Below are 144179 nucleotides of genomic sequence, written 5' to 3'. Positions count from 1 at the left end.
TGATTGGTTGACGAGTGCTCTTCCCTCCTGGGCACAGCCACCCAATATATACAATCTAATTTGAAACTCCATCAAAGCTCTATCTTAAAAAAACCTCCTTTTTTAAATGAGTGCTACACACAACTGCATGTTTCATTGCATAAACAATGGTGACGTCCAATCCCTTCACCTGCACATAATTAATCCTGGCAGAAATATAAACGCCTGTTTCCTCTTTGTCCTAAAAGGCTTGACTTTGTGCAGCTTGTGAGGGTGGCTGTAGCTCAGGAGGAAGAGCAGTTGTTTGCCACTGGGACAGTTGGTGGTTCGACTCCTTTTAAACTCACTCACTGTTTAAAAGGGCAGTGTTTTCTTTCCAACAAGTGTAAGTTAAAGAATCCTAGTTTTGACCGTGAAGATTGCCTCTGGGGAATGACTCTGCCGTTGGTTGAGAAGCAGGCTGAAGTGGCCAGTATTACTTTGCTTATTTATTGTTACCAGGGACAATGCTAAGAATGCTATTTCTTTAAAGATTACAACAACTAATGTTGTCTTTTACTTTGTTTACTTGAACATTTAGTTCTACGGTGTTGATGTGGCGTTAATAAACATCTGTGAAAAGAACCGGAGTCTCGCATCCAATCAATGGGCGGCATGTTGGCATGACTATATGACTTTGGTTTTGTCGACTCCACTGTCTGGAAGAACTTTAAAATGAAAATGGCCAAGTAAAAGTTCCGTACCCTTTTCCATGTTTGGTGGACAGCAACAGACTTTTACTAAAATAAAATAAATAATAAAACCTGCGTTTTATAATGTGCGATAAAATATTTATCGGCGTTAAATAATGAACACATTAACGCAATAATAACGAGTTAACTCGCGCAGCCCTAGTAATTAAAGAAACCAATTTCTGACAAAAACTCCTGTGTCTTTGTTGCTTTACTCCTTGGTCCCTGACATCCTTTGTTCAAAGAAGACCTTCTGCCTGGAGCTGCTCTTTACCCACCAAATGATCTCTGGATTCTCTGCACCACTGCCAGTTTGCCACAGCTATTGGTCTTCCTGCCACTGCCAGCTACAACATGGTCTCAGCCACTATTCGCCACACAGCCAGTCCCAGCGTCGCAGGAGAGTTTACCCAAGTCAGTTTTTCTATTTCTGTTCCGGTCTCTTTCCAGAGACCCACTCTGACCTTGGAAGGAGTTCATTTGTTCATTGTCCTGGAGCCAAGTCTCCATGTTTTTTTTTGTTATTCCCCGACTCATTGTAAATAATCCCACTTACCTCATACTCACTGTTCTCTGCTACCTATGTCTGGGTCCGGCCTGTAAAACCAAAAGCAAATTAGAACACATTACAGTATACAGTCTATGTAGAGGTGATCAGAGGGAGACACTGATGTACAGATGCATTATGTACAGATGTACAGATGCTCTTCTCCCTGTACACCAACAGCTGCCCCTCCAGTCACCAGTCCGTTAAGCTCCTGAAGTTTGCGGACAACACCACTCTCATCTGACTTATCTCTAATGGTGACGAGTCCACCTACAGGTGGGAGGCTGACTATCTGGTGACCTGGTGCAACCAAAACAGCCTGGAGCTCAACGCTTTAAAGACAGTGGGGATGGGTGTGGAGTTCAGGAAGAACTCAGCCTCACCTACCCCCATCACCCTCTGTGACTCCACAGACAATGTGGAGTCTTTCCGCTTCCTGGGAACTATCATCACCTAGGACCTCAAGTGGGAGCTGAACATCAGCTTCTACTCCTCCATCATTGAGCCCATCCTCACCTCTTCCATCACCATCTGGTACGCTGCTGCCACTGCCAAGGACAAGGGCAGACTGCAGCGTGTCATTCGATCTGCAGAGAAGGTGATTGGCTGCAATCTTCCATCTCTCCAAGACCTGTACGCCTCCAGAACTCTGAGGAACATTGTGGCTGATTCCTCCCACCCTGGTCACAAACTCTTTGAGACACTCCCTTCTGGCAGGAGGCTGCCACAAAACCTCACGCCACAAGAACAGTTTCTTCCCATCCGCTACTAGCCTTATCGACAAGGCCCGGAGCCCCCCTGACACTGACTCTGTCCCTCTCCCCTTCCAGACCTACAAGCTACATTAAAGGGGATAGAGAATCAAAATCATCTTTTTCACGTTTTCGGTGTTAGTTCTGAGTCTTCCCGCTGTGGGGAATACACACGAAGTGCCAGCAAGTGTCAGAACCTCTGTTTCAAGTACTCCCCCTTTTTTTGAATTGCCCCCAGAAAAAGTGGCAATCCGTGTTTGTGAAAAAGTGACGTCACTTTTTCAGCAATCGCCCCCCCACACCCAAATCCACAGCCACCCCGTTTCAGACACGCCCCTTCGGCAAGAAACAGGAACTGGTGTGCCTTCCAAGGCTGTGAAAGCGGACTACGATCGTAACATATTCTTCCCCCGGAAAGCAATGTTCGCGATCAATGGCTTTTATTTATTTTTAACAGCATCCCCAGTACATACAACCACCGACTTTTCTTTTGCTCTGCGCATTTCACGGAGTACAGTTTCACAAACCTTGCACGATTCCAAGCAGGCTTCAGTCGGAATTTTGCTCAGTAGAGGGTCAGTTCCGACAGGGACAGACACAGACTGCAGCGAGTTGTGCGCTCTGCTGAGAAGGTGATCAGCTGCAGCCTCCCATCTATCCATGACCTGCACGTCTCCAGGACTATGGGGCGAGCAGGTCGGATCACGGCTGACCCTTCTCACGCTGCACATGGACTATTTGCACCACTCCCCTCGGGTAGGAGGCTTCAGTCCATTCGGACCAGAACCTCCCGTCACAAAAACATTTTTTTCCCCCTTGCAGTTGGACTTATGAACACTTCATAATCACCTCATAACCTGCCCCAGTCACTTTACCATCATTAAAATTGCACTAATGAAGCTGCACTGTTGTTGCTCTGTATATTGGATACTGTGTATTGTTGTACACACCTTGTACATTTTATATTCATACATTTTTATTCTTTATTTTTTATTATTATATCCTATGTTACATGTTTGCACCTTACGCCGCAGCAAATTCCTAGTTAGTGAACACTGTTCACTAACAATGGCAATAAAACGAATTCTGATTCTGATTCTGAACAAAATCAACCCCAGCAATCAGTACAGCCTGTAAGTATCACATTTTATTTTGTTTTAAATGTGTGTTGTGCCATATTCCTGTTGTAAGAATTGCACGTTAGCTCTGGCTTGTTCATCTAAAGGGAATGAGCTTTCTTTTCAGTCAGTGTATTACTCTATAGCTCTGTTTTCAGTGAGAACAAGGGCAGCCAATCAAGCAACGGCAACATAACAGCGCCAACACCTACCTGCATTTCATAATGAGGTTGCCATATAAGCTCTGAAACGACGCCAATAAGGGCAAACAACGCATTCTAAACCCAGCATAGTAACATAGCTGTTTCAGAGAGCCTTTTAGGGAGGTTCTGAGCCATTACAGACCCAACCAATTTTTTTGGGCTACATATCACATCAAAGAACAAGGATTAATGCCCCATTCAACCTTTCTCTATCACCTTTAACGTAGCATCTTCAGACCTTCTGCGTTACTTTAACGCAGTCTCTATTTATTTGGGACTACTTCATCCTGCACATTTAGTATTTATAGCATTCAGCTTGCACTACAGCTCCTTATTTTTTGAGATTCTGTATATATATCTATTTTGTCTATACTCAATACTCTGCACCAACTACACCAAGTCAAATTCCTTGTAAGTGCAAACCTACTTGGCAATAAACCTGATTCTGATGGGATGGTTGCTGTTTTTTTAAACAGACCTGTGGAAGCCTCTGAGACAATGTGCAGAGAGCACCAGAAGGATCTTTAGATATATGTCAAAATAAATCAGAGGTCTTCCACAGTCAGTAAACATGACACACATCTGCAGTTTTTTTTATAGCACTCTTACTGTAAAAAGTATATTGTGAAAATTGATGAGGAAGATAAAAAGATCCCCGTTTTATGATAAATTATGTGGCCTCTTCTTCCATTTCCTTCCTATGTTTCTCTTCCAGTGCAGTAAATATGTGTTTACACATTGTCTGAACAGTGCATGAGGTGTGCACATTCTTCCACTGTGTAAGCAGGTTAAACAGGTACACATGGTTTTAGTGTGTACCTGTCATTTATACATCTGGATCCTGGTTTTCTTGTGTGGATGGTTAAATGTCATTTTTTTTCCTCATTTGCCAGTGTGAAAGATCATAATTTAAAGTAAATATATTCTGTTCTGATACAAGTTGAGATCTTCACAAAATGTCTGTGATGCTTTGGTCAAAATACCAATTTACTTGACTCCGCAATAATCCTTGAAGCATATTATTACCATATGACAGAGCATACAGTAAATAGTCTGAAAATTCTAACTCGGTACACCGACCTTAGACTAAACTGATTAATACAAAAATACTTTATTGTCAGTTTTTTTCTCAAGTCCTTAGATTACCCTCGTTTGCAGTTCAAACACAATAAGTACACATCCCTGTTTTAGGCAAAATCTTGTGATTTGTGTGTTGAAGTGATCTGCAGGACTCAACGACCAGCTACCAGGCTAATGTACCAGTCAGTAATTTCCTGCATATCAGCTCCTTTGCTCCACTCTGTGTTTAAAGGCAGATTTTTATAACTGTTGCTTACACAAGCCTTTTTTTTTACCAAAATTAACACATTTCTTTTAGCAAAAGTGGAGATGCGGATGGTTCAATTCAATTCAATTCAAGGGGCCGCGGCGGAACTGTAACACCATTCAAAGGATATCTGTTGGAACAGGGAAACACGAGTTAATGACCACAATAATGTCACATATACATAAAGAGAGTAAAGTGAGGAGAGGTGTGACAGATGAGGCCCCCCAGCAGTCTAGGCCTATAGCAGCTTAACTATGGGATGTTTCAGGATCACCTGAGCCATCCCTAACTATAGGCTTTATCAAAAAGGAAAGTTTTAAGCCTGGTCTTAAAAGTGGAAAGGGTGTCTGCTTCCCGGACACTTACTGGCAGCTTATTCCACAAGAGAGGGGCCTGATAACTGAAGGCTCTGCCTCCCATTCTACTTTTAGAAACTCTGGGAACCTCAAGTAAACCTGCAGTTTGGGAACGAAGTGCTCTGTTAGGAAAATATCTTACAATGAGATCTTTAAGATATGATGGAGCTCGGTCATTAAGAGCTTTATATGTAAGGAGAAGAATCTTAAATTCTATTCTGAATTTAACAGGGAGTCAATGAAGAGAAGCTAAAACTGGAGAAATATGATCTCGCCTGTTAGTTCTCATCAGAACTCTGGCTGCAGCATTTTGGATCAACTAAAGGGTTTTCAGAGAATATGTGGGACAGCCAAATAAAAAAGAATTACAGTAGTCCAATCTTGAAGTAACAAATGCATGGACTAGTTTTTCTGCATCACTCTGAGACAAGATGTTCCTGATTTTAACAATATTACGAAGATGAAAGAAGGCAGTCCTAGAAACCTGTTTTATATGCGAGTCAAATGATAAGTTATGGTCAAAAATAACTCCAAGGTTCCTCACTGTAGAACTAGAAGCCAAGGAAATACCATCTAGAGTAACTATATAGCTAGACAATTTCTCCCTGAAACGCTCAGGTCCAAAGATAACGACTTCAGTTTTGTCTGAATTTAGAAGCAGACAGTTCTGAGTCATCCAGGTCTTTATGTCTTTAAGACATGCTTGTAGTCTGACCAACCTATTGGGTTCATCTGGTTTTATAGATAAGTACAACTGGGTATCATCAGCATAGCAATGGAAATTTATGCCATGCTGTCTAATAATGTTACCTAATGGAAGCATGTATAAAGTAAAAAGAATCGGTCCAAGCACAGAAACCTGAGGAACTCCATGACTTACTCTGGTGTGTGAGGAAGATTCTTCATTTACAAGAACAAACTGAAATCTATCAGATAAATATGACTTAAACCAGCCTAATGCAGTTCATTTAACCCCAATAACATGTTCAAGTCTGTGTAATAAGATACTGTGATCGACCGTATCAAATGCAGCACTGAGATCCAACAGGACAAGCACAGACACAAGTCCGCTATCAGAGGCTAAGAGGAGATCATTGGTAACTTTCAGCAGTGCAGTTTCTGTGCTATGATGCACTCTGAATCCTGACTGAAACTCTTCAAACAGATTATTTCTGTGTAAATGATCACAAAGCTGAGCTGCAACTATTTTTTCAAGAACTTTAGACATAAAAGGGAGATTGGATATATGTCTATAATGAGCCAACACCTCTGAATCAAGAGTAGTTTTTTTAAGTAAAGGTTTAATTACAGCAACCTTAAAAGTCTGAGGTACATATCCTGTCAACAAAGACAGATTGATCAAATCCAATATGGAAGTGTCAATTAATGGGAAAACCTCCTTGAACAGTCTGGTTGGGATTGGGTCTAAAACACAAGTTGATGGTTTAGAAGAGACTATTGCTGTTGTTAGTTCAGAGAGATCAACTGGGCAGAAGCCGTCTAAATATAAATCAGGTTCTAAAGATACCTCTAAAGCTGCTGTGCTTGATGATACATCACTGATAATAGTGGGAAGGACTCCATCGATCTTCTCTCAAATAGAAACAATTTTATTGATAAAGAAGCTCATGAAATCATCACTGCTGAGAGTTAAAGGAATAACTGGCTCAACAGAGCTCGGACTCTTAGTCAGACTGCTGAAAAGAAACCTGGGATTGTTCTTATTCTCTTCTATCAATGATGAATAATAAGCAGTTCTAGCTTTACGAAGGGCTTTCTTACGTTTTTAAACTATCTTTCCAGACTAATTGAGACTCTTCTAAATTAGAGGAACGCCACTGTCTCTCCAGCTTTCTTGGAGTCTGCTTTAAAGCACGCAGCTGTGAATTATACCAAGGAGCCAACCTTGATTACCTTCCTTTTCAGAGGGGCAACATTGTCCAGTGCTGTACGCATTGAAATTATAGTGCTGTCAACAAGAGAGTCAAGTGTTGCTGGAGTAAAGTTTAGGTAGTCGTCCTCTGTCATATCTGCACATGGCAGTGAAGAAAAGGATGATGGAATTAATTCTTTAAATCTGGTTACAGCATCCTCTGATAGACACCTTCTATATGTAAATTTCTTCTCAGAAACTGTATAGTCAAGTAATGTAAACTCAAAGGTTATCAAAAAATGGTCAGATAAGACAGGGTTATGAGGGAACACTGTTAACTGTTCCCTCTCAATGCCATAAGTCAGCACAAGATCAAGGGTGTGATTAAGGCAGTAAGTCGGTCTGTGAACACTCTGAGAAAATCCAATAGATTTCTAATATAGAATTAAAGTTCATATTCAGGTTATCATTTTCAACATCTACATGAATATTAAAGTCAACAACTACAATGACTTTATCTGTACTCAGCACTAACTGGGATAAAAACTCTGAGAATTCAGACTGAAACTCAGAATAAGGGCCAGGTGGACGATACACAACAACAAACACAAGAGGTTTCTGTGATTTCCACTGTGCGTGGGAAAAACTGAGAATCAGAGATTCAAAAGAGCTCAAACTAATCTTGGGTCTGGGACTGATTAGTAACCCTGATCTGAAAATAGCTGCCACTCCTCCTCCTCTGCCTGTGGTTCGAGGAACATGAACATTTAAACAGTCAGAGGGAGTTGCTTCATTAATGCTAACATGATCCTCCTGCTGCAGCCAGGTTTCTGTAAGACAAAATATATCAATATGATAATCACAAATCAACTCATTCACTAACAGAGACTTCGAAAGGAGAGATCTGATATTCAGCAAACCACATTTAATAGTTTGATGTTTTTGTTCAGTTAAAGTTTTTGTTTTAATTTTTTTTGCACAAGAGGATTTGCTCCTTTTGTGTTAACTGCAGATTGAACAGATCAATGAGTGAGACAGGCCAAAACAAAGGGATAGGGATGCCACTCAGGTACAGAGAAATTGTTTTCTTTTCACATGCCCCTTTACACAGAATGTTCAGGAGATGTGTGACTTGTGTAAAATGGACCAAGTATTTTCTTCAGATACAAGGAGGTGAAATAATTGGTTTGAATCTGTGCTCACCATCAATTCTTTCATTAAGGGCAGCTGTAGCTCCGGAAAAAGACCAGTCACCCGCCAAATGAAAGGCTGGCACTTTGATTCATGACTTTCCTGCCCATGTAGCCTCCAATACGTCTGTAGTGTCTATTTGTCTATGAAAATAATAGACTAATAGGTGGTGAGTTGGCTCCGCTGGTGGGGGAGGAAGCCGGTCAGACCTGGCAGGCCCAAACGTATTGTGAGGGTCTGTTGGGAACGGCTGGCGGAATCCCCTGTAAGGAGGAGTTTCAACTCTCACCTCCGGCAGAGCTTCAACCATGTCCCGGGGGAGGTGGGGGACATTGAGCCCGAATGGGCCATGTTCCGTGCCTCCATTGTTGAGGCGGCCGACCGGAGCTATGGCCGTAAGGTGGTCGGTGCCTGTCGTGGCGGCAACCCCCAAACCCGCTGGTGGACACCAGTGGTGAGGGAAGCCGTCAAGCTGAAGAAGGAGTCCTATCGGGCCTTTTTGGCCAGTGGGACTCTGGAAGCAGCTGATGGGTACTGACAGGCCAAGCGGAACGCGGCCTCGGCGGTTGCTGAGGCTAAAACTCGGGCTTGGGAGGAGTTTGGGGAGGCCATGGAGAATGATTTCCGGACGGCCGTGAGGAGTTTCTGGTCCACCATCCGGCGGCTCGGGGGGGGGGAAGCGGTGCACCGTCAACACCGTGTATGGTGAGGGCGGGGCTCTGCTGACCTCAACTAGGGACGTCGTGAGTCGGTGGGGGGAATACTTCGAGGGCCTCCTCAATCCTACCGACACGCCTTCCGATGAGGAAGCAGAGTTGGGGAGCTCCGAGGTGGTCAAAAAACTCCTCGGTGGCAAGGCCCCCGGGGTGGATGAGGTCCGTCCTGAGTTCCTCAAGGCTCTGGATGTTGTAGGGCTGTCTTGGTTGACGCCTCTGCAGCATCGCGTGGACATCGGGGGCAGTGCCTCTGGACTGGCAGATCGGGGTGGTGGTCCAAGGGGGACCGGAGGGTGTGTTCCAACTATAGGGGGATCACACTCCTCAGCCTCCCTGGTAAGGTCTATTCGGGGTACTGGAGAGGAGGATCCGCCGGATAGTTGAATTTCGGATTCAGGAGGTGCAGTGTGGTTTTCGTCCTGGCCGTGGAACAGTGGACCAGCTCTATACCCTCGGCAGGATCCTGGAGGGTGCATGGGAGTTTGCCCAACCGGTCTACATGTGTTTTGTGGACTTGGAGAAGGCGTTCGACCGTGTCCCTCGGGGACTCTTGTGGGGGGTGCTCTGGGAGTATGGAGTGCTGGACTCCTTGATATGGGCTGTTCGGTCTCTGTATGACCGGTGTCAGAGTTTGGTCCGCATTGCCGGCAATAAGTCGGACATGTTTCCTTTGAGGGTTGGACTCCGTCAGGGCTGCCCTTTGTCATCGATTCTGTTCATAATTTTTATGGACAGAATTTCTAGGCATAGCCAGGGCGTTGAGGGGGTCCATTTTGGCGACCTCAGAATCGGGTCTCTGCTTTTTGCGGACGATGCGGTTCTGTTGGCGTCGTCGGCCCGTGACCTTCAGCTCTCACTGGAGCGGTTCGCAGCCGAGTGTGAAGCGGCTGGGATGAGAATCGGCACCTCCAAATCTAAGACCATGGTCCTCGGCCGGAAAAGGGTGGAATGCCCTCTCCGGGTCGGGAACGAGATCCTTCCCCAAGTGGAGGAGTTCAAGTATCTCGGGGTCTTGTTCACGAGTGAGGGACGAATGGAGCAGGGGATTGACAGACGGATCGGTGCAGCGTCTGCAGTGATGCGGGCTCTGCACCGGCCCGTCGTGGTGAAGAAGTAGCTGAGCCAGAAGGCGAAGCTCTCGATTTACCGGTCAATCTATGTTCCTATCCTCACCTATGGTCACGAGCTGTGGGTAGTGACCGAAAGAACGAGATCGCGAATACAAGCGGCCGAAATAAGTTTCCTCCGCAGGGTGTCTGGGCTCTCCCTTAGAGATAGGGTGAGAAGCTCGGTCATCCGGGAGGGGCTCGGAGTAGAACCGCTGCTCCTCCGCATCGAGAGGAGTCAGATGAGGTGGCTCGGGCATCTGGTTAGGATGCCTCCTGGACGCCTCCCTGGTGAGGTGTTCCGGGCCCGTCCCACTGGGAAGAGGCCCCGGGGAAGACCCAGGACACGTTGGAGAGACTATGTTTCTCGGCTGGCCTGGGAACGCCTCGGGGTCCCCCCAGAAGAGCTGGAGGAAGTGGCCGGGGACAGGGACGTTTGGGTTTCTCTGCTCAAGCTGCTGCCCCCGCGACCCGATCCCCGGACAAGCGGAAGATGATGGATGAATGGATGGATGGAATAATAGAAAAAACTTTTGACTTAAAGGTGACCAAACTAAAATTAAACATAACTCAAATAGTCACTTGACGCACTGTGGGTTTCTGGTTTACGCAGTAAAAAAGGTCCAAAACATCCAAAATATAGTTCATCATGGATTTATTCCAAGTTTGCAGGCAAAACCAAACATGGCAAGCTTCACAGGATCCCTTCCTGCCTCTCCTGCTCTGATTCCCGTACTTGCTCTTTCTGCTTGCTTGCCTCACCTGTTCACCCACTGATTGACTGACGACTGAGAACTGGTAAAAAACCATGTGACCACCCAGGTGCGTCCAGAGCTCCCTAAAACGCAAGTATTTATGTGTGAAACGCCCATTTCCAAAACAAAAAATATATCAAATTAATTACAAACCAATTTATCCTAAACAACTAAAATTAAACAAAAAGACTAATTATCAACCAAAAACTAAGTACATAATATAAAATAAATGTAAATTCTAAGACCTAACTAAAAATAGTGAAATAGCTCCTACAACATCCTTTCATGTATGAATGTGTGTGATAAAGAAAAAAAGCACTGTGTTGCCTGTAATACTGTATAGACTAGAACATGCTGTATGAGTGTATAAATCTTAAGGGGCAGATCAGTGAAAAAAAACAATGTGATAGGCAATGCCTTGAGTATCTGCACAGACTCTGCACTCCATCTTTCAACACACACTTCTCTGTACATCCCTTGTCCATTAATATCAATAATCCCTCTGAAGACTTCTCCAAACACACACCCAATCTGCCTCCAATCAGCTCAATGAACACTTAGTTCAGTTCTAATAATGCTCATAATGCTGTTGTTACTGAATAAGATAAAAGTTAAATACAATGTATAAATGTAAAACAATTATATAGACCGGTTCAGATACAATGAAAAATCCTCTAAGTAATCAAGTCAGGCAATCGTGCAAAGTAGCTCTTTTACGATGAGAAAATAACTATTTTCAGCTTAGAAGAATATGAACACTTTACCCAAACATGACTGAATACTGTGTTTTTAGAAACACAACTGCTGATATTAAAAGTGCTATGAATAACACTGAGCTATGAAAGAATAAACATTCACAAGATAAACAAAAATGTAATCATCATAAAGGGTTAAGATATACCTAAAGGGATGGTGTACTGAGATAAAAGCATCTCAAAACAAACAAAACACTCTAAATGAATACATGAACTTACTATTAATCTTATAAGACATTGAATGCAGTTTCATACTTTGATATTTTAGTCCTGCGCACAGCCAGGTGGGAAGTAACCCCCAAGAACGGCTCTGTAGTGATCCTGCAATTAACATCATATAACCTTGGAGGAGGTGCCAAATATCAGGGTTATGTTGTCAAATTATTTTGCTGTTGGCTTGTGTTATAATATGTGGGTATAAGATTTGATAAATATATGCTTTCACCTACTTAATGGGTTATGGTTAAGTGCTGAAATAGAAAGTCTGGATGGGTTTTGTTTTATTTTGGTGGTGAGATCCAGGCATTCAAGCACTACTCATACACAGTTGTGTCATACACAACTTCAGAGTCACTGAAGTCCAATGTGTGTCACATATGCAGTTCAGTGCAGGGAGGAAAGCAAAAACTTTTTGAGGAGACTTATGTTAGGGATAAAGCAGGAACCGGATTAGTTGTTAGCAAATAATAATGTGTCCAAGGAAAGTTATTAATATGCAGTAAAATTATTCATGAAAATTATTATCTTTGGGGCACCACTGATGTATGTCAGAAAGCTTATAAATAATTCCCAGACATGTTCACAAGTAATTTTTTTCCAAGTCCAAGTCAAGTCTCAAGTCGTTTTGTTCAAGTCCAAGTCAAGGCTCAAGTCTTTGAGGACCAATAACAAGTCAAGGATCAAGTCTTTGAGGACCAATTACAAGTCAAGTCTCAAATTTTTTGACCCAAGTCCAAGTCAAGTCTCAAGTCTCATTAGACACATGCCATTTGGTCTAGATAAGACTGCATTGCTCTATGTTATGGACTGAAAGCATGTACTGTATTATCAATATATGTAATATCATTATACACTGCAGGATCAAAATTGATCAGAGCATGGTCATTTAAGGGGGCTATTTCAATCCAATGTGAAGAAACGCCAAGAAACCATGTTTGAAGTATATATAAAGAAATATGTGTGCTTGCTCTGCACCACAGGATACATTAACAGACATATTGATAACTGGCTGTAATGTAAATGTAAATGTACTTTATTTATACAGCCCTTTACAGACAATTTTTACGGTGTACCAAAGTGCTTTACAGCAGGTAATAAATAAAGAGAAGAATAAGTAAAAACAAATAAAAACAATAAAAGAACACTGAAAGCAGTAAAATACAACAAAATCGAATAAGATAAAATAAGTTAAAAGTGTCATCATACTACTGGGTATTAAAAGCAATTCTAAATAAGTAGGTTTTTAGCCTTGATTTGAAGAGGCCCAGGTCAGAAATAAGACGCAGCTCGACGGGGAGCTTATTCCAGAGCCTGAGGGCAGCGACAGAAAAGGTTCGGTCACCCCAGTGTTTGTATTTTGACCTGTGCACTTCCAGCAAAAATTGATTTGTTGACCTCAGAGCTCTACCAGGATTGCAGACTGTTAAAAGCTTAGATAAATATGATGGGGCGACGCCATTAAGAGCTTTAAAAACAAACATTAAAAGTTAAAAAAAAAATCTATAAAGGACAGGAAGCCAATGGAGGAAGTTAAGAACAGGAGTGATGTGCACACGTCTGTTAGTGTTGGTTAAAAGACGTTTTGCACAAGTTGAAGGCGACTGAGAGAAGACTGGGAGACGCCAACATAAAGTGCTTTGCAATAGTCTAACCTTGAACTTATTAGGGCATGGATGGCTTTCTCAAGGTCATGACGACTTAAAAACATTTTAACTTTGGCTAGGAGACGCAACTGGAAAAAACTAGTCCTGACAACATTGTTAATTTGTTTGTCCAACCTCAGATGACTGTCGAAGGTCACTCCCAGATTTCTGACGGTTGAACTAAGCTTTGAAGACAAGGTGCCAAAGCCAGCCGTCACAGTATCCCCAAACACGATGCATTCAGTTTTGTCATCATTTAAATTAAGAAAATTTTGGGCCAACCACTGCTTAATATTAGCCTGGGCGAAAGCCGACTGTTGACTCCGTCAAACAGTCTGGAAAAACCCAAGAGGAATCCGTTTCCATGGAGGGTGGGACCTTACTCAGCAACTTAAATTCATTGGAGTTCCCTTAACCAATCAGTAATGTTTAGAAAGGACGTAGGTTATGCGCCGAGGTTCATGCTTACTCTCTCGAGGCTCTAGCTCGTGAATCACGCTTCCCACATCCGCTTTCATTATACCGGTACCATTTGAGAAATCAAACTTTTCCCAAAGCCAGTTGGAAGGAGAGCTACGACATCCTTGCCACTAACAAAATTGACGAGGCATTCCTCTTGCTCTTGTTTTAATTGTGTAATGCTCTCCAGAGTTGAGACAACTTCATGGATAGCTTCTGGCGTTCTTCCGTCACCATGTTTATTTCCGCTGCGGTTGAACTACAATTATATGGACTACAATGGACTCCGCGCGTGAGTTCTGCGTCACCACTCGCAACTGTTTGCTGATTGGCAAAACACTGAGCGAACCGAGGTAGGGGGATTTGGCCAGACTATGTGCGGAGCCAAAATCTTTGGGCGGAAGTACGTAGGATGGCGTCGCCAGGCTAGCTTAATATCACCAATACAATTAAACAAAGAACATTGTGCACTGTTACTATTTGGCTTCAATGGCTTCAATGACTCCGGCTCCTCCCGCCACGTCGTCGGATGTCCGGCTACCCGCCAGACCGCCTCCTGCCGCCACATCATGTCTTAGTTTTTAAGTCCATGTTTAGTTTTCAGTTTTGCTATGTTTTAGTTTTCCCTTATGACATGCCAAGTTAAGTATTTCATGTCAAGTCAAGTATTTCATGTCAAGTCAAGTTCTTTGTTTTGTCTCAAGTATTTATTCCACAGTTTAGTTTTTTTTGTTGTTAATCCCTGTTTTTGTGAAATAAACCCAGTTTGCTTTTCTACATCCACTGAGTCCGCGTCTGTGTCCTACCAAACCCCTCCAATACTGACATGTGTAGCCTGAACTTCTCATGCATAACATTTTTCATGGCAATATCAGTTAATTTTTAAGTTTTTTGACAGTGTCAACCTGAAATTTTATCAGCTGTCCCTGAAATGATGAAAGTATCCATTCATCCTCGGCTTCTCCGGGGATCGGGTCGCGGGGGCAGCAGCTTGAGCAGAGAAACCCAGACGTCCCTGTCCCCGGCCACTTCCTCCAGCTCTTCTGGGGGGATCCCGAGGCGTTCCAAGGCCAGCCGAGAAACATAGTCTCTCCAACGTGTCATGGGTCTTCCCCGGGGTCTCCTCCCAGTGGGACGGGCCCAGAACACCTCACCAGGGAGGCGATTATAAAAGTAGGTGTATTTAAAAACAGCAATTAGACTAACGTTAAACTACATAATGGCTGCAGCCGTAGGGTAATTCTCCCTGCCATCCAGGTGTAGCGTGCTCTCAGGAAAGACAGAGAACGGAGATGTTTACATTAAACCTTCCCCCTTTTTCAAATGTCTTGACATCGAAAACATTTCACTGTTTATGACCCCTTTCAACGGATTACCTAAAGAAGATAACGGAGCCAGATGTGAGACCAACCAAATGGGGTCCTTTGTGTTTGAGTCTTCGCTCCCCCAGACCAGCTACGCATAATAAATTATGCAAACTGACACCTTCTGACAGAGAAACAAACCAGGCTTGCTTTTCTTTCCTGGCCTGGTACAAGGAATGTTCAACTCTCCACTTTTCTTAGAAGAATAGAATCAACCCTAATCATCCCTTTTCTTGACATAAAACTGTTGAAATCGGAACTGCATAAATCGACAGATCATTTTGAAACATTCGCCATTCTTTTACATGAAGGATTTACCGAATTATGGGATATTGGATTTAATAGAATCCCTTTCGTGGAGCCACAGCGCCCCCCAAAGGACATGGATAACGGACACTTTTCACTATGTCAGCCTAAACAACCATGGACAATTTCAACTACGGATGTTTAATGTTCTCATTATGTGCAATGCATAACCTAATAGTGTTTAATTCCACAGGTATTACCCAAACAGCTGCAGATCATTCTAATTAACAGTAACCAAAAGTTGTCATACTATTTCTATCATGATAATATGAAGTATTGTATGCTGATAACTGTTCCATGTTCATATGTGTGTTTATGCCTGCTCGTATGCAACATTATTGTCTGTTAGGAACATTATGTTGTATAAATCAGTGTAACGTAGGTAATTGCGTTTGAAAGAGAGAAGTTCCCCCTTTTCTTCTCAGTAACCCCCCTTTTTAGCTTTTTGGGTTGGGGGTCAGCTGAACACTGATTGGACGAAAGCCGACATGTGATCTCCAGCTTAAAAAGAGAGGCGCGCATGAAATCGGCCTCTCCGCCCTCTCCGCCCTCTCCGCCCTCTCAGCCTCTCATCAAACTCTCTCATCATTTTTCTCTGTTATCCCTCACGCAACTCTTTGTCCTCTCTCTATTTTACTCCGTAACTATTAATCCCCAACTTTTTAGACTTCCTTTTTTTTTATAAAGTCTGGTCCAATACACGCGAGTGTTGGCTAAATCACACCGCCCGGCCCAAGAAGAACAGCCAACACAACGACGCCCAGCCGCTGGTAACCAAGGGAACGTGACCTCCAAGGACTGACGCTCACCTTGTAAAGAACCACGACTCTACGGCAAAGTAAGACGCATAAAGTCTGATATCTTTGGAGCAGTGGAACTCTGCTGAACTCGGAGTACTGAATCCTTCCTCTGGAGGTGATGGTTGTGCAGAGATCCGTAGGAAATTACCGGCCGAAGTGATTAGCCATAGAAGCTCAGTGTGAAGGCCCAGACTGTATTAACGTTTTAACCCCAGGTCACTAGTCCTCCCGTTTAGCTAAGTTATCTCTCCCTTTCAACCGTGTTTCCTTATAACTATTGCAAAATACCTATATTCTGTCTCTTATCAATTGTTTATACACCTGTATACCTGTGCAATGTTGAATAAATGTTTGTATTAATCCATTTAAGAGCGTCACGGACGGTGTTGTTAAGTCGGTTGTCACTTCAAACAGAACATACGAATCAGAATGAGATTGATTATTAATGAATTAATGGGATTGAGTATTAATTAATTAATAATTTAATATACCAGGATCTAAGATTGTAACAGTTTCCTACCTGACTGTAACGTAAATCAAGATTGTAGGTAGGTGGTGCCCCTGCTATTTTCGAGGTAAATATTAATGTAACGTGTCAACGCTACACAGGATATACCCTATAAACGATACACATGGAAGGCACATAGCATCTTAGGTAGAGAGACAGGTGGAGAACAATAACAACAAGGAAGTGTGGAATGGCATCAGGACCATCACTGGATACAGACTGGAGAACTCTGTGGAAGGTGATGTGGACAGAGCCAATACTTTCAACCAACATTACAACAGGTTTGACACTGTGGCTTTTTCCACCTCTGCTGCTGCTCCCTCCACCCCCACCACTACAGCTGCTTCCTCTATACTGCTTCCACTGCCCTGATGTACTTCCACCTCAACGGCAACCTGCATCGCCAAGCCTCCTCCTCCGCCTGACTGCACCTCCACCTCTGCAGCAACTGTCACCAACAGGCTTCTTCTGTCCAGCTGTACCTCCACTTCTACGGCAGCTTCCAACGCCTGGTCTCCTGAGCCAAGCTACACCTCCACCTGTGCGGCAGCTTTCACCACCAGGCATCCTGAGCCCAGCTGCACCTCCACCTCTGCGGCAGCTTCCACTACCAGGCCTACTGAACCCAACTGCACATCTACCTCCAGGCATCCTGAGCACAGCTGCATCTCCACATCTGTGGCTGCTCCCACCACCTGGCCTCCTCAGCAGGGCTGGACTGGCATCTGAAAAGGGCCCGGGCACTTTTTGATCACTGAGGGCCCAGCGCATATATATATATATATATATATATATATATATAATTGTGTGTGTGTATATATATATACACACACACACACACACACACACACATATATATACGATGTCTGGAAGCATATACTAAAGTAGTCTGTAGCTTGCTCATCTCCCTGGGACTCTTCTACTCCCATTTCAACATTCTGATTTGCCTATACACAGATAAAGAAAAACAGGAAGGCAGGGATGTCACTATGTTACTTCTGTCTAATTATCATTAATCCTCCATTTAATCCTTGTAAGGTGTTCATGTTTTTGTTACATAGAAGATATTCTGGCCCAGTGGACCTGGGACTAAAGGAGGGAAAAAAAAGCTGCCGTGCACCCTCATGTTCCCTTCATCCTGCTTGTGAAGTTCTGAGTATCTTTGTTTTTGAGGATAAGAGATAGAGAGTGGAGGATAACTAATTTTATTTTCCAGATGATGAGCCCTGGCCAGTGAATCTCATTGTGAAAAAAGTATTCATACCATTTTCCTTCAGCAAAACCTGAAAATGGGTCCCACAGACCCAAGCCAGGGATAAGCAAAGCAATATTTCACCAACACACACAACACTGTATAGAAAAGGAGCACCAGCACCACACATACACTATTGTATGTTCTAAGTCTTACTGAATCAAATTAAACATGTAGTAATAATTTCCTGGGTTAAATTATTTTATTTATTGCTCAAAATTGCTCCAGTCCACAGATACTGTCAGTGAGCTTACTGAATGTTAACCCCCGCCCCCCACTGATCAAAAGAGCCTAAGATAGTGCTTATGTCTGTGTGTTTTTTTTCTCGGACACATCATTTTTTTCACCACAGCAAAACCAAGTGACCGCTTCTTATTGCTTAGGCTTCCAACATAACTTGTGGATGTTCCGTGTACAATACGCCTTGAAATCAAACTGCGTTGCCTCAACCATGAAGAAATTGAAACATCCATTGCTTTAATGCTTTCCACCAGAACAAAACGTGTTTGCATGGTAGGATAGCCTATCCGCCGTGACCACCACAGGAAAATTGAACTTATAAAGACACTATTAAAATATCAGATACACATTGCCAACAACAAAGTTAATCTACTATGTTTTTACAGCAGGTCATGCAATAAATTGGAGTGAGCGCTTAGCTCACAATCTAGGTCTGTGGCGTAGCTATCAGCGATTCCCAAACAGTAGCACACCACGGCTAGTCGGCTTCTTGCCTATCCCTCTACCATGCAAAGACTTAAGATAGTACGAGATGTCTTGATAATGACGTGGCATGCCATTACAGAAGGAAAAGAATACAAAATACATTCTGTCTAAAATCATAGTTGCACAACAAGACACGACAAGCAGTAGAGTAGAAATAAGAAATGTGTTGGATTTGAGAAAGTGAAAGGGGGGATGCCATAACTAACACGCACTAGCAATTACAGCACAGGTCGTCCTTGTGACAGCTGACAGCCTGGTCAAGAAAAATGGAAGATTTATATTTGGGCGCAACAATACAAGAAAAGTGTATGAAAATAAATCAAATGGGTATTTTTGACTGATTTGAGAGAGTGGGGACGACAACTTCAGTTTTAGTTTCAGGCAACACATGGGGAAAACGCCGAAGCGGTGAATAGCTAATCTTCCTAGCTAGCTAGGGTAGTTCTAGAGGGCACTAGCATAATTTAAACACACATTGACCTTGTGACAGCTCAAGACAAAATGGAAGATTTATATATGCTTGCGCAACATTACAAGAGAATGCATGAAAATATACCAAATGGGTATGTTTGTGACTGATTTGCTGAAGTCAGGATGACAACTTGGTCTCGGTTTCAAACTTTCAGGCAATGGGAAACGAAACGCCGAAGCGCCCAATAGCTACACTGCATTAGCTAGCTAGCGGGTGTGTTGAGATGAATTCTAACCTCAATCTCTCCCTGCTGGGTCACGTCACCTATCTCCGTCTCCTCCTCCTCTGGTTCCCCAGCTGGAACAACCATCTCCTCCGCCTCCGCCTCCTCCTCCTGTTCATTCTCCACCACCTGTGCGCTCGTTGATGTACCGGCGGCCCCACTGCCCCAACCTGAGGTCGAGCAGCCAGGTTCCGCATCTCCCACGGCCCCACTAACCGAACCTGAGCTCGAGCTTGTGCTTTTAAACATGTCAGTGATTTTAGCGCATTTTACTGCGTCGTCTTTTAGTTTTTGTTTTCTCTTTTCCTTACGCTTGTCATGGCCACTCTTTTGTTTCTCCATTTCACGTCCTCTTTATCCACCAGAGCTTTAGCCGAATATAGCCAAGTCAGCTAAACTTGGGGTTATAATGATGATGATGATGACTTGGGTCAAGTGGGCCTGTAGGGAGGGGCGGGCCTTTGACAACGTTAGGCATTCTCATTGGACTAGTGCTCTGTGCCTCAGGATAAACATCCAATTCAATTCAATTCAATTCATTTTTATTTATATAGCGCCAAATACAACAAATGTCATCTCAAGGCACTTAGATAGTAAGTCCAATTCAAGCCAATTGGAATTCAATTAATAATAATCATAATTCATAAAATAATCCAATTCGTTCATATAGACCAATGGGCCCCGACGTTCATTTTTTTACCGTCGCAGTCAATAAAAAATATAATATATATATGTATATTTTATTTACGGCCCTCGGAGGGCCCGGAGGGCCCAAATCGCGGGAGGGCCGTTCGGGATATGCCCGAACGGCCAGATAGCCAGTCCAGCCCTGCTCCTCAGTCCAGCTGCACCTCCACCTCTGCAGCAACTCCCACCACTAGCCCTCCTCTGTCCAGCTGCACCCCCACCCCCATCTCTATGATTGATAGCAACATCACTCCTGTCGCCATTCCTCCGCTACAACCTCTGTGTCTAACTATAGAGGAGGTTAGAGCTGAGCTCAGGAGATTTAAGTCAGGGAGGGTTTCAGGCCCAGATGGAGTCTGTCCAAGGCTTCTGAGGGACTGTGTTGGTCAACTAGCAGTCCCTCTTCAGAGGCTCTTCAATATGAGCATTCAGATGGAAAAGGTCCTACAGACCGGTGGCTTTGACATCTCATATCATGAAGACCTTGGAGAGACTCCTTGTTCGTCGCATGAGATTCCAGGTTGCTGAGGCTCTTGATCCCCTCCAGTTTGCCTACCAGAAACACATAGGAGTGGAAGATGCGATTCTGTACATGTTGCATCGGGCATATGCTTATCTGGATGTGCCTGGTTCATATGTGAGAGTCATGATCTTTGACTTCTCCAGTGCCTTCAACACCACACAGCCTCCCATACTGAAAGATAAGCTTCTAGGTATGGGTGTGGCCCCCTCCCTGACATCATGGATTATAGACTATTTGTCTGCCAGACCACAGTATGTCAGGATGGGGAGATGTGTTTCTGGAACACTGAAATGCAGTACTGGGGCTCCGCAGGGTACTGTTTTGGCTCCTTTTCTTTTCATCCTGTACACATCGGACTTCAGGTACAACTCAGAGTCCTGCCACATACAGAAGTATTCTGATGATACGGCTGTTGTGGCATGTGTGCATGGTGGACAGGAGAAGGAGTACAGGGACCTTGTGGAGGCCTTTACTGACTGGACCAAAAAGAACTGTTTGCTCCTGAACACCCCCAAGACCAAAGAGCTGGTGGTGGACTTCAGGAGATCTAAAACTCTATACCAGCCAGTCTGCATTGATGGAGAGGAGATAGAGACTGTTCAGACCTGTAAATACCAGGGGGTGGTGCTGGATAATAAACTGGAGTGGTCTGCCAACATAGAAGCAGTGCACAGGAGGGGCCAGAGCCGTCTCTTCTTCCTGAGACAGCTCAGGTCCTTCAATGTCTGTAGTGATATGATGTGCATGTTTTATCACACTATCATTGAGAGTGCACTGTTCTATGCTGTTGTCTGCTGGGGGAGTTGCACTACAGACAAAAACTGTGGGCGCCTTGACAAACTGGTGAAAAAGGTTCAGTTCTGTTGTAGGCAGAAGGCTAGACCCTCTCAGTGCTGTGGTGGAGCAACGGATGAGGAGGAAATTGTATTCTGTTTTGGAGAATAATGAACATCCTCTCCACAGCATCCTGGCAGGACAGAGGAGCAGCTGCAGTAAGATGCTCATCTCTCTGCGCTCCAGGACTGAGAGGTTCAGAAGGTCCTTTGTTCCCACAGCCATAAGGCTTTTTAAAGCCTCTAGCATGTGTAGTGGATTTTTTTTATCAAGGTGGATAAGAAGTTACTCAATAACAAGAGAAAATCTAGATTTTGTCTTTTTTTAAGTTTTATTCAAAGGCACCAAAGCGTTTGAACAGTCTCCCTGTCTGCACAAGTCAGGACAGAGAGCCAAGAGGAGAATTTCACATATCCCTTTTATGCCCCCATCAGGTGGGGGCTATCTTTAAAGAACAAAAGAGCCCCCCTTGCTCTGTGCTCTGTTCCACAACTGAGATAACAGTTTGTGAGGTAGCCTCTTTACGACCCCCTTAACTAACCTCCCCAAAAGGTGTCAACCATAAACATTTCCCCCGATGGAGTGAACATCTGTTTTCCCTCACTGACCATACAGAAGGGGTCACAAGTTGAATAGGTCAGAGGGAAAGCAACGGACTTTGGATCAAATGAGACAACTAAGAATTTTCCCATTACACATGGTTGCCGTGTCGGCTCGCGCAAGCAGTGTTAATGACGTCACGATTTCGTGCCGGCTATATATATATACGGTGGCGCAAGTCGATGGGCCATTAGTTGCATTTTTCTCCGTCACAGAGGTGTTGCTGCTACGTGAAGGTTACCGCTACTTTACAACCACAAAAGTCGAGAAGAAAACATCGCCACTGTCAAGAGCAGGAACACTGTCATCAATGATACTGCTGCAGTATCTCGAGGATGAAATTTTCTGTTTCTGTTTTTTACGAAGTTCTTGAGCCAAGACAATTCAGTCAATAGAGGTGAAGGTCTGAAGCCATCGGCATCACCACTTCGAGTCTGTGCCCTCTTCTCTGCCTTCACGCATCTGTTCCGTAGCTTCTTCCACACATTCTTACAGAACTCTCCCTCTTTCCCCAAAGTTCTGCCAAACTCTGTCCATGAGTTTTGGGAGTTTACGCGGTACCTGTGCTGTTTCACTGCAGTTTCGTACAGGTGCCTGTACAAACGCACCTCCTGACTGAGCCTGGTCTCAAATTGGTCCATCCGGTTTGTCGTTCTCGGCGCAGCCAAGTTACGAAAAGTTTAACAGTTACTGCTGAGTTCTACTCAAATTGATTGATTGATTTTTTTTATTTATTTAGTCATTTATTATTATTAGTTAGTAGTAGTATTTTTATTAGAATTGGTATTATTATTGTTGTTGTTAATATACAATCATTGTAAATATTAATAATTTTTTTGAGCTACATGACTAATATGAATTTCGGGGGATGAATAAAGTATTTTTCTATTCAAAGACCCAAGCCACCCTTGATTACCAACTGCTCTCCTTGTTACCGTCAGGCAAGCAGTAAAGGTGCATCGCAGCACGGACCACATGACTTCAGAACAGTTTCTGTCCTGCTCGCACACATAGCTTTACACTGTTAACCTGCCTTTGTGTATGCCCCCACTACACTGGACTGGATTCTGTTTATGCACACAGCAGCATTATGGAAATTGTAACTCTTTGCAATAGTGTGACTATACAACTCTGACTGCAACTGTGCATACTCTACACGACCTTGTGATCTTACATGCTTTGTACTTACATTATATGAGTGTTATTGTACATATTTTCTATGCATTGTGCATATTCCTTTTTTACATCCTATGACTTGATGTTCAACTTCTACAGGGAAACTGTGCAATGTCTTTACTCTGTAAATACGGCTTCTACATTTACATTATCTGCAATCTATATGCTACCCTATTTGGTGCTCCTTTCAAGTTTTAGGAATTGCAGAATGCTGAGAGACTTTTTGTCTTGTTCTTGTCCAACACATTTTATTATGAAGTTGACACCCCACTGCGCATTAATATCCATTTGACAAATAAACTTGAATTGAAATGACTTGAACAGGTGACCTGTCTCTCACTCAGTAGTCACTGGGATAGATCCCTGCCAGCCAGGACCCTGACAAGGATAAAGTGGGTATGAATGGTTGATGGGTGGCAGGGAAGAAAAGAAAATATTTGAGTTTGAGATGAAAGTCCTTTATATCATTTTAACTTTTAGCAATAAGCTAAATCAAGCTCTACAGCAATGGAAAGTGATTTGCAGTGGAAACAAATGTAACACAAAATTGGACACTTGCACGTGTAATGTAATGAACAACAGCTTAAAGCCTCAATAGAACTAAATGTAATTTACTTTATTAATTTACTGCAAAATTAGAAACCTCAGAAATCCTTAACATGTAAAAAAGGGAAAACTTTTGAGTGAAAAGGTGCAGAAACCTGCAGCACACTGGACCGCATAAACTGCTGTATAATCACGAGCTCCAGTTCAAAAACAGCCACAGAAATCACAGAGAATTACCACATACAACTCAGTGCTCAGATCACTTAAAACAGAGTCAATTAGGATGGATACCAAGGGTAAGTAGTAAAATGGAAAACATTTTATCAAGTAAAAAATTAAATCAGAAAAGGATAGCTAGGGATCAAGTTTGCACAAGAATAAGCAGTTAGAAAGCATTTTTCCAAGATGTATTATTTTTAGATGACGGGATTTTCAGTTTGTCAGGAAAAAATTCCAATTGAGATTTTGGTTAAAAATATGGGGGTGGGAACTTCAAAGTATGCTGTTTTTACTGACTGTGGTAGGGGATCTTTAATTAATTGGTTAAACCATGAGCCTCGAACCATACAGAAAAATTAGGATTTGATCTTAAACAAATAAACTGAAATTATTTCAGCCATAGAAGTAGATTTCTGAGCAGGATGATGATCCAAAGTCCAAACCGCTTCGTAACCCTAAATTGGATTAAGTGGGAATGGAAAATTGATAGATGGATAACTGCAGCCTCATCTGATGAAATCACCATTCAAGTAACTTAAAGACAAAGTCTGTGCAGTGAATTCACCTGTACTTACATGTAGCATGATCTCCCACAGGGGTCCAGTTAAAAGGCCAAATCAACCTGTAACTGTGGCTTGTCTCAAGTGTACATGTAACCTTACTGAGTTATTGATTGCAACACACACTTGACTTAGCCATTACGTCCCCCAGCCTTTATACCCTTTTTTGTCTGTTTCTTGCCTGTTCATCATCATCCTTTCTAGTCTGGTCAAATTTTACCAATCACTCAATATTTTTGATTGGTTAAATATACCTTGATGGCCATAGGCAGATGTTCAGTCAGTCACCTGCCTGTGTGCATTTTTTAAAGTGCTTGGTCCAAAAAACCTGCATGGACAGTTTTACAGATGGAAGTAACATCAAGAACCTCTACCTAGGGATGCACCGATACCAATACTGGTATCGGGTATCGGGCTGATACTATTCTAATATACTCGTTAAAGTTAACCGATACCATGAACTGATATCAATTTATTGCATGAAGACCGCGATCAGAGGGTGGCTTGTTATTTTTGTTGTATTCTTTTAGATTGGTGGCTAGAGGAGATGTCGAGCTAATCAGGAACAGTGTGGTTAGGCTAGTGCAGTGTTTCTCAATTCCGGTCCTCGGGACCCACTGCCCTGCATGTTTTTGATGTTTCCCTCCCCCAGCACACCTGATTCAAATGATCAATTCATCATCAAGCTCTGCAGTGGTCTGATCAGGAGCCATTCAATTGAATCAGGTGTGCTGGAGGAGGGAAAAATCGAAAACTTGCAGGGCAGTGGGTCCCGAGGACCGGAATTGAGAAACACTGGGCTAGTGAGACCGAAACCTGTCTTCCAATTCATTGCATTTTTTTTGTGGTAGAAATATCGGCATCGGTATCGGCAAGTACTCAGATCCAAGTATCGGTATCGTATCGGTTTGAAAAAAAGTGGTATCGCTGCATCCCTACCTCTACCTATTGTTAAGCATACTGTATATTTCCCTGCACACCTCATTAAACATTGTCAAAGCTTTTGATGTAATAACAAGGAGACAATATAATACCTGTTGCAGTTTGATTTATGCCATATTGCAGTTAAATTGCAACCACTCTCCTTAACCACAGACTTAAAACTACACAGTATAACTGACCATCCCCTGCCCCCTGATACCCCAGGTCCCCCCTACATAAACTATCAGCACACCAATAGTCACTGTACACCTGCAACTGTAAAGTCCTCTTAAATGTGACTCCAGGCTTGTCTACAGTGGAGACACACCACACCAGTTGGTCACCAGCTCTGACTTCAAGTTAGATGAAAAACATTAAATGTTTTTCTCACTTGAAGCTGTTGTGTTTATTAGTAATGAAACCAAGTTGTCAGGTTGGGGTGGTGGTGCGTAGCGTGAAAGGACACGGATGCGGATTTCAAAAAGGCAAATGTTGAGTTGTAAATGCATGTGATGTAGTTATCCCATAATATACTCTGTTTGTTGTATTGATCAAGAGTGTAAGCAGAGTTGTGCCTTGTTCATTTGTGTTAAGGTCGTAAATTCCAATGTTAGGAATGCGGCCTGAAAGTGGATCCCCCTGTCTCTTTTGAGAGCTGTTTGTAATTGGATACTCTTTTCTTTGTCTCCTCTTTGTACACACCCATTTCCTAAATAAATTGGAGGAGGCATGAGGAGCAGTTTAGAATTGATCAGGACGAAGCTGTGAAGGCTGTCTCCTCATCGGTTCTCCTCATGAGTTAAGATTCCTATAACGTGTCTCTCTCACTTCTTTATAAATTTGTAGGTATTTGAACCTGACAGCAAACTTGATTTATCTTTCAAAAAACAAGGTCAACACAAAGCATGGCTGAGCTTCCAAAACTCGACTGTGAAAAAACAAAAGACTTGACTTGACATGACATGACATGACATGGCTTAGCTTGGCTTAACTTAACTTAACTTGCTGTGACTGTGAGACCATGAGTGACGGTGAGGATCTGGCAAAGAGAGTGAGGAAACCTGGAAACTAAATACTGATGGAGTGATAGGTGAGTGAGTGCAGCTCAGGGGAAAACACAGGTGGCGTGAATGAAGGTGATGGCAGAGCAACAGAAACTATGGGGAAAACATGGCAAAACTAAATACTGGATCTGGACTGGAAAACTAAGGTATGAGAAAAAACTAAAACATGGCAAAATTAAAAACTAAACATGAGCTTGAAAACTTAAGACATGACAGAAAACTAAAGCATGATACAACTAAAAACTAAACAAGAACTAAAAACATGGCGAAAAACCCAAAGATGTGACACAAGTTTAGCTTTCATGGAGATAATGATGGTGACATTTGTAGTGGTCTATGGTTGTCATGGTAATAAGCCATGGAAACAGCTCTTTGAGTGTTTGAGAGTCCACCATCGGCCTGACCGACACACTGGAGATTTGCAACCCAACCTGAAGGTCTTAAAGGTGGATAATCGTCTGCATCCTTGTCAGAGATGAGAAGCTCCAAACTCGCATCCGAAACCTCCTCCTCTCCCGCCATAGGGCAATCAAATGAACAAGCCGCAAGACTTTGGTCGACCAAATCCAGTGGCAACGGGTCAACAGAGTGGAGTATTTTGCCTGAATTTGTGTTGGGTTTGATGGTTTGTACCATCAGTACAAACTGCTCTTATGGCACAGTGGTTAAACAGTTCAGAGATGAGTTTAATTCAGAATTGGTAGGGTTACATTGCTCAGCTCCCTTTCTTTTTCTTGGTGTTCATTATGCAGCCAGAACTGTGGCTTGCGAAAAAAACAAACATTACAAACAAACATTAAGGCATTTTAGGTCTTTTCAGTAATTCTAAAACTAAAAATAAATCAAAACTCAAAAAAAGAAATGATTGCATAGTTGTCTAATTCACATTCACATTTATTCTTGTAAGTCTTGTTTCTATTCTGTAATCCCTCTTGACAAGCTGCACAGATGCAAATTAGCTTTCCACTTCCGTTTCTATAGTAACTCTCATTAAGTAAAAGGTTGACTCCTGACTGTTGTTTGTGTTGAGGAAAACACGACTGCCCACATTCCTCAAAGAAACACACAAAAAAGAAGATGAGCCAACAATCAAGTCTATTTGCTGCGTTTTTTTTGTTGGTGCTGACAGTTTGTGTGAATGCATTTACGTGAGAAGTGACAGTTGACAAGGATGACAGAGTGACAGCTTATACTTAAATTAAAGGTTAAACTTAATAATTGGAGACTGGGATAATTATTTTGATCTGCTATTGAGCTTTCAATAAACTAAATATAATAAGCAGCTTTTGGAGATAAGACACTAATGGTCTTTGAGATTATGCTCTAAGGTCAGAGTCAATATTATAACCTAAGATTATAGTTGGGGTTTTTACAATAAGCCTCATCTATATATTTCTTCTTCTTTGTTTCTAAAGACTGGTTTATTACTTTACAAAGAGCTTCAATTCGGGAGCCAGGTGACATACTGATATGCAACAGGTGGAAAGTGATGGAGCCCAAGAGGTTGGAAAGAAAGGTAAGTAAAAATCACACCAAGAAAGGAAAGCAGAATAGATTAACTCTAAATGAAGAACATACTAATGCATCATTAAATTCTGGGTAATTTGTCAGACAGACAGAACTAAGTGATAGGACAATTTGAAGACATTCAGGTTGTTCTGTAATGATAACCATCAGTCATCGGCCAGAGCCTGAGTGACGCAGACTTGCTACATTGATCTAGAAAAGGTTGGGTAATTTATCATAGCCACCACAGTAGACACACATCAAGCTGGCTCAGTATTGATTTAGACCCCAGTGGCTTTTATCAAGTGGATACATTTTAAGAAGAATAAAGAGGGGAGGAGTATGCTAAGCAAAATCTTTTTTTTGTTTTTCTACAATGTGTAAACAATGTATACACACAAAAACCATGTGAATGCCTTTTTCTGCGCATAAACTGGAACGCATAAAGGCAGAATGTGAGAAAACTACACATTTGTACTGAAGAAAATGAAGTTGATGATTTTTTCATGCTGTTCAGCATGACTTAAAGTAATGTAATTGAGTAGGCCGTGGGGTTTGCATGTCCAACACGTGTGTGTTTAGATGAGGGGGCAAAATGCAGCGGGCAGCAATCCAGGAAAAAGATATTTTGATGCAATACACTGATATATTTTGTAAAAAGTTGTAATGCAAGCCATGATGTTTTCCTAACCTTAACCATCTCGATTTTAATACCAACTTTAACACAAGGAAACAGCTATCAAAAACAATTTGAAATTTAAAGTTACTTTACAGCAACAGCAACGAATGCAAACCAGACATCTCAAAGTAAAGTTACTTGAAGACACTAGGGGTCAGAAAGGGACGCGATCTCCAGTCTCCCACCTGGCAGTCGGTTGTGCTTCATCCTCCTTCCCCACCAACCTCCAAATGTGGACTATATGACTTGTGACATAACAGTCCAAATGTGAGTATCTTATGAAATGTTGGACTCTGTGTTACTCTATGAACTTATAATAGTGTTCAATAGCACAAATAAATCATGGAAATTGTTTCTGTGGACACAAATCAGTAAATTTAATTGACATGAATATTTTGCATTTAGCTGTGAAACTGTGTTGCAAACACACATTAGATTTAAGAAAGAAGTTTTAAGATGTGAGATGTAAGAAGTGGGCAGCCTAACAAGCAAACTGCAGATGATAAAAAAGTCAGTCATTACCAGCATCACCAGTTTGTTTGATGCTGTTTTAAATCCCTATGTTCTGCATTTTATTAATTGTAATCTTAATGTTGTAAAAGTTCTGACACTCTTGCTCTTATGGACTGATAATTTGTAACACATTGGTCATTGCCCCAGAGAATTGTGATGTCGGCAGAAGTCCATAACCCTTCAATGGATACTTGAAGCATGCCGGACTCACTGCAGTCCTTATGCGAATCAGTAGGTGTCGCTACATCTGTGCTTGTAACATTTGCAGTAATCGTAGCCAGCTGTGTTTAAAGAACTCTCTTTGACAACTGACTGTATCTTTTCGGGTTTTAATGGGTGGCACAGAGGCTTACAGAGTCTGACCTGTTTATATGCTCTTCCCTGCTGCCTTCTTATTTTTCAAACACAATACTTACACAGCATGCAGCAAGTTACAAAAATGGGTACTGCATAAAGTGACAAATCAGGTCCCTTTCTCATAGACGATTAGATTAGTTGTTCACATATTGGCTTATTATCTGGGCCCAGTTGTTCAAAAAATTTAATCTGGATCAAAATGATCCAGATTTTGAAATCCCATGTTTTGCTATCCAGGATCACCTGATCCAGATTATTTTTATGCCAGTTTTTTAAAGAAACTTTGGATCACTGTGATCCGATCCAAATACCGAATTTCAGAATTACCAAATCTTGGTTAGCAGAAGTTTAAAATAGACTCAATAGTGTAGCCTACTGGCTTAGCAAAGAACAACAGGTACACCTAAAATACAGGTGGCCACAAACAGCCATTGTTTGTTTTAATGTGAAGAAACAGAACAATTATAATAAACTGAAACATTTACATTGCTTATTTTCTTATGATAAGTAAACAAAAAAACAGCACTGTCCAATATTCAAAAAAATATTAGGATTGTTTACAGGACAGAGACAAGCTCTTTCCATCTCTGCCTTTAGGAGTTGTATCTCCATTTTAACTTTTGTCTGCTGCAGTTGGGTTAGCAAGAGTTTCTCTTTTGCCAGTTGAATCTGCATTTCCGCTCTTTCCGTTTCTCGTTGCAGAAGCAGCTCATAGGTGTCACCATCTTGGCCCGAGGAACGTTTACGTTTTCTCTTACCAACTCTGGATACAACTGGCTCCATGCTCACTTGGGATCCATCCATCTCCTCCTCCTGAATCACTGGAGTCAGGTCCAGGGCAAATTCCTCTGCAGGAAGATTCAGCTCACATTCTCTAGCCTCTGAAATTGTGGCCTCTCCATTCCCTTCTACACCTTCAGTTCCATGAAGAGCCTCTGAATTTTCACCTCCAATGATATCGAGGACCATGTCGGTGTAATCACCCCTTTTATATGGCTTGTTACCTGTGCTAGGGTTTTTTGCCTCACTGAGGTCCTTTGTTGCCTTGGCCCGCAGGTTTTTCCAGCTCAGTGTAACTTGTTTTGTGGTCCTCTTTTGGCCAGACCCCATGGCATTAATCCGATTGGTGATGTCTTCCCAAATGCTCTCTTTACCTTTCTTGGTGACTTCCCCACCCTTTGCTGAGCTGAAACCACCTACAATAGTGGCAAAATTGGCCCGAACACCCTCCAGCAGTGCATACGTTTCTGCCACAGTGAAATTAGGCCCTTTTGACTCCATGATTTCTCCTTGGTGTAGCCAACACTGATCTTATAAGCCTTGACCATTATTGCTTTGGCCTGTGATCAATTAGGCATGCAGCAATCAGCTCGTTGGTGGTTAACTGGATCGACCACTTAAACACATCATGTTTTGCACACATTTCTCTTAACCTACAGAGGCATCCACATGGCGGGTATTGTTCATCGTTACCATAGGAGAAGGCACTGTAGCAGTCACAGTGCCGTGTGGATTAAGAGTTTTTCAAACTTTGACAAAACCAACATTCCTGTGGGGGATGTTTACGTATGTGGATATAAACCAGATCTTCATTTTCTTTCCACAAAGGAAAAAGAGACAGAAACTGCCTAATTTACGTTAACCTTCTACCCTTTTGAGAGTTTTTGGGGAGTCGAACTCGCAACAGACGCTCTCCATAAATTGGGATAAACTCGAATGAACAAAGAACCTTTCTGTTGGAGATGTTGGAGACCTCACTATCTTATCTTCATCATGAATCGCGGTTGACATATTAACACCCTCTCCCACCAGAGAAAGAGACCAGATGGCTATATACGAACTGAGGAGACTTCACTAAGACTCACTTTTAGTCGAATCTTAAAACTATATTAAATGTGTTTGATAACCGTATACAATTTCTTTCAGGTTTCCAGCTTGATCACAAGACGCATATAGAGACAATTTGTACGATTCTGGCTTAAATATTGACAAAGAACTGATTTTGGTTGAAAATGCCCAACCTGCCTGATGGAACCACATTGGTCTGCAGTGTTGATTAGTTGAACATTTAAATCCCAGAGGACTCAGTAAAATGGACAAGATATATGCAACTTTTAACTTCTAACGATGTCCCTTCGGTATCTATTTGGTATTTGTTTGGTATCCCCATTGTTAACACAGAAAATTAACATTGTGTGGTTCACTATTCATATATCACGATTTCATAGATATTCATCTGAATTTTGAAAGTCATAATCATCAATTACGTTGTGTGTTATTTTGATGTCTTTATATTGCAAGTCTATGTTATATCTTTAATCTGCATATCTTAACAAGATGTGGTGTTTTCAGAATCACCGAGACAAATGTTCTATGAGACAGAGTTTCTCATCCAGAAATCCCCACGCAAAACAGATCATCTTACACAGTTCAGGCATATCATTGGCTGAAAGAGTAGTGTAAGCTTACGTCACGCCCCGCCTCCGAGAGTCAAAACCCTGAGCCCGCGAAAAACACATCCTCTCGTTCTCTCCCCTCTTGCTTCTAGTTTTTGTTCCAGAAGAGTTCCAACCCAGAGTTTCAGAAGGAGATTTGAGCAGAGAACAGCTGCTCAGAGAGTTTTGGAGATGGTTTAAGCAGAAGAGAAGAGCTCACCAGAGTTTGGGAGTTTTCCCATAATCTCAGGAGAGAGCGGAAGGACGTGAGGATGAGCGATGCAGAGGACGACCGGAGGAAACCCTCCAGTGAGACGAGAAAGAAAGACCCGAACAAAGATAAGAACAGAATGAAGTTTTCCTACCCAGAAAGCCAACTCCAAGCAACCTTTTATTAATCTTCTGTGAACTTAAGTTCACTTCATCAGAGAAGCAACGGACCAACTGACACTCAGAAGATTCGATCATCTAACCACAGCCCTCGGCACCATCGTTCCCGTTTCCCGGTGAAAAGAAGCAACTGAGAAGTCCGCTAAAGTCAGCCACCACAACCAGGAAGGCCCAGAGAGCGGAAGAGAATTCCCCTCGGACCCCGCGTGGCCGCTGCCGTGTTCCGAGCTGACTAAGCAGAACTTCAGCACAGTAAGACCGACCCGTTTTCACCTTAAAGTGGGTTTGATGGATGTCTCGAGGTTTTCACAGAATGATAAATTAATCCGAAATGTCAGTATTTAGCGTCAAATAGTCAGCCAACCTAAACTATTTGAATACATCCAGTATCTCCCCATTCCCCATATTTTATTTTCCATTCACTAAGTGTTTTATATAATCACCCATATTCAATGCATCTCCTGTTTGTTTTAAAGGTTCATGTTTTGGTCATCTCATTTTAATAAACAGTTCATATATCTATATATATATATGTTATAATCACAGATTGTGTCGTATGCTTTCTTTACGTAATGTCTGTCCAACCAAACGAGAACTTCACGAAAGTAGCGAGATATGAGACTGATTATTAATTGATTATTAATTGATTATTAACTGATTATTAATTTAACATACCAGGATCGTAATATTTCAACAGTTTTCCTACCTGACTGTCACTTAAAGTAAATTATAGGTAGGTGGTGCCCTTAATTCGAGGTTTAAGATAAATCCTTATATTTGATAACCAATAACGCTACAGCACCATGCTACACTGCAAAAACTCCTGATCTAGCCAAGACTTGCAATCTTATATCTAGCCTTAAAGTCTTATTGATCTTGTTTTGAGATAAATATACTATGTAAGACCAGATTGTGTAAGATAATTAAGATTGTTTTAAAAACATTTGTACTTTTTTTTCTTACCTAGTAAATGAATCTTGAAGTTAGTTACTTTACATGTAAATCAAGCCAAATTACTGTCAGAAACATTATTTGAGGCCACCTTGTGTTTTTTAAGACTGTTTTTTAACTTGTTTCAAGATTGCTGAGTAACAAATACTTACACTTAGGATTTGTTGAGTCACATAACTTAGTTTATTCCAAGTATTGGTGCACTGTTAACATCAGTTACTTGCAATTGTTTACAAGCAGTAACACTTTCACAACCATACACAACACAGCCATATCAAGAATTTTAAATCACCACACCCACCTTCCAAATCTTATCCAGTGGTTACTCAATTATAGTTTTAAGTGCAATGACATCATCAAGATTATATTTTGTCAAAACATACACACCATTTTTTAAACAGATTGGATAATATGATGTATGATCAACTAGCTTTTCAGCATCTATCAACTCTGTTGCCTGGGCAAGATTAGGTACAGCAATTTCATATGCTAAAAGATCTCTATTCAAACCCAGAGTTTCATAAAGCTGATATTCAAAACAATAAAACAAACTGTCTATCACATAAATGTTTTTTATAAGTCCAAATACAGGTACTGTCTCATTTGCATTGGTGATTATCAGAGACCTTTCACAGATGTACTTGTTACCACTGAGAATAAGCCACTTTACTGTGACTGCATGTCGTATGCCATCGATCCCCAAGAAGTCTCTAATCTTTCCTGTGATGTACTCCATATTTGTCACCTCTGAAACAGGACCCAATTCCTTCTCATGTGCAAAAATGGGATGCTCAGTGCCCATTTCATTTTGACAACATTCTAAGAGCTGATTGTGGTTCACAAGTGACTTACAGACATTTTTGAAGTTCAATTTAGATGACCACTGCTTGAAAAAACAGTGCTTTGACTCAAATCTCATGCACATATGTCTTATCAAAGGGCCCAGAGAAAGAATTTGTGCAGGGAGATGCAGCATGTAATGTTGCTTAGGAATAACATTATTCTCAGGAAACAGTTGTTTAAACTGTTTGAGATGCTGTTCGATCATTTGTTTCAGTCTCAATACACTTTTCACAGATATAATGGGAGCAAAAAGTAGCTGAACAATCTCAATCAAGTCCAAAACAAACTGAACATATTCATTTTTCTCTATATTGTTCAAAAGAAAAGGTATGATCTTCAACAATATCAGCATTTGCCCAGAGGACTGTTTAAGTTTGTTATCATTAGATGCTAAGGTACTGACACTGATAGGACAGGGTTTGTCACGCACATCTATTGATGAAAAAGGGAAACTCTGCATGGCTGAATTGAACATTTCTAACTCCATGTGTCCAGAGAGAACAAGGTATTTTAACACACACTTAATTTCCATGGGTGCAACACCCTCAAGAATGATGTGCATGATATCCTGTGGAGTTTGTTCAATGAGGTCAAAGGCTGGAAAATCAACCAGCTTGCTTCTCCTGTTTATCCCATACGTGGTTTTGAGGGCTGATTTCAAGTAATCTGTGCTCGCCCTTTCGATTTCAATGCACTGTCTAATGTGTTTTTCCAATGTCCTTTTGGTAAAACTCTGTTCAGCAAAATTCCTTTGCATTTCCTCAAAGGTACATTCACAATGCCTACATTTACTGTAGGCAAAACCAACTCCTTCCTTGAAACCAGCAAGCTCATGTTGTGCAAGTGTGTCACCACATACCGAAACAACAGCTCCAAATAAATCCATTTCACCATTCTGTGTTTGGATTTTGACACCATTGTAAAGCAACTGTAAGTCTTCATCAATTTTTTGTAATAAAACATCAACACCACACTCGTCAATATCATTAGCTTTTGCTATAGCAAGCAGTCTGATTGCAGCAAGTTTCGACCTAAACTTGGGGTCTATGTTTCCTAAAGTATAATATACCATCAGTAACTTATTGACAGAAGCATGTGACCCCAGGGGATTACATATTTCTATTTCATCAGTATACAAAATCACCTGCAAAGCTGAAGGTTGTATTGAAAAGAGTGGGTGGGATTTGAAAAGACTCCCATCAATTATGTCATACAAAAACCCATCTTTGGGGCAGCTCTGTGGTGCGGTGTTGATCATATCAAAAATTCTGGAGTTGGACAACAACTGTTCAAGACTCTTAATCAGGGGTATATAGTAAAAACATTTGTTTTTGATTGCAAGAACCCTTGATTGTCCTTTCTTAACTCTACAAACCCTTTGAGAAATCACTATCTCCTCTGGTTTAACTGGGTTGAAAAGCTTCTGAATCGTGCTGTCCTGCATGTATGCAGTGGCCATTACGGAGAAAGGATCCTGAAAATTGTCCAATGTTGCCAGTGCCTCCTCTTGGAGCTGCTCCATACTATCTGAGTGTCTTTCGAAGACCCTCCTCATTGTGTCCCTCAAGGTATTCAGAAGAGCAGCTTGATACTGCTGGACTCCAGAGACAATAGTGCTGACACTCCTCTGAAATATTAAAAAAGCAAAAAAAAGTATAAGACACATCCTGTTTGTCCATAACCTAAAACTAACATATGTCTTAACAAGAGTACACAAAACAAGATTTTATACCAAAATGGTTACTGTCTTATTACAGCAACTTTATCAAGTTTGTGCATTTTGGAGATAACACGCGATTTCTTTTGACGGACCCTTGCTGTCCGCCAACATGACCATGGATTGCTAAAAGAAATAGAAGGTAAGGAATCTTCCTTTTTATATGTATTCCTGTCACAAACTATGGGACTGTTGTTGCTCTAACAATGGGATTGATTATAAAATTATCCATAAATATAATTGTCGGTTTTCATACTTAAGAAAGGGTGCATTGCATGTGCAGATTTATTTGATTTTTGTTATTTAAATTTACTGTTGATTTTTATTGTTATTAAATAATAAAATTATTCACCTGATGAATTGGAAGGGGTATTAACATACAATTTAAAAAAAAATTAAATAATGGCCCTGAATATTGGTAGTGCAATACCTGTGACAGGTGGCATTGTTCCCGGACATTGATGGCAAATGCTGCTGCACGTCTGGTAAGATTCTCCTTTAATGCACCAGCTCCTTCCTGTAGACATGATATGTACAATTAGAGTTATATATTGTTTGACCCAAGTATTATCTGTATTTCCTTCTTTTTTTTTCAAACAGGGAGTGTTGCGCAAACAGCATAATGTCAAAATAAAAATCGAACAAGTGAAACAGGAGCCGATCAGAAAATAAGGACACTTTGAACTAAAATATGACCAAAATATAATAAGGGAGTTGTCTATCATGGAAGCAAGCCAACATTACATTACCTGATGATCAGGATGTTGAATCTGAAAATCCTCAGGCTCCTGCATTTCATCTGGGGTGACGGTCATGTTGACTTCACTGCTGGTCCTTTGCATCCCTCTTGTTTGAGTGGCACAGTCAGAAAAAATTGGTAAATCAAAATTTTCACCTCCAACTCTAGATGGCTCAGATGTAGTTGCCGTAATCCATCCGGTTGGCGGGTGCCCAGTTGCAAGATAGAGCGCATGTGTGCGTCTGATATGGTAGTAGAAGGAGTTGAAGACTCTGTATTCTTCAGTACAACCATCAATTCCGCATATAACACGGAAATCTGGATTACGACTATGAGCGGTGTTAATATGGCTCAAGAGAGACTTCAATGTTAAGGCAACAAAAACAAAGCAAATCATACACCTCCAACAGGTCATGATTTTGCTCTTGCTAGCACAGCGTGACAAAAAAATTACTTGCCAACTATAGTACTACAAAAATACATAAATTCAATCCACACCGTCTTCAGGCAGCAAGCAACTACATCGGAGAATTTTTTTCACTTCCTGGCGGGCACAGACTACCGAGCTCATTGGTTGGGTCAATACCAAATCAAGAATTAGGGGGGATTTATTGTAATACTCAATGTAATTTACATTCAATAATGTCATTCAAGAAAAAAGAAAATTCATTTAACGATGAATTTATCTTTACAGGTATAATATCCAACAATGATTTGTTTTTATTATAACTATTTACATTTGGACGGATATTTTGAGCACATATTTCCCCTCACGCTAATCGTCACGTCTGGCATGCGACGGTTAGGAGAAGTAATAATTCGAAGCCAACAGTTTGAACACCAGCAAGAAAAGGTATATTTTTTATATTGAAAAGTACATTGAACTGTTGGTAAATCATGATTTTTCTTGAATTTTACACTACTCATTGAAGCTAGCCGTCATAAACTATTCTGAAAACTGTACAACGGGATGGCCACACAGCATGTAGCTAAATTCACTTAGCTAACGTTAGCTGGGGGAAAGTCTGCTCCCGCCCGGAGTGAAACTGAGAAGGGTTTTTCACGTTTGACACCGACCTTGTGCCATGTGAAGCCCCGGACCAGACTAGAGTGAAAAATACTCTTTAAGTCACCTGTGGTGACCGTTAGTTAACATCAATGTCAATATCACGTTTCTTATTGTGTTGGCTCTATGTACTGTAAATTCTAGTAATGTTAACAAGCAGTTAGCATTCCTTTTTATATGTGGTCTGAAATACTGTACTACTAAGTGTGAATTTCAGTATAAAGGGTAAAGTATGCTCAAATTGGGATGATTGAAGATGTAGTTTAGGTATGATTCGACTGTTTTTAATATAATTTATGTTGATTGTAGTTTTAAAGTGGCTGAACCCTATCAGAGGTTGTCATTTTGTCGAGATAAACAGAGGTATTTCATGATTATTCCCATAAGTACCACCACGTTGCAGGCATTACAGATAGTTAAGTTAGCTATTACAAGTTGCACTCCAATTTTAATGCTGTCTGTATATGACCAGCAATCCGCAGAGATGTCTAGGGTTCTCATTCCCGTTTGTGCCTGTGCAATTGATACTATTTTAGGTTTCAGATAAGGTGTCACAACTTTTAATTGCTGTGGGACAAGGGATCCATGGCGGACTGGCATTGTAAAAAAACTGATCTTGAGTCAGAAGGCTAACTTGTCTAATTGTGACCTTAATATGATGATTTCTCCCTTCCAGATTGAGGAGAAATTAAAGGGACAAGACAGGGGGCAATCATGGATGAGCTGGATGATGTCACAGTATCAATTTTAAATGGTATGTCATGTTTTGGTATGAAAAGATTTCCATTAATGGGATTTGTCAGCTAAGCAATTAAATAACAGTATGCTGACACTGATCTCAATAACAAAATTAAAGTATTGTACAAATTAAATACAAAATGTCTAAATTGTATTACATTTACATTTAATCGTGGTAAGAGAAACTGACAAGACACAAAACTTACTTGGTTTGACCTGTCAAGTTGAATACTGGTAAATTCATCAGTTGAAAAATGTATAAAAGTGTAAAGGGTTTGTTAATGAATGGACTGTCTTTATAGCCGCCAACATTGATGAGGCCTTGCTCCACACCCTCAGTCGTGATGATTTGAGAGACCTTTTTCCCGGGCCAGAACACTTTCTCAGGAGGAAACGGGTTTGGGCTGTTATTAGTGTAGAGGTGATTGGTTACCTACTTTGCTCTGAAAACATCTAGCATAACACATTTTGTTTCTAATATGGTCTATTGTTTCACTCTTCATCATTTTTTGATCTGGTTTTCTCTAGGATGAGAATGCCCCCTTACCAGACAACGTTGGGCCTGATGAAGCAGGAACTTCACCTAGAGGAACACCTCCAATCTGTCCCCAGACATCCACTCCTTTGGTGAAGAGCAGCCCAAAGAGGACCCTACAACTTCCTGGTCCTCCAGAATATGTGATCTATACAGACAGTGAGTTGGAGCTAGCTCGTAAGCACTACTTTGAGATGGCCCGCACTGGCAGAGAAAGGGAATGTGTCATGTCCAAAGAGCTGAGATGCAGGCTGGTGAGGAACACTGCCACCAGCATGATTTCCATCTTGAGAGCCAGTCAGCAAGGAGAGGAGGTCCGGTACCCCTCTAAGCATGAAGTCACTGCAATGGCTAGGAAACTAGTGGAGTATTATCCCATGCTACAGGATAAAGACAAAACTATGAAACATGTAAGTGATTATATTATTTTGTGCATTTAGATTTTGAAGTGTGTGGATATTTTTGGCTGATACTGTTTATCTGTGAACATTCAGTTTTCATCTCTATTTGTTCTTTCAATGAGTGAAATTTTATTTACCACAGATGAGCATTTACAAGAATCTTCACAAGAGGCTTCAGAATGTGAAGTCCCCACACAAGAGGCAGGGGCCCACACCAGAGAGGAGCCGTACAAAGAAAAGGCGTCACATTGACTTCTCAGCAAGTGACCAGGGAGAAGATTATGACGCAGACTCAAGTGGTGCATCAACAATTATTTTGCATCAGTCCCCTGGGACCAGTTCTGATAATGGCCACAATTCACGTATGTAGAAACATGTCATTTTGATGATAATAATGGGTATGCAAGGCAATGTTATGATAGTTCTGGATATCATGATATATTACCTACATTTTTACATTTCAATTCTCATTGGGTCTTGATATATTTTGATGCTGCAGACGATTTCATCCATTTGGCTTTCTAAAGAGCAGAAACAGCATATGTTGTTTAATGTATAACATGCATAATATAACTCTGTGTGTGGTGGGGGTTATAAGTTGCTTTTGTTTGTCAATATATTTTGCACTTTCAATCAGAGATACACAGATTGCAATTATCTGTCCTGCATTACTGTTACACTTAGTGTCATTCAGATTGACACTACCAATACCCATTACTGATTTGTTTTCTCCATTTCAGCGGTCGAGGATAGTCTGACAATGCAGGCCAGACATTACCAGACCCTGCAGGAGCTGTACAAGAAACCAAAACCCAACCAAGATGCTGTCTCCCAAATCCTTGAACTTGAGTTTCAAGCCAGAAGAGCCTTTATTGACAGTGATGCTCTGAAAGAACAGGACAGGCCAACAAAGATCCTGGATGCATATCCATGTTTCAAGGATCTTCATCATGTAAGGGATTAACTTGTTTTGGATTATTAAGAAAAGCAAGCATTGTTACAGGTTTTAACACTTACTTGCATTATAGGTGATGAATGAGCTGCGGAGAATCCTGGATAAGGACAACAGAAAATTCATAGATGAAGTAAAGAAGAGATGGGATGACTTCTGCTCCAAGGTGCAATTTTACGGTGTTTGGAAGAAAGTGATGAAGCCACCCATGACCCTGGATGTAGGTAAGTCATTTAGCTGTTTCTCTAATTCACTGTGTAGCTGCTTCCTCATACATGGGTGTGAATAGGACTGTGTATGTTGCTCTGAAAAAATAGATGCAGAATGCTAATACTCTTCATGGTGAAAAAATAAGATTTTTTTTGTGACCAACACAAACCTAATAATAGTCATGTTTAGGAAGACTAACTTTGAACTAAAAGTTGATTTGTTCTGTTCTAGTGGAATACACCATAGCGCTGTTCAAGGCACTCCCCACACTCTTTCCTTCTCCAAGTCCACCGCCTAAGAAGCTGGGACATGCCAGTGAGGCCTTGCTTCATGTCATTCAGGTGAAAGTTTGTTCACATTTTGTCAAATTCAACAGTTCATGTCTGCAAAGGCATTTACTTAAAGCTGCCGTTGGCAACTTTTTTTGTCATATTAGCTTGAACTGTCATGGGATTCTGAAAGGAGAATATTAAATAGGCTGTTTAGGAAAAATCCCGAATTCTGTAGCTCCCTCTGAAGCCTGTAATCGTGCTTGCAAAAATCGAGCGCTCCCGGCTGTTTTTAACCAATCACGTTAGGTTTATTATTTATGTATTATCTGAGCAGAACAGTCACCCACCAAGTCTTCCATGCTGAGCGTGAGTCTGCCCCAGCTTGTGTGCGCTCACACTGGTGTGAACTCACGTGCACAACCTCGTTCACAGAGGGGGAGGGGTTTGGGGGGCGATTCTGAGCTTGTTAGAGGTTGGGGGAGGGACCTGAAAGTTGCATCCGTTCGAATTTTCCGACTTTAGACTGTGTTTTGAAAACCTGCCTACGGCAGCTTTAAAGTACCCCAACATTTCCTAAAGTGTGTAGTGAGCTTGACTACTGAGGCAAAAGCCATTCTTCTCCCAATGATTTCACCAGCAAATGTGTTTTGGTATTTTCTTTAAAAAAGAAAGCAGTCTGCTTTCATATACCACATGCATGTCTAGTATTGCTTCAATGTAACATGCATGGGCATTGTGGTGTTTCAGTGATAGGACTGCTTGGGTAGTTTTTTCTGTTCTACCCGAAATAAATGTCTCTGTTTCTTTCTTCTTTTTCTTTAGCCAACAGAAGATCCCACAATCTACCTGCAGAAGAGATCTCTCTGCAGCCCTGTGTTGCTGTTTGATGGGTTCCGCTGTCTTGTCTGTCTGGGAACCTCTCCCGCCACCACATTTGCCAAGGAAGACTTGAGTGAAGGTCTGCTTTATCTAATGGCTTACTACTACACCCTGCATCTCACATATCCAAAGTGTGTGGCAACCCTCCTCTCTGTCATTCAGACAGAAATATTACAGGACACTATCCATGAGCGAGACACCACAGCCTCATACAAAAAGGCCATGGCAGAGTGGAGAGATTTTATTGGGAAGTAGAGCTGTATAGGGGTACTTGGGATAAGTATTGATAAAACTGCTAGTTTGACTCCCCTGGTACTATGAGTAACTTAAAGGGGAACTCCGGGGCATTTTAAGCGCAATCCCATTGCTAGAGATTGTCAAATACTGACAGTAGGACACAGACCGGTGCAAATCGGCGCTCCCTGTGCGGCGATTGCGCTGTTTGCGCAGCCTGTCATGCTAACCAAATTTGTGGTGGCTAGGGGCAAGCGCTAACCCTTCCACGTAAAACAACAACTTGCACACTGCAGAAACGTCACACCACTTTATAAACCATCCGACAATAAAGTCACAAGCCTTACCATCAAAACCATATGCATGGTTCTCACATTACTGGCATGGGGACGTTACAAAACAACTTTATAAACAGCATGTCACTCACCGGCTGGTTGTAGGCTCGCGCATGTGAAAGCCCAAAAGAGTTGATGGACGATACTCCCAAATACAAAACAATTATATTCTCTAGAAAAACTGCGTTCAAGTGTTTAAAACATTACAACAATATTACTGGGCATGTATTGTTGTAATGTTTTAAATACTTGAACGCAGTTTTTCTAGAGAAGATAATTGTTTTGTATATGGGATTATTCTCCATCAACTCTTTTGGGCTTTCACATGCGCGAGCCTACAACCAGCCGGTGAGTGACATGCTGTTTATAAAGTTGTTTTGTAACGTCCCCATGCCAGTAATGTGAGAACCATGCATATGGTTTTGATGGTAAGGCTTGTGACTTTATTGTCGGATGGTTTATAAAGTGGTGTGACGTTTCTGCAGTGTGCAAGTTGTTGTTTTACGTGGAAGGGTTAGCAGTTGCCCCTTAGCCACCACGTATTTGGTTAGCATGACAGGCTGCGCAAACAGCGCAATCGCCGCACAGGGGGCGCCGATTTGCACCGGTCTGTGTCCTACCGTCAGTATTTGACAACCTCTAGCAATGGAAATGCGCTTCAAATGCCCCGGAGTTCCCCTTTAAGGGTGGGAGGGAGTCTGTGTTGGACAGTTGGTTTAAAGTTTTTCTGTCATTGATCAAAAATTCTTTTGGGCCACCAATGTTCTGTATGCCCTGTTATTGACATATAAGAAGGTTTACAAAGTTACAAGCATGTCATCAGTGGTGGTAGGAACACAGCACTAGTATGCAACTCTTCAAATATTGTTTTTTTGTTGTGTAACTGAGCGTCAGGGAATGTTCAATAATGATGATAGTGAATAATGTAACACCACCACATTACTACCTGAGATGTTTCATGTTGCAATGCCTTAGTGTTGTTTGTATTACGAGGCACTATTTCAGCAATTGAATTGAATAAATAATTGTTGACAATATTAATTGTTTGCTTGATTTTTTTTTTTTTTTTTAGTGTGAATGCTTGGTCTCATTTTAAGAAAGAAAAGCTAATAATGAGAACTCTTGAATTAAGAAGAATCATCTTGTTTAGTAGCGCTGGTTTTAAGATTTTTTACACTCAAATTAAGAAAGAAGCAAACGGTGGAATAAGAATTGACAAGCTAGTTTTGAATTTATTTGACTTAGTACAGTGCTTGGAACAAGTGCTTCACTACTTCTTTCAAGAGATTTCTCACTTTTGTAATGGCTAGATATATTTTCTTATTTTAAGAAATCTTACCAAGTCTAAATATCTTACTGCACTGGCAGATAATTTGACTTGTTTCTAGTCTTGTCTTTCTCAAATCAAGTGATTATTTCTCGTATTTAGATGGTCAGTTTTTGCAGTGTAGGGTGTATGCTGAACGTGCCAAACCACTTGAGCAATACACGTCAGAAGAACTATATGCACGGTTTTGCTTTGGGAGAGATGACATTAAGTACATTGCAGATCTGGTCAGACCAACACTACAACACAAAACCCAAAGGAGTCATGCTTTGTCTGTGGAGGAACAGTGCTTAATTGTGTTGCGCTTTTATGCATGTGGGACTTTCTATCAAGTAATAGGAGACAATATGGGAGTGGATAAATCAACCGTGAGTAACGTGGTGAAGGTTGTGTCAGTGGCACTGGGCAGTCTGATCAATCAGTTTGTTTCCTTTCCCAAGGATGACCAGATTGCTCAGACTAAGCACACGTTTTTTCACATGGGGAACATGCCTAACACTATTGGTGTTATCGATTGTACCCATGTGCATATCCCAGCACCTCGTGAGAGGGAGTGGGAGTATGTCAATCGGAAGGGGAGGCACAGCATCAACATAGAACTTGTGGGTAACGCCGACCTCATCATCACCAACTGTGTTGTAAAATGGCCAGGGTCTGTCCATGATGCACGCATTCTAAGACAGAGTGCACTTTACAGAGAGCTTCAAACCAACCGACCAAATGGCATTCTATTGGGAGACAGCGCTTACCCTCTTCTACCATGGCTAATGCCCCCTTTTCCAGTTGCAAATACACCTGAGCAGGCACGCTTCAACGCTGCTCATTGCAAGACAAGATGTGCCATTGAGCGCTTAAACGGAGTGCTGAAGAGAAGGTTCGCCTGTCTGAACTACCTGCGAGTAGAACCGAAGGTGGCATGCAACATAATCTTGGCCTGTATTGTTCTGCATAACATTGCAACCAGGCGTCATGTCCCTTACGATGCCAGTGACAATTATGATGGACCTGAGCCTGATGTAGACCCAGAACAGCCACTACCTAATGAGGGACACACTGGACATGTAATAAGAGACGGAATGCTACGAAACTACTTTTAACTTAGCTACTGAATAACTGAGTAACATTTTTTGTTGTCTTTAATTCATATGGATGGCTGGTAGCTCTGAGATTTTTCTTTCGACATATCTCATTAGATATGAAATGCTTCATAGCTTTTTTTTGTTTTCTTTTTACTCATCATTATCATTTTTAATTATCATTTTCTTTATTTGTATTAATCCAAAATATGAATAAATGTATATCATATGAAAACATTGATTTTGTCAGAACTCATTTTGTTTTAAAAAAAACTTGAAATTTTTGGAAAATCACAACTGAATCCACCCTTCTGATGGGATCAGGATTACCTTGTTTTTTTGGATCAAATATATCCCAAACCAAGTTCAAAGTTTTGAACAACACAAAACGAAGGTTTTATCCAGATCAAATGTAAGATCGGATTACATGATCTGATCTTCTATCGGAATCCATCTTTTTGTTTTGAGCAACCCATTTTCAAGATTTGATCCAATCCGTTATCCGAAATCCCATTGGATTACTTTTGAAAAACTGGGCCCTGAGGATTCCAGCAAGGGTAAATCAGCAAACTCAGACTGCATAGAAATTTCTGTACACACACACTCCATGTTCAGTGTAAGCGCCGTCTGGGGAGATATTAACGGAAGTCAATATTTGTATAATATGAAGATCATGGCAGAAAAAGCAACAGCATTAGACATACAGTCAAATCTGGCCCTCATTATGTGTCTAGCCTTCCACATAGCATCAATGTCTTCGGACATGCACAACCAATGCTCCAAACAAGCACAGGATACACGAAGTAGTCATCGTAACCACAGAAACACATGATCAAAAGCAATTATATCTCTGGCCTTATACCTATTTTTCTTATATTGTGTCTTATAAAATGTCACAGTGTCAGATTTTCATGTAGAATGTAGCATTTTTTTTCGAATGTTCTGTTTTTGTCTGAAAGCTCTGATCAATTCAATTCAATTCAATTCAATTTTATTTATATAACGCCAAATACAACAAATGTCATCTCAAGGCACTTAGATAATAAAGTCCAATTCAAGCCAATTGGAATTCAATTAATTGTAATCATAATTATTCATAAAATAATCCAATTCGTTCATATAGAGCCAATTCAAAAACAATTTCCTAGCTAAGGAAACCAACAGATTGCACTGAAACTTTTTTCTTTTTCGGCCCAATCTCCCGTCCTGAGCGTGCCTGAGGCGACTGTGGAGAGAAACGACTCCCTTTTAACAGGAAGAAACCTCTGGCAGAACCAGACTCAGGAAGGGTGGCCATCCGCCTCGACCAGCTGGGGTTTGAGAAGACAGAAAGAGAGAGGGGGGGGGGGTTGGCGGCACTGTAACACCATTCAAAGGATATCTGTTGGAACAGGGAAACACGAGTTAATGACCACAATAATGTCACATATACATAAAGAGAGTAAAGTGAGGAAAGGTGTGACAGATGAGGCCCCCCAGCAGTCTAGGCCTATAGCAGCTTAACTATGGGATGTTTCAGGATCACCTGAGCCATCCCTAACTATAAGCTTTATCAAAAAGGAAGGTTTTAAGCCTGGTCTTAAAAGTGGAAAGGGTGTCTGCTTTCCGGACATTTACTGGCAGCTTATTCCACAAGAGAGGGGCCTGATAACTGAAGGCTCTGCCTCCCATTCTACTTTTAGAAACTCTGGGAACCTCAAGTAAACCTGCAGTTTGGGAACGAAGTGCTCTGTTAGGAAAATATCTAACAATGAGATCTTTAAGATATGATGGAGCTCGGTCATTAAGAGCTTTATGTGTAAGGAGAAGAATCTTAAATTCTATTCTGAATTTAACAGGGAGCCAATGAAGAGAAGCTAAAACTGGAGAAATATGATCTCTCCTGCTAGTTCTCATCAGAACTCTGGCTGCAGCATTTTGGATCAGCTGAAGGCTTTTCAGAGAATATGTGGGACAGCCCAATAAAAAAGAATTACAGTAGCCCAATCTTGAAGTAACAAATGCATGGACTAGTTTTTCCAGGGCTGGACTGGCATCTGAAAAGGGCCCGGGCACTTTTTGATCACTGAGGGCCCAGCGCATATATATATATATATATATATATATATACACACACACACACACACACACACACACACACACACATACATATATATACGATGTCTGGAAGCATATACTAAAGTAGTCTGTAGCTTGCTCATCTCCCTGGGACTCTTCTACTCCCATTTCAACATTCTGATTTGCCTATACACAGATAAAGAAAAACAGGAAGGCAGGGATGTCACTATGTTACTTTTGTCTAATTATCATTAATCCTCCATTTAATCCTTGTAAGGTGTTCATGTTTTTGTTACATAGAAGATATTCTGGCCCAGTGGACCTGGGACTAAAGGAGGGAAAAAAAGCTGCTGTGCACCCTCATGTTCCCTTCATCCTGCTTGTGAAGTTCTGAGTATCTTTGTTTTTGAGGATAAGAGATAGAGAGAGGAGGATAACTAACTTTATTTTCCAGATGATGAGCCCTGGCCAGTGAATCTCATTGTGAAAAAAGTATTCATACCATTTTCCTTCAGCAAAACCTGAAAATGGGTCCCACAGACCCAAGCCAGGGATAAGCAAAGCAATATTTCACCAACACACACAACACTGTATAGAAAAGGAGCACCAGCACCACACATACACTATTGTATGTTCTAAGTCTTACTGAATCAAATTAAACATGTAGTAATAATTTCCTGGGTTAAATTATTTTATTTATTGCTCAAAATTGCTCCAGTCCACAGATACTGTCAGTGAGCTTACTGAATGGAATGTTAACCCCCGCCCCCCAGGCATAAACTGTAATGCAGCTTGAGACTGATCAAAAGAGCCTAAGATAGTGCTTATGTCTGTGTGTTTTTTTTCTCGGACACATCATTTTTTTCACCACAGCAAAACCAAGTGACCGCTTCTTATTGCTTAGGCTTCCAACATAACTTGTGGAAGTTCCGTGTACAATACGCCTTGAAATCAAACTGCGTTGCCTCAACCATGAAGAAATTGAAACATCCATTGCTTTAATGCTTTCCACCAGAACAAAACGTGTTTGCATGGTAGGATAGCCTATCCGCCGTGACCACCACAGGAAAATTGAACTTATAAAGACACTATTAAAATACAGACATCCCAAGTTCCAAAAACTCATTTCAGGGAGATGCTTATTGAACCCCCCCCCATATTTTCTTTAATTAATTTACGCTTAATTTATTTTGCCTATTTATCAACATATTAAATTGGGGATTTTTTAAAAGGCTTAGACAGGCTGGATATAGATAGTTAGATACTGTAGCTGGCTAGTTAGATATAGGTCTACATAATTTAGTAACTAAATGTGTATTGATACTTCAAATAAGTCTTTGATACGTTTTGCTTTATTTTATAACAGCATTTAACCTACAGAAATAAAATGCAGATGATGGCGCGTTCAACTTAGGCAACCTCCACGTCTTTCACAGTCATTAAGTCCGCTGTGGGCAATACTGAAGTCACTGTTGCATACAGTGCACCTCGCCACCGTGTCATCATTCTTCACCTTCACTAGACATGGATATACATTAGTATATTCTGCTGTAAAATGAGTCTTATATTTTCGTTTTTTACTCGAGGATTCACCCTCTGCCATTTGGCAGGATGTACAGTTTTGAGTGGTAACTTAGGTGACTGTCGGAGAGTAAATCGAAGCCCTCCCACACCGAACGGTATTGGCTTATTTTGCTGACTAAACCAATCAGCGCGCCTTCTGACCAGCAGTCGCCCTGAACGCTGGTTGAACAGAGCATCGCTTTGGACAGATACGCACAGGTTTCACACCTCTCCCCACACCCCTCTCTCTCTCTCGTGCCTGCGCAGTCCAAACGCGCATAGTGCACGAGTTATTGTATTGCCTGCACGCTCTCACTCGCATTGAAAAAAAAAAAAAAAACACTCCGTCGCATAGTCTAAAATCCGGGATATTTTATCCGACTCGCGGGCATCCGTGATTAACTATCACTATCAGGGAGACTCCCGGAACTTCCGGGAGACTTGGGATGTCTGAAAATATCAGATACACATTGCCAACAACAAAGTTAATCTACCATGTTTTTACAGCAGGTCATGCAATAAATTGGAGTGAGCGCGTAGCTCACAATCTAGGTCTGTGGCGTAGCTATCAGCGATTCCCAAACAGTAGCACACCACGGCTAGTCGGCTTCTTGCCTATCCCTCTACCATGCAAAGACTTAAGATAGTACGAGATGTCTTGATAATGACGTGGCATGCCATTACAGAAGGAAAAGAATACAAAATACATTCTGTCTAAAATCATAGTTGCACAACAAGACACGACAAGCAGTAGAGTAGAAATAAGAAATGTGTTGGATTTGAGAAAGTGAAAGGGGGGATACCATAACTAACACGCACTAGCAATTACAGCACAGGTCGTCCTTGTGACAGCTGACAGCCTGGTCAAGAGAAATGGAAGATTTATATGCGGGCGCAACAATACAAGAAAAGTGTATGAAAATAAATCAAATGGGTATTTTTGACTGATTTGAGAGAGTGGGGACGACAACTTCAGTTTTAGTTTCAGGCAACACATGGGGAAAATGCCGAAGCGGTGAATAGCTAATCTTCCTAGCTAGCTAGGGTAGTTCTAGAGGGCACTAGCAGAATTTAAACACACATTGACCTTGTGACAGCTCAAGACAAAATGGAAGATTTATATATGCTTGCGCAACATTACAAGAGAATGCATGAAAATATACCAAATGGGTATGTTTGTGACTGATTTGCTGAAGTCAGGATGACAACTTGGTCTCGGTTTCAAACTTTCAGGCAATGGGAAACGAAACGCCGAAGCGCCCAATAGCTACACTGCATTGGCTAGCTAGTGGGTGTGTTGAGATGAATTCTAACCTCAATCTCTCCCTGCTGGGTCACGTCTCCTATCTCCGTCTCCTCCTCCTCTGGTTCCCCAGCTGGAACAACCATCTCCTCCTCCTCTGGTTCCCCAGCTGGAACAACCATCTCCTCCGCCTCCGCCTCCTCCTCCTGTTCATTCTCCACCACCTGTGCGCTCGTTGATGTACCGGCGGCCCCACTGCCCCAACCTGAGGTCGAGCAGCCAGGTTCCGCATCTCCCACGGCCCCACTAACCGAACCTGAGCTCGAGCTTGTGCTTTTAAACATGTCAATGATTTTAGCGCATTTTACTGCGTCGTCTTTTAGTTTTTGTTTTCTCTTTTCCTTACGCTTGTCATGGCCACTCTTTTGTTTCTCCATTTCGCGTCCTCTTTATCCACCAGAGCTTTAGCCGAATATAGCCAAGTCAGCTAAACTTCGGGTTATAATGATGATGATGATGACTTGGGTCAAGTGGGCCTGTAGGGAGGGGCGGGCCTTTGACAACGTTAGGCATTCTCATTGGACTAGCGCTCTGTGCCTCAGGATAAACATCCAATGGGCCCCGACGTGTCATTTTTTTTACCGTCGCAGTCAATAAAAAATATAATATATATATGTATATTTTATTTACAGCCCTCGGAGGGTCCAGAGGGCCCAAATCGCGGGAGGGCCGTTCGGGCATATCCCGAACGGCCCTCCCGCGATTTGGGCCCTGAGCCAGTCCAGCCCTGAGTTTTTCTGCATCACTCTGAGACAAGATGTTCCTGATTTTAACAATATTACGAAGATGAAAGAAGGCAGTCCTAGAAACCTGTTTTATATTCGAGTCAAATGATAAATTCTGGTCAAAAATAACTCCAAGGTTCCTCACTGTAGAACTAGAAGCCAATGAAATACCATCTAGAGTAACTATATAGCTAGACAATCTCTCCCTGAAGCGCTCAGGTCCAAAGATAACGACTTCAGTTTTGTCTGAATTTAGAAGCAGACAGTTCTGAGTCATCCAGGTCTTTATGTCTTTAAGACATGCTTGTAATCTGACCAACCTATTGGGTTCATCTGGTTTTATAGATAAGTACAACTGGGTATCATCAGCATAGCAATGGAAATTTATGCCATGCTGTCTAATAATGTTACCTAATGGAAGCATGTATAAAGTGAAAAGAATCGGTCCAAGCACAGAACCCTGAGGAACTCCATGACTTACTCTGGTGTGTGAGGAAGATTCTTCATTTACAAGAACAAACTGAAATCTAACAGATAAATATGACTTAAACCAGCCTAATGCAGTTCCTTTAATCCCAATAACATGTTCAAGTCTCTTTAATAAGATACTGTGATCGACCGTATCAAATGCAGCACTGAGATCCAACAGGACAAGCACAGACACAAGTCCGCTATCAGAGGCTAAGAGGAGATCATTGGTAACTTTCAGCAGTGCAGTTTCTGTGCTATGATGCACTCTGAATCCTGACTGAAACTCTTCAAACAGATTATTTCTGTGTAAATGATCACAAAGCTGAGCTGCAACTATTTTTTCAAGAACTTTAGACATAAAAGGGAGATTGGATATAGGTCTATAATGAGCTAACACTTCTGAGTCAAGAGTAGGTTTTTTAAGAAAAGGTTTAATTACAGCAACCTTAAAAGTCTGAGGTACATATCCTGTCAACAAAGGCAGATTGATCAAATCCAATATGGAAGTGTCAATTAATGGGAAAACCTCCTTGAACAGTCTGGTTGGGATTGGGTCAATGATCAATGGTTGGTACAACCTGAGCAGTTAGTTTGTGTTTTAATTTCAGAGCTATGTCATTTTAAACAACTTCCTGCTCCCCACACAGTGAGCTAATATGTTCTGCAAAGCATCATTCAAAGCATGACAAATTACACTCTCACCCAAAAGGTGTGGTAAATATATTGTGTACAACATGCAAATAGCACTACTTCTACTTTAAAAGAATCCCTTTAAACAAGAGTACCACCATGCAGTGTCTACAGATTCATCAATTACATTACAGAATCCACTCTGATGCATTCTCGAAAAGGAGTTTATTTGGACAAAAGAAGGCAGGAAGGAAGGAGGGGTTGATGAGGAGAATGATGGTGCTTTCCAAAGTGACTCATTTCCAGCCTCATTATTGCAGTATATGTAAGAGGCCTGGGGCAGGACGGAAACCCCACCATCGACTCCCACTAATGATAAATATCCTGCTTGACTGTGAAGGAGATGCTCCATGCATCACATCTGCTCTTTATTGTCATCCTGCTTCCTCTCAGTCGCTCTCCTCCCTTCTGTCCCACCATCCTCTCACACACTCAAACAACTGTTGTCGCCCTATAAAAGAAGACGAGGCAGATTACAAATATTTTCCCTTCCGCATTACTCCGAACACAGCGACGTATCCTCTTCAACTTCCTCGTTGATAATACATGAAAGGTCCGCTGTGTGGTTTTGTGTCTTTTTAGCACATTAATTATTCAATGGGTGTTTATGTTGTGTAGGAAATTAGATTTAGAGTGCATGGACAAGTCGGTATGTGTGTCAAGCTGTCCGGAAGATAGGAAGACAGAGAGAGCTACAGTGTCTCCCACAGTTGTTCTTCTTTTCGCTGCAGTTCCCACTTATTTAATCTCTGTGGTAAGAGCAAAAAAGATAACCTACCATGTCCATTGTATTGGAGTTTGGAGTTTTTGTTGTGGAAATGAGCTATCCCTAACTCTACATACAGAAAACTAATCAACGTTTTTGCTGATTAATTAAATGTGTGTTTTTATTTTCAAACTAATCACAAGAACTCTTTTCTTTTGATCTCTTCAAAACCACCTACAAAAAGGTGACCAAAGGGGTTATTACTCGTGTGACATATTTACAGGGCTGTAGGATTTAGGGGCTCTTATTCGGGACACTGTTCGAACAATAGCAACTGAAAAACTCACATTGCTTTGTGGCTATCAGGCTAACAAGACCCTTTGCAGTCAATGAACAGTTTTGTAGGCACTCAAACTTGTAGTTACTCTGCAGTGTATTTTAGAGTTTGTTATTTCTTAGTAATTTATTAGACATGCTGATGTCCTCGTCTCCTCATTGGGGTAGTTTACTTCCAATGAAACAATGATTTGAATTTTAACAGGGCTGATGTAAAGTGCTGCGAGAAGTTTGATCATGTTTTTTTGCTTACAGCAAATCTGTAAAGAACAACAGGCAAATAGCTCTACAGCCATTTCATGGGAACTTTAATTCAGGACAATAGCCTTGTGATCCACAACATATTTTACACTTGAAGCCAAGATCTTCCAAGTATGGGATGCAGATCGGAGCAGAGTGAGTAAATCTGGCAGGAGCACAGTTGATGTGTAAAGTATCATCAGCTTGATCAAAATGACCTAAAACAGATTTTAAAAGTGAGAGAACTCAACAAAGCTGCGTGTGGAAAATATATTGTTTGAACCACTGACATGTGAAGACAAAAATAGATGATTATTATAGATCATTTTTTTTGGGATCCAGGTTTACACATGAATGAATCCTCTGAACTGTCTTCCACAAGAGCTTCATTAAATATCCCACGAGATCCCATGCATGTCAATAAAAGACTCAGCAAACAGACCTGTCGTTGAGGCCTGATGAGATTCTATTGATGCTAGCAGCTGACAAGCTAGTGATCCAAATTGTTTTGAGGGTTTCCTCCACAGGTTCAGTCTCAAATTCACAGTTCCTGTGTAACCTTAGAGTTTATGCTGTTGTGCAAAGAAGTACGTGAGGAGAACTGCAGCGAACCTGACAGAGACCGCTTCACATTTTTGCCACCCATAAAAATTCATTAACAGATACTTCTCTCAGATTTACAGTTTGTAAATGAGACTTAATGGCAACAGAGAATAGGTCCCCTCTCACACACACCCACAAACAATCAAGACTCTTGCAGACACCTTTGGGACTGTCAGGTTGGCTGTGCTGTCTAAACGTGTATGTCATAGAATCTTTGTGTGCATTCCCTCTGGCCATTGTTGCTAATCTTTATGTGACAGGCTGTCATTTCAGTGAGCTGTGAGACTCTGAGCCTGAGGTGCTGCTGATAGACCATGTGTGTGTGTGTGTGTGTGTGTGATTGAAGAAAAGAGGAAAACCTCCACGAATCACTGCTGTTCTCTGCTTGTCTTCTGTATCAAATCAACATGTGATAATTCAGAGTGATGGGTCTATAAATGCAGTTCATGATCCCTCAGGGGTGTTTGCCTTAACATAAATCCCTATAGCAACTAAATATCTTAAACAAATGAAAAAAATGGACTGAGGTCAATCTTTTTAAATGCCACAATAGGCTTCCACATTGTCTGTTCTGAAACATACTTGTAATAATTGAGACAAACACTAAAGCATCCGTGTGAGACATTCAGGAAAAGAGAGGTTTCACTGAGCATCTGCACCACGATGGGCTTTGGCAGGGCTGATCTAGTTCTGAATAGCCATATTCTGCATAATTCTAGTGATAACGTGGCTTTTCTAAAAAATAGAATTATGATAATAGTCAGACTCCTCATTTCATCTCTCCTTTATCTTCCCTAATTATATGAGGCAACAATCAACAACACTGCCCTCTACTGCTGAAACAACACCGTTCAGGACAAAACAAATTGGAATATGTTTAATTTAAGAAGCTTTTATTGTTTATTTTTCTAACATTACAAAGACACCATCTTAAATTAAGTCTGACATGGTGACAAATACACATACAATAGCCTACAGTGCATTGCATGTAAGTAAACTTAATTTATTGATTGTGTAAGAACAGTGCCTATCCTGAAGCTACAACACACACACTTTAAGTCTGACAACCTTTCAAGTGGGTTCCAGGTACATTTCAGTTCTCAAAGACCGACTTGGTCCGAAAAGTCAAGTTCAGACTGAGCACAAAAGGCTCAAACAGCCAGTCCTCCTCTCTGCAGGATGAGTCATGGCAGAGAGGAGGGGGGTTCGGGTCTCCAGCTGGGAGGGGTCAGCACAAAAAGAGGCTGAATCACGCAGACACAGTGAAATGATATAGCATATTAACAAATATTCTGGTTTATTTCTACTGACTGTGGTTGATCTTAAAATCCACTACCTGTGAGTTATGACAACAAATAACTTTCATATTTTCTTTTGAAATGTTTGACTGTTTAAAGAACATGATCACGTGCGGCCTAACGTGATGTGTATGCATTCAAAGCACAACATATAAAAAAAATATTGTGTGCAAATACTCCTCTAAGTGGTCTGCAGATAAGAGCTGCCATGTTTAACAGTTCTCTTCTTTGTGTCAATCTCTTTCATAGAAAACATACAGCTCCCGTTTGTTTTTGTAACTGTTAGGATTTAACAGCTGGTGACCGTCCTCTTGGGTCTTAGTATTGTAAGGACGCCTGAGAGCCTATCTGTGAGTTCAGCCCGAATCGTCTGCGCTGTTCTCCGATCCGCCCTTGGCGTTCTCCTCCGGTTCCTCCGCTGTGCCGCTGTCCGACTCTTCCTCGATAGTGAAGCGCGTGTCCGCGGAGGAGCACAGGGAGCTGATGCTGCTCTGCTCCGTGCACAATGCGCACGCAAACGGAGAAGGCAGGGGGCCCTCATAATGGAGGTGTCCAAATTGTTTGCCGTGGTTACCACAGAAAGGCATTGGCACCTGAACCGAGCGCAGCCCCGAGACTGCGGCTGGAAAAGTGAGGCTGTGCTTCTTGGGCAGAGCGCCCCACTCCCGCTGCTCCTCCTCGTGTACCAGGCGCGTAAAGATGTTGATCCTCCTTTTCTCTTTCCTCTTGGAGCGGAAGTAGCCCAGCATTATACCACAGAGGAATACTCCGTAAAAAGACATGACGATTAATATATAGAGGTACGCGTTCCCGTCGCCTCTGTCTGCCTGGGATTCCATGCTGCTCGGCGTGTTCACGAAGAGACGTTTGGTTGATTCTGTAGAGTTCTCCGGGTGTTCCATTTTTCTCTCGAGTCTGTGTGAGGGACCTATATGTGTGCTGAAAAAAACCCCCAAAACAATACGAATGAGGAACTTTTTTGGCACCATTACGTGTGTTTTAGTACAAATATTAGTTTCCAAGGAGCGGAGTGTTCAGTTCTATTGTTTATATAAGTAATACAACAGGCAGAGTTCAGTTTAGTGTTTACAGTCATTCCTTTCATGTATCACTGATAATTAAGTTTAACCAGTTCTGTTAGGGTGCACATTGCAAAGGAAAAGAAAATGCCGCAGAATTGACCTGAGCTGCCAGAATCTTCAGTAAATCACCTTTTAACGAAGCATTTCATGACTGTTTCTGTTCAAGAAAACGCCCTCCCGTGTTAAGTAAAGTAACCAAAAGCTTCCCCAAATTTACTTCAAACTAACTATTTACAACTTCTCTTAGTCGTTAACTCACCAAACCGAGGTGCTGTGTCTCACGTGAACATCTACTCCTGTATCTTCTCGCAGCACTCCTGGAGTTTGGCAAAACTTTTACATGGGGGGAGTTATTTATACAGAGACCCTTGGGGGTCATCATGAGTCACGTGATGGAGACTGGTTGTAAGATGAGTCTTATGAGTATTGAGGCCCTAAAGAGATGTTATGTTTTTAAAAACTGAAATAAAGAACATCTTTAACAAAATTCACACCTCTGGGGGATTCTTGTGAAATCGTGTGCTCATCTGTCTCACTAACATACTGAAGAAGAATGACATCATATCCTCAGAGTCCAATATAAAGTGGTCCAGAGGGGATGTGATGGAAAAATACTTTTTCAGAAAAATGGCAACTGTTCAGAAACTGGTGAATTATTCAAAGTGAATTATTCCTGTCAACTCGCCCTCACTCTGTCAAACTGTGTCAGGATGCAGGGCATGCTAACACTTTACAGGACCCATCTCTCCATTCTCTGTCAAGCATCTGTACTATTTTTGGATATGAACAATGAACTAATTTCATCCTCTCTCACCTGTTCACACAGGAGTTTTAGTTTCCTTGCAAATGAGCCTTGAAAACCTTTTAATCAAACTTTGTAAAGCTGTGTAAATCCTGCAAACAAAAAAAACACGTTCCCACAAGGAGCTTTGTATCTGCACTGATGAAATATTCTGCCAATTTATGATTTTTAATCTGAAGATCAAGTATTCATTTTATTTATTGCCAAAGTGTCAGAAGAGTAAGGTTTCAATATCCATTCCAACTAAAAGTTCTGCATTCAAAATCCTGCAAGACTAAAATAAGTATTATTGGAAAGATTTCGTTTAAAGGTCCCATGGCACACTTTTCCATGCTTTTTGGCTTACCTGCAGTGTTAAAATGATGTATTATCATCCTAAATGTCACCCAAAGCTTTTAAAAAAAGAAAGAGTTATATGCATGTTTTTGTATTTTTATGCACTTTTTTTGCATCCAGTAGTTCTCGCTCGCCAGTCTTTTTGGCAGCAGGTCTCCATAGGAGCAAGAGTGTGCACGTTATCCACTGCAAGTGAGTTAAAAGTGAAAGTTATCACGCTGATCTGTACGAGTGATCTGCTACTTTTAAGAGCATGATGCTTTGTTTTTGCTTCAGAGACCTCTTCAAGAAAACATGTTTTTGGTTGTGAGGGCAAGTTGACCCTTTTCAACTTCCCCAAAGACACAAAGATCTTGGATCTGTGGATGCAGTTTGGATGAAAAGATTTGGATTTGTTTGCTGCACTTCACAGACATTTTTATGAACAAAACCCACAACAATGATGGCTTCACAGGGAGACTGAAGCTAGAAGTCGAGGCTGTTAAAAAAATAAAAGGGCACACGTCTGAAGCAGTGAGTGAAACTGTTTCAAAGGTCTGTGTTGTGTTGGCATTAGATGTACGAACAGATTTTAGTACAAACATCATGGTTACACTGAGTGAAAAGGCACATTCCCCCAAGAGAAAGCTTTCCCTTGTTCTGAACAAGATATGAACTATTTGGAGTTAGGAGGTGTGCAAAAACCTTAAGAATGAAATGACTGGAAATAATGATGTCATGTACTCTTTGAAAATAAGAAATAATATCTTTGGGACCGATCTGTTCCCACTGCAGTTTATTTGGCTTCATAGAACTGTGTTTTACAGTTTCAGGCTTCCCTGATGACATTAATTGGAATGGAGCAGCTCAAAAAGAAAAAGAAATTGTAAGAAGTTTAGCATGAAAATGATTTCATGTGAAAAGTTAAGAGGGTGGACACAAGTGGTTTTCCCAATGCTTTGTATTTTACAAATTTGCCATTTGTTTCTTGAAATGTAATATCTGAATGGGAAAATTGACTCATAGTTTAGATAAGAATATGCAAGTAAAAAAAAGGACGGAAATCAGAAAATGTTTGGACGGAATAGAAAATGCAAATAGAAAAAAAAAAGCAATAATTTCTCAAAATGTTAACATAAGGCTTCTTTTCTCCACAGTAAAGCTTGAAGTGGCATTTGTGAATGGAACTCTGTATTGTAGGGCTTGACAAAGGTTTCCCACTGTAATCCCTTGTCCATGTGGTTCTATCAGCTGCCGATAAATGACGGTTCTTGATTCAGTGCCGTCTGAGGGATCAGAGATCACGGGTGTCCAGCTGCCCCCTTGTCCTTTACACACTAAAATAAAGTTGATGAGGCAAAATAATAAAATATCCTGGGTTTAGTTTGGGCTATAAGATAAAATTCAATGCAAGAGTAACAGGGTCTTCATTATAATTTTTTTAATTAATTTTCCATACCATCCCAACTTTTCCTGATTTGGAGTTGTATTTGGCTCTCTAGCTGTGGCTGGGGCAGTCACAGGTAGCTTCGGCTCGCCTTCCTCCCCCACTAAGTAAGACTTTGCTTTACTGTGTCATCAGTTTGTTGCTAAATTAGTCAGTCTGTTGTGTGAGGACGCGCAGATGGTCCAGAATGGCTTTGTAAAGCTTTGTATTTGACATCCGTTGCACGCTGTAGGGGGATACTGTAGAGAGCAGTGTGAGGGTCGTAACTATAAGTAATCCCCCACTGCTGTTCCCTGTTTCATTAATGCAAGGTATGCATAAAAGCTGGAAAAAATATATAAAACTTACAATATTTTAACATGTGATCCTTGATGAATCTTAAGGTTTATTTGTTATATTTCTGGGAAATATTAGCCTGGCTGACGTGTCCACAATCTCGATGAGATGGTGGTCTGGGAACTAGGTGTGCATTTTCTCGTATTTGAGGCGTGGTTTACGAATGCCTAGAGCCGTTTATTGGGCGCTACGAATGTCTATCAAATGGCGTCTGGTTCTTCCCATGCTGCTTTGCGCACGATTCATAGCCAATTGTATCACTTATACCAGATGACGACAGAAATTCGACGAGGAAGAAGAAGAAAAAAATAAGTAAAATAAAAGTAAACTTGCGCTCTAAGCTACTTAAAACACTTACGTAACGTTGTGTCCGCTGCCATGTTGGATTAACACTCTACAAGCTTCGGTGTAGCGCATAGACTTCGTCATCGTTTTGCGCCCCCCCCCCGTTCTGTGATTGGTTCCCAAACTCAGGCAAAAATAAGGGCGGTGGTTTCCAGGCTGACTTTGCAGTGAGAATGAAATCGCGCGCAAAGCAGCATAGGAATTCCCAGGCTAGGGAAATATGGGAAATTTCATGCAAGATGGAATGCAAGATGGCGCCGGTGTCCCTACCTGGCTGCCTGCTGCTCCTCCAGTGTTATGTGTTTTTGGTGTTCATAACCCTTATCAGTACACAGTTTAGGTCTCTGCTGGTGTATGATCGCCAATTTCTTTTAGATCTTCGACATAATGTCAGTTCTTTGGGTGCGTTTGAGCATGGTGGGCAGAAAACTGTGCCCCCGCTGCTGGCGGGGATCCCGACTCACCTGTACCGGGCCTTGGCCCTACCCTCTCAGCTGAAGCATCTCCGTTGCCGCAGCAATCGCGGCGGTCGTTAGGTGAAGCTTAAAGCCTGGCTGGCAGGATCTTCGACCATTTCCCGAACAGGACTTGGATTAATCTACCCATTAATCTGCCCCGCCGTTTCCTGGATCCCATAGCTCCCTGTCTAGTAGCTGTCACCGGATTGTTGGAGGGACTCCAGCGCCGCCGCGGCCCTCCTCGGCCCTCCTCGGCCCTCCTCGGCTTTCCCAGCGTGGAGTGAACCTTCATTTCCTGAAGATGCTGCCACGGTCTTGCAGATCCACTGAAGCCCGCCAGGACAGAGACTTGGATTGTTGCCGATGAGTGCAGCCCTCTGGTCGAACTTTTACCGGCTGGCTGTTCTTATTTTAACTCCCCGCGGACGTCGGGACGTGGAGGAGGAACGGCGACTGTTTTTAAGGATGCTTTTAAATGCAAGCAGTGCGCCGTCTCATCCTCCTCTTCCAGTTTTGAGGCAAATTTATTTGTGGTGGATCGTCCCGATCCGGTGCTGTGTGTCGTCATCTACCGCCCCCCCAAATACAATAAGGACTTTTTAAATGACTTCTCTGGTCTGCTGGCTGAAATCATGCCCAAATATGATCATGTCCTCCTTGTGGGGGATTTTAACATCCATGATGTTTGTCCTGACAAGCCGTTGGTGAAGGACCTTTTAAGCCTCATTGAGTCTTTTGATTTGGTGCAGTGTGTGGCTGGTCACACACACGAACATGGGCACACATTAGACCTTGTCCTCTCTTATGGTTTGTCTGTGTCCAACCTGGAAATCTGTGACAATGTGTTTTCGGACCATTTGCCTGTGCTGTTTGAAGCTGCCTTTTCTCGCGCTGCAGTTAAATCTGGCGCTCCTGCTCAGAGCCGTCGGATTGCACTGGGTGCACAGAGGTATCCCCCGAAATGTGCAATAGCTTCCTACACTTTTTCATTGACAAGGTTATTACTGCAAGGGCTCTCATCTCCACTCCTGAATCTGACCCCTCTGACCTTGTTCCTTGCTCAGCTGTGTTTGACTTGTTTGAGCCTGTGTATCTGAAGGCCTTAGAGGATGTGGTTGGCCAGATTAAGCCATCAGGTTCTCCCTGTGACACTGTCCCGCCTCACTTTTTTAAAGAGGTCTCCCCTAGTATCGGGCAGTCGGTTCTGGACATTATTAACAGCAGTCTGTCTTCTGGTGTTGTCCCCCAAAGTTTTAAACATGCTGTGGTGCAACCCCTGCTTAAGAAACCCAGTCTTGATCCTGGTGTGCTTGACAATTTTAGACCAATCACCAAGCTTCCTTTTATTTCAAAAATTTTGGAAAAAGTTGTTTATACTCAACTAAAATCATTCCTGGATGAGCATGATGTCCAGGAGGTCTCCCAGTCCGACTTAAAGGGATAATACGGAGTAAAATGCACTTTAGATCAATTTACGGGATGTTGGGAGTACATACGTTGAGTTGACATCAAAATCATGTCATTCGGATGTGTTTTGAGAATTTCGATTTGACCGTTTTTAGCCAAAAGTCGTTAGCGTGGAGGTGAAGGGGGCAAATCATGTCACCGCTACAAAATGCTATTTTTATACCTCTTCTACAGCTCCAAACAACATAACACTTATGTGGTAGTGAGTAGAGGGTCCCTAAAGCCAAACCGAAATGTCCCGAGGTCTTCATGTGGTCGGATATAGAGTCCAAAATGAATTTAATCAAGCCAGTACCTTTCCGGAAATGTGTCTGCTGCAGCTGCCGCTACAGACCATGGTGAAGTTGGTTTGATATTGGTTTGAAAAAAAAGACACCTTTATTTATTGGGAATATCTGTCGAATATCCAATATCAAACCAACTTCACCACGGTCTGTAGCGGCAGCTGCAGCAGACACATTTCCGGAAAGGTACTGGCTTGATTAAATTCATTCTGACCACATGAAGACCTCGGGACACTTCGGTTTGGCTTTAGGGACCCACTACTCACTACCACGTAAGTGTTGTGTTGTTTGGAGCTGTAGAAGAGGTATAAAAATAGCGTTTTGTAGCGGTGACATGATTTGCCCCCTTCACCTCCACGCTAACGACTTTTGGCTAAAAACGGTCAAATCGAAATTCTCAAAACACATCCGAATGACATGATTTTGATGTCAACTCAACGTATGTACTCCCAACATCCCGTAAATTGATCTAAAGTGCATTTTACTCCGGATTATCCCTTTAAAACACTGCATAGCACAGAGTCAGCTTTATTAAGAGTTTTTAATGACATCCTCCTGGCGAATGACTCTGGAGACTATTTGACTCTTATCCTCCTGGACTTAACTGCGGCTTTCGATACTGTGGAGCACAACATTTTGGTGTTTCGGTTGCAGCACCTAGTGGGCATCTCTGGTATCGCCCTGGACTGGTTCAAGTCCTATCTGGCAGACAGAACCATGTGTGTAAGCCTTGGTGCTTCTGAGTCCCGCTCTGCTCCGCTGTCATATGGGGTTTCACAGGGTTCAATTTTAGGGCCCCTGCTTTTTTCTCTGTACTTGCTGCCCCTGGGTTCCATCCTGAGAAAGCATGGTATCTCTTACCATTGCTATGCTGATGACAGTCAAATCTATGTGCCCCTAAGGAAGAAGGATGCTTTCTCTCTTAAACCACTTCTGCTATGTCTTGAAGACATTGAAGCCTGGATGTCCTTAAACTTTTTAAAATTCAACGAGAAGAAGACAGAAGTGATGGTGTTTGGTCCCAGTGGCTCTTGCGAATCCCCTCTTGTTGACTTTGGCCCATTGGTGCAATACAGGAAGCCAACAGTCACAAACTTAGGTTTTAAGATGGACAGTGATTTTAAATTGGCCCGGCAAATTTGTGCAGTAGTGAAGTCCAGCTTTTTTTTATCTTAGGCAGCTGGCAAAGGTGAAGCCCTTCCTCGCACACACATTGAAACAGTAATCCACGCCTTCATCACATCTCGGCTGGATTACTGCAATGCACTTTATCTTGGAGTCAGCCAGTCCTCCCTCGCACGTCTCCAGTTAGTCCAAAATGCTGCCGCTCGTGTAAGGATGATAAAAACAAGGCAATCCTGAATACATTTCAAGGATTGATTTAAATTCATGGATACTTAAAAATGTCAAAAAGGAAAAGGGAAAAGTTAAAACTGCTAAGTAAAAACGCATTATGATCAGTAGATTAGTAATCCATTGCTTTTTGGGTAAAAGAGGTTAAAAAGATTAAGATGATTAAAAGACGATCTGTGTTTAAAATGCTGTCTTAACTTCTTTAATGTTTTTGGGAAATGCAACTTAAATTAAAATATGCCGTGTTTGCTTGTTTATATAAGTTTCACTTTCTTTGCCGTGGGTTTTGAGGGCCAGTTTGTGATCGGAGGATCTGTTCATGATTGCTAATGCCTCGTTCAATCCGCGTACGGAACGTGTGGCTTACGTTCGTCCATTACAATATTGGACTTGACTGAAGCTACATTGTGTCCATGTCGTACTTCTATTTCCCCTATTTCAGGGGCGTAACACTCGCCTCCTAACTGGAACACGTAAGAGGGAGCACATTACTCCCATTTTAGCCTGTTCTTATGTTTTATGCCTTGTATTTCGTGTTGTGACTCAGGGTTCTGGGGGTGCGTCGCCCCTGGGTTGGGGTACCGGTTGGGCCTGGGGGGCTTGGGTCTTGGTGGGTATGTCGCTGGGGTTTTGGGCCGATGTGTGCACCGGTGCCTGGCCCTGGCCTGGAGCCTCTTGGTGCATTGGGGGGCCTTGGGGCGCCCTAAGCTGGTGGGGAGGTCTCTTTGCCATCTCATTGCAGGTGCTCTCCCATCAGGGAGGGCTCTCTGCTGGAGGGGGGGAGCGATCCGGGGGAGGGGTAGACTCAACCTGGGTGTCTTGTGTGGTCTGAGAGTTGTTTGAATGTTAGGATGTGGGTAGCTTTTCCTCTGGGGTGGGGGCTGGGTAGACGGCCCTGGTTGGGGTCTGGGTGTCATTCGGGCGGACCTGGTACCTTGGTACATGGTGGCTCCGTTTCTGTCTGGAGGCAGGGTCTGGGGGTCTGTGTGGCTTCCGCGAGCGGGCTGGCCTGGGTGATTCTGGGTTGGGTGGTCTCAGCTTCTCGGTGGGTTCTGGTGTTCGCTCTGTGGGCCTTCTGCCCCTTGGGGACCTTAGTGTGGGTTTTCCCAGGGTGCTGCTTCTGGCTGGGGTATGGATTTCGGACATGTGCCCCGGGGCGTGGACGCTGTGGGTCTCCTTTTTCCGTGGTGGTGTGCTTTCGGGGGGGGCTCTGCTTTGCGGGACTGGTAGGGTGCACCTCATTGTGTGATCTTTGCGCGGGGCTCTTGATTTGGGGGGCCCTTGTCGCGTCTTGCCCTCGTCTGCATGACGGTCGTGGTGGTGAGGTGGTGGTCCTGCGGGGTGCTGCTCTGGCCTTCGTGTGTGGGTGCGGCGTGCTGGCATTGCTGGGTCCTGTGGTTGCGCTGTCCTTCCTGGCCCCGTGCCGGGGCAGGGGTTGACTTGCTTTTTGGGTGGTCCCGGGCTGGTGGTCAGTGTCCGGGGTTAGGGGTTCTCGCTGTGCCCCTGCGGATGTATGGTGTTCTGGAGATGTCGCTATCTCTGTGGCATTGAGCTGGGGGGCTGTTGCTTGGCCTAGCTCTATTGTTACTGCCTGGCTGCCCTGAATGTTGGTGGTTTCGGGCCTGGGGGGTTGTTGACTCCTTCACAGTCTGGGCGGTGGTGGTTGGTGGAGCTCCGTGGTTTGTTGTGGTGGCATCTTCCCTCGGTGGTGTGATGGGTGTGGTGGTGCGTGGGGGGCTTACCGGGCCCTGTGCTGCGTGGTAGTCTCTGGTTTGTTTGTGGGGCAGTGTGTGTGCCTGCGCCGGCTGGGTGCCTGCATTTGGGTTAGCCCACGGATTTGGGTCTGGTGGGACTTGTTGGCTTCTTCGGTGTCGGCATGGGGTGTATGTCATTGTTCTGCTTGCCTAGCTTTGGCCGTGGTCGGGTGCTCGGCTGGGGATCGGAGCAGTGGGGTGGGCGGTGGAGGGGGTGGTGTGACGGGTCGGGGGCTGTCACACTGGTGATTCTGCACCGTGGGTCCTGGGTTGCCTGGGCGTGTTGGACGTGCACCCTCCTTGCATGGTGTACTCTTGCTGTGGACGTCGCGCTGGGTGGGCTGGTTGGTTCCTTCGTTGGGGTGGGGGTGCGCTCCTGGTCGCCGTGGTGCACTGTCGGCTGGTTGTCTTGTTGGGGTTCGGTGGCTTCTTTGGCCGGGGGGTCGGGTCTGGGGATCTGGACGTGGGGGTGCTGTCCCTGGCCCCATGGCCTTGTCCCTGGCCCCATGGCCTTGGCCACCTGCATTTGGGTGGGTGTATTGAACCTCCCTCCCCTGGTGGGTCTCGGACAACTCAACTCAACTCAACTCAAACTTTATTTATAGAGCACATTTAAAAAACACCCGAGGTTGACCAAAGTGCTGTACAGGATAAAAGCTGCATTAAAGGTAAAAGTGACTCAGATAATGCTACTGTTCCAAGCAGTTAAAATCAATAGATACTAAAACACAGTGCAATAAAATAAGTTCAAATAAAATACATTAAAATTAATAAAATAAAGATATAAAACGGGGTTGCCTATTGGGGTCAGCGGGGGAGCTGGCTCCCTGGGAGGACAGATTGGCCAGATTGGCCCCATATTTTATATACAACTTAGACACTCTCACTAAAAACATTCACATGACACACACATTATAGGGTCCGGGGGTGGGCACACCCCGCAGCATGCAGGGGGTGAGCTGGTCAGTCAGTCAGTCTAACCCCCGGTGCCTGTGTTCACTCCCAAATGTCGCATGTAGACACTTAGGGTTCTGGGCAAGGGTTGGGGAGGTGAGTTGGCACCACCTACTCTCTGGTACTATATACACTCTGCACTATATAAAAACACGCATCAACAGCATATTCGAGTGGGCGGAGGGGGGTTGTGGGGTCTTTTTACACCCGCTGTATTGAAGGACTTGGGCTTGGTATTTTTGGGCAATTTATTTAGGCCTATTTACTTTGTAGTGTGTAGAAAGTAGACCACAGCGCCCCCTTTGGTTAGTAGTAGGTACTGCAGTTTAGACTTGCCCAGTCATGATCCTTGTTAATTTCCTTCATTCCCAGGATAGCAGCTCAGTGGAAGGATGTCTGCAGAGACAATCTGTTTAATAACTTGTGTTTAGTTCGCCATCCACTGGTTTTTGTGTTCTGTGTGCGTCCAAGGATAAGTAAGTCATTTACTAATATGATTATTTGTAAATATATTTTAGTATATTTGATGTTAGTTGGTAAGTGTAATTGTAATGTCCAGCCAACCACATGGTAATGCTAATTAGGTATATTTTCTGCTTTCTCTGTTTGTAGAACCACACAGTAACTGCAGTAAAACCCACGTAGATGTAAAGATTCCCTTTAATGGTTAATAAATCCTCAAGAAATTGATCTTGTGCATTTTGACTGATGCACCACAGCGGTCACAATTCTCCCAACCAGTTTTGAATATAAATATTGGAATCCCTCATTACACCCGCGTTGTCTGCTTCCCACTTGGGGTAGACCACCGGGAGGGGAAGCAGCCCATCTTGTTGGGGTCTGGGATGTGGGCTGGCTTGGGGCCCTGGGGGGCGGTGGGGGAGAGTGTGTCGGCGCTCTCTCTCCTGGGATTGTTTAGGTCTTTGGTTCGTGGCTCCTGGTTACGGTGGCCGGGGGGCTGCTGGGCTCCGGCGGGGGGTTAGCTGGGGGTGTGTGCCTGGCTTTCTGGCGGTGTATGGCGATGATCAGGGGTGTGGCGGCTGGCCGGTCGGCCCGGGGTGGCGTTCGCCGTGGGGGGTGCTGCCGACGTGCTTGGACGTCTCTGGGTCTATGGTGTGGGATGGGTGGGGCGCACGGTCTTTGGCACGCATGTCCGGCCTTCCTCTGCTGCTTCCTCCTGCTGCTCTGGCCTCTGGCCTGGGGCTGGCCTGCGGTTGTTGTCGGGCGGGTGGGACGGTGATGTACACCTTGTGGTGGCGCGGGGTGGCTGGCGGGTTGTACTTGGCCTGGACCGGTGGGTGGGCTCGGATGTGGGTCCCTGGCTAGTGCTGGCTCATGTGTTATTTCATGGGCAGTCTGGGGTTGCCAGCGTGGACCGGGTGGCTTTGCGGGCTCCCTGTCCTCCTTGGGGGGACCTTGGGTCTTGCGGGGGCGGGGGGTTCTGTGGGGATGGATTGGGGCTCGCTGGGAGGTTGGGCTTCTTCGCCCTGGGGCTGCTCTGGCTGGCTGGCTCGTCGGGACTGGGTGGACTCTTCCTGGCCTGTCTCTGGATGGGGTCGGGGCTGGCGGCTGGACCGGGGTTGTTCGGGTGGCACCTGGCTCTTGTCTTGGCTCATGGGCTATTCTGCCCCTACGACAGAGGGTTGGGCTGTCTGCTCTTCTCCACCCCAGAGAGAAGGGGACCATCTCCTGGGTCCAGGGATAGGCTGCCCCTTTAGGGGATGTCACCTGGGCCTGGGAGTATAGAGTGTGTATGGGGGTGTGAGTAGGTGTGTTATGTCCTTTTTTTGTCTGTATTTATGTTGGACGAGTGGATATGAGTTTCTGTATGCGAGTTTGTGGGTGGGAATGTGTGATTGTGTTTGTGTATGGCTGTTTGTCTGTCAGGTTGGGTTCTGGGCTGCCAACTGTCCTGGATCATCTTGGGCCCCTCATTAAAATGTGGGGCCTGTTTCCCCCCGTCACACCCCCCACCGGTGGTTGGTGCCTCTGCCCGCCGATGCGTGGGTGGCTCTTGTCTGGGGCTGGGTGCCGGGATATGTGCCGGCTCGCCCTGGTGGCTGCTTGCTGGGGCCTGGGTGCCTGGGCTCGGTCGGGCCCCGGCTGGGGGTTGGCCTCTCTGTCCATGGCCGGCTCCACTCTGGCGTAGCGGGCTGCCGGCAGGCCCTGTGGGCTCGTCGCTGTGGCCCCCTGGGGCTTCTGCATCATGGTTGCCGGGGGTCTTGCCTCTGCTGCCCTCTTAGGTGGGGTCCGGTTGTCCCTGCGGGGGGCCCCCGGGGCTCCGGGCTTGGGGGGCCGCTGGGTGTCTGTGCCTCCGCTCTTCCTCGTGCCGTCCTCATGTCCTGGGGGGGTGGATCTGGGTCCCCACACTCACTACCAAATATTCTTAGGGAGAAACCTTATAGATACATATAGATACACATACACACAGATATCTAGATTCAGGTGTCTGTCAGATACACCTTCAGTTGGGCTGCGGTTGTCACTAAATACCCTCTTGCATTACTTGGCTTTGTGTACTTTCCATTGAAGTTATAATTATCATTATATACTGCATATGCTTTTTGTTGTTGTGGATTCTTTGTTTTGTTTTCTCTTTCCGCAGGTCCCAAGGCAGATTTCAAGGGTGTTGACTTGTTTTATCTCTATGCTTTTTTTCTTTTCTTTTTCTCCTCCACTTTTATCTCCTTTTTTTCTCTTCAAACCTTTTCCTCCATCTCTCTTTTCCATTTTTTTCTCCTTTCTCATCTTTGTGTCCATTACAATCGAAATAAACCCAAAGCAAATTCTAATAAAGTTCTATTTACCAAGGGGAACATTATGGCAAAAGCCAAAATGCTCTGCTTGTGAAAGCAAATCTGTTGGGCCTTACCTTGACATTCAGATGATAATTCTGAGTGCCACACAGCCGGACAGGACACGTTCAAAAAAAAAAAAAAAAAAAAAAAAGGTAACTGAGTTCTATTTCACCAGACACACAGTGAGACCAACCCAACAGTTTACACCTCAAATCTGTAATGAGCACTGAGTATTAATGTAACTGAATAAGGTTCCAGAGAGTTATTAAAGTTATTGAAACAGTGAAGGTTAATTTCCCTCCTCATGAATGAACATCATCATCCGTATGTCTGCTGGTGACACAGGCATCAGATTCACACTCAGTTCAGTGACTGACTAAAATAAAATCCTCTCACACATAGAACACAATCTTTATTCACTTCATTGGAGTTTTTTTTCTAAAGGAAAATTAAATTACAAATAAATAGTTTGATGTTAAGAGACAGACTGTCCAAAACAGAAGGGAGTTCATATAAGTCTATACATTAACTTTCTCTGCTTATCACAGCTCCGCATACATACATGGACAATTAATCATTTAAATTATGAATCATTCAGAAATTACACAGGCATGTTTCAGAATCACAAAGAAGGCAGCAGGTGTCACTCTGTGGGGTCGTGTTTATGTCCTGGCAAGACATGCTGAGTCACACACAGTAACAAAGATGACTTAAATATGTGGCCAAGCTTTAACCAGAATAGATGCAACACACAAACACACACACACACTTGTGCAAGCATCTTCACCCTCCAACCAGTTCACCCACACAAGCTGAGAGTATAATTTAGACTTTTCTCTATTCTGCTGCCTTACTTGGGCAGAAATGATCTATTATCATATTGCACTTTGATTTATCAAATACAACAATGATTACACTGTAATTCCATCTGTGTTCTGTAAACTTACAAAATATACTCTGACACAGCAGGAGAATTCAGTAGACTAAACAAATGTGCAGTGTTGTTTCTTCTCATTTTAAATGAACCCAGTGGTTGCTATTGTCTCATTTTATTATATCAGCCTAAATGGAAAATATAAATCATCTGACTAAAGAAGAGCTTAATATTTAACCAACCTGCTCTCATTTGCCCTCAAATGACTGTGCTTTTAGTATCAGGACGTGTTGATGTGAGATGTCCCACAAGCGCTGGAGTCACAGTCTAACAGTGGGTGGGAGACAAAATAAACCAATAACAGAACTCATAACAATTTTAAGACAAAAATAACAATAAAAACAAAAAGTTAATCTCCCTCCTGACCTGCAGGAAAGCAAAGGGGGGACGGGAAGATATCTAAGATCTTTAAGATAAAGTTAAGAAGAATCAAAAAGAGCTGATTCCAAGACCTACTGAATCTGAATCTGGTGTCTTGTAGGTAAACACAAAGAAATGAGACAACACACTGAGCTAAGTTTCTGCTGTGGCACTTAGACAAGAGTTCGACATCAGCGAAGACCTGCTCTGTTTCATAACTCACATCTGGAAAAATAAAGACCTCCACAAAGGGGTCACACACCTGGGTGGAAATAGGCATGAGTGGAAATGAGATCTTTTCTTATAGGGATTTATTCAGTAACTTTTATAAGAAGTTCAAGTAAAAGCTGCTTCCATGGTGAAACTTGTTAATCCTTCTTTGTTTGAGATCTTAGGAACATTAAATTTTAGTTCACCATGGCTCTACTATTGAGGGGCAAGAAGACTGATGGTGGGGTAGCGTGAGGGGACATAGGGAGTGTTGGTCTGAATAAACAATGCTGTGCTGGTCTTGCTTGTTATTTTCCACCATACATTCTCTCTATGTCGTCTTTATAATGTGTTTTCAGCTCCTTGCGTTTTAGCTTGAAGGCGTCAGTCACTAATCCTGTCTCAGGGGTCCATGGTTCTGGGCTCAAGCAGATCTTACGAGGGATCTCAAAGCGCTCTAGCTGGGCTGCAACAGAAGGAGACAAGATGTTAAGTTATCATTTGGTATGAGTTGTACGAACCCATATCTGCAGCTCTAACCCCTGTTTGACCTTTTCTCACCTGTCAATGCGGCCTCAGTTATGACCTTAAGAACCAGCTCTTTCACGGCCTCGCTGTTGCACAGCTCCTCCCATGACCCTCGTACACTATACTGGCCAGCCAGAGCCAGCAGCTGCTTCTGATTGGGTACCACAAAGCCAATCACGTAGTTCTCATCACTGCAGAATGGGAGCAGTAGAAGAGGTAGGGTGTCAAAAAGGAAGAAAAACAGTGTACTGCAATCAAGGCAAGGCTGTTCACATCAACTGAACACTGGGCCGAATAAGGTGATCGAGCTCAAACGTGCACGTATGTGGAACAGAGTGAGGGAACCATCAATTCTTGACGGGGTGGAATTTCTACCCTTATAAGGAGATGGAAACAAACACAGGCCTGAAGTGAGAGTGTACAGACTGAAATCTCCAAATCTCATGAAAACAGTATATTGCACTACACCACAGAACTGAGTAAACACGTTAGTCATAAACATTGTGATTCAAAGCTTACACTGTGGTGTCAACTGTCTGCAATACAGGCTTTACTTTAAGCTTTGTAAAGACTGTGAGGAAGCAAAAGAATACTTGGAAATATAGCAAACATTAGCAAGTCATGTACATAAAAAGTAAGAAATACAACCCCAATTCCAAAAAAAGTTGGGACACTGTAAAATGTAAAGAAAAACAGAGTGCAGTGATATATGTTATTTTACTCACAATAGAACACAGAAAACATTTCAAATGTTGAAAGTGAGACATTTTACAACTAATCTTGAATTCGGTGGCAGCAACAAGTTTCAAAAATGTTAAGACAGGACCATGTTTCCCACTGTAGTGTCCCCTCTTCTTTTAACAGCAGTCTGTAAACACCTGAGGGGTGTTCCACGAAAGTAGCTAAAGAAAGCCAGGCTGTATCAGGAAAGCCTCGTTTGAACTAACACCATCTCCCAATTAAGCCTCAAGTCGTTCCACGAAGCCAGTTTATCTGCATCTCAGTGAGACTAATCCAAGCGAGGCTTACATAGCCTAGCTATGTGCGAGTGCACGAGGAACGTAAGAAGCCCTGACGAGGGGATAGTGGAAAAACGGAGATGGCAGAAAAGGAGAGCAAGACAAGAGCTGTTATTTTTTCGGCAGCTGAACAAATAATGCTTATGGAGCTGTATGAGGATTTTAAAAGTGTCATCACCAGAAATGGTAATACAGCTGTGATCAATAAAGCGAGAGAAACGGCAAGGCAAACAACTGCAGACAGACTAAATGCGTAAGTTATGAAAGTTTCATACCATTGTCAGTTGTTACACATTTATTTTACTGTCCTCATGTATTTATGCTCTCCTCTTGGTGTTATAATTTTTTTTACATAAAGCATGTTGAATTGTTTCTGTATGAGATGTACTGCACACATATACTGGCCCTGCTCAGTTTATTAATAACCCAATAATCAACACACATCATCATACTTTGTGAGTGTGTGACCCACATATTCATTTTTCACTGTTATATCTCAACAGGAGAAAGCTTAACAGCCAAAAGCGTACCTGGCAGCAGGGGAAAGTAAAGTAGTAAAGAAGTTGTCCACAAGACAAAATGTATAAAATATGAAGTATACTATAAAATTTAAGATGGCTCTGTCAGAAGTCAGCCTGAGAACTTTAAGCAATGAACCTGGATTTAATTTGGCCAAAGGTAATTTCTATCTGTGCCCTTGTTGTAGCATGTGCATGATGGAATGCCCTCTCCGCCCTTGTTCCTGGATCAGGATATGGCGTGAGGAGGTACGGCCAGCATGCATAGCCTCTGTCCCCAAGCAGGACACCATTGAACTCTCCTGCAGAATAAGAGAAATGTTGGATGGATATACATACTTGGCAATTTGATGCAATAAGTGCCTTTTATGGCTAACTATAATAAAGTATGACGATCAATTTAAAATCCTTAAAATGACCTCTACAGCTGACCTCTCATTAGATTACCAAAATTATGACTATGCTATATACACCTTACTTCAAAAGTACACTCCTTCGGGTAAGTAAAATTCTCACGCCTTGTGCAAACCTCTGTGCCAGTGAGGATGCTCGGAACATCCTAGAATCATGAACTGATCCCGGCCATTTAGCCTCGATGTGGGAAATGAAATGACCTCCATCAAAGATCATCTGTGTGCACAGAGATTAGGAGTCAAGGATGAGGTACTTGGTTTCACAGGGCATTAAAGTAACATTGCTCAGCATTACTCAAAGGTGTTGATGTGGTGTTTTTCAAAATGAGAAATCCAGTTCAGAGTCTATGGACAATTATCCCCAAGTGTACCTGTATATCTAGGATATGGAAACATTTTCGGTTTACGTAGTCAGCCTCCACGGATCCAGCAGGGGCCTGGATACGTACATGGGTACAGTCTAGTGCACCAATAACATTGGGGAAGCCTGAGGGAGATGATGAACTTAATGCAAATACTTCAACCAGTAGGTTGTTTTACATTATCGGCTACTGTAAATGTGGAGCAGCAGCCTGAAAGGTCAAAATCCCCCCCCTAATCCAGCTTCGTGGAACATCCCTCAGGGAACTGAGGAGACCAGCTGCTGGACCTTTGGGAGAGGAATGCTGTTTCTTTCTTGTCTAATACAGGATTCCAGCTACTCAGCAGTCCTGGCTCTTCTTTGTTGTTTTTTGTGTTTCATGATGCTCTAAATGTTTTCTTTTGATGAAAGGTCTAGACCAGGGCTACCCAAATCCGGTCCTCGAGGGCCGACGTCCTACAGGTTTCAGATGTTTCCCTGCTTCAACACAGCTGATTCAGATGAAATGGAGCTCTTCAAAAGGTTGTTAAACCAGCTGATGAAGCATCGATCTGAATCAGGTGTGATGGAGCAGGGAAACATCCAAAACCTGCAGGACGTCGGCCCTCGAGGACCGGATTTGGGTAGCCCTGGTCTAGACTATGTAGTCTTACTGTCACAAGGCCAGCGTGGTGACAGTTTTTGTGCTTGTTTGTACTGTTTGTTTCTGTTTTGTCTTTGTCTCTTCCTGTTTGTATGTTTGTTACCTTTTCCTTCCCCTTGCACTCGGGTCACCTCTGGATCTGCCTACCTGCCACTCCACACCTAGCCTGGGCGAAAGCCGACTGTTGACTCCGTCAAACAGTCTGGGAAAACCCAAGAGGAATCCGTTTCCATGGAGGGTGGGACCTTACTCAGCAACTTAAATTCATTGGAGTTCCCTTAACCAATCAGTAATGTTTAGAAAGGACGTAGGTTATGCGCCGAGGTTCATGCTTACTCTCGCGAGGCTCTAGCTCGCGAATCACGCTTCCCACATCCGCTTTCATTATACCGGTACCATTTGATAAATCAAACTTTTCCCAAAGCCAGTTGGAAGGAGAGCTACGACATCCTTGCCACTAACAAAATTGACGAGGCATTCCTCTTGCTCTTGTTTTAATTGTATAATGCTCTCCAGAGTTGAGACAACTTCATGGATAGCTTCTAGCGTTCTTCCGTCGCCATGTTTATTTTCGCTGTGGTTGAACTACAATTATATGTACTACAATGGACTCCGCGCGTGAGTTCTGCGTCACCACTCGCAACTGTTTGCTGATTGGCAAAACACTGAGCGAACCGAGGTAGGGGGATTTGGCCAGACTATGTGCGGAGCCAAAATCTTTGGGCGGAAGTACGTAGGATGGCGTCGCCAGGCTACTCCACACCTACCCTGCTGCTACAATCAAGCCACCTGGTTCCCATCAGCTCATCACCCAGTCTGCATTTAGTTCCTGTCCTACATCCAGTCGCTGCCGGATCGTCATTCTGTTCAAACGGTTTGTCAGAAGTGACTTCTAGCAGAGCACAGTCTAGTACCCTAACTATCTGTTGCTAACGTAAATCTATTTTTGTTCAGTTTCCTGACCTGCTTGTGTGCCTGCCTGTCAGCCCGCCAGCCTGCCTGCCAGCCTGCTTGCCAGCCCGCCTGCCAGCTCACCTGCCAGCCCAGCCATCTCCTCAAACCAACCTGTAGCTATTTCTCCCTGGACCCCCTTTCCAGACCATAACCCCCTGGGACCAGAGCCCCACCTTCCCACACCTTCCTTATTATAAATAAACTTGTTCTTGGTCAGTTGGTGTCATATTTGGGTTCCAAGCAAAGGCGTGACACTTACACACTTCTCTGTACCTTCCAACCAGCTGCTACTTCCCCCAAACCCTATAATGACAATCTCTGCTCCCTGACCACCCAAATCTAATCATCAACAAACACAAGAGGAGCAAATCCTTAAAACCTAAAAAAAACAAGTTAGACAAATTATTAACCTATTTCCAATCTCCTTTTTATGTCTAAAGTTCTTTATTGTAGCTTTGTGATCACACAGAAATAATCTGTTTTGAGAGTTTCAGTCAGGATTCTTTGAAGTGCCTTTAGATGACATTTGTTGTAATTTGGCTCTACATAAATTAAACTGAATTGACTGCAGGCAGGTCAGGCCATGCTGTCGGAATAGACGCAGTATGTGGTTTAACATTGTCTTGCTGAAAATACACAAGGCCTTCCCTGAAAAAGACGGTGTGCACTGATGGAGTCTTTCCAGATGTGCAGGTTTCCAGTTCCACAGGAACTAATGCACCACCATACCATCAGAGATGCAGGCTTTGAACTGAGATCTGATAACAAGCTGGATGGTTCCTCTCCTCTTTAGTCTGGAGGACGCAGCGTCCATGTTTTCAAAAAAGAATCCCAGATTCTGATCCATCTGACCACAGAACAGTTTTCCAATTTGTCTCAGTCCATTTTAAATGAGCTTTGGTCCAGAAAAGTTGGCAGGGTTTCTGGGTTTCACTAGAGATGCACTGATCGATCGGCAACCGATCGCAATCGGCCGATAGTGCCCCTATCGGTTTTGATCGGAGTTCTCAAAATAGATAAAAACAGGCCGATCGGATGACGTTATACGTACAATACAACAACAAACCGCCGCCAGGTCATGCATTCCCACTTCTCAGACCCAGGTCTCTTAAGGGGCGTGGCGTCTCTACATCGAAAGACGGGCAGGTGAGGAGGGAGGGGGAGAGTAAAAAAAACATCAACACTGAAAATGGCGTCGCCGTCGTCGTTTTACAATGTGTCCAAAAATTTGCAGTTTGCAAAACGTGTGCAAAGGGGATACCTCAAGGAGGAATGCTACAAAAGAATTTCAACACAATGAACCTGATAAGACTGAAGATCTGAAAGTTTCTCACATCAAGGAGTATACTGAGTTTTCAAAGACTGTTGCTAAGGCAGAGAAAGAAAAGGAGCGTGCAGCAACGACACTAAAGGCTCTAGCATGGTTGCCGCGTCTGCTAGCGCGAGCGGTGTTGATGACGTCACGATTTCCTGCCCGCCATGTATAGTGGCGCAAGTCGTTGCGCCAGTAGTTGCAATTTTCTCCGTCACAGAGGTGGCGCTGCTACGTTAAGGTTACCGCTACTCTACATCCACGAAAGTGGAGAAGAAAACAATGCCGCTGTCAAGAGCAAGAATACTGTAATTAATGATACTGCTGCAGTTTTCGGATCATTTTAATTTTTTAATTCAGTTAATAGAGGTGAAGGTTTGAAGCCCCCGGCATCAACAGAGTCTCTGCCCTCTTCTTTGCCTTCACGTATCTGTCCCGTAGCTTCTTCCACACATTCTTACAGAACTCTCCCTCTTTCCCCAAAGTTCTGCCAATCTCTGTGCACCAGTTTTGGGAGTTTACGTGGTCCCTGTGCTGTTTCACTGCAGTTTCGTACAGCTGTCTGTACAAACGCACCTCCTGACTGAGCCTGGTCTCACATCGGTCCATCCGGTTCGTTATTCTCGGCGCCGCCAAGTTACAAAAATCGACTGGTGCACGACAACGCGCTGCGCTGTCTTTTCAAGGGAAGCGCCATGCCTGAAACGTCATTTTGACGTCACGGTGCGACACCGCTGTGACAGACGCAGCAACCATGCTAGCGCCTTAACTCAGCTGACTGTAACAGACACATATAAACGTCAGCAACCCTACAGCAACGACCGCAAGAAAAAGAAAGAACTAAATCATAAGGTAATGGAATTCATATGCCTTGATCATCAGCCGCTTTCTGTTGTAGAAGACATCGGGTTCAAACGCCTCGTTAACTGCTTGGATCCACAGTACACGCTGCCTAGTCGTAAATATTTCACTGATGAATGCCTGCTGGAGCTATACCAAACTATATACAGTCATATCCAAAGCCTTATGCAGGACAACAAGATCGTGTCAGTCGGCTTCACGAGTGACAATTTGAGCTCAAGTGTGAGTCCCATGTCGAGTCTAACAGCACAGTTTATTGATGAAAAGTTCGAGCTGAAGAGAGTTGTGCTTCAATCACAGTGAGATAGAGTGAGATGTTTATTATGGTGCACATGTTGTGTGTTGTGCACATAATCCATTTTTTATTTTAAGATTTAATTCCTTTTTCCACAGGAAAACTAAGGTTTACAACTTGTATCAACTCTAAGAGAGTGAAATGTCTACTGTTGTCTGTGTTGGTGCACTGCACATGTTGTGTTGTGTTGTACACATAATTATTGCCACAAGAAAGCTTAAGCTAGTAAGCTAAACCTACTCTATGTAAGCTGAGTCCAAGTTGTCTCTAAGAGAGTCTTTTGAGTGTGAAATATTGCACAGCCTGGAATAAAACAATGGTCAGTTCATGATACTTTCTCATCTCCTAATTTTTATGCTTAATAATACAATGTCAATGTTGTGTACATGAGACAACAATATTGAAGAATTTATGGATTTGACGCTGTGATCGGCAATATTGGGATCGGCAGATACTACTTTTGGTGATCGGTGATCGGCCCCCAAAATCCTGATCGGTGCATCTCTAAGTTTCATTTCATGGCTTCTTCTCTGCATGATGAGCTTTAACCTGCATTTGTGGATGGCACAGACGATGATTTCTGGAAGAGTTCCTGAGCCCATGCAGTGATTTTCAGGACAGCATTATTTTTAATGCAGTGCTGTCTGAGGGTCTGAAGATTTCTGATATTCAATATTATTTTCAGCTGTGTCCCTTCTTCATAGAGATGTCTTCAGATGAGTCATGTGACGCGATGCGAGAAGAAGCCACGAAGTAGGGAGCTTCGCACTGCATCGCTACCTTTATCCTTTAAAACATTTACACCAGAGATATTATCACTACTTTACTTGTTCGTAATTAAAGGGGGTGCAAAAATTGTCGAAACTGGCTAAGTCTTCAGCCTGTGGAGACATTAAAAGACATCTACGATCGCACGGGACCGACGCCATGATGCAAGATCAAGATGAAGCTAACGAACCCCAGCAGCAACAAGCTAACGAAATAGCTCATGTAACATCTCAGTAACATTTATTCTATTCAACACTAACAAAGATTTCTGAAGATTTGGGGGGGCTGGCAGAAATACGCCGCACTGCGTCGGTAGAGACTAAACTCTCATCCCTAATTACAAGAATGGACGACGTGGAGAAGCGAGTGGAGTACTTGGAAATGACTGAGCAGGCATGGCAAGCTAACCCGCCAGCTAGCAAGACAGATGTCTGGCAGATATGGGACAAATTAGAAGACATGGAGAATCGCTCGAGACGCAACAACGTTTGCTTCCTCGGCATTCCGGAGGGTAAAGAGGGAGGAGACGTGGTGAGATTTCTGGACGAACTGTTGCCAAATTTACTGAACATAGAGGGGAGACGAGAGATTGAACAGGCACATCGGATCGCTAGCCAGCAACCCACACCAGGAGACAGACCCAGACCAATACTGGCCAGGTCTTTGAGATCGTCAGACCGAGATGCGGTGTTGCGAGCCGCGAGAAACAAAGGCAAGCTGAGCTGGGGAAATTCTACTGTCATGCTTTTCCCCGACTACTCCAGAGCTACCCAGATGAAGCACGACAAATTCAAGGAATGCAAGAAAACACTGCATGAACGGGGGGTGAGCTTCAAGATGCTGTTCCCGGCTAAGCTGAGAATCGAGACCGAGGGCTTTTGATTGTCCCCGGAGAGCCATGGCTTTTATAGACGCCATGTAGTGAGTGGGCTGCTGTTTGACTTGCACCCAAACGTGATATTAAAGACACTGGTGTAGACTTATTTTCCCGGTAGCGGTGCACGAGGGATCACGACGAGTCACCACCCCCTTGTAACGGTACTGCTTTTAAAACATGGTTGTGTGTTATTAATGTGTACGCAAGCATGTCTTCACAAATAGGCTTAATGCGTCTCTCCACTTAGAATGTAAATGGGCTGGGGAAACCCGTCAAGAGAAAAAAGGTTATGACCATGCTTGAGAATACAAACTATGACGTGGTGTTTCTCCAGGAAACACACGTCAAAAGACGAATCTGAGAAGCTCTGTGCGGGATGGGTTGGACATGTTTTTTACAGCATAGGCTCTAGCAAGAGCAAGGGTGTTATAATTTTAGTTAGTAAACGTTTACAGTTTAAATGTCTCAAACAAATTAAGGATAATTTGGGAAGGATGATTATTGTACTGGCTGAAATACAGTCTCAGAAGCTAATCTTGACTAACATATACGCACCTAACTTGGATGATCAAATGTTTTTTACTGATCTTGAAAGGAAGTTACAAACCACTGGGAGTCATGCTGTTGTTCTGGGAGGAGATTTTAATCTTTTAATGGACCCAGCTCTTGATCATAGTGGGACAGGGTTACGTACAGTGCCAAAGGCTTCTGTGACATTGCAGAGAATTTGCAAATCTTTGGGATTAATAGATATTTGGAGGATCATGAACCCTTCTGGTAGGGATTACACATTTTTTTCACCAGTACACAAGATCTATATCCGTAAAGATTTTTTTCTAATATCTAAAGCACTCACCCCCTCCGCTATGGATTGTGAAATAGGGAGTATCCTCATTTCTAACCATGCTTGGGTTGGCTTGGACCTATTGCCCCAGAACGAGAGAAGGAAAACTTACAGATGGCGTCTGAACTCGTCACTTCTACTGTTATGGTCCCCTTGCCCTCTTAGGTGCTGGCCCTCCTACCTTATGTTTTCCTACACTCACTCCTCCCTCTGTTCTGTTTGTCGGTGGGCGTGAGCACCAACTCTGTGGACCCTCCCATAAGCAGGCGTGGCTGCCCCAGTTCCTCCTGCACACCTGATCATCATCATTCATCTACCACAGTATTTAACCTGGACTCTCCTTCCACTCATCGCCTGATTGTTAACCTACATGCTATGGTAGTGTGATCAAGGCCTCAAACTTTGGATCTCGTTTTTGACTAAACCTTGCTTGTTTTTTCACGTGTCTGATACTCCCCTGCCACAGACCCAACTCCTGCTACATCCATGCTGACAAACCCTGCGGTGTTCTCACCTTCAAACTTCATTAAAAGGAAAGACTCTTTGCCATATCCCATGTGTGTGTGTCCTGCTATTGAGTCCTTTTGCAACCACCCCATTGTGACATCTAAAGGACCTACAGGTAAATCCCCGTTTTATTGGAGGATATGGCGGGAGAATGGTGTGGTTACATTGGGGAATTTGTATTGCGATGGCTCCTTAAAGTCTTTTGGGGACTTGGTGCGACAGTTCAATATTCCTACGTCACACCTTTTTAGGTACCTGCAACTTCGACATTAGTGGGGATTTTTGGGTCTGGTGCATCGGCTCCCCAAGATGCAGAATTCCAAGATAAAATTAGAAAGAGTTATGGAAAGGGACACGAGGCAGCTGTCTATTATTCTATGATGATTCAGTCTCTTGGCAACGGGCCCATTTCAGCCCTGCAGAAGACATGGGAAAGGGATCTGAACCTGACATTTAGGGATGATAACTGGAACAGAATTTGTAAAAATATTAAAGTACTTTCAAGGGATGCAAGAGTGCGCCTCATTCAATTCAAAATTATACATCGCTTTTATTGGACTCCTTCCAGATTATTTAGATTAGGATTATTACCCACATCAAACTGCTGACGATGCAAGTCTGAGGAAGGTAGTTTAGTTCATGTTTTATGGTCATGTGATGAAGTCCAACAATTTTGGACTAATATTTACGAGAACTTGTGTGAGATTGCAGAGATACAAATGACATTTAGCCCTAGATTATTTATTTTGGGTGATCATTCAGTTCTGAAAGGACAGGATAAACGTATCAAAAGTTATATCCAAACCAGTATCATAATTGGCAGACAAGTACTTATCAGGGGATGGAAGACGGAGGGGGTGCCCTCTCTTCAAGAGTGGGCTGTGGAGATGGCACGAGTTGCAGCATTCGAAAAAATGTCATAAACGACTGGGCAGACTGGATCTACATGAAGGAAAGTGGGGCAAATACTTGAACTTTTTAAAGAGCTCCTGAAAGGGGTCATATAGTGGAGAGATGTAAGTTTTAAGTAGTGGTGGATAAATACATAACAGTGCTTCTTCTTATTGTTATTTATTTATTTTCTGTTAACCAATTATTTCTCTGACGTAGTGCTTATTTTACTAATTTGATGTTTCAACCTTGTTTGGAGCTATTTTCTGTGTCTAATTTTGTTATAGTTAATTTATGTGTTGTCTACATTGATGCAAATAGTGTAGCTACATGAAGGAGCACAGTAGTAGATGTTGGTAACCAAAAAGGAATCAGCATGGATGGTGGTGGCTTGGGAGGGGTTTGTTTACTGTTGTTCTTGTATTGTTGAAATAATGAAAATAAAAAATGTTAATCACAAAAGAGATGTCTTCAGATTCTCTGTATATGATGAAACATTTTTCAAAAGTTTTCACATTGAACATATTTCTGAAATTGTTCCACAGTTTGTAGACCTCTGTCCATCTTTGCTTCGGAGAGACTTTTGATCCCTCTTGGCAGGACAGTGAAAAATGACAATATGGAAGATACTCCAGTTAGGATCTCTAGTTTTTCCACGAATATGTGAGAAAATCATTGAATTGTTTTTAAAAACAATGTTCCTCAAAGAACGATTGGAAGGGATTTGCTTATTTCTCCCTCTACAGTGCTGAATATCATTAAAGCATTCAAAAAATCTGGAGGAATTTAGTGTGTAAATGACAAAGGAGCAAGCCTAAGCTGGACACCCGTGATTCCTCAGATGGCACTGCATCAAGAACTGTCATTCATCAATAGCTGATAGAACCACATGAACAAGGGATTACTGTGATCACTGATGTCTTTCCTCCTTGGCTGTGGTAACACACACCCGAGTGCTCCAGCGTAGGCAACCACCAGAACCTCTGCCTTCATAGAGGTGCTCACAGAAGGGTAGCAGAGGTGCACAGTGGTGTGGTGGTTAGCTCTGTCTCCTCACAGCAAGAAGGTTCCTGGTTCCAATCTGGGTTTGCAAGTTCTCCCCATGCACGTGTGTGTTCCCTCCGGGTTCTCCAGCTTACTCGTACATGGTTGTTTGTCTCTGTGTGGCCCTGTGATGGACTGGTGACTTGTCCACGGTGTATACTGTCTCTCGCTCAATGACAATTGAGATTTGCAAGTGGAGTTTGGGTTTTGACCTTCCCAGATAGGAAATATGACTTCCTATTTGCATGGCAGTGCAAAGCAGAAATCTGAGCTATAAAGACTAGGTTCAAAGGGAGGACAAGTTGACACAGTAAGCTGATTAAACTAGTTTAATACATCATGTCTACTTAAATAAAACTTTATATTTGTGCAGCACACACCTGTTGGCATAGATACAGATGTTGTCAACCAGGGCACAGTTCTTCAACATGGCCTCCACCTTTCCTGGGGAAATGTACTCTCCCGCCTGCAGCTTCACCAAGTCTTTCTTACGATCTGGAAACAGACCAGAGACGGCTGGTTGTTGCAACGTGTGTATGAGCATCGTTTCCATGTGAATATGTTTGTACACATCTCTGACGGGAGGAAGTGTGCGGGGGTGTTCCACTGAACTGAGTATCTGACCAGTGCCATCTAGATAACAGTAAAGCAGCATTGTGGAGTAATTCTGTGAAGTGAAGTAAAATCTGATTTGTTAAAAGCTTTCCTGCCAGCCTGATAAATGGAAGGTTGTCTGGAGGAAATCCAAGAATGTGGTCCACAACTTTGATAATTTCTGATTCTGATACAGCTGCATTGAAAAGAAAATAAACACACAACTTCTTCATATGGTAATCTTTATCTACCAAACTGAGTGTATGGGATCTTCTCTGATCTAAACACTTGATTCACACATCCGTCTTCCCGTGCCTTCTCACCAATTATTTTGAGGCACCCATCTTGATGAAACTCTCCAATGTCTCCCGTACAGAACCACCGCTGGCCATTCTCATCCACAAAGAAGTCTTCTTGTTTTTTTGCCTCACTTTTGTAGTATCCCATGGTTATGCTGGGTCCACCAATGATAATCTCTCCTCTGGGATGTGGCTTGTCAGTGCTCTGGTAACCACCTTAAAAAAAGTGCTGAAAGTCAGTTTGAGTAATACAAAAATCGCTATAAAACAATTCTCCTGGCAGTTATAAAAATCTTGTTCTACTTCTACCCTACATACCAGGCAAGCTATAAACTCAACTTGATAAGTAACAAGATTTAACAGAGCACAATAAAAATGAGTTATTATGTCTGATGTACACAGATTGAAGTTATGCACATGTCAAGAGAAAAGTGGTATGTTTTCCTTAAAAGGTTATGGAGTGTAACAGTGATCTCTCCTGGAGGGAAATGTAGAAATGAGTGCTGAATGGACTGGTGACCACGTGTGTGTTTGGATTAGAGGACAACCAAATAGGAACTCGAAACCTGATGTGTGTCCTGGTGAATCTGTATGATATCATCAGGACGTGTGTGTGGATGTAGCACCTCACCCTCCACCCACTCTTTCAGTTTGATCTCACAGCAAGCCAGCGGTCCTCCCACTCTCCCAGTGCTGTAATCCCACACTGGAACAGAAGACACCCACACAAATATGACCAGGAAGTCCACCAGCATCAACGTTTATTGCCATAGCAACACGACCTCACTTGCTCCCTCGCCATGGAAACCTAATCCCAAAAGAACTGTCTGGCTCAAATGACCACAGTGGATGTGACGGGCTGTGAACTGCTCTGTTGGTTCAGCGTGATTGGGAAAGGCTGACAGCACTTCTACTGCCTGACCAAAGCTAGAGGGTCAGCTGTGTACTCCTCTATGCTCATTATAAAATTAATATTTTCAAGTTTGAACAGTATGAGCACAAATGTTCACTTTGGAAGTTTCATAACAGGCTGAAAATGGGTTGCTCAGTCTACAATGGCTTGTTGCTAATGTTGGTTTTTCCAAACTCGATAATGGACTGACTTATTTGTTTACTGTGACCCTCACACAGTATTTCCTCTGTTTTTTTTCTCATCCATTTCCCCATCCTGGTTGTCACAAAGCCCCTCCCTCTGTCTCCTCCTGCTCTTTATTACCACTTCCAGGTTGTAGGAATTTCATCATATTGGTAAATTTCCGCAATTGCTCAATAACATGCGACAATTGCAACTGATGAATCCTCACTTTTTGAGTTCTTACACATAAACAAGACCAAAGGTTTCAAGACCTGACAGCAGATTTGTCACATACCAAATGCACTGACATGCAGTCATTATTAGAAGGAAAAGGGTTTTTATCTATACTTCAGTGAAGTTAGTTTTAAGTTGGATATTCGACAGACATTCGCAAAACACGCCAACATTTCAAGTGCACTCGTATTGTAGACTTTACAGTAAACACACGGAGAGGACAACTGCAGAGTGTACCAACTTCCTATTTTCAAAATAAAATAAAATTTATAAAATGGGATATTTAAAGCAGAGATGAGCTAGTGTGTATAAAGTTATTGAAAATTATGAACGGATGTAAAATATAAAAATAAATGGTGTATCTCAAGCAGCCAGTGTAGGCACATGATCCCACACTGATTTGGAGTCAATTGATCACATGACCTGGAAGCTATTGAGCTAAAATGCTAATATTGTGGGAGAAGGATGTCATGACATGTTCATGACTTCTGGCCTAGTTACATCCTGGGCCTTGTTGACTGGTTCAGAATATTGTTGATAGTTAGAAGGAGCGTGTTTATGATAAACTGCGAAAGCTAGGCGCCTCCAGAGAGGGCCACGTACACTTGTTATGATAAAACGGTATAAAAGGGTGTCACTAGATGAGCTCGTCGGACATTTTGTACATTCTGTATGCACGTTTTGCTGTGACGGTTTGTTCAATAAACTCCCCAATGGACGGCTGACCAACGCGGGATTCGACTCTAATTTCTCCACAACAATATTTACATGGAAAAATTAATAAAAATTATGAACAGATGTAAAATGTCAAAATAAAAGGTGCATCTCATGCAGCCAGTGTAGCTACATGATCCCACACTGATTTGGAGTAAATTGATCTCATGACCTGAAAGCTATTGAGCTAAAATGCTAATATTTACATAGAAAAATTGATAAAAATTATGAACAGATGTAAAATGTAAAAATAAAAGGTGTATCTCATGCAGCCAGTGTAGTTACATGATCCCACACTGAAAAAACACGAACATTTCGGCTTTCTCGGAGCTGCTTTAAAAGAATAGTTCGCCTCTTTTGACATGATTTTGAAGCTGTATGACATCCCATACTAGCAATATCACGCATGAACTATAGGTTAAGAAATTAACCCCGGTTCTCTGAAACATGAGTGAGGTATCTCACTATGGGACATGCCCCCTGCGCTTGTCCCCAGAAGCAATTTTCCACTACGCCAGTCCTGACTTGCAGACAGACGTAACGCTTGCTGCTTATAAGACCGGGGCGTCATGTTGTCTATTCAGTCTTAAACCTCTTCTCGCTCCTGGAAGCAACTCTTGGACACAGTTTTGACTAACGCTAGCTTAACTGGTCACAGAGCGAGCTCACGACTGCGAACGTGTTAGCTCCCCTGCAGCTGCAAAGCTACGAGAGCTGGCTAGACTGTGCCCAAACAAGCTGTTTTCTAACAGTGAGAGTTAGTCTGTCACCAAACAGTAGCACATTGCCTTGGCTAGTCTGTCCCCAAACAGTAGCCACCCTCAGCTGGTCTGTCCCCGAACGGTAGCCACCATCAGCTAGACTGTCCCCAAACAGTAGCTGCTGATTTTTCACTATGGAAGGGTCCACACCTGCAACCAAAGGGTGCGTGTGCAGCAAGAAAATTTCTGAGGCAGATACCCACTCCACCTGCTCGGCATGCCTCGGGCTGCAACACGCTCAGGCCGCTCTAGCAACCCTGGTAACTTGCGAGCACTGTGCACTGTCAGCAGAGGAGGACATCGTGGATGTGATGGAATGCTTTGACTCGGGGGACGAGTCCATCAGCCTGGGGTCCGAGGACGACTCGGACATGGACTACTCCTTTGCTCCCTCGTCGGCTGCAAAGCCAGTCCCCAGGGAGGAAGCGAGTGGCAGCTCCCCAAACCCGCCCGCCGGTACTGACCTGCACAACGTCTGTAGGAGGGCGGTTGCAAAGCTGGGCGTTGAGTGGCCGGAAGCCCCCGCCGAGACCTCCACGTCTCAATACAAGGGAAGGCGGCCAGACCACCCTCTGTCCGGCCCAACATGGCTCACCGACCACTGTTTGGTCCGCTGGCAGAGCGGGCCCAGCGGTAGCGTGCGTACGTGACATCAGATTGGGTGTTAAAGACCGTAACCAGAGGTTAGCCAGATTCAACAGAGCTTTGCAATCGGAGGCGCAGGGGGACAAAGCTTGCATATTACAGCAGGAAATAGACTCCTTGCAGAAACAAAGGAGCTGTCCAGATAGTGCCTTCAGAAGAGAGACAGAGTTTCTATTCAAGGTACTTCCTGGTCCCGAAGAAAGGCGGGGGTCTGCGGCCCATATTGGACCTGCGCGCTCTGAACAGATACATGAGACAGTACAAGTTCAGGATGCTGAAGCACATGGCTCTGTTACGGTTTGTGCGCCGGGGTGATTGGTTCATATCCATAGACCTGTGAGAAGCATACTTTTACATCCCTATTTACCCCCCGCACAGAAAATATCTCCGATTTGCTTTTCGGGGCACAAAGTACGAGTATTCTAGCTCCCCATATGAGCTCCCCAGGGCTCTAGACTAACTTTTTACACTGGTTGCACTGGTGCGCCTAACTTTTTTTCTTAGGTGCACCAGCACAAAAGTTAGGTGCACCCAAATTTTCAAACGCATTGCATTTTACAGGTTCACTTTATTTATTTATTTTAAAAATCGCTGTCCATATATGTCTATTAACTAGCAATCTGGTCAAAATAAAGTTCTTTATTTGAAGCACAATTCTACAAACTTACTGAACTTAACTTACTAACTACTTACTGAAACTTACTGAAAAAGTGTTGGTGCTTAAAGTGCTTCACTGACCTGAAATTTAAACTTAAAACATCTCAAGATAAATTAAACAAAAAGAAAATCTAAATTAAAATTGCAAGTGTTTTAAGGGCTTCAAACTGGACATCTCATGGCTCAATGTCTTATGGACTATCCTCCATTGCAGTCACATGCCCCTCAGATGGCCAACTCCTGTAGTTGGGTTAAATATATATATATATATATATATATCAGTGTATTCGCCGGTCTTCCTCTCCTCAAGGTACGGCCGTACAGAATGACGCATTCCTGCCATGTACTAACTGTTCAATTAGCACAGACATCTTTTTTTTTAATGTATCTCCTGTAAATTGCGCGCACACGACATCATTGCTGTACGTCGGATTTATGTTCAAGCCATTTTTCTTCTGAAGAATTATTTCGGACTCGAACTTAGTGTAGGGAACTTTTGCAACTTTTGCAATATGGTCGGCAACGTTAAACTTGATTATCATCTCGGCCTCGTCCGATGATCTGTTTGCTGCTGCCTGCCGCTGAAAGGCAGCGGGGAGAGGCGACACTGAGCAGGTAATGTGTTTCATAGATGCGTTGTGCTTTTTCAGCGTTTCGATCCGAAATCTATTAGAACCAGTCACAAATGTACTATTGCCACACTTTACAGTAAATGCAGTGCATTATATTATCGGCTTTACTGTATTTTAGCTAGGTAAACTGGTCAAGCCACTCTCTTAGAAATGTACACACTTTACCCCTTTTAATTTCAGTTGGTTCTGGCTCGGAGTCAATCGTATGTGGCTCATTATCTGATGCTAGCTCCGAATGCTAGCTCATTATCTGATGCTAGCTCCGGACCAGGGCATGACATAACGTGGGAGGTTGATGGCTCCGTGTCAGAGCATTGGTTGTGATTATTTTCGGACGAATCAGGCCTTAACTTAACCAAAAAGTTGTCAATCGTTCTTTTCATCTGATCACCCGCGGCTACATCCACTGTTTATCTGACGAGCCGAGGTTCATCACCTCTCTGTCTGACTAGCAAGCACGTGTTCAAACGTACAAACGTACACGGGCCAATCAGAAGGGGGTCCCGCCCTTCACTATCTCTGATTGGTTTAGACCACGATATGGGTCTAACGTGTGTCTGTTGTTGAACCACAGGGAGACTTTCAGAGTCGCATAGACTTTTTTTTTTTTTTCCTCGAACGGGTGGTTGCACCGGTGCAACCTGAGATTTTTTTTTAGGTGCACCATTGATAAAATAGGTCGCACTCTAGAGCCCTGCTCCCGTTCGGCTTTTCACTAAGCCAGAGGGTGTTTGTGAAATGCACAAAGGCGGCCATTGCGCCCCTGAGAGAGTTGGGAATGCGCTTGGCTACGTACATAGACGACTGGCTTCTGGCAGCTCAGTCCCCGCAACAAACCCAGGCTCATGCCAGAATGCCTATGTGACATCTGGCCGCCTTGGGTTTCAGGGTGAACTGGGAGAAGAGTGTTCTGATTCCGACTCAGAACATCAGGTTTATCGGTCTCTGGACTCGGCCGCATTCAGAGTGCGTCTGTCAGTGGAGAGAGAGTGGAGGCCTTTCAGGCCTGTCTGGCACTTTTGCAGAGGGACGAGACTAAAGTTCAGGATGTGTCTCAGGCTACTGGGTCTGATGGTGTCGGCCTTAGCGGTGGTTCCGCTCGGCCGCCTGCACATGGGTTTCCAGGGGAACCATCATGGCCAGAAAAATTATTACCACAGACGCCTCTCGATCAGGCTGGGCAGCCACTTAGGAGGGCAGGATAATAAATGGCACATTCACATAAACTGCTTGGACCTCCTGTACGCTTTCCCCCATTAGAGCTGATCACTCCTACTCTCGCCAGGGTGCGGGAGAGGCACCCGACTCTAATCCTGCGGTCACCCATGGTCACCCATGGCGTCTGCCTCTGCGCAGGGACCTTCTGACACAGGCTCGCGGGGAGATTTTTCATCCTTATCCGGAACGCATGGCTCTATGGGCATGGCCTGTGAAAGGCTGAATCTGACCACTGCAGGGGCTCCCGCAGAACGTCATTGCCACTATTCAGGGTGCAAGAGCGCCGTCTACCCGTTCCACTTATGACGGTAAGTGGAACGCATTTGAGGACTGGTGCGTAAAAGCGGGGGTGTTGGCTTTTCAGTTCCCTGTGCCGGTTATCCTGACGTTGCTGCAGGGGCTGCTGGATAAGGGCTTGGCGTTCTCCACTGTCAAGGTGTACGTAGCTGCTAACCCTGCGCTTGTGCCGAAGGTTTTTAACTCGCTAGTGCCATATGGCCCTATGGAGCTGTTGGCGTTTTGTCCTCCTCCCTTCTCATCGCAGGAGCACGAACGTCTGAATGGTCTCTGCGCGCATTACGTGCCTATGTGAACAAAACAGCTGGGTTGAGGAAATCAGAACAGCTATTTGTGTCATGGTTGCACCACACTTGGGGAAGCCTCTTACGAAGCAGCGGTTGTCACGCTGGATTGAGGAGGCTATTGCCTTGGCTTATGAGAGCAAGGGGTTTCAACCCCCCTCAGGGCTGCGTGCTTATTCCACTCGTGGGATGGCCGCGTCATGGGCATTGTTCCAAGGCATTTCTATTGGGGAGATATGTGCGGCTGCTAGCTGGACTACGCCTCACACCTTCTCCAGATTTTACAGATTGAATGTTACGGTACCCACGTTGGCTCACACAGTTCTACGCGTGGGTTCTGTGACAGATATAGGGCTACCTATGTGACTGTGGTTATTTTGATAACTGGTCCTCGAGGTATAATTGTCTGGCAATACTCTATATCCCATAGTGAGATACCGAAACGAATGTTGAAAGAGAACTATAGGTTAAGAAATTAACCCCGGTTCTCTGAAACATGAGTGAGGTATCTCACCAGATCATCCTCCTTGCCTGGAGCGAGGAAGAGGTGTATTTTGCTCAGACTGAATAGACGACATGACGCCCCAATAGTTCATGCACGATATTGCTAGATGGGATGTCATACAGCTTCATGTCAAAATGTTTAAAGCAGCTCCGAGAGCTGTGTTATTTTACGAGGTTTTCCCTTTTTATTTTATTTCTACGTTTTTACATTTTACATCTGTTCATAATTTTTATAAATTTTTATTTGTAAATATTAGCATTTTAACTCAATAACTTCCAGGTCATGTGATCAATTGACTCCAAATCAGTTTGGTATCATGTAACTAAACTGGCTGCATGAGATGCACCTTTTATTTTTACATTTTACATCTGTTCATAATTTTTATAAATTTGTATTTGTAAATATTAGCATTTTAGCTCAATAACTTCCAGGTCATGTGATCAATTGACTCCAAATCAGTTTGGGATCATGTAACTAAACTGGCTGCATGAGATGCACCTTTTATTTTTACATTTTACATCTGTTCATAATTTTTATAAATTTTGATTTGTAAATATCAGCATTTTAGCTCAATAGCTTCCAGGTCACGTGATCAATTGAATTGAGGTATCTCACCAGATCATCCTCCTTGCCTGGAGCGAGGAAGAGGTGTATTTTGCTCAGACTGAATAGACGACATGACGCCCCGGTCTTATAAAGAAGAGGAAGTCCCTCCTCCAAGGAGCGAGCGTCACGTCTGTCTGCCAGTCAGGACTGGCGTAGTGGAAAATTGCTTCTGGGGACAAGCGCAGGGGGCATGTCCCATAGTGAGATACCTCACTCATGTTTCAGAGAACCAGGGTTAATTTCTTAACCAATAGTTCATGCACGATATTGCTAGTATGGGATGTCATACAGCTTCATGTCAAAATGTTTAAAGCAGCTCCGAGAGAGCCGAAGTTTTCGTGTTTTTCATCATGTTTTATCCGTGTGTCCTTTGCTGTGTTATTTTCCGAGGTTTTCCCTTTTTATTTTATTTATTTTATTTCTATGTTTTTACATTTTAGATCTGTTCATAATTTTTATAAATTTTTATTTGTAAATATTAGCATTTTAGCTCAATAGCTTCCAGGTCACGTGATCAATTGACTCTAAATCAGTGTGGGATCATGTAACTACACTGGCTACATGAGATACACCTTTTATTTTTACATTTTACATATGTTCATAATTTGTATTAATTTTTCTATGTAAATTTTAGCATTTTAGCTCAATAGCTTCCAGGTCACGTGATCATGTAACTCCACTGGCTGCATGAGATACACCTTTTGTTTTTACATCTGTTCATAATTTTCAATAACTTTAAACTCAGTACCTTATCTCTGCTTTAAATATCCCACATTTTTATTTTGAAAACAGGAAGTTGGAACACGCTGCAGCCGTCCTCTCTATGTGTTTACTGTAAAGTCTGCAATACGGGTGCACTTGAAATGTTGGAGTTGCTTGCGAATATCTGTCGAATATCCAACTTAAAACTAACTTCACCTAAGTTTTATATATTCTGCTCAATGACTGAGCAGTGGATCTGCACTGAGCTCTGCATTAGTCTCAGCAATTAAGGTTTGACTCTTTCAGTCTAAAAAGAGCTCTTCAGTAAAAACTATGTTAAATTTAACTGAATAATTGTTATTTAGAGATACTCATACTGTTTAGCCTCAATTACATAAAGATCAGAAATATCTGTCTGTATGAAACAAGTCCAAAGTATGATCCCACTGTTCAGTCAACATATCTGTAAAACAAACAAAAAAAACTGCATGGGAAAACATTTCTTTCATCTTGGTGGATCTAACAAAATGAGGGCAGTTCTGGACCTGTTAGGTTGTAAATAAAAGTATTGAACAAATGATAATAAGGTCAATGTGATGGTACCAAACGGTAAGCTCGGGGAATTTAAGATCTATGCATGTCTAATTAATCTGCAGCTATTTACATCGTAATTGTATATTGTTTAGTTCTGACTCGATTGACCGCTTTAGCTAAAACTGACAGTGTGCTGAAGTGTATTACGTGTCTGCATAGCACAGTACAAACAAGGATTTAAAGGCCTACAGAAAGCTGACACTACACCCAATACATAATGATAATACATACACAGAGGAACAATAATGATCATTGGACTCTACACCAAAACATTTCATAAACGCATGAAATTTGCGATTTTGAATTTGCCACTTGGAAATCCTTCCTGGAATTCTAGACTGGGGGCGGGGCTTCCGTGTGACGTCACAGGTGCCATGGGTTTTCCTGGCTGCCGCTATAGTATGCTTGTTGAGTGGTGAAGGCAATAAAACGTTGGGTTCAGTGCAGTTTTTATTGCGAGTAGATGTACGAAGTGCTGTGGGTGCGTGTGTTGCCTTCAGCAGCTCACACCACCGGGGACAGAGGAAGCAGAGAGACCCGCGGTCTTGTGTCTGTGTCTCCCTGTCCGCCTGCCTCCTCTCTGGTGAAATCAGCCGGAGCCATCCCGCCGTGTTCAGCTCCCTGCGGTGCGGACGCTCAGGGGGAATCCACCTGGCGGAGAGCGGACACACCGCGGGATGGTTGCCCTGAAATCAGCCGGCAGAGCGATCATCAAGAGCCCCGACGTGTGTCCACGTCGGGGCTCTTGATGATCGCTCTGCCGAGATTTCCACTCTCCACCTGGCGGAGAGTGTGTCCGCTCTCCGCCAGGTGGATTCCTGTCCGCACCGCAGGGAGCTGAACACGGCGGGATGGCTCCGGCTGATTTCACCAGAGAGGAGGCAGGCGGACAGGGAGACACAGACACAAGACCGCGGGTCTCTCTGCTTCCTCTGTCCCCGGTGGTGTGAGCTGCTGCTGCTGAGGGCAACACACGCACTTCGTACATCTAGCTACTCGCAATAAAAACTGCACTGAACCCAACGTTTTATATTTCCAAGCGACGTCCCGCGGCACACATCGAAATTTGCCGTGAAGAAGCTGTCCAGGTCTGGCAAACTGCTGGCTTTGCTACTAGAACTACTGGGGGTTGTTCCAGCAGCTGGCACTCGAGACGTCACGCACCTGTCGTTCCAGTTTGCTAAATTCGAGTCAAATGTGGTGATAGTTTATTGGGCCTAATCAGGACTATCCAGGGGCCTAAAATTATTTTAAAATCATAAAAAAATTCCATGGTATATAAGGAATCGAGCTGCTATTTCAGTTTTGTGCAAAAAATTACCTTTCTGTAGGCCTTTAAGCAGTATCAGATCGCGAAAAACAGATACAAGTACATTATTTATACTTTCACAAATAGGAATATGAAATAAGAAAAAGCCTCATAAAGAATGGTACTTGTCTTTCTGTAACACATGCAACAGCAAATTAATTTAGCTTAAGAGAAACATAAATGCTTTTAATATGAGTGAAGATGAATGAAACATATTGTGATAAGTAACTACAGGTTGCCGTAGTCACAGCAGGTGACGCCACCAGGGTGCGCATACGTCAGGACGTGTGGCGTACGTGCCTGGATCATGCTCGGTTAACTGTAGCAACTCCTGTGGGTTAATAAACCAGCTCTTTACCAACAAGACAGTCTGGTTCCTCCTTTTATTACCATCGACACATGACATGGTGTCAGAAGTGGCCGACTTCACGCTCACAAAATAAGGCATGGCGAAGCTCGGACCTCCAGAATCTTTTGACTTCACTCGCCCGGCAGAATGGCCAATGTGGCGCCGGCGCTTCGACCGCTTTCGAGTGGCGTCGAAGTTGGACAGAGATAGCGGGGAAGTTCAAGTCAACACGCTTCTCTACGCCATGGGGAGAGAGGCGGAGGCAATTTATGATTCTTTTGTGTACGATGACGACGATGACGGCGAGGTGGAAAGAGACAGACCGGAGTTGAACTACGACACGGTGATAGCCAAATTCTCCGACCATTTTGTGCAATAAAATTGGACATTTTGAGGCTGCATGTCAGACGAGGATGCTGAAAGAGGTAGCTGAAATGTCCAGCAGCCACTGGACCACTGATACAGACGAGATGTTTTTCCTTGGAGAAGTTACTGAAACAGTGTCAGACATAATGGATCTACCTGATTCAGAAAATGAGTGGCTTGTAAACTTACCTGTCAATGGCAGCACTGTGGAATTTAAAATAGACACTAAAGTGGGTGTTACTGACGTCATCATCGTGCTACTACCATAGACAGTCCACAGACAAACACACACAGACTTTACGACAAAAATTCAAAATTACAGTAACCTGGATTTTTTTAAGTAAGCGACGCACCTCCACGTTATCAGTGCTAGTGTAGAGTAATTAATAAATTATAAACAGCATAGTTTGTGCCTGTATAACGTTGCCCATAGGAAACCGTTTCATGGCCGAATATCTCAAGAGAGCAGCCAGACCCCTCTCGAATATCTTCGGAACAGCTTCAAATTACCAACAACAAGCAGGGGTGAGTAGAACATCATGTTATAATGTGAAATCAAGGGCCCAATGTCAAAAAAATGGTCTTGTCCTTTAAAGCCAGTGGCATTCTGCTCCCGCACACTATCAGATGCAGAGAAGAGATACTCCCAAATTGAAAAGGAGTGTCTTGCAGGCGTGTGGGCATGTGAACGATTCGCCCGCTATGTGCAAGGCATGGAATGCTTCCGTCTACAAACGGATCACAAACCACTTGTGCCCCTCATAAACACATATGATTTGGACAAAGTCCTTCCAAGGTGCAAAAGACTCCTGATGCGTCTTCTGAGGTTCAATGTTGTGGCTGAGCATGTCCCGGGGAAGCACCTCGTCGTGGCTGATGCTCTCTCCAGGTGCCCACTCACTGACGGCGGTGATGAACACACAGACCAGGAGGTACAAGCATATGTGGAGTCAGTGGTGGAAAATGCACCTGTTTAATCACAAAAACTGGACAAAATCCGCTAAGCCACACTACAGGATGAAGAGCTGCAACAGATAGTGCAGTTCATTAGGAACAGATGGCCACCAAAGACAGTGCTGCTTCCATCCCTGCATGGAAATTACTCTGCCAGAGCTCACCTCTCTGACACCGATGGACTGGTGTTGAATCAAGATAGACTAGTCATCCCTGCTGCAATTAGATCAGAAGTGCTCAAACAGCTACATGAGGGACACCAAGGTCTGACAAGGTGTCGTGTTCGAACCAGGATGTCAGTACGGTGGCCTCGGATCAGTGCAGAGATCACAAAGATAGTGTCAGCATGTAAGTTCTGCATTGAAAACAAACCCAATCAAAGACGTGAACCGCTTCTCACCACATCATTACTTGAGGGCCCCTGGCAGCACATTGCTGCTGATTTGTGTGAGTTAGAGAGACAGAATGATCTCATTGTGACTGACTACTACTCGAGAGACATTGAAATTGCTCACCTGTCTTCGACATCCAGCCACCAGATCATTACCAGGCTAAAAGGCATGTTTGCTAGATGGGGGATCCCGCTGCAACTGGTGAGTGACAATGCCACACAATTCACCTCGGGTGAGTTTCAAGACTTCTGCCAAAGGTATGGGTTTGCACACATAACCACCAGCCCTCACGACCCCCAGGCAAATGGTGCCGTAGAGCGAGCTGTGCAGACTGCTAAGCGCATCTTAAAGCAGCCTGATCAGTATCTTGCTCTGATGTGCTACAGAGCCACCCCGAGTGCTGCTACTGGGGTGAGCCCAGCTTTACTGATGACTGGAAGACACATCAGGACCACACTTCCTAGGCTGGAAGACAAACCACAAGCTACTTCTGTGAACAGACAACAAATCCAGCAAAAGGATGCTCAGACTAAATCAGCTTACCAGTTCTTCTATAACCGCCGTCACTCTGCCCTACCACTTCCTGAACTTCAAACAGGGCAGGCCGTCTGAGTGAAACTGGATGGAGAAAAGGGTTGGAGAATGTCTGCTACAGTCATTGGCAAGAGCACTGAGCCCCGCTCTTATATTGTGAAGACGGACAACGGTGCGGTGCTGCGATGCAATAGAAGACATCTGCAGGCAGTCCCGGAGCCTGCTGACCCTCCAGACCAGCAGCTGCAGCCTGAGGGACCTCCGCTGCAGCCGCCCAGCAGCCCTCCTTCTGTAGTTGGACCCAGCCACAGAGACCCTATTTCTGTCCAGAGACAGCTGAAAGACCCACCAGTGATGCGTTCACCACCCCAGTCATCCCCAGACAGGGCTGTTCAGGTGACATCCAGAGGTCGTGAGGTCAGGGTACCTCTCAGATATAGAGACACTTGAACACTTAATGACACTCTACTTCACCCTGTTTTCTAAGTAATTTTGTGGGGTGAGATAGGTATGGAAAAAAATAACATTATGTTCCTTGGTTAAAGTTATGTTCCACAAGTACAGAGTGTTATGTTTTGGGTAAGATTTGATAATGGGCAGGATAAATAGGAATTGGAATTGTACAATCGAACAATCGTAACACATCAACCACCCAGAGACTGTTCTGAAAACTGTTCACACACATCATAGGTACAGCAACTATTGGGGGCAGAATAAACCCCACGTTGCTGTGGACGGCGGGCTGTCTACCCCAAAGTCCTAGAGCGCGACTGTTATATTCATGTTTATCTTTAATTGAAGTGATGTACGTCTGGTTTAATTGTTTACGTTTAAACTTTTGAAAAAGGGATATGTTGTGATAAGTAACTACAGGTTGCCGTAGTTACGGCAGGTGACGCCACCAGGGTGCGCATACGTCAGGACGTGTGGTGTACATGCCTGGATCATGCTCGGTTAACTGTAGCAACTCCTGGGGATTAATACACCAGCTCTTTACCAACAAGACGGTTTGGTTCCTCCTTTTATTACCATCGACACATGACACATATTTTTGTCATTTTCTTAAGTTGTGATTTCTTTAGCTAGATCTAGATAAACTGCTGGTATGCTAACTGTGTCCTGCTCTAAGATAGTGATTCCTTCTTACGTTCGCAAATTGTCCCTGCCCCGCAGGTCTCTGTCAGGCCATATCCCTGACACACCGGGCAGCACATGCACACATTCATGAAGCGCTGTGTGGCTGCAGAAAGTGGCGCTCCACCCGATAACAAGAAACGTGTCCGACCTCCAAGCAGATTACGAATTTTCCTGAACACCAACCTGGTTCAACGGAAGAGGAAGAATATAAGAGAAAGGACTGGTATACGCTCCTCAATTTTTGCAACTTAGTTTAACTTCTAAAATCTCCTCAAAACTAAAAACTTGACTGCATACCTGTCACACAGTGGCGTGCTGTTGCCTTTGGCAAGCTGCTCCAGTTTATAGTTGTATGCCAGGATGAAGAGTGTTCGCTGGACATAGCTCATCTCCTCGACCTTAGTCATTACATTCTTATAGATACGGTCCATGATCTCCTGCAGTCAGAAGGTGGTACAGAGGGGACAGAATGAAAGAAAAAACATATAGCAAACAAATAAATGAGAAAAACCAGCAGAGGTCACATACAAGTTATCTACCTAAAGTAGCTGTGTGTAGGTTTTAGTGTTGAAAGGTAACAACATTTTCACATGATTCTTAACTATGGGATCATATCTATGATCAACATTGCATTTCTGCCAGCAGATTCCCTTACATGCTACACACTGCAACCTTTGGTGAAAAGTCACAAGTTTGACAGATATGAGGCGTTGGACAGTTTGTATCGTTTTTGCAGCTACTGAAAAGAAATATATGGAACATTTTCTATATGGTTATTCTTGGCCTGGCTCTGGAGGGATTTACTTTGGCTCTGAGCTGGGACAAGCTGGACAATAACAAAACGTGAAGAAAAACAAATGAGCAAATGTGGAACATGTGTGTGCAACTTTACTTTAGTTGTATAACAGTATAATGACCCCGTCATGAATTACTAAGAGTAAGTGGCCCATGAAACTAGTAGAAACAAAAGGAGACTGACAAGAGTGAACATGTGCTCAAGTTGAATGAAAGCAGTAAGGAAACTGCAGTCAGCTGCAGCAGAGGGTGAACCGCAACTCCAGCTAAATCTGACCTGAAGCGTTCATACATACGAGTTTGTTTTTGAAATTGGTGAATCATATAAGGTAGAAGACTAAGGCAGATATGATTTGAAAATGTATAATTTAGTTTGAACACTGCATGGAGCAAAACACAACTCATAGGAAACATGAATCAAACACTGATCATCGATGGTGATAAGTGATGGATGCTATGATTACTGTTGAGCTTCACACTGCTTTGTAAAGACTTCAGCTGCAGGCTGTTTGGTGGGTTTAGTTTACCAAGCTTTGCTTCGGTCTCACCACGCTCATTGGGCCTCATGCAAGAACATTTTCGTATTTTTATTCTAAATTTCTCTTACTTTTTTCGTACGAAGGTCTCGTCCGAACACGCCACGTCAGATTCAACAAACGCTCTTATCTTCGGAAAAAGTGTGTAAACGACCTGCGTAAATGATGAATCCCACCTGTGCGTATATAATTTGCACGTGCACGAGGATATTAAATTTGCATACTCCACGCCCAAAATTATACCATATAAGGCTGTGCTTCCTCGCTCCAGTGCCAGGAACTGTTGAGTCATGAGAATACGGGCTCTGAGATTGAAGTTCTGCTTTCAGAGATCCAAAAAGGAAAATCTGTCATTTTAGCAGTGTCAGCAGTGGAATAACGGGATCTGCTAAAGCGAAGAAATGGGAAGCAATTACGAGTGCTGTTTATTGTCACCTGTAGTTCGTAATGTCACCGAAATAAAAAAGAAATGGTTTGATATGAAAAAGGCTTTAAAAAAAACAACGTCTCGCTATGGCCAGGCGCTCTATGACTGCAACTAAAGCCGTGCAATCAGTTGTTGCCTCATCATGATGGCTCTTTGATAGGGTGGTCCATGAGGGGGGTCTTCTGGCACCACACCTTGTGGTCTGCCTGTGCTGGTTCAGGTGGAGACCCTCGTTCATGGCAATATTGTGCAAATCTGGCATGCCTTCTCTGGGCTATAGAGCAGTTTGCCCCCCGCTGTATCGAGACGCACCCACCTGGCCTTCAGCTCAGTGCGCTGCACAATGATGCGTATATGTGTGCAGTCTATTGCTCCGATTATGATTGGCAGTCCAGCCACGGCATGAAAGTTCCTCTTAATTTGTACTTGTTGGACAGCGGTATATGGGAATTTGATGTACCATGGGTGATAAACTGATGAGAGCTTTGATGACCAAGGGGAGCGCACGACTCACAGAGGACTGGGACACCCGCGATCTGTCTCCAATCTCGCTCTGAAAGGTTCAAGTGGACAAAAATCCAAGGGTGGTGAGGACCTGGACGTGTGGTGGAATTGGGTTTGATCGGCGTGGTTCTCGCTGGAGTTGTGGCTCTAGCAAGCTGCATATTTGCAGCAGCACAGTCCTTGGCAATCTAAATCGCGATGTCAGCCATTCGTCTGTCTACACGGTCTCTTCCAAGAGCCTGACGCGCTAAGGCATCCGAAAGTAGAAAATGAGCCGCTGGTTACACTTCCCATTAACCTTGTTATATACAGAGTCAAATTAACCTTCAATTAGTGCGTAATTTAAGTCAAACAGAATAATTTCAGCATCATTATGGGGTATAATATATATATTTATTTATGTTTGCTTCAAAGTAATTAAATATACAATCTATTAGTCAAGCAAACTTGATTGGAATAACAGCGGACTATTTTACGAAACTCCTACAACAGGTCTGGATCCCTCGTGAATTCTGTTCGTACCTGAAAGAAAACATAAAATACGAAAAGATTGGTGAATGCGCAAATTCTCTTAAATCACTCGTACGGACGATTTAAGAACAAATCTGTGCGTACGAACGGTTCTTGCATGAGGCCCATTGTGGTGTTTCTGGCCACAGCAGCTGTTTGCTGTGAAATCACTGAGTTCTGTCTACTCAGAAACTAACTTAGAGACTTTCCTCAAGACGTTTCACTCAGGACAAGGTGGAGACCAAAAAAACAGAGCTGAAAGAGAGGAACTGTGCCACCGACATTTTCCTGGTGGCCAGAGGCAAGACTCCAGATAATGCTGCAACGGCTGGATTTTTTTTTTTTTTAAATAAGCAGACACAATCTTTTTACATGATATTACACAAATGAAAAGAGAGAAGATGGTGATGTATGTCATTGTAAACGTCCATTGAAATGTTACAGACTATGACTTCAAATACCAAGTAGATGCAGAACATCACTGGAGTTCAAAGACAATGTCCAACATTCATTTACTTTTAACTTCTGTTTCAACTAACTTTTTGGATCCCTTTTGTTTTGCTTCTCAGACTCATGTTTAGTACTGGTCGTGTAGAATTCAGCAGGTCCGTCTGAGCTATTTTGCTTAAAATGGCAGCCTTCAGGTTAGTGCCCAAATATGTTATCTTGCTTACGTTTTCATTTTCTTATTTTTCAAGGATAAAACACAAATCATGTGACTGTATACTGTAAATGGCACTGTTGAGTGTCCTTAGAAGCTGTGCTCTGGTAAATGGGGGAAAGGGCACACAAAAAAAAGCAGCTGGTTCTGGTGGGTGTGTACGTGTGTGTATGAAGCTAAAGCACTGACAGAGGAAGTGGACACAGGATTCATCCAGCAGCCTGTTGCTATACCACAGCAAACAGTTTGTATGTGTGTGTGTGTGTGTGTCATGGGGAGAACCACATGGGGCTTTCTCACGTTCTGTTTACAGCTGTGAATGGTTCCAGAGACTGACACTCTCTGCCCTTTACACCATCACCACTGGGAGCTGGGGGGGGGGGGGGGGGGGGGTCTTCATGACATGTGAGAGAACAGACAGTATAGAAGCTAAGACATGTCCTGTGTAAAACTTGCTAAGATGAGCTCAGCTCTTTTTTATGTTTCAATCAGCTGTTTCTTTGAGAGTGTGCTGAATCTGACTTCAGACGCGATTTGACACAAAACAAATTTTTTTATCGAACACAGAACAACCCAGATTCATCATGTTTCTGGCCATCCAGGTGAATTTCAGTCTGACATTTTCTGTCTCTTTGTTCTGTTTTGATATCAACATCAACTTCTAATGGAAATGGAAAACCTGGGAAAAATGATGGAATCACCTAATTTTGAGGATTTCATTCAACGTTTTTTTTTGATATGACACAAAACAATCTCATTTAAATGCTGAATAATCACGCTTTAAAAACAAAATACTATGAAAAATAAAATAATATGGTCAATTATTTATTGATTTATCTTTTCCGGATGAAGTAGAGAAAAAAATTATGGAATCATGAACCAAAAAAACCCAAAACATCGACAAGATTCATCAACAAGCCTAAAATAAATAAATGGTTTATAATATGGATTAGCCAAGAAATCAATAAATACAAAAATAAACTGATACTACTACTAATAATAATTAATATTCATCTTAGTCAGTCCTTAGTTACAGCTCCTCTGTCTTTTCTGTCAGCTTGAATTCTTTGAGGATTTCACTGATGGAAAACAACATTCTTCATCAGTCAGGTTCCAACTTTCTTGTACACTAGTCGACAGATGAGCTCTGCAGGATGGAGCCTTGTCATTTTTTAGATTCGGACTATTTGCTGACCATGTCACTGAGCTACTATATCTTTCCTGAAGAAAGGTTTGAACCCTCTTTGCTCTGTGGAGAGATGCATCATCATCCTGAAGAATGAGCTCAGCATCACCGAACCTCCTTTGGATTGATGGAATGAGTCCACCTGTGCATTCCCTGTATAGGTAATGGCTTCCATCTTCCCTGGTCCTTAACCTGATATCAGCCCCATATCATCAGTGATGGTGGAAATGTGCTCGTTTTCATCTTCGTCATCTTTTTGTGTTTCAATGGACCTACACCAAACAAAAGTTCCAGCATCATCTCCTTGTCCAAAACAGATTGGTGAATCAAATCTGAATATCATATTTTGTTTGTTTGTAGGAGTTTTTATAATCCTTTCCACCGTTTCCACTGACAGCTTTCTTGTTTGGGCCATGTTTCCTATCAATCAGCAGCTGCAACAGCTCGTTAAACTCCGCAAGAACTCTCTTTTAACGGCACGCTCATTTACATATTTAGGCTTGTAGTTGTATTTGTTTCAGAAATTATATTAAAAGATGATTCCATACTTATTTTCCTCTATGCAAAAAAAAAAAAGCAAAATAATTTGATATAAATGTTTTAAGGTATGTTTTCACAAAGCCATAATGTTCAGCTGGTAAGAGTTCTGTTTCTGGTGATTCCATAACTTTTTCCAGAGGTTGTACCCATAATTTTAGCCACTTAAAACGAAATTTACGTATGTAACTATAGCCCCTTTCACACTGACGAATAACACGCGTTTAATCCGCGAATTTAGCGTGTCCGCTGTTGCGTTCACACTGCCGACCCGGGCTGCCGCATCAATTCGACTCGCCTTTCGACCCGCGTCGGACCCTAGTCTTTTTGCCGAGCCGAGTTTGGTGTGAACGCAATCGACGCGGGTCGGACGTGGGCGTGGCGTGACGTGAGGAGTTTAAAAGACAGAATGGACAGCTGATTCAGAACAACAGCGACAGGTGAGGACAAGTTTCACTCTGTTTTAGCCTACATCAAGTTTGAGACATTTTTTTAATATGGCCAAATGGGGAGACAAGGAGGTCCGCGAGCTCCTCAGCCTCCGAGCAGAGGACGTTATTTATCGCCACATTTCGGGGACTATAGTGCTCTTGTATTCTCCGCATATGTTCTTCGGCGGCATCCCACGTTGTAACCATCCACATCCCGTGAAATAACATCTCCATGAACTGCATATACAATTGCAAAAACGAGTCCTCAAGGTGTATTTAACCCTACCTCCGACGCATGGCTTATGCCTACGTCATTGTACACGCCCAGCATTTTATGTGTTTCTTGTGACGCTCTGCCACTAGGCAACACCCCTGAGTCTGGTTCTGCCAGAGGTTTCTTCCTGTTAAAAGGGAGTCGTTTCTCTCCACAGTCGCCTCAGGCACGCTCAGGCCGGGAGATTGGACCGAAAAACAAAAAGTTTTCAGTGGAATCTGTTGGTTTTCTTAGCTAGGAAATTGTTTTTGAATTGGCTCTATATGAACGAATTGGATTATTTTATGAATTATGATTATTATTAATTAATTGAATTCCAATTGGCTTGAATTGGACTTACTATCTAAGTGCCTTGAGATGACATTTGTTGTATTTGGCGCTATATAAATAAAAATGAATTGAATTGAATTGAATTGAACTCGGCTTCAGGCGACACGGGTCACCTAACACGCCAAGCGTTCACATTGCTCGACGCGGGTCGAAGGTGCAATTTGGACCCGCTAAGGTAGCGGGTCGCAGTGTGAAAGGGGCTTATGGTTCTATGAATCCCGGATAACCGCCAGAGGGCGGTGCTGAAAGCACTGAATATCCCCTTCGCACATACGCCGTTCGAGTAGTAATACCAACAGAGTCACACCTGTGACATGTCGGATGATCAGTCAGAGGCTATATAGCCTGACGTCATCCGGCGCTCTGTTCCTACAGAATCTTCTCGCGGAATGCAAGGATTCTGAGTGACAGAGAAGCTTTGGCGGTCATCCGGGATTCATAGAACCATAGTTACATACGTAACTTTCGTTTGATTTCATCCCTACTGACCGCCAGAGGGCGGTGCTGAAAGCACTGAATGACTAATACCAGCAATGTCACAAGGAATCCAGCGCAAAGACCTCATTGAAAAGGCTCAGAGGGCCCTCGCCGCAGAACCTGCTCAAGAGGATGAGGGGAGGCCACATTAACCCTGTAAAACCTGGTGAATGTGCTCGGGGAAGCCCATGATGCAGTAGCACGTATTGCTTCCATCAGAACCTCTCTCAAGGCTGCCCAGGAAGCGGAGACGCTCCTGGTAGAGTGCGCCTTCACACCAACGAGTGGGGATTAGCGTCCCGCAGCGTAGGCGTGGCAGATGACATCCACGATCCAATGGGAGAGGCGTTGCTTGGAAAGAGGACAACCTAACCTAGGGCCTCCATAACACAAGAACAGTTGGTCTGAGTGTCGTATAGCAGCAGTGGCTGCAATGTATGCCTCTAGTGCCTTCACTGGGCACAACAACTGAGACCCATTGGCAGTTCCCTCTGACACAGGCTCAAATCATGCCAATCTCAATGGCCGGTTGCAATGAGAACAAGATAACACTTTAGGCAGGAGTGCAGTGTTTGGCCACAAGGTAACACCAGAGCCATCAGTACCCCATCTGAAACAGGAAGGGCTGACAGAAAGAGCATGTAGCTCGCTGACTCTCTTAGAGAAGACAATAGCCAACAAAAAGGCAGTCTTACATGATAGCCACCTGAGGTCTGCCTGCGCCAAAGGCTCGAATGGAGAGTGGCACAGAGCTTCAAGAACCAAGGGCAGATCCCAAACTGGTGCCCGTGGAACCATTGGCGGGTGCAACCTACGAGCACCACGCAAAAAAAAGATGAACGAGAATATGGCTCCCCATGGTACAGCCCTCAAAGCCAGCATGATTAGATGATATCGCCGCTACATACACCTTAAGTGTTGAAGGAGAGCGGCTCTTATCAAGAAGAGACTGGAGAAACTCCAGGATAGTGGACACTGCACAGGTGAGTGGATCATCATTGCGGGCAGAACACCACTGGGAAAACAGCCGCCACCTGTCTTCACATCACTGGCGAGTCGAGGGTGCCCAGGCACTCAAAAGGGTGCGTCTACCGGGACCCAAATATCCTGTCAGCAGCTGCTCAAGCCATCCAGCGGCCACACCCACAGTCGGAGGCGTTGAGGACTGGGATGCCATAGCAGTCCCAACTGAGACAGCAAAAATCCCTTCTGGTCGGAAGACACCACGGGATGCCGTGACAGACTCTGCCGGAGCGGGAACCATGGCCGTGCTGGCCAACACGGAGCCCCTAGCAACCTCTCGTGGCCCTCCTCGGCAACCCTCCGAAGAGTAGGCCAAATCAGAGACAGGGGCGGAAAAGCATATAGGAGGACCCTTGGCCAAGGATGAGCCAATGCGTCCCGTCCCAGTGCACCTGATGCCCCCGTAAGGGAATACCATTGAGGACATCGAGTCGACTCTTCAGTGGCGAAAAGATCTACCTCTGCCCGACCAAAGAGGTCCAGATCCTGAGCACTACGTCGCTGTGAAGGTACCACTCTCCAGGAGCAGTCGCCTGGCGTGAAAGAGAGTCTGCAACATGGTTGTGCCCCCCTGGTAAGTATACTGCCTGCAGGGTGGACAGGTGAGGAGAGGCCCATTCCAGGAGAACTCTGGACACTTCCAGAAGCTGCGCTGACCTGGTGCCACCTCGATGGTTGAGGTGGTAGACCGCAGAGGCGTTGCCTGACCGAATCAGAACGTGTTCCCCCTTCAGGTGGGCAAAAGGTGTCTGAGAGCCAGATGCACAGCACGCAGCTCCAGTACATTTATGTGTTAGGGCGCAGTGACAGCAGACCTAAGGGCACAACCCGAGTGACTGACGTCAGTTTGCCCAGCAGCCGCAGGAAGGCGACGTAAGGAAACTGCCGGCCCAGCCTGAATCGACTGACCCACCGGACTATATCGTTCACCCTTTGAGTAGATGGGTAAGCCCTCATGGTAGGTGAATCCGGAGACACCCCAAGAAAAGTGGTTGTCTGAGATGGGGTCAGGCAGCTCTTCCCCAAGTTGGCCTGGAGGCCCAACTGGGACACATGACCAAGCAGACGACTTGTATCGCGAGAAGCATGCGCTCGGGACGGGGCGCAGAAGCCAATTGTCGAAGTATGGAAGAACCTTCATTCCGCAGGGGAGAAAGGTCTGCTTTTACACTCCGAGTGAACACCCTCGGGGAGAGAGAGAGAGGCCAAACGGGAGCACCGGAGAAAAACGGCGATGCTCTGCCGCAAGAGGTACATGAAAGCACGCATCCGTCAGGTCTGTAGAGGGAAACCACTTGTCCCTCGTAACAGTCTGAAGAACCTCTGCTGTCGTGAGCATGTGAAAGGGCAGCACCTTTAGATATTGATTCAGTCTCCTGAGACCCAAAATAGTAGCCTCTGGGTTGCTGCAGAGGATCCATTGTCTCGATTACACCCTTGGCCAGGAGGGCAGAAAACTCCTGGTCCAGTGCTTGAGCTTACACCGAGTCGGTGATTATGGTAACCCTGATCCGGCGTGACATGCGAGGCCGCCGTCGGAATTGTAGCTGGTAACCAGAGGTAAGGGTGGTAACCACCCATGGCTCCCCAGCATGAGCAGCCCAATAACTGAGCTGCTGATGGGAAAAATATCCGACTGTTGGCCTGGTGGCCTCACCGTCTGTCCCCATGGCCCTTGATGGGGCGGCGGCCAGAGTTTGTGGCACGCCAATTCTGAAGACAAACGCTCGACTCTTCTTAGGAGGAGCCACAGAGACTGGTCTCATTCCGGCGCATCGAGCGCCTAGGGAGGGCCACCTGCCCAGAAGGTGGAAGGTCATTGCCAACCTCGGGGCGCAATTGGGCCAGCCGAGTCACCCTCACAGCACGGGGCATGTAACTACAGTTCATGCAGGAATTCTCTGATAGGGCCTCCACCAGGTGATCATGTCCAAGGGAGGCAGGGCACAGGTCATGGCCATCATCTGCCTGAAGCACGGTCCCACAAACCGCACAACAGTGGGAGCCATCCATGTTCGAAACTGACCCGAGTCCAACCACAGGCAGAAAGAACAGAGGAGCTGACACTGTCAGCTATGTCCAGAATACAGGACGACAAACCAAAAACTGGGAGAGGGGGCGAAAACGCTGCCGTCACCAATTAAAGCTCAGCGCAAAATAGAGTGAGATGTTGGCTAAAATCGGGAGAGGGGGCGAAAACGCTGCCGTCACCAATTACATCAATCAAACCCAGACGCTACCACAGGTAGCTCAATCCAAAACCAAATAAGTGGTTGGCTAAAACTGGGAGAGGGGGCGAGACGCTGCCTTCACCAATTAAAGCAATCAAACTCAGATGCTACCACAGGTAGCTCAATTCAAAACTGAATAAGCGGCTGGCCAAAATTGGGAGAGGGGGCGAGACCCTGCCTTCACCAATTAAAGCTCAGCGCAAAATAGAGTGAGATGTTAGCTGAAATCGGGAGAGGGGGCAAAAACGCTGCCGTCACCAATTAAAGCAATCAAAACTCAAATGCTACCACAGGTAGCGCACTCCAAAACCAAATAAGGGGTCGGCTAAAATTGGGAGAGAGGGCGAGACGCTGCCGTCACTAGTTAAAGCAACCAAACTCAGATGCTACCACAGGTAGCTTAATTCAAAACTGAATAATTAGCTGGCTAAAATCGTGAGAGGGTGCGAGACGCTACCGTCACCAATTAAAGCAATCAAACTTAGATGCCACCACAGGTAGCTCAATTCAAAACTGAATAATCAGCTGGCTAAAATCGGGAGAGGGTGCGAGACGCTACCGTCACAATTAAAGCAATCAAACTCAGATGCTACCACAGGTAGCTCGAAACGAAACCTAATAGGCGGTTGGCTAAAATTGGGAGAGGGTGCGAGACGCTACCGTCACCAATTAAAGCAATCAAACTCAGATGCTACCACAGGTAGCTTGACACGAAACCTAATAGATGGTTGGCTAAAATTGGGAGAGGGGGCGAGATGCTACCGTCACCAATTAAAGTAATCAAACTTAGATGCTACCACAGGTAGCCCAATCTAAAACTGAATAAGCCGTTGGCTAAAATTGGGAGAGGGGGCGAGACGCTACCGTCACCAATTAAAGAAATTAAACTTAGATGCTAGTAGCTCAATCTAAAACTGAATAAGCCGTTGGCTAAAATTGGGAGAGGGGGCAAGAGCTGCCGTCACCAATTAAAGCAATCAAAACTTCAATGCTACCACAGGTAGCTCAATCCAAAACCGAATAAACGGTTGGCTAAAAGTGGGAGAGGGGGCAAGACGCTACATCACCAATTAAAGCAAAACAACAATTGTAGAGGCTAACACAGGTAGCTCAGCGCAAAGCCGAATAGCTGATTAAAGCAAACAACAGCCTGAAGAGGCTAACACAAGTAGCTCAATGCAAAATAGAGTAGTTCAAGTGTGTGTATCACAACACCAACCAGAAGCTGTGAGTCGGGAGGGGGGGCGCAAACGCAACCATCACCAACACACAGAAGATCGACCAAAGATTAACCCGTCGCAGCCCCTAGGAGGGCGAAATATCGCTGCTCCAGCCAACAGGTAATTGGGCGTCAAACAACGGTGAAATGATCATGGCACCGCTGATGCCATGCAAGCGAACCGCACGCGAGAAGGAAAAGGAACAGAGCGCCGGATGACGTCAGGCTATATAGCCTATCTATAGGCTATATAGGCTATCATCCGACGTGTCACGGGTGTGACTCTGTTGGTATTACTACTCGAACGGCGCATGCGCGAAGGGGATATTCAGTGCTTTCAGCACCGCCCTCTGGCGGTCAGTAGGGATGAAATAGAACTCCACAGTCTTCACGGAGCGGCTGTTAACTGCCTGATGTTTGTCACACTACCTTCCTCTTAGCGCCCACTTACCTGAACCACAACCGCTTTTCCACAGGTGGGTGGTGAGGTATCCATACAGAAAGTCATATCTTTCTACACAGCATTTACCTTTGTCAAACGCAGTAACACATTAGGAACATATCAGGATGGGTTAGGGTTTTATCTGATCCTGTCACAGGGAATGTAGATTTTAAAAAGATATTTTTACATCTTGAGAATTGCTTCTCATAAAGACCAAGTGTTGTTGGAAGTCAACATAACAATAAACAAAGCTTCTTACTATCTACTGGAGCTGCATCTTAGGTGAGCGCTCTTTTAATTTGTTAACACGGACAATAAAATGTACAGCAGGGGGATCTGTCAAACCAAGGGTAATAAGGGAGACACCACTAAGCTGAATTCTTTTGGGAATTGTAAATACAAATAACCCCACTTTCATACCAGTTTTCAGTTCATGTATTATTTGTGTAAAAATGAATAATATAGTAGCTCCGGACCATTGTATTAAGTTCCTGGTAACATTTGAAGTGCAAATGTTATGCTTTTCATCTCACACTGCTCTCCATTTCCCTTCAGTTGAAATGGCTTTTTAAACTAATAAAGCAATGAGTGGGTGTCTCACATGGTTTAACGATAAAGGCCAGGAGTGAGCAGTGGGGAGTAGCAGAGTATCTATGTCACAGTCAGTTCAGACAGCTGCAGCAGATCCAGAGCTGTTGGACTCTGAAACAAGTCAGACTGGAATCTGATCTGCCTCCAGATGAGGCCAAACTCAAGCTACAAAGAGACAGAGAATAGTGACTCTGGACAACTGGAAATGTTAAGGTTTCTCACACACTGAAGTGAATCATGCTGAGTGTACTCTCATGAACATACAGGAACTACTATCATCAGAGAGGGCTGCAGGATGCTGACGTCTCCTTTGCTTCCTTTCTTGATCTTGGTTGACTTTGGGACAAAAAAAAAAAATACAAAGTCAGTAAGTTGCTCACATTAGATTTCCAGAGTCTCATTTGGACCTAAACAAGTACCGACTTCTTAAAACTGGAATCTATTTTTTTCTAAGGTGTGACGTTCAAATTTGATCCAAATCACTTGTTCTATTCGCATGTACAGATACCATTCAATTGAACAATTATTTACAGATTTTCTTTTTTTTTTTTTTCAGCAGCTTTGCTCTCGCTTTTAAGACATACTCAAAAATAACAATAAAGAAAAGGAACTATCCCAAATAAAAAGGTTGGGACAGTATGGGGAGAAAAACATGATTGTATCACATCACTTTGAACTCAAAATGTGTCATTTTTCTCTCATTAGCTTAATTTAATTTGTTAATAAGCAATGTGAAAAAGAAGTGGATCCCTCTGACTTCTGAGCCTCTGCACATGAGAGCATGACTGAAATTAAGTAAATCCAACCTCAGGTGAACAGCTAAAAAAAAAAAAAAAAAAGCCCCTGACTGGATTCAAGTCACTGCTCTGAGGTTGCTTCAGTTGTTTGGGTCTAGCTTCGACAACATTATGATGAAGTCAGCTGAATGAGCAAGTATTCAGTTATTTGTTGGAGTGATGCACTAATATTTTGCTCCATCAGAAAGATATTGGTGATGATCGAATGCTGTCGTAGATTATGAACTCATAAGTTCAAACCTAACTTATAAGTTCATAATCTACAGAGACAGTTGTAGACAGTTTGACATTCAGGTTATTTCTACTCACTTTCCTGCCAAGAAGGATCAAAACCACTGATGTGTATTTGGCTGTATGCCATTTTAGTTGATCCATAAAACCATAACATTGTGATACTACAGTGGTTTTAGTCATGCATAGAAGAGAGAGAAACAGAAATTATTTTCATTGGTTTTTCCTGATGGATTCTTCAATTTAGCCTCAATAATATCTCTGTGCAGTTTTCACATTGATCTGTGTTTAACAGTTCCACCTGCACGTGCCGCATCCATATATGACTGTTGAATCAACCCTCTGATATAAAAGGCAAAAAAATGAATGAATTCCCAAAATGTCAAACACACTCCCCTTAACAAAGTTATTCCCTGATGCTCCGACACAGAAAACTGCAACGTGCTCAAAGCATGGAAATTTCATCCATGAGTGAAAAGTGTTTTAGGGTTTGTGTTGTGTTTTACCTGGTCAGAGAGCGTTTGAGGTGAGGAATAACCGATCCTACAGCCATAAGAAAAACATATAAGCTCTGAAATCAGCTCCAGCACATGGGCGAGAGGGAGGTACCCAATGTAGGTTTCCTCCTCACTGTAAACACAGTCAGTAAAAAACAGCTCTGAGAGGTTTGTGTCTTTACACATTGTCGTGTATGATTGCATTTGTTGGTCTGCACTGGAAATAAAAAAAAAAATCGTCTTGTCATTAATCATAGATCAAAGGACAGTAGTCTATAGAGGACATATAGTATATATCAGAGACAATACTGCAATGAAACTATAATCTGCTACCATCTCAACACGACTCTTTCTGGATTGTCCATGGTGGAGGAAAAAGAAAACATTCAATATTCAGGAGCTGTACATGTAGAGGAGGAGGTTTACTCAGTCTTTTACTTAATACGCAAAGGAAAGCCATCATTTATATGAGAAGTCTGTTAGAGATCGTATCAGCTGTGAACCTTTCAATCTACATCCATCTCAGTCTGACTGCCCTCCTCCCAGATTTTAACTCCAGTCATACACAGCTCCCTCCAGAGCATGTTTCCTTCCACCCCCTCTCATTCCTCAGAGAGAAGGCTCGCTTTATGCGTTCATGGAAACAGCTGTTGTGTGATGGATCTGAATGCTCCTTTGAAATAAGCAGCAACAAATAATTTGATGACAATATGGAGTGGCTGTAGCTCAGGAGGAAGAGCAGTAGGTCATCGGAAGGTTGCCGGTTCAATTCCCGGTTTCCCTGGACCACATGTCGATGTGTCCGTGAGCAAGACACTGAATCCCATGTTGCTACATAGCCCGTAACATTGTATATACTGAGACGTGAATGTGTGTGAATGGGTAAATGCGGTTTGTAGTGTAAAAGCACTTTGGCTGGTCAGCCAATCTGGAAAAGTGCCATATAAGTACAGTCCATTTCCTATTTAACATGCTCTAACACGTGACAACACATGAACACCGGATCAACTCATGAAGTGAATTAGATTAAATGTCTGACTAACAACTGTGTCATCAGACTTACTAGACAGACTGAAAAAGGACCAATTTATAGTTCATAGAGAGAACACATGTCCAAGAGTTTAATGTGGTTGTTGTCTTACCTCAGTTTGGGTACCCTCTCACCCATCCCTGCGATGCCTGCGATGATGTTGCTATGGGAGATCATGACCCCCTTTGGCACGCCTGTGGACCCACTGGTGTACATGATGACTGCAATGTCTGAGGGAAGCGGCCGCTTTCGGTCATGCGTGCCTGTGATGTTAACAGAGAAAACACACATGGGAACATTTAAGCTGAACTGCATTATGATGATGGCTTCTATCATGACACTGTGATCCGTGCTATATATCTTAAGAGACCGACACACACACCAAAGCACACACTAATCCAAACAATTAAAAAAAAATTGATTAAACAAAGATAAAAAGAATAAATTATTAGTGCTATATGTTTAATGTAATGCAACTGGCCTGGATGAGCTGATTTAATAACAGAACAAAAGAAGACAAATAGGAATATCTAAGAGTCACACATGCATTGAAAAAAGAAAAAAAAAAAAAAATCAACATTGATCTTAAAAAGTGACGTTTTCACTTGTTTTCTCTTATCTCTACTTCAGATGTGTTAATTTACTGGAAATTACTGTATTAATTGAGTATAAATAAACTGGTGAGTTACAAGTAAGTTGTGGGAAAAGGTTTACAATCCAGATATCTATTCAAGGCCAAGAAAGACTGTCTCCTGTTTGTTGAAATGAAAGAGTGCACAAGTAAGAAAAAATGGTCCCATGACAGCACAGCACATATTGAGGTATCTGCTGCAACCCGAGCACTATCTTAAAGACCCTTTGACTGGACAAAAGTTTCAAAGTTTTCAAGTAGAAAACTCTACTGATGTCTCCCCTCTGAAATCTAAAGTCTAAAATCAGCAGACCCCCAAAAACAGTCAAAGGATGAAGGCAAACTGAAGTACTTTACAGTTACAATGGGAGGACCTTACATCTTTCCCCTTAACGAGAAACACGTTGAACTGTATGCTCTGAGAGCTGATATCTCCTTTTATCTCCTTTAATCACCAAGTTGTCATATTTTGGGTCAGTTGGTTCAAGGGGAGGGGTGGGGAGGTGGGGGCCTGTTCCCTCATCCATCCACAAACAGTCACAGTATCAAACTTAATCTGTCACAGATGTTAGAACTTCCTCATTCACATGACCTACTGGGACTCTTACCGATCTACCCCAGCCCCCTGTCCATAAGAAACCTCCCCATGACTGCTTTGTTTGGTGCAGGAATTTTCTGCTTCTTGAAGATTTTTTTTAAGATGATATGATGATTGATCTGCAGTGGGTTTGGAGGGCTGATATTTTTGCATTAGAATAAAGATCACGTGAACTACTTTTAACACATTTGTTGCCTCTGCTTACCCCCAATAGGTAAAACAGGTGATTAAAATCAAAATCGATTAAATTCTTTATGCAAGTTAATGGAAAAAAAAAAGACTACCACAAAGGAAAATATAGATGATGACAAAGAGTAACCAGCATAAACTGCCTCAGTCAGATGTTGGACCACTATATGCTAACAAAAAAGCTTTGATTCTAGTCTCTCTATCTGAACACAATTCTTCCAAAGTATGAGCCTTCTGTTGGTGGTTTGTCGGTGGATAGCACCATCTAACATGCTGGTCCGAAGGCTCTTGTAGGTGCTAGAGTAGGTTCAAATCAAGAAGCTAAGTAGGTCACAGAGGGTACTTTACATGATTCGGATTGTCATCCAATCATTCAGTGAGCTCTGAAGGACAGCTGTAGCTCAATAGAAAGAGCGGCCAGTCGATATGTCAACATGCATACATCCGTATGGGAAACTGTGTAATGGAGAAAAAGCACCATCGATCTGTATCGATTAAGAAGTGGTGTGTGTGTGTGTGTGAATAGTTGAATCTGGCTTGTAGTGTAAAAGTGCTTTCAGTGGTAGACTAGAATCAAGCTACATAGATACAGTCTATTTACGGTCATCCTGACAGAGAGCACTCCCATCAGGACAGAAATGTTTTATCACTGGATACAGGAGATCACTCAGAACTTCTTGGTTGTGTCGGACTCGTGACCCTATCTGCAAAGGAACACGTGGACGCACATGCAGCCGGCAAACTGACCCCAATGCATAACAGCCACTTCCAGAGGTAAAATGTTCAGGATTTCTCTTTAATTTGACACCCGTCTGCAGGCACACAATTATTAAAGGAAGGGGTTTTAATTGTCAAACTGTGGCCAAACACAGTGCCTTTGTGTCCTAATGTTTTCCTTTTTAAAGCTCAAGTAATTTCAGACATTTCTGTGGGGATATCTTTGCAGTGATGGTGCTGCAAAAGAGTGCCGTACTTGAAGTGGGATGCATTTGTTTCTTTTGGTTTTTGTATACTGCAGTGTAATTTTTGACAGAAAACAATACTGACACATCTCCAGCTCAAAACGTCCTGATGTAAAATACGCATGTGAAGAGCAACCACAATAAAAGTCCAGACCAAACTGTGAGACAGTCTCCAGAACTCTCCAGTTATCATGTGAAAACGAATTGTCAGACATAGAGCCCAACTAAAAACAGGAATGATGTTTTAGCTAGGTCAGCAACTAATTGTTTTTTTCAGTGTTTAAAACCAACAATTTGAACTAAAGGTTGAGCAAATTCTATAGAACTAAAACAATGACTAAATGTGCATGCACAATCATCCAACTTACCATTCCCAGTTCTGGTACCCAGATTCTGAACAGCAGCCATGCTGTGGATACTGATGCCACGCTGTGAACCGGACCATGTGGTTGCCGTGTTGTCCACTACAATGATATGCTGCAACCTTGGAACTTCAGCGAGGATGGCCTGCCGCACACACACCAACAGATGAAAGCATGACCAAAAACACTCAACCGCTCCTCCTCAGTTAGCAGCACTGCCTCTATGTGTTCTACAATCTTAAAAGTTGCCTTATTGTTATAGTTCTGGTGAGAGGTGAAAGATGTGTGATATCTGGCCTCACTTGACATGGCCAACGCTTTCTGACAAACTGAACTAACACACTGCACCAGGAGATGGATGTGATGTGAAATGTGATGGCGCAGTAAGTAAGGTGCTGTTTACACATACCCGGGTATTTTGAAAAACGAAGACCTTTCCCTTCGTTTGTGCCTTTCGTTTATACACAAACGGAGTTTTTTCCTCCGAAAACGAAGCTAAAAAAAAACGTGGAGATTTTTTAAAAACTCCGTTTAGCGTTTGTGTGTAAACTGGTTGAAAGAGACGAAAACGGAGTTTTCAGAATGGAATGCGGAGTTGTCGTCATAGTACAGAGCCCCGCCCCTATCTGGCAAGCATGGAGGTACTAGCAGCATTTCTGTTGTTGAGAGCTATACTCGCTTGTGTGATTTTGAAAATTACAGTCATACAATGTATTGAACAACAAAGGCGTATTACGGCGCGGAGAGCAGCAATTGCGGAGCTTCTGTTGGCAGACAGAGCGAGTAGCCCCTGACTGCAGACCGCAGATCGGGGCGGAGATCAACGTTGAGGGGGCGGAACGTTGAGGGGGCGGAGCTCAATGACTCCTTTGCGGGTGCCATCTGGTGGCGGTGCTCAACGTTGATGCTCAACATAGAACAACACATTGAACCGCAGAAGAAGACTGTGTGGAGGAGAAGAAGTAGATTCGTTTTTTAATGTGCTATTTTGCAATATTTGTGACAGACAAGGAAGAAAGTAACATTTTTTTCATTTTAAAATATGCTATGCTCTCTGTGACGATACACTGTGTTCTTAGTTATTAGCTTAGTTATTATCTTACACCACGGAGACGACTGAGAAACTCAGCGCTAACTTTCAACAGCATGTGGTGACTTCCGGTTTTCAAAAATAAACGAGAACTGTCAATTTTTTATTTAAAAAAAGAAAGAGAGATGTGTGTCTCATAAAACAAGTTATAGTACTATGCCCCTACACTCGTTTTTTTTTTTAAAATAGATAACACCGAAGCTTCGAAGCATGCTTCAAACTCGCTGGAGAAATTGTCTAAAAAAAAAAAAAAAAGAAACCGTTTGAGCCCTTCTACTGTGCAAAAACTACTTTTCTTGAATAAAAACACGTGAAGTAACACAAGCACCCTCTTTATTACACCAAGCACACTCCCAAAGAAAATATGAATGACAAACCAAAACTTTTCACATTGTTTTTAAATTATTGTGTTATTATATACAGAAGAGATGTATCATATTTGCTTTATTTGGTGCAACAATCGCTACTGCCAGTATATGTAACCCAAGGGAATTGAATGAAGCTTCGGGTAGTGAACCACTTTATGAGACAATGGTTCAAAATGATTCAATTTCCATCACCAGCTGCAGGTTTTCGTCCCAAACAGGCAACAGTAGGACAGTCTTGACTCAGATAATCAGCTGATCTCAGTCTGCAGATAGTTGATTGGTTAAACTGTGTGCTTGCTTATATATATATATATATAATTATCTATCTAATATATATAATTGTTTCATATATATAATTATATATCTAATATATATTATTATAATTGTTTTTATACAGTTATAATTGATTCCTTATTTTAGGCAACTCGGTGCTGCTTGCTGTTTGTGAATGTGCTGCATGGTCTCCGCCACCAGATGGCACCCGCAAAGGAGTCATTGAGCTCCGCCCCCTCAACGTTGAGCCCCGCCCCCTCAACGTTGATCTCCAGCCCGATCTGCGGTCTGCAGTCAGGGGTACTTGGAGTGAGCCCGGCCATACCACCGTCAGGCTTGGCGTAATTTAACAGCTCCTGATAGCGTATTTATGCGGATCAATGTAGACGTGGTTTTTTTTTTTAAAAACAGGGCTGTGTGCACCAAGTTTTTTTTGAAAACGAAGGTTAGAAAATATGCGTTTATCAAAATACCCGGGTATGTGTAAACAGCACCTAAGTATGAAAAGTTTGTGATACTCAGAGAATATTCATAGTAATGTCTGTGTTAGTGTGGGCTCCAACCTTTAGTTTGGTCTCCAGGAGCTCTCTGCTGGTGATGATGTGGGTGACTTGGGTCTCATTCAGCCCATGAGCAATGGCTTGGACTCCCAATGTAGAGTAAATAGTGACCACTGTAACATAAAAAGCCACATGTGGAAGCACATATGGAGAAAACAGATCTACAGTTATAATATGTTTCGGAAAATACACCTCATTAAGAAGTGGTGTTTTTAAAAATTTATTTGCAGAAAAATCTGTGTCTGTGTGTGAACAGAGTGATGAGACAGCGAGACATGTGAAGATGGACAATGTACGTGCCCTCAGCACTGCTCACTGGCTTGGATTTGGCTTCCCACACACAGATGATCTTCAGGCACCTCTAGAGGCCACAGCTCAGTAGCTGAGCTGAGGGACACTGCCTGATGAGCAAACTTTTGAGGAAATCAAAAGCAGTGGAATGTGGGGGTGTGTGGTGTTATGACTAAGTGCATATGTATGACAGAGTACTGGAATGTGTGTTTAAAAGTGTCAGTCATAGCACTTTAAGCGTTCAAATTCTATCATAATCAAAGCTACATGGAAGACCCTAAACTGATCATATTTTACCAAAGAGTTTGACAGTGGATACCCAAATATTAACATCTGTTTGACGACTTTATAATTCAGTGTGGCTGGATTGAGTTGAAATCTTGTTGGGGAAAAAAATCCTCATTGTTGCCTCATAAATGAACACTTACGTCATTTAGGGGAAGGGTCAGACTAAGAGCAATTAAGACCTTGATGGAGCAGCAACAGATTATTACAATCAACTCGTCTGGAATATAGAAACTGGGGCACCCCCTTGAAGCCAGGCTTGGGGTGCTGGTGTTGCAGGCAAGCATATGTTGGCTGAGACTCGACTCCAGGGGCTTGGCCAGGCTCAGCCTAAATAAGCCACAGGATGCCACCTTCACCACCTGCGTAGGAGGGAATTCAAGGTTGGGTGTAGTGTGAGCTGGGTGGCAGGCGAAGGTGGGGGCTAGGTCATGACGATTCTCTGCATTGCAAACTGGCTCTGGTGACACGGATAAATTACAGAAAGTTTTGTTTTATAATAGAAAAAGCAAAACAAACAAACAAACGAATCCCTAATATTAACCCTATTGTCTAAAAAAGCACTTTGGTGTTTCTGCAGGTTATACTGGTTTTTCTTTCCCAAAACATTGATCAGTAATGTGTGCTGTGTGCGAGGGTGAGAAAGGTGAGCACAAATGAAGCACTCACTCACACGAAACACACACACAGATTGCCCTGGAAAAACGCTGTAGGAATTCTGTCTCCGAAACCGATCAGAAACAATTAAAAAAAAAAAGTTCAGTTAGTTTTATGCTGGTGATAGCAGCAGCTGACACTGTCATTGCAAATTAATGTCTTTTTAGATTTTCAGGGATCTTCAGACCCTCAGGCAGCACTACATTAAAAACGGACACGATTCTGTCCTGGAAATCACAGCATGGGCTCAGGAACACACTAATGCAACACACTTGCATCGGTGCCTATGGAACTGGTAACCTGCACATCTGGAAAGGCTCCATCAATGCTTAAAGGTATATACAGGTTTTACAGCAACAGATGCTCCCATCTAGACTACGTCTTTTTCAGAGAAGGCCCTGTATATTTCAGCTAGACACTGTTAAGCCACATACTGCATCTATTCCAACAGCATGGCTTCATAGTCGAAGAGTGTGGGTGCTGGACTGGCCTGCCTGCCTGCCTGCAGTCCAGACCTTTCACCATTTAAAACATTTAAAATACAACAAACACCCAGGACTGCTGAGCAGCTAGAATCATTGATACCTATCTTCTATATGTATCCCAAAAGTAATAATAGTCTGTTTTTTTTCTTTTGACCGAGCCAATGAGCAAATCTTAGCTATTTTACCTGAACAGATAACCAGGCTCATGCATAGCTGAACTACAGGCTGCTGATCAACAGGTCGGCTGGTTTGTTCTGCTCCTGGCGGAATGCTTTGTTATAAGTGAAATCAGCCGTTTGATCCTCTTTCTGCAGATCAGAATATATTTGTGGCTCACCCACAGAGACACTCAGACCAAGTATGTATGTATGTTTGTAGCTGCCAGGAAGGTCCTGGGTATATCTTTCTCCGGTGGGCGTGTACGATGCAGGTCAAATTTGAACACATCTACCAATTTTTAAAGAGTAGGTGTGTCCAAATTTGAAGTCGAACTGTATATCATATATACTGCTGCTGTAATCATACTGAAATTTCAATGTGACAAAAAAAAACATCCAAACAGAACTTGTAGAGGGCAGCACTGTGCATGATGTGCAGTAATGAGTGGTTTGTATGTCTGTCAACTTGCTGTTGGAGATTAAGTGCAGCTTGAAGTGCTGTATTGATAATGGAGAAAATCTGAACTGAATCTGTTTTAAATATCAAAAGTTAATATGTAATGAAATGTTTATGTGGCTGTGTATGGTTATTAAAAGATGACAGAAAAAATGGTTAGAAAATCTAAAAATATTGGAACAAGGGAGGAAAAGGGGTGAGAGTGAAAGAGAAGGAAAGGAAGGTGGCTGGAGGAAAGAATAGTTGACAGTGAAGCAGAGGGAGCCTGCATCCCTCCTCTAACACAGAGATTTATGGGACAGGGCTTTATGACGTCTCATTCTTGCGTCATGGAGCTCCAAAGCTTCCTGCACTGTTACTGTGTGTGCGCATGAAGGCCATGGCACCTCTAGCCGTGAGATCTAAACACTAGATTGGGCCCCAGCTTAATGCGCATACTCACAATCGCACAACACTTACTAAAAGTCATTTTAGTGCAGGAAACGTAGCAAATGTACTGACTTCATTAAGAACAGATTAAGGATTTGGGAGACATCTGACTTGTGTTCACTTGGTCACTATGCACTTCTAAGTTCAATAAACGAGCTCTACAAAGTCTCAAAGAGTAAATTTGATTGGCTTTATAGGGAGTTTGTTGTGTGCAAGTGCTGCATGTCATACATCCTTTGTTTGACTCAGAGGCACATCTGCCTTTTCACATAGAGCCAATGTACAGAGGATATACAATGTACACATGCACGCACGCACACACCGAGTTTTTGAGTTCACTGGGGGCCTTTGGCTGACTCCTTGATGCCTCTGTCAACATCAGAGGCTCACGTAGACTCTCTCAGCCCTCTAACTAAAACTCTACCCCCACCCACCCCACTATGTGCTGTCCTCAGCCCCTGGCCTTTCCACTGTCACAGAGTTTGTGTTTGCAGATACATTCTTGGCTCATACTCATGCCATATTTTAAAAGCATGACATTTTAATGGAGACTAAACCGCAGCTCATGGGCAAAATGAAAGGGACTTCATGGACACTCAAAATGATATTATGACTTGCTGTCAGCACTTGTAATAAACTAAAAGGTTGTGTTAGTACAGAACATATTAAAAAGTAAATCAGCACAGAATAGCTCAGTGCAAAAATCTGCTGTTGCATAGATCTGTACGGGCAGCTTATCTCTGAATTAAACAGTTTCTCATTCAGAAACTCTGTAACCAGCTCGAATAGCTTTGCTCTGGTGTTATAGGATTTATTTCTCCTGACAAAATATAAAACTAAACTTTGATCCATTTCCCATTGCACAAGAAACCTTTTTGTTTAAAGTCAAACCCCTGTAGACGGTGACAATGTACATGTGTAGAACCAAATATTTGCATCACAAGACGTTGGAAAAACAGACTAAGCAGAGACTGTGAAGAAGGAAAAATGTGACATTTATGTAACAATGAAGCTGTAGGGACAGACTGATCTTCTTCTGTCTCAGCTGGGCGATGCATGTTAAAAGTTGTTCACTGTAACCACTAACACGTGCACATGCAGAAACACAGAAATGGCAATAAATCAGCTGAGTTCAGACACATTTGGAAGCTCAGTCGGTGGGAAGACTAAACAGAGGAAAACAAGGGGTGATAGAGTTGTCTTCAAAGTAACAAAACAGCGCAGCTTAGCTGGAAGTAGACTACAATGTAAAAAACATTGAAATAATTCAACATTGTGTTGAATTATTGAAGACCTTGAAGAGGAGGCCTGCACAAAATCAGAAGTTAATTCATTCGAATGTGTTGATTGTGGTTATTAAGAAAGAGTACAGACTACCAGTCGAGATGTTCTGAGCTCAAAATCCTACTGAATGCGTTTCTGTTTAATGCAGTTAAGATTACAAAAGTTAATTCAAAGGTACATTCGGTTTTATAAACTTATCAAATGCTTAAACATTTCAATCCCCTTAATCAGCCCATCATTGGACAACCTGAATCAACTACTTCTTTGGCAAGCCCATGAAGACCTTTCCTGCTCTGCTTCTGATTGGCTTGTGTCCGTTGCTTGTATTTAGAAGTAGATGGTTGGACAAGTTCAGGGTCAGAGCCACATGTAGGTAGATTGATCATGGTGTAGCGTTACTTGATAAAATATAAGGATTTACCAGAAGTTCTTACTCTTAATAAACCTTATTTAACCTTGTATGTAGGGCACCACCTTCAAACAAGGAAAAACACAGAATCTTACGATTCTGGTATGTTAAGTTAATATTTCAATTAATAATCAGTCTCATATCTCGCTACTTTGGTGAATTCTCGATGAAACTGTTGTGACGTATGCCTGGGTGTGTTGTAAGGCGATCTGATTCAACGTTTAGAGATTTGGGATAAAACAAAGAAATTATTTTTCTCCATTCCTCCGTCTCATAAAACATTTGTCTCGATGTTTCTGAAAACACCACAACTTGTTAAGATATGCAGATTAAAGATATAACATGTACTTAGGATATAAAGACATCAAATTTGATGTTATGAGTTGAATGAATAGCGAACCAAACAACGTTATTTTCCTGTGTTAACAATGGAGTACAAAAAGATACAGAAGGGACATTGTTTAACAGTTGCATTACTGTATATAACTGTCCAGTATACTGACTCCGTTTGGATTTAACTATTCAATACTAAAGACCACTAGGGGGAAATGTGGTTCCATAGGGATTTCTTCGTCATACTTTCAAGTACGATTATGGAAACAGTAAAATTTTGCTGAGAACCTGAAAGTGTTAGGATCTGGGTGTTTTTGGACTTCTTAGTTATTGGTTCTATTTTTATTTGGTGCTCTTAGTTCTTTCTTTCTTAGATCGGTTTTTGTTTCACCTTAGCTCTTTTTCTCATAGTATGCAGTTATGTTTAATTACTCCTTGTGTGCTCTTTGTGTTAGATTAATTTTCCTAGTAGTTGGGCTCTCCCTCACCCCCTGTGCCATCTCTCTCTCTCTCTCTCTCCTCAGTCTGTCTTTTGCCCTCTTCACTCACACCTGCATCCTGTCAGTAATCAACCTCCACAGTGTGTGTGTGTGTGTGTGTGTGTACATATACATATATATATATATATATATATATATATATATATATATATACATACATACATATCATTCTAGTTCCACCACTCTTTGCCGGATCCTCGTCTTACTTCCCGTTATCACCACAATCTAGTTTTTTACATTCCCTAGTCTGCTTTTGGTTTTGTTCCTGTGCTCCCTGTGTTCCTTGGATTTTTGTATCATCATTTACTTTTCATTAAATCTTCATAATCTACTCATCTCCTCTGACGTTGTCTGCATTTGGGTCCAACTCCACAACCCCGCATCATGACAGAAAGAACTTGTACAAAGATATCAAACACATTTAATACAGTTTTAAGATTTGGCTGAAAGTGAATCCAAGTAAAGTCATTTCCAGTTCCAGTCTGTCTCCCATCTGGGTGATGAGAGTAGCTGTCACCTAGGATTTATTTCCTGATAAGGGAGGGAGTGATTTTGTCTGGTTTTCTCCAAAAAGGGTTCTTTGTTTGTTCAGCTTAAGTTGCATCCCTCAAGTTTTATGGCAGGTCTTTTACCACGTCCACTCCGAAGCTCTCATAGAACAAAGGTTGTTGTAAATTAGGTAATTTCAGTCTCTTCCTTTGTGTAGACTTCCCACATCTGGTCCCTTCCCTACTCCTTCATATTTTTCGAGCTTCCTTCTTCATGATGTTGCCGTCGATCGGAATTGCTACATCTATCTACTGCCTTCTTTGGTAGTTTGTTGACCACCACAATGTTCAGAACTTGGGGTGAAACCCTCCGTGCATTTTGAGGAGCTTTCTTGTCTTGATATCAATGCCGTCTATCTCCTTTGACTAGGTTATTATATATGCTGAATATCTGGTGACTGATGATTACAAATGTGTCTGAACTCAGCTGATTTATTGCCATTTCTGTGTTTCTGCATGTGCACGTGTTAGTGGTTGCAGTGAACAACTATGTATGTGTTGACCGGTCAGACTTTGTTCTTCCCATTCGGCTCTTCAGGACCTGCCTTACTCTAAGCAGGTACTTGGTTATGGCTGACTTCCTTGCGGCCACCCATGGTTCCCTGGGTGGCTCTATTCTCACCTTATTACAGAGTAATAGAGAGATTATACTTTGGATGGTTCAGTGGAGAACATCATATATATTCATCTTCTCTAGTGTACCTAGAGTTGGCCAGAGCTGTGAGTCATTGTTTGTCAGTCTCCACTGCCTCTGGTATAGAGAGTTTGTTGTATTTCTTAGGGAGTTCCCTTTTCATTGCACCTTTCTGAAGCACTAATAGCAGGCTAACCTCCCTCAGTGTTGCCTTGATCTTGGCCTCCGACCTTTGTCTCCATACTGCTCGCTTTAGCAAAACATCGAGTGCTGCATTTAGACCACTATAGACTCTGGTATTACAAGTCTTTGACAAACTAAATTGTGACTTGATCAAGGTGACTGAAAGAGTACATTCTGGCATAGTCACCGGACAGTCTGTATCTATTGATTGGATGGTTGTAAAAACAAGCAAATTGTTTGATGAATAAAAGCGCAGTCAATCCAGTTTCATTGGAAACAATAAAAGAGGAGGAAAATGTGGACACAGCTGAAAATCAATACAGAGGCTCAGCTTCAGTCTGCGGTCTTGCATACTCATGAGGAAGCTATTGTTGATGCAGATGCCCAGGAGATGGGCAATGAGACCACCACAAACAAGGAAAGCAACTATACCATAGAATCTGGTGAAACATCACCCCCAGAGACTGAGCAGGAATCTGTGTTCTCCTTGTAGATTGAAGAGATATCAGACGTCAAGAGTCAGGAAAAGTCAGCTGCTCCACCAACAAATACCAAATCAATACACAAAAGTCTCTGAAAAGAGTGGGCAGCATGATTAAGAGGCTCTTTTTAAATTCATGTTGCAAAGATCAGATAGACTTTACACCTAAGGACATCCCCTATGTGGAGTCCCTGTGTCTTCAGAAAGAGGACTCTTTTACTGAGGTGGATCTACGAAGATCAAACATTACAGACATTCGCTCCTGTTGACTCCATGACACAAGATCAGTCATCAAAGGAGTCTCGGACAACTGGTTTAGGGGCTGACTGAAAATCGAACAAGAAACATGAACAGCACCCCAAACAAAGGGATGGAACCAGGGCTTAATTTGAGGGGGAGCAAGCCGGAGCGCGCTCCGGAACCTCTGACGTTAGCTCCGCCAGCTATTTATAGCCGTCATCCGCGTCTCTTGACAAACAATATTTATTTAAAAAAAAATAATCAATGTCAATGTCTGGTTTTGATATCCGTCTTGCTGGTGATTTCTGTCATGAAACGAGATACTGAAAATATCTATATTACGGAAAAGGAGGGTGCACACTTCCGTTCTATTGGATTCAATGATTTAACTTTTAACTTTGTAATATAGCATAGCGATATAGCATATAGCATAGCGAGCGTGGTTAGCTAGCTCACATAGCATATTGCCGGTAGGTAATGTAGATTTGGGTTAACCCTGGTAGTTTTGGTCACTATATCATTTACTCATCACTCATTCATCTAAGTTGACTATACACAGGTTATTTTTGTTGCTCTTAAACTGCATTCCTATATTTATAAATTCTATGTCTGAAGTATGTGACAGATTATCTATTTTGGAGTGTATCACTATGTGTATCCTGTCACATTGCAAATTGTGATTATGATGACGGATGATGATAACTTAATTGAAAATCTCCTTTTGTGATTACAGATTCTGTCAGAAAAAATCCTGTCGCTCGTGCTTCCACTGAACATGATGTCTGCAAGCATGCCATTCGGTGGTTCAAATTGGCAGCAGAGAGGGGAACCTCAAAGAGACGCAGTACACACGGGGTTCACCCTGCTGACGATGTCTATGCACAGCACATCACATGTTACTATTTTTATTGTTCATTTAAATGAGTATGTGAGTACTCATAAATAAATTTAAGAATTTCCATCACATTTTTTTTGTGTCCATTATCTTATTAGCCACTTGTAGTGATGTGTTGGTCAATCTGGTGTTTGTGCCAGCTCTTTTAAGTGAACTCAATTACACTTAATTGGTTGTATCCAACCAATCATATGATCACAAGGATCATACTGTAATGTCCCATATATCTCCAGGGAGGTTGGTGGAGGTTACTGTCCTGGTATAGAGGATGAGGGAGGCAGGGAGAGCAGTACAGCACAATGGATAGCAGATGACATGAAGTACCCAGAGAGAACCTATGCATGTACAGGGAGAACATGCAAACCACATACAGAAAGACCCCTGGCTGGATTCTAACACCTGCAACAGTGCTACCAACTGCACAACTCTGCAGCCTCAAAACTGTAAATTTACTCGTAATAATATCCCAATTTTAGGTCTTTTGCAGCTTCACAATAAATAATTTTCAGGTGTATAAGGCTAAACTGGTGGGTTTTTTATGGAGTCATTTCTAGTTGTAGTTGGTAAGCAAGTTTTTATCTGTATCTACTTTTGTTAATAGATGCATAATAAATAAAGGTTCTGGACCAAATGAGTCCACCTCCATTATAAGTATCATACACGGATCCGAAACGGCTCTGGGCCGGATGATGTGTTCTATGAACGGATCCAAAACGGATCCGGGCCGGATGATGTGTTCTATGAACGGATCCAAAACGGATCCGGGCTGGATGATGTGTTCTATGAACGGATCCAAAACGGATCCGGGCCGGATGATGCGTTCTATGAACGGATCCAAAACAGATCCGGGCCGGATGTGGCACTTAATGTGCGGATCCGGATAGGGTCCGGGGCGGATCCGACCGGGATTTTGAATCCGTTCTGGTGTGCAAGTGGACTCCGATCCGGGTCCGTTTTGCGGATCCGTTCCTGAGCCTACCCTAAATCCGGAACGGATCCGGTCCGGAGTCCGTTTGCTATCTGGGTCTATACTGCCAAAAGTATTTGCTCACCTGCCTTTAACACGCATGAATTTAAGTGACATCCCATTCCTAATCCATAGGGTTTAATATGACGTCAGCCCACCCTTTGCAGCTGTAAGAGCTTCAACTCTTTTGGGCAAGCTTTCCACAAGGGTTAGGAGTGTGTTTATGGGAATTGTTTACCATTCTTCCAGAAGCGCATTTGTGAAGTCAGATACAGATGTTGGACAAAATGACCTGGCTCGCAGTCTTCGCTCTAATTCACCCCAAAGGGTTTTTTTTAATCTGTTGAGGTTAGGACTCTGTGCAGGCCAGTGAAGTTCTTCTACAACAAACTCGCTCATCCATGTGTTTATGGACCTTGCTTTGTGCACTGGTGCGCAGTCTCGTTGGAACAGGAAGGGGCCATCCCAAAACTATTTCCACAAAGTTAGGAAGCATGAAATTGTCCAAAAATCTCTTGGTATGCTGAAGCATTCAGTTCCTTTCACTGGAACTAGGCGGCCAAAACCAGCTCCTGAAGAACAGCCCCACACCATAATCCCCCCTCTACCAAACTTTACACTTGGCACACTGCAGTCAGACAAGTACCGTTCTCCTGGCAACCGCCAAACCCAGACTCGTCCATCAGATTGCCAGATGGAGAGGCGAGATTCGTCACTCCAGAGAACACATCTCCACTGCTGTATAGTCCAGTGGCGGCATGCTTTACACCACTGTACTGACACTTTGCATTGCACTTGGTGATGTAAGGCTTGGATGCCGCTGCTCGGCCATAGAAACAATGATTCTGATGAAAGTTGGCGACTTCTGCCCACTATACGCCTCAGCATCCGCTGACCTTTCTCTGTCATTTTCCATGGCTTACCACTTCGTAGTTGAGTTGCTGTCGTTCCTAATCGCGTCCACTTTGTTATAATACCACTGACAGCTCACTGTGGAATATTTAGAAGCGGGGGAATTTCCCGACTGGACTTGTTGCACAGGTGGCATCCTATCACAGTACCACGTTGGAATTCACTGAGCTCCTGAGGGCGACCCATTGTTTCCCAAATGTTTGTAGAAGCAGTCTGCATGTCTAGGTGCTTTAATTCATATACCTGTGGCCATGGAAGTGATTGGAACACCTGAATTTAATTATCTGGTTGGGTGAGTGAATACTTTTGGCAAAATAGTGTATCTGAAAAACCTGGCAACCAGAAGAGGTTTGTCTCAACCATTAAAAAGCCTTTCAGATGTCACAACAAGGTTGCTGTTATTTAGCAGATACATTTTTCTTAGTATTTCTAATTCTAAACATTTTTTAAATTTAGTTTTAGGACTTTAAACATTTAATATTTTTAGACTTCTTATTATTCTTCTACATGATTTATAACAACTGCGTCGGTCCAATGCAGTAAAGAGGGAGCTGAGCCGGAAGGAGAAGCTTTCAATTTAGTAGTCCAGCTTTGTTCCAACCCTCACCTATGGTCATGAAATGTGGGTAGTGACGAAAAGAATGAGATTGCAGAAACAAGCGGCTGAAATGGGAGGCTGAGCACAGACTTAGAGATAAGGTGAAAAGCTTGACCATCCAGGTGCTTCTTTGCATCGAAAGGAGTCGACTGTAGTGGTTTGGGTATCTGAAGGTTTTACAGGCAAGTCCAACTGGGAGAACCTAGAACTCGCTGAAAGGGATTATTTATCCCTTCTGGGCTGGGAACGCCTTGGCATTCCTCAAGAGGAGCTGGGATGTTTCGCTGTGGAGTGGGATGTCTGGGTTTCCCTGCTTGACCCGTTTCCTCCGTTTCCTCCCTCAAATAAGTGGAAGACGATGGATGTATAGGGATGATGTTATTCTCTACTTATTTAAAAAAAAAAAAAAAACTCTTTTACAATTATGAGATTTTTTAATCGTTCATTAATTTGGGGAAAGATAAATGATATACTTTGTAGAACTGGATGAATAAACACATCAATAAAAAAAAGAATAGTTGAAGAAACAACAGAAACCTAACAGATCTTGATTAGGTATCACCTGAGTGTTTGTGGTAAGGTTTTGTTAATCAAGACATTATAATTGTTTGTAATCCTCCCCCTTTATACAATGTTCACTGTAGGTGTAACACTCTTGGTGATCCTGGACTTACATGGGAAGTTGTATGTAAAGCAGGCCAGGGCAGCTATCATCCACTCTGCTCGTGTCTCACAGATGATGGCGATGTTGGTTTTTGGCAGCTGCCCCAACGATGTCATGCCACTGCCTAGCTGACTTGCTGCAGTAAGGACTTCTTTGTAGGAGAGCCAGCTGTACTCACCAAGAATTACCTGCAGAATTACCCAGGGAGGAGGGTGAGAAAGAAGAGTAAAAATCCTGTCAGTGATGGTCACCAAGGATCTAACTCCTGGCTTTGTTTTGGCTGGTATGATATCTATGATTTTAAAATGAAAACTTCCAGTCTTACCTGGGGCCTTTACTATATCAGGGGCTCGACATACATGGCTTATCTTTTCTTTGTCTGGTTTTACACTCTGTTAAAATCAAAAAAAACTTCAGGCAGTGAAGACAACCAAAGTTGTCTTACTCTGGATATTTTTGTGTTCATGTAAAAAGTAGTGTTTTTACCAGATGGCCTATCTCAAATATGATTCTAGAGACGCATATTTCTCTCAAGAATAGGAAACCATAATCCTAATCTAATAAGGAGGAGTTTAAACATATGAAAGGGGTTTTGAAAAAGTATTAAGATTCTATTTCACTGCATTATAACCTGTCACTTAAATGGATATGTTTATGAATTTTTTCTTATGGGACTTGTGAACTGAAAACTGAAAAGTAATTAGTCTAAATATTCTCTAAATTCTTTAAATTCTTTATCTATTGAAAGAATTTGCATGGTCTTTCAACATAGCCAGAGGTGCCACAATTGAAGGATGTGTGAGGTACATATACTCTCACTTTGTGTGATGGAAAAAGGTATACACATGCTTTTCGTGTGTTTGTGAGTTTATGCATCTGGCTCCAGGAGTTCTAGAGAAGTATAGACATAGAAAAAAAGATTGACTGTGAAATCCTCAGGGCACTGTAAATTAATTATTAAAAAATTAACAGAATATGGCACCATAGCAATAGAGGAAAACTGTGTCAGAAACTGTGACTAAAATCAACTCATTAAGACAATGTGTTAAATCGTCCAGCAGAACCCATCCAACTAAAAGGGGCTGCAGTAGTTTTCTTTGAAGAATGGATACAAATTCCACAGGACATGTGTAATTGATTGTAATTTGTTCTAGCATAGCACTGAGCAGTTGTCAGCCTGCTGCAGTAGCTCTGGACATTGTGTATATATATATATATATATCTCAAATAAAATAAAATCAAATTAAATTTATTTGTATAGCACATTTCATGTACAAAACAATTCAAAGTGCTTTACATAAAATAAAAGCATTGCAGCAGGGAGTGGAACAATACATAAAAATACATAAAATAATATAAAATGAAACAAATAATATAATTGAAGTGAATTTAAAAACAAGCAACAGTCCAGATAAATTAAAAAATATCGTGCAGATTTCATGCATAGACACGTGAGAAAAGAAATGTTTTTAACCTGGATTTAAAAATGTCTACATTTGGTGAAAGTTTAATCTCCACTGGCAGTTTGTTCCACTTGTTTGCAGCATAACAGCTAAATGCTGCTTCTCCATGTTTAGTCTGGACTCTGGACTGGACCAGCTGACCTGAGTCCTTGGATCTAAGAGCTCTGCTAGGTTTATATTCTCTGAACATATCACAGATGTATTTTGGGCCTAAACCGTTCTGGGATTTGTAAACCATCAGCAGGCTTTTAAAATCTACTCTGTGACTGACTGGAAACCAGTGTAAATATTTTAAAATTGGTGTGATGTGTTCAGATCTCTTAGTCCGGGTTAAAACTCTAGCAGCAGCGTTCTGGATGAGCTGCAGATGTTTAATGCTCTTTTTAGGAAGTCCAGTTAAAAGGACATTACAGTAATCGAGTCTACTGGAGATGAATGCATGGATGAGTTTCTCCTAAAGGAAACCTATAATTCTGTTGACTTCTGAGATGGTAAAAAGCTGCCTTGGTGACAGCTTTGATGTAGCTGCTGAAAGTCAGATCTGAGTCTATCAACACTCCGAGGTTACGAACTTGGTCAGTGATTGTAAGGCCCCGAGTCTCAAGATATTTACCAACGCTGACCCTCTTCTCTTTGCTACCAAACAGAATGATCTCAGTTTTTTCTTCATTTAATTGTAGAAAATTCTCTCTCATCCAGGTGTTTATTTCCTCCAGACACTGACGCAGTACGTCTGCTGGGCTGCAGTCGTCTGGTGACAGAGACACATAAAGTTGTGTATCGTCTGCATAACTGTGATAATTGATGTTAAAGTTCTGCAATATCAGACCCAAAAGGAGCATATACAAGTTAAACAGAAGAGGTCCAAGAATTGACCCCTGGGGGACTCCACAAGTCATGGCCACTCGCTCAGATTCATAGCTGCCAATTGAAACAACAATATATATATATATATATATATACACACATGTGTATACATATATAACATGTTTGTCACAGTGTAGCATCCCCTTTTCTAACAAGACTCTTTAATTGTCTGAGAACTGAGGAGACCGGTTGCTGGCAGAGGAATGTTGTTATATTCTTGTATGATGAAGGATTCTAGCTGCTCAGCAGTCCTAGGTCTTCTTTGTTGTATTTTAAATGTTTTCAGTTGGTGAAAGGTCTGGACTGCAGGCAGGTGAGTCCAGCACCCGGACTCTTCTACTAGGAGGCCATGCTGTTGGAATAGATGCAGTATGTGGTTTAACATCGTCTTGCTGAAAATATACACAAAGCCTTCTCTGAAAAAGACGTCGTCTGGATGGGAGCATCTGTTGCTCTAAAACCTGTATATACAGTGCCTTGCGAAAGTATTCGGCCCCCTTGAACTTTTCAACCATTTGCCACATTTCAGGCTTCAAACATAAAGATATAAAATTGTAATTTTTTGTGAAGAATCAACAACAAGTGGGACACAATCGTGAAGTGGAATGAAATTTATTGGATGTCAAACTTTTTTAACAAATAAAAAACTGAAAAGTGGGGCGTGCAATATTATTCGGCCCCTTTACTTTCAGTGCAGCAAACTCACTCCAGAAGTTCAGTGAGGATCTCTGAATGATCCAATGTTGTCCCAAATGACTGATGATGATAAACAGAATCCACCTGTGTGTAATCAAGTCTCCGTATAAATGCACCTGCTCTGTGATAGTCTCAGGGTTCTGTTCAAAGTGCAGAGAGCATCATGAAGACCAAGGAACACACCAGGCAGGTCCGAGATACTGTTGTGGAGAAGTTTAAAGCCGGATTTGGATACAAAAAGATTTCCCAAGCTTTAAACATCCCAAGGAGCACTGTGCAAGCAATCATATTGAAATGGAAGGAGTATCAGACCACTGCAAATCTACCAAGACCCGGCCGTCCCTCTAAACTTTCATCTCAAACAAGGAGAAGACTGATCAGAGATGCAGCCAAGAGGCCCATGATCACTCTGGATGAACTGCAGAGATCTACAGCTGAGGTGGGAGAGTCTGTCCATAGGACAACAATCAGTCGTACACTGCACAAATCTGGCCTTTATGGAAGAGTGGCAAGAAAGCCATTTCTCAAAGATATCCATAAAAAGTCTCGTTTAAAGTTTGCCACAAGCCACCTGGGAGACACACCAAACATGTGGAAGAAGGTGCTCTGGTCAGACGAAACCAAAATCAAACAGTTTGGCCACAATGCAAAACGATATGTTTGGCGTAAAAGCAACACAGTTCATCACCCTGAACACACCATCCCCATTGTCAAACATGGTGGTGGCAGTATCATGGTTTGGGCCTGCTTTTCGTCAGCAGGGACAGGGAAGATGGTCAAAATTGATGGAAAGATGGATGGGGCCAAATACAGGACCATTCTGGAAGAAAACCTGTTGGAGTCTGCAAAAGACCTGAGACTGGGACGGAGATTTATCTTCCAACAAGACAATGATCCAAAACATAAAGCCAAATCTACAATGGAATGGTTCACAAATAAACGTATCCAGGTGTTGGAATGGCCAAGTCAAAGTCCAAACCTAAATCCAATCGAGAATCTGTGGAAAGAGCTGAAGACTGCTGTTCACAAACGGTCTCCATCCAACCTCACTGAGCTCGAGCTGTTTTGCAAGGAAGAATGGGCAAGAATTTCAGTCTCTCGATGTGCAAAACTGAGAGACATACCCCAAGCGACTTGCAGCTGTAATTGCAGCAAAAGGTGGCGCTACAAAGTATTAACGCAAGGGGGCCGAATAATATTGCACGCCCTGCTTTTTAGTTTTTTATTTATTAAAAAAGTTTGACACATCCAATAAATTTCATTCCACTTCATGATTGTGTCCCACTTGTTGTTGATTCTTCACAAAAAAATACAATTTTATATCTTTATGTTTGAAGCCTGAAATGTGGTAAAATGTTAAAAAGTTCAAGGGGGCCGAATACTTTCGCAAGGCACTGTACCTTTAAGCATTGATGCAGCCTTTCCAGATGTGCAGGTTTCCAGTTCCACAGGAACTAGTGCACCCCCATACCACTGAGAACCAGTAACCAGCTGGATGGTCCCTCTCCTCTTTACTCTGCAGGACGCAGTGTTCATGATTTCCAAAAAGAATTTCATATTCTGATCCATCTGACCACAGAACAGCTTTACACTTAGTCTCAGTCCATTTTAAATGAGATTTGGTCCAGAAAAGACAGCAGGGTTTCTGGGTTTTACATATGGCTTCTTCTCTGCATGATAGCCTGCATTTGTGGATGGCACAGACGATAATTTCTGGTAAAGTCCCTGATCCCATGCAGTGATTTCCAGGACAGCATCATGTTCGCTTGCAGTGCAGAGCTGACTGAGGGTCTGAAGATTACTGGCATTCAATATCATTTTCAACTGTTCAAAATCTTCAGTTTTACATTGAGAAACATTTTTCTGAAACTGATTCACATTTTGTAGACTCTGCCTCTCTAAGGTGCCCTTTTTATACCCAGTCATGTTCCTGACCTGTTGTGCATTAACCTATTTAGTTACATGTTTCTCCAGCTGTTTCCTTTCAGTACTACTCCTTTCAGTACTACTACTACTACAGTACTAGTACATGATGCTGCCATCAAATTCAACACGAGCTAATGTTTGTAAAGCTGGAAAATGCTTCCCTTTCAACATTTGATTTCAACTTTCTGTGTTCTATTATGAAAAAAAATGTTGTTTATCAGATTCGCTAATCATTGCATTCCGTTTTTTTTTACATTTTACAGCGTCCCAACATTTTGGAATTGGGGTTGTAAGTTAATGGGACTAGTTTGGCTTGAAATGAATCCATTAATGATTAAATTCAGCACCAACGGCCAAGTGTTGAAAGACTTTATTCTAAACAAATGACTGTAGTGACGTCTTCAGCTTTTGAAAGGTACCTTAAATCTAATTGAAGCTTTATAAGATTTCTTTAATAAAGAGTTAAGGTTTTAAGTGACTCATACCTCTGATGAGTCCCACTATCCCCAACTAAGCGAACCCTGCATCTACTGTGTGTTGGTGGGGGCATTTGACAACAGAAACAATGGGTTTCTATCCCACAGTGACATGCGTGGCCTGTTTTCAAAAGTCGCTCACGTCAAGTCAAGACACAGTAGTACTGCAGATCTCATGCTGCACCACAGCATTTTCATCATCTGCATGAGAGGAAGAGAAGCCCAGGCTTCTGGATGTACTCTCAAATACTCACATGGCAGGAACATGAAATACAGGAGCTGCTTCCTGAGGTTAACACCCATGAGGTTATACTGTCTCCTAATGGTTCATAAATGCTAGTGCACTCAAACAGAGACACAAAAAGTAATGAGTTATTTACACTTTTTTCTGCTTGTTGGAAACAACAATGGGAAGCATAAATAGGTAAGTTATGTAGTCTTGCAGCAATAAGTGTTTCAACAGTGGGGTTTAAGTGGATTAGCAGAATCAGGCTGGTGGGATTTGAGTGGTAATTCGGGGTAAATAATTGCATTATCAAGGTTGGCAAACCTTGTGTAGGTTCTGTGCATATCCAGAAAATACTGTTTAAAAGTGTGCCTATCTTAACATTTGTAGCTGGTAGCTGTGAACATCATACAGGAGAATAACAATCTGTCAAGTGAAAGAGCAGCAATAACCAAGACCATTCAACTGGAATTCAGAACTACACATATTGCAGGTCTATGGAGGGGTACCCTGCTTTCTCCCAATTTAAACAAGCCCCTCCTGACTTTTTCACATAAAGCAACCAGTGTATGTTGCAGTAAAACTATTCAAAATACACAAAGCAGCTTCAACCTTTGGACTTGTCCTTGTTTTACATATTGCCATTTCTGTCCTTGATGTCTCTATTCATTTTCAAATCATAATCTTCACATTCTTTTGAGTCACAGTGCAGCATCTAATGATTTACTTCAACCACTGTTCAACTATGGCTTCACACAATATGGCTTCTTCTTTCTCTTTTCCTTTTACATTAGTTTGCAATAAAACACCGCTACAGTTCCCCAAGTTGCCACATAGTGTGCTCAGTGTTATGTATGATAGTTTTCAGTCCAGCTAATGTGTCATACAGCTCCATTATAATCCAAACCTGATCTTTGAAAAACACATGGAGACACGATCCTTCATTACGCTGAAGACTAGCACTGCGGCACACAGAGTTGTTTCCACATCAGTCTGCAGCTGTGAAGGCTCACTAAGAAAATCAATTGGTAGCTAGAAATACTTCCACATGAATTTACTTAAAGCCAAAGTGTATTACAGTGTTCGTCATATGATCTTGGAATGATTCCAAAGAATAAGCGCAGTATCTGCCGGCAGAGATGGTTTTGGGGCTGAGAGCCTCTGCTGACACAGTTTTAATGGAGTGGTCAAACTTAAAACCGGAATCAAAGCAATTATTCTCACAGTGTAGATTGTAATTGGCACGATAAAAAATAAGTGAAAAATTGTTTCAAATCAAGGATTTCCAATGCTCCACGGAAGTCTGGGACCTACTCGTTGGCCTTACAAATTGAGATGCTACCATAACTCAGCGAATTCTTCTCTTTCTTTTCCTGCAGCCATCCTGTATCGCATTGATTTTAAACATCCATTTTTACTGCAGCGAAAGGGGAATTTAAACACAAACATTTCTACATTTTCTGCACACCAAGATTAACAAATATTACCATGACTGTTAGTCAGTGCTGAGAAACCTTTATAATCCGTCATCTTTGGTATATGTCTTATTAGACTGCGTTTCAGCTGATGTGTTGTGGTCTACGTTGGTTGCTAAACTAAAGGGTTCCAACCACAGAGTCACCACCACGTTGCACTACAATGTTTCTCCAGTAGTTCAGAAGAGACAAACTAATAACTGGCTGTTGCGGGGGACTTCTGCACTTTTAGTTTTCACCACAGTATGAAAGGTGAGGATGAGGCTCACGGAATTAAATTATTTTCAATATTGTTCTTGCACCAGTTTAACCTAACTCAGGCTTGTGGGGGGTGGGAGGCAGGGTATGCCCTGGACAGGTCACCAATCTATCACAGGGCCACACAGAGACACTCACTCCTAGAGACAATTTAGAGTCACAGGTTAACCTAAGATGCATGTTTTTGTGCGGTGGGAAGAAGCTGGAGTAGCCGGAGAGAACCCATATACATACACAGCGAGAACAGGCAAACTCCACACAGATAGACCCCAGCCGGGAATCGAATCTTGAACACTCTTGCTGTGAGGTCACTGTGCTCAACGCCACACCACCGTGCAGCTCGATATGCAATTTAAGACTGATAAAGCTGTATCCTTTCCAGTATCTTTTATCATGTGTATCATTTCAGTCTTTCATTTAAGTACTGTGTAAAATGAAAATGTATCTCACTTTGTACCTTTTTGAATACTTTCCCGTTGCTCTGTCGCTCATCTTCCTCACTGATCACCATTCTCGTCCCGAGACAGTCTCTGTGGGGGAACCTCGTGGCAGCATACTCAAACATCTTATCCAATGTATCCACTCCAGGGTGTAGTATCATAACAAGCCTCTTGGTGGCACTCATTGCTCTGTAGGGTCCCTCTGGACATCCTAGGATAGAGTGAGCCTTAGGTCTCTTGGCTCGCTCCTCCGCTGAGCCGTAGAAGTCTCCATCAGGTCTGGAGACCCAGCTGAGAAGGTATAAAGGCAGGAAGGTGATAGTGGTGTAGATCCACACCATGAGGTAGAAGAGAAACAGCAGCATGGGGTTCGGGTCCTCTTTCAGCTTCATTCTGAAGGTGTGAGATGCAGGGATGAAAGGATGGGCAAGGTACCGCTTGTGCTGCTTTAAAAGAGTTTTAACTTCTTCTCTGTCAATTGAAAGGCCACTCGTCTGCAGTTCTCCTAGGAAATAAACATTAACCTGGCATTAGAGCAACAAGTAACAAAGCTACTTCTAAACTACTTTAAAAAGATGTGGTAATAACAACCAGTTATTTTTTGTACTGCAGTGCATGAAGAAACACTTTATTGACTGAACATCAGTTAACACAGCAGGTTTCAAATGTTTCTCTGCACTCACACTAATGAGCACAGCACATTAACGCACCCTCAAGTTAAAAAAGCTGAAATGCAAGAGAGAGGTAGGTGATGAAGCAAGAAGGAAACAGTATGGAGAAACAAATTAAACTTACTGAGAGAAAGTGATGAAAAAAAGATTCAGTGTTGTAGAGCATATGCGAGCTGTCTGTATACTTTTATAAATCACCTCAGTCTAAATTGTAATTGTGACGTGACGTGGTGACGTGGAGACAGTCATCTCATCAGGTGTCGTGGTAACATCAGATCTTTCTTTACAGCCTATTACAGCTCTCACAATCAATTAAGTAAAATGTATGGGAGATATGAAAATGTCTTATCAACAGGACAAGGTCTGAAGAAGTTTGAAGATGAGATGAGGTCAAAAGTCAGGGAAACATTCACATTACAACTGATGAAAAAAACATGACTGTTGGAAAGACTGCCTTCTTAATCAATGTTCATCTGAATAAATAGCTGCAGAAAAAAATCAGACAGCGGTAAAGGACAATTTGGACCATAAGTCCACTGTATATCCAAATATTTTGTCACAGTTGGTGATTAATGACTCGTGTCAAAGTAATGGTTATCTTGTATAAAAGGATACTTTATATTTTGTGTATTGTTAGCTTATTCTTGACTGGACTGTGGACTCAAAGAACTTGCTGAGGACAGTACAACAATCGGTATTATTTCAATATGTCTAAATCTCTCTGACACACCACCAATCCATCAGATTAGGATTTCTTTTGATCACTTTTAGAATTATTTTGCTTCTGACTATGTCACTGAATACAACTGTAAAACTGGTCTCACCACTGACAGCTACACCTCTCCCTGTATACTCACCTTCATGAACAGACATTACATCTGTATTATAAGACCCTTAAAGTGCAATGAGACCACCAGAGTGAGGAAAGTCTCTGTATATTGACGTTTCTATGCAAGTCACTGGATATATTTGCAGCCTTGGAGCTAAAAAAAAGAAATACTCTATCAAAATAATATGACTGCAGACATATCTACCATCTGCATTCACCCAATAGTCTACTTGAGCTGCAGGAATTCATTACTCATATGAGAGAAGCATCTTGCTTCCCGAAAGCGCCATAATGTTTCCCTAGAACCTCGAAAACTGCTCACTGGCACACACATGTTCTGTCCCCATCGTCCTCCATCCCCCAAGAGTCAGTTTGCAACTGATGAAAATATCAGAGATTTTACCAGCAGAGCTCTCCCAGACTTCCATCTCCTCCATCTGTGGAATGTTGACTCTTTTCTGTTAAGTACTGCTGTTTTAGCTGGTGTTTCGATACCAGAGAAAAACACCTTTCTGCATCAGGGATGAAGACACCAGCACACACACCTTTCTCTGCCACATACTCAGCCACATCTTCAGTTTTCACATGAAAGCGCCGAAAACATATTTTTCCACTTATTTTATGATGGGACAATGCAAATAAAAACAGGCTTTAACGAAGCGCCACTTTAAACTGAAAATTCTGAAATGTTTTTGGAAAAACAAATGTTCTTTTTGAACTGGATGCCAGAAAAATGTTTTAAAAGTTGGTACAGGTGCCACAAAAATATTGAAAATTTGAGTCATAACAGAAAAAAAAAGAAAACACCAGAATATCTCTATGAATCTGGTTCAAATCCAGCATCTGCGGTGGTAAAGGACAACGTCATGATCTATGATCATGCCAGCGTGATCAGATTAGAGATCGATTGATACATCGGCCGGCCGATATTTCGGGCCGATTTTTGCGTTTTTTTTCTTGTATCGGTAGGGCTGTCGCGGTGAGGGAATTCCCACCGCGGTGACTCATAGCCGCTCAACAGCGCGGTATGCGGTGATATCGCATTTTTGTTCATTAGGTTACTTTCCACGACATGTAATGTTAGATGAAAATCGAGCGCATAATCCGTCTTTTTTTCCCAGCGATTCTGACATTTCACTTTGCTTTGCCTGTCATTTACTCGCTCACAGACCAACATAGCGGAGATCAAGCAGCGCATACCCCAGTTCTGCAACATTGTTGCCAGTGCCACATGGCAAATATCAACATTGTTGCAGACCTGCGCACGTTTCATTTAGTAATGACGGAGAAAAACGAAGCAGATCAGGGCAGCAGTTGAGCTCACGTGTCCGGGATACAGTTTTTTTAAACAGACTGCCCGCCGACCAACCAACCCAAGCTGAACTTTAACTGTTTCCGCGAAGTTGTTAGAGCTTATTTCTGGCCCGGCACATTTTTTAAATGTTTTTTTTTTTTTTTTTTTTTTTTAAATAGGCCTACAGACCAACAGTAAATGTGCACACCAAGCTGTGGTTCTGTGGAAGCTAGTTTATTGTTGATATTAGACGGTCGCATTTACAATGTTAAACATGGATAATATGGGAAGATTCAAAGCCATAAAGTGTCCGGACTAGGCAGAGGAGTAAAGCCGAGATAAAGGTAGGCCACTGCATTTTATTTTAACTTCTATTGCTACGACACTGAGTAGGCATATTCTTGTAATATCAGCTGCTGAGGGAGAATGAGACCACAACGAGTAGCATGCAGACGTGTGTGCGTGTGCGGTGCCTATATGCAAAGATGACGACAGAAACGCGGCACCTAGCTGTGTTAATGTGTTTGTCCTGCCTTGCAGGGAATTTACAATGTATCATTATTACTATGCTGGCTTAAAAAAAAAGTATCAGTTCTTTCAGTCGCTTTGTATCTACCGTGCAGTCTTAAAAACTCTTAAAAACTTAAAACGTTTTCTCCGTTTTGAACTCCTAAAAACGCTGTCGCCGTGTGCAAGATAGGCACATCTGTCGAAATGTTCTGCGTTTATCTGTCGTTACCATTGTCGTGGGCACGTAGCCTTAGTTTCTCGAGTTGTTCTGCGCGTGCAAGGGGGCGTGCGGTGGGCGGTGGTGGCGGTGGCCTGGACAAGCACCGCGGAGGTCCTCTCAGCACCGCGGTGATTGCATTTTGCGGTTATCGCGACAGCCCTATGTATCGGCATCGGCCGATACGGGCGTGAGATCACCGATCTCAATTAGCGCATTCAGCAATATGCGTAGAGATGCTGAAGATCACGTGAAGCGCATTCATTATCTCCAGTAGTCGAGCTGCCAGTGCTGCGCGTGTGCGCGTTGCCATGGAGTATCATGTATGCACATGAAAACAATTACCTATCACTACGTGTACAGCATCTAACTTTACATAAAATAATGTCCATACACTTGTGCCTCCTCTTCCTCCTCGCTGACACTGACACATTCATTAAGTGCAGCAAAGCGCCGCCGAGTACGAGTCGTGACGCGGGTTGGTTCGATGTACCCGTCCCACTGCGGTCTGAAGCAGACTGTCAGCTGGTTTAAACACAATTTTTGCCCAGTGGGAAAGGCGGACTCAGAGCGGGTCCACAGGAGACGTAACAGTCAATGAGAGCGTGTCTCAGCAGCGTCCAAGCAACGTCTCAGCAGCGGCTCTCGCTATCTTTACATTGCACTTCTATCTTTGACGGAGCCGTTGCTGAAACGCGTCAAGCTTAAGAGAGCAGATTGCACCAGCACAGGAAATCAGAGCGGTGCAGAGCGGCTATCACATCGTTGTGTGTGCGTGTGTCTCTCTCTCATTCTGTCTTTGACAGTTTCCTCTAGGCCAGGGGTGTCAAACTGGTCCATGAAAGGGCCGTGTGGCTGCAGGTTTTTGTTACAACCCTGCGACAGCACAGCTGACTTGTTTCCTTCAATCAACTGAACTGGTAAGACCTTCAGTGCAGTTGATTGAATGAAACAAGTCAGCTGTGCTGTCGCAGGGTTGGAACAAAAACCTGCACCCACACGGCCCTTTCATGGACCAGTTTGACACCCCTGCTCTAGGCCTACTAGTGTGTTGTCTTTGCATAATAGATGGGATAATAAATCATGGTCATTTTATTTTAACAAACTGTTTAATTTACAAATCAAACAGAAGATGTAGCACTAGATAAAAATATACTGAATTTGTGTTTTTTGTTTCTTTTTAAAGAAATGGCTGGAAAGAAGTCAAATCCCGTATGGCAGCACTTCACTGAGCCAACACCAGGCAAGGCTCAGTGCAACACCTGCCATTTGGAGGGTCATTTGCACTACAATGGCCTCAAGCTGCTAAGTGTTAAGATTGTTTATTTTTATTGTTATATATTTAAATGTTCTACATTGTTTGCTGTTAATATGTTTTGTTAATAAACGTTTTTTTTTTTCTTAAATTGAGACTTGTGTAAAATTTGTTATCATTGTGTCCTTTTTATCATGTAAATGGAAGTAGAAAAAACAATATCGGCTTCAAGAATCAGCCCCCAAAAAATTGACAGCATCGGTTAAGACTGATGTCAAAATATCGCCAGTATCGGCATCGGCCTTTAAAAAACCATATCGGTCGATCTCTAGATCAGATCGCATGACGTCATTACGGCTCAGACCCCAGAGGGTTAGTATAATTTTGCTAATAATCTTTAAATAAAAGCTTTGAATTAATAATGCCAACTGCAATATCATAACAAGTTAAATCTGATCCCTTTCTTTCAGAAGTTAGAAATAGGTGGTCTCAGTGTTGCTCGTGGTTGGTTTTATGCAACTAACAGGAGCTCTGCAGTCAGCCGCTGCTCGCTGGATTAATTGAGTAATATTGTGGCGTGGTCTACGTAGTGGTGGGGTGAGCAATGTGTGCGAAGGGAATCACTGCTCTCTGAGGAGACTCTGTGAATGGGCTTTTGTGTGCTGACACCCACTCAGCTGAGCAGGCAGCTGAAGTCTTGCAGAAACTTCAACATGACCATTGTAGAGACGACGCAGCAACACACGGCTCGGTCCCAAGGGTCAGACTGTGTCTGCGTTTGCGCTAGTGTGTAGGTGTGTGTGTGTGTGTGTGTGTTAAGAGGAGGGGGGGTTTATGTGGTTGGTTTGTATGTGTAGGTGTCGTAAGAAGGATTTTCAAATTGTGACATAATTGAAGCTTGCAAAACAACTGAAGCGTTTTAATTGTGATTTCATCAGGAGAGAAAGCACAACACACAATTGTTTGGATAATGTGTTTAAGACTGCAGCTTTACTCTGCTTTTGTGTGCACTTGGTGACACAAACTGAGGGCAGTCATGCCTGTCACCAAGCTTTCTCTGCTGTAAGCTCTCATAAAGCTTCTCAACTGAATCCAACATTGCTAATACAGCAGCTAAAAAAGCCTTAACAACACATTATATCAATGTTGTATAGAGACACTTTTACCATTTTCTCTCTTGAAACATTAAAATGTTACGTTCCGCTGTACTTTCAAAACACCATAAAAAGATTATATGTTCTCATCTCTAGTTACACTTCTGTGAGGGATGGCTGCTGGGGAGGAGGAGGAGAGTATGTATGTGTACTTTCTAATCACATCAGACCAATCTTGAAAGACAACATTGTCTCTGTCTGCTAGTACAGGAACGCTCTAAAGGACCTCCATCCTTTGATGACTTTTACCACAGGCCTGATCACTACAGCTGTTTAAATAGAGCGTCAAAGTTCTAGTAACAAGCTGCCTGGAGTTCAACGTTAACCACAGGAGTGATGTGGGGCCTTTGGTTAAAACAGATGTCATTATATCTGGCTTGTATTTCATAACTGTATATATAAGCGCACATCAAAAGAAATATGTGTGCTGATGCCGATGAGAGCTCACTTCCCTGTCAAAATATGACACAATGTTTCAAGTAGGTCCTCATGAGTCAGTGCAGAAACCCTGAGGGCTTCAGGTGACCTATAACAGACACACAGCAGGTTGTGTGATGTAGAATGCATTACTACAGCGAGCCACAGATGTACCAGCAGCAGCATCCAAACGACCAAAAAGTGTTAAGCACGTGTCAACGGCACTGATACTTCCGGTTTACAATTAAAAAATAAAAGATTTATTGAGCTAAATCTGTCAAGAATTTTACGGCACAAATGATGTTCTTCCAACAGCACAGTTTATGTTTGGAGGTCAACAGTACAAATGTCATTTAGGACACTAAAGTCATTCAAACTGCACACATTTATCAGCCTTCTCCGGTTAGTTTAACAGGTACTAATACAGCTTCATGGGTCACTCTGTAGAAACAACATCTTAACAATATGGAGATACACAGGAGCCACAAAAGCTCGTCGTTATGAAAGAGAAAAAGCGGTTACATCAGTCTTTGTCGGCCACCTGAAGCATCCCGCACGTCCGTGAAAAACTCTGGACTTACCGTCAGTGAGTCCACAACACGGCCCGCTATCTGCGCTCAGTCTGCCGCAGCGCAGCTGTTCGCTGATGCTGAGCCCGGAAGTGACACGCGCGTCGTGCTGTTGTGCGAGTGTGGATGGCAGGTCGCGAGAGAGGGAGGAGGTTAACTGCGTTGTGATTGGACTGGTGGAGGTGGCGCGTGCTGGGGCCGGATGGAAGGAGGTCTCGAGGTGACTGAATCGGTTACTGTAGGTCATAAGGAATGAGAGGCTATATGCGCGAGACAGTCACATAACCTTCAGGCCTTTGAATTATAAAGAGCACCTCTGACGGGGTCCTTCAGCCGGTCTGTTTGTGAAAGATATTGCTTCATGAGCGTGTGTGCGGTTGATGGATTAAGAGAAATGTATTCTGTTGAGCTTGTATCATGTATATCACTTACTCCATTGTTTTGTGTGGTCTTGGCAGTAGAATTGGGACCTCTACTCCACTTAGATAAAAAATATCCTCACAGTGACCTGATCTAATTGACATATTGTATCATACTGTTTGAAGCCAGGAAGTAACTAAGATCTGAATGTGTTTTCCAGTAGAATTTGCTCAGGAGGAGGCTCTCCTGCCTTCAGCTACACAGAACTCACACCCTCTTTGTAGCCACAGCTTCCCCGTGACACCGCTACACTGAAACATCCTCTGCTGGAGCTGGAGAGCAGCTGGAGAGACTGAACCAGAACAAGGCCTCAGGTCCATCCAGGTCCACAAAACCTGTGCTGAACAGCAATGTGGGATTCTACAGCACCTCTTCAACATTAGCCTGATTCAAGAGAAAATTGCAGTGTTGTAGAAGACATCCTGCCTTGTTCCTGTACCAAAAAATCTAATTTATGCCTTCAGTGACTACAGACCAGTTGCCCCAACATCCCACATTATTAATGTCCCGAAGAGGCAAGGCAAGGCAAGGCATCTTTATTTATATAGCGCATTTCATACCTCAGGCAACTCAATGTGCTTTACATAAAGACAAGGCATTTAAAAGATGAAAATTAAAACACAGTTAAAAGCAATCAAAGAAGAGGGGGAAAAATAGAAATATAAAAAATAATCATTAATTAATTAATTTAAAAGTGAAGAGTGTAGATAAAATACTTTCAGGTGTCATATGCACAGCTAAATAGAACTGTTTTCAGCCTGGATTTAAACATTGTCAGAGTTGAGGCCTGTTTCACATCTTCTGGAAGACTGTTCCAGATTTTAGGAGCATAAAACTGAAACGCAGCCTCACCTTGTTTCGTCCTGACTCGGGGCACCAGCAGGAGACCCCTCCCTGAGGTTCTCAGAGCACGAGTTGGTTCATATGGCTCTAACATGTCAGAGATGTACTTTGGCGCTTGACCATGAAAAGACTTGTACACAAGCAGAGCTGTTTTAAAGTCTATTCTCTGAGCGACAGGAAGCCAGTGCAGAGACCTGAGCACTGGACTAATATGGTCGTATTTCCTGGTTCTAGTCAGGACTCGAGCAGCAGCATTCTGGATGTTTTTTAGATGGTAAAAAGCTGCTGATGTTACTGATTTAATGTGGCTTTTAAAGTTTAGGTCTGAGTCCAATATTACCCCGAGATTTCTAACTTGATTATTAGGTTTAAGAGAGACAGTCTCAAGGTGACTGATAACACTTTCTCTTTGTTTCTGTGGGCCACAGACAATGATTTCAGTTTTGTCTGAGTTTAGCTGGAGAAAATTGTTTTGCATCCACACACTGATCTGTTCGATGCAGTGACACAATGTATCTACTGGCCCGTGTTCTCCTGCTGTCAGTGACACGTAGATCTTAGTGTCATCTGCATAGTTGTGGTAGGACACATTATAGCTGCGTTTAGCTGGCCTAATGGAAGCATGTACAGATTGAACAGCACGGGTCCCAGGATTGACCCCTGGGGAACCCCACAGGTCATAGCCATTTGGTCTGAGACACAGTTACCAATTTCAACTAAATATTTCCTGTCCTCCAGATAGGACTTGAA

The 144179-nt window shown here is 43.0% G+C and overlaps 2 protein-coding genes across 3 annotated transcripts; both read right to left on the bottom strand.

The window, feature by feature from the left end:
* Nucleotides 1-54237: 54237 nt before the first annotated feature.
* Nucleotides 54238-56064, bottom strand: kcne4 (potassium voltage-gated channel, Isk-related family, member 4). The gene is made up of 2 exons (XM_075474499.1): nt 56001-56064; nt 54238-55598 (listed from the first exon to the last, which is right to left on the bottom strand). The coding sequence occupies exon 2, from the start codon at nt 55559-55561 to the stop codon at nt 55016-55018; it is 546 nt and encodes a 181-aa protein (XP_075330614.1). The 5' UTR covers nt 55562-55598; nt 56001-56064; the 3' UTR covers nt 54238-55015.
* A 12410-nt stretch (nt 56065-68474) lies between these two features.
* acsl3a (acyl-CoA synthetase long chain family member 3a) lies at nt 68475-142244 on the bottom strand. 2 transcript variants are annotated; one of them, XM_075474026.1, is made up of 15 exons: nt 142179-142244; nt 135268-135755; nt 127434-127611; nt 116017-116126; nt 113729-113867; nt 111093-111243; nt 109960-110083; nt 108690-108761; nt 96549-96688; nt 96262-96434; nt 82918-82992; nt 82311-82502; nt 81774-81888; nt 70120-70277; nt 68475-70024 (listed from the first exon to the last, which is right to left on the bottom strand). In XM_075474026.1, the coding sequence occupies exons 2-15, from the start codon at nt 135640-135642 to the stop codon at nt 69867-69869; spliced, it is 2160 nt and encodes a 719-aa protein (XP_075330141.1). In that variant the 5' UTR covers nt 135643-135755; nt 142179-142244; the 3' UTR covers nt 68475-69866. The 2 variants fall into 2 exon arrangements, with proteins under 2 accessions (XP_075330141.1, XP_075330142.1); XM_075474027.1 differs by lacking the exon at nt 82918-82992.
* Nucleotides 142245-144179: the final 1935 nt, after the last annotated feature.

The sequence above is a fragment of the Odontesthes bonariensis genome, chromosome 9 (assembly GCF_027942865.1).
Source record: "Odontesthes bonariensis isolate fOdoBon6 chromosome 9, fOdoBon6.hap1, whole genome shotgun sequence".
Taxonomy (NCBI): Eukaryota; Metazoa; Chordata; class Actinopteri; order Atheriniformes; family Atherinopsidae; genus Odontesthes; species Odontesthes bonariensis.
The sequence above is the reverse complement of the archived record's forward strand: the minus strand, read 5'-3'. Positions and strand labels throughout refer to the sequence as shown.

Coding starts and splice junctions, on each gene's coding strand:
- acsl3a (XM_075474026.1), bottom strand. CDS start 135,642: ATGAAGCTGAAAGAGGACCCGAACCCCATGCTGCTGTTTCTCTTCTAC. Junction 108,762..109,959: donor CTCAAACGCTCTCTGACCAG/GTAAAACACAAC, acceptor TTTGTCCCAAAG/TCAACCAAGATCAAGAAAGG. Junction 70,025..70,119: donor AACTGAGGCCGCATTGACAG/GTGAGAAAAGGT, acceptor CTTCTGTTGCAG/CCCAGCTAGAGCGCTTTGAG.
- kcne4 (XM_075474499.1), bottom strand. CDS start 55,561: ATGGAACACCCGGAGAACTCTACAGAATCAACCAAACGTCTCTTCGTG.